Below are 144,179 nucleotides of genomic sequence, written 5' to 3'. Positions count from 1 at the left end.
AATTCTACTGCTTATGTTGTTTGAAAATGTAAGAATTATGTAAAAATATATGATTGTATTTGACTGCAGTTGTTTCACATGCACTATCTGCCTCTACAGACGGTGTGTTCTCGTAGCTGTCATTAAATGGAAATATCATGTCCTGCCGACATGGATTCAGATGGAAAATGACTTTAATCTGCTTACCAGTGTATGTATAAATGCACGGGAAAACACCGCTTATGTAACAAATCCTCTTGAGCGTTAGTGCTAAAAAATGAGAGAACGTCTCAGCGGTCGTCTTGGACTCGTCTTTAATCCACATCATACGTCATTTCATAACAATACAAGACAATGAACCTGTAGAAAGAAATAAAAAAAAAAAAAAAAAAAGATTTTATACAACAGAGGATTAATTTTTTGCCGTCATCTAGACCAGATCTCTTATTTTACTTTCATAACACACAATCCACTCAGTTACATGATAGTAAAGAAATATGAACATTATGTACAATTTACTATTTACACTTATATCTTAAAAGTGCTTGTTTCTGTTTTTAATATAAAACATTAAGAAAAAGGGATGCAAAGAAATGTCAAATGCATTTCAGAGCTGCAACTACATGCACATTACTGGTCAAAAGTTTCAGAATACCAAGAATTTTCTCCCTTTTTATCATAATTTAAACAGATTATATCCAATAAATCACCTTAAACACTATAGAGATAAACTGCAGGTTAACTAACACATGTTCTGCAGCAACAGAAGGAAATTAAGCCTCGAAAGCAGATTTTTAACAACTACAAAAGTCCCTGCTTATTTATAGAGGCACTCTGAAAGTGTTTGTAAACCGTGTGAAAGGATATAATTAACAAAACAGTTGTTCTACGCTGTTAAGTAAAGAGAAGAGTGTAAATTATAACAAAAAGGAAGAAAATGCTAGTTATCTAAAACATTTGACCAGTAATATTTGGGTCAATCTGTCCACAACCACAAAAAAAAAGCATTTAAATGTATACATCTTCGATGTTTACTGAGATCCTTCTACTATTTATTAAAATAATATCTGACGTAACAGTAAACTTCCCTCTCATTTGATAATTTTAGCTAGTTTTTAACCTGTTGTTGGCAGTTTTACACACATAAAAACATGTTCTGCAGTAAAACCCAAAGAGTTGACCATTTTAGATGATAAAGCTAAAACAGGCATGGTTATGAACACCTAAAAAAGGGATAAAATAGGTGTTTTGTAGCGAAGTTCATCAGTTTTCGTACAGATTTTCAGGTTTTGGACACATTTACTTTAAAACTCAGGATGCAACAAACAGAAAGAGGATGTAGGTAGATGTTCAGACCAAAAACATAGAGCTGAGGTTAAAATCAGTCTGATCATGGAGTCAAACTTACACTGCTGTGGTACTGAAATTAAAATTCAGGACGCTATCTTAAATATATATACATAAATCTTCAGGATTTAAAAAGAAAATGGAAAATAAATGAATGTCACTTTCAATACAAACCAAAAATATCATCTGAGAAACAATGGGGAATATTACAAGTCATTTCAGTATCATATTAATTATTTGACATTTTGGGGAGTTAGTTTTATAGCAATACCCAGAATACAAAACCTCCTATCTGAAAAAATCACTTTTTTCAGGAAACAAAAAAAAAACCATTTAGTTTTATTATAGTATGGTCTTTGTTAAAGATACCCAAGCATATTCTACGGTTCTCAGACTCTCTTTCTATATTATGTGTCAACAATACATACTAGGTATACTAGGTTTAATGTGAAAACTCAAAATCTAAAAAATTTGCAGATAGGAGGTTTTGTTTTTTGGCCATCGACAGACATGTAGCTAACAAATTAAATGATTATTAACCCTATAACTCCAAACGTATCATATTTGATACATTAGTTTTGAAGCCCTCTACATGATCAGTGTGACATTTTTTTCTTGAAAAGCCTGATGTATACAATTAGATACATGCAATACACAGATAATCCACCAGGGGGGAGGGATTCATTCACCAGAGGCCTTTCCAGTGACACTACAAGACTATCATTAATGACGAAGGAGGAAGAACTTTGGCAATTTTGAAAAGGAATTACCAATTTGTTAAACATGTTTGTGTTATATTATGTTTTTGTTTGTTCAAAAATAATAACATTTGAGCATTGAGACCCGATGTATCAAATATGATACAAAATTGAAACTTATACATGGAAATTGATATTCGAAAGAAAAAATTGGGGATTTCGGAGGGACCAATAAAGGCTCCAGTTTCAAAGAACTGGAATTTTTACAGGGTTAAATAATCAAGACATTTTAGTTTAGTTTTAGTCATTTTAGTTCAGGGGCCATATTTAGCCCAATTTGATCTCAAGTGGGCCAGACCAGTAAAATAATGACTTAATAACCTATAAATAATGACAAATCCAACTTTTTCATTTGTTTTAGTACAAAAAAAAAACCCCAATTAAATGATGAAAATATTTACAGTTTGCAAAAAGATGTGAATAACCTGATAAAACAGAAGCTTCATTTGAAAAATTAGTGCAATTTTAACAATTTTATGCCTCCACTTATTATTTATGCATGTACATTACACATAATGTTACATAAACATTTGGTAACAGGCAGAATATTGTTAAAATTGCACATTTCGGGTTGTTCATCTTTGTTTTATTTATGTATTTATTTGTATTTTATTGTGAAAAAATTGTTTTATAAATGTAAATATTTGCACAGTGTAATGTTATTTTTTTCACTTAAATTTTTTCCACATAATTTTTCACAAAGAAAAATTGTAGTTGTCATTATTTATGGGTTATTGTGTTGTTATTTTTACTGGAGATCACATTGGTCTGTATGTGGAACCTGAACCAAAATGATTTTTAACAACCTGGACTGTTAAATGGTAAATATTTGCACTTTCATCCCGTGGGCTGGAATGGAACCTTTGGCGGGTCAGATTTGGCCCCTGGGCCGCATGTTTGACACCTGTGATCTATACTAACTACTGTCTTTGTGGTTATTCTATATGTAATCGAAGGATCTAAACATCAACATATTGTCACCTTCTTAAAATACTTGCTTAAGTAATTTTTTGCTAAAATGCCCAAATTTTCAGATACTCAATTTCTGGTTAAGTTTTTTTGTGTTTCCTTAAAAATCTGCCAAAAAACAAAACAAAACAAAAAAAACAAGATTTAGGCAGTTATCTTAGGAAGGTGATAATGTGTAAATGCTTTTTAAGTTTGCTTGTTGGACAGTAGTTCATATCAGTAAACTATAAACACAGAAAATAAATTCTTCCTATAATAAGGAGGAAAGGCATCTCCAGTTTAAGCTTGGGATTAATCTGAGTATTTACAAAAACAGCTGTACATTTTCCTGTTATTTACACTTATACACATCTATGTCCACTTTTACATTCAGTATAAATGAGCTGCGCTGCCTCCTTTACACTTGTCCTCAGATTTCCGCCTCTTTTTCGGTCTTTCTTCCGAGTCCCTGCACAGGCCTTCGTCGCTGGCGGCCTGGAGGCTATCGAAGGTTCCCTGCCTCTCGGACCCCTGCAGGTTCTCCCCCTGCCGTCGGCGTTTCCTCCACAGATCTGTGCAGCGTTCTATGCAGCTGAAGCGGGCCTCGGTGGTGCAGGCGTACATACCGGCCGGAACCGCCAGCACCATCGCGCACACGATGACTATAATGTGAATAAGCCTCTCCCTTTGCTCAAGCTCACTGATGTCACTTCCTGTCATGAACACGATGCACTGGCCTTCTCGAGGCGGCTGGTTCTTCAGCGTCACGCACACCTCGTATTTGGTAACGGGAAGCAGGTCGCTGACGGAGTAGCTGTTGATGCCGGGGCCGATGTAGATCATGTCTTTCTTGGGGGAGTCGTATTTACCGAAGTGGATGGTGAACCAGGTTTCTGCGGGGTTGTCCGTTGCGGCGTACCACTCCAGGGTGATACCGTAGACTGTCTGCTTGGCGATGCGGATGTCGATGTAGGGGTTCTCATCGGACGATAGCATCGGGACGGGAGGAGGAAGAGGAGCTGAGGAATTGGAGGTGCTGATGTTCACGACGATGCTCACAGAAGAGTTCCCGATGAAGTTGTTGGCCATGCAGGTGTAGAGTCCTCGGTCTGCGAGATGGAGAGATGGAATCACCAGCTGGGAGGTGAAGGTCTCCTCGTCTATTTGAGTCTCTGTAGCTGCAAAGAAGCAATTGGCAGAATAATATTAACCCTTTCATCTTTCATACATAGTGGTCACTACAGTGGACAGTTATTCTACAGAGGTTCTCTTGTATATTCATGGATGTTGTTTTAGTTCCATATCAGCCAACACAGTGAACCAGTGGTTTCCAACCTTTTTTGTCTCCTGACCCCATTTTAACATCACACATTTCTGGCAACTCCAGACATTCAAAACAAAGACTTTTTTTTTTTTTTTTGCTAAAATGAATTTGTTTTTGATCATGCAATAGTTTGCTGTAATATGTTTCAAATAAACATTAATTTTACACGACATTTAAGTTATATAATGTACATTTTTATTAGTAAGTTCTAATTTTTTAAAATATTTTATCACATCAAGAAGGTCCTGGGTTTGATTCCAACACCAGTCGACAGGGGGGTGGGACCTTTCTGTGTGGAGTTTGCATGTTCTCTCCGGGTACTCCGGCTTCCTGCCACCATCCACAGACATGCACTAATAGCACTGGTCTACAAGGAAAATGCTTCCAGAATAAAAGTAATGAAATTTTACCACATGAGAGTCACTGATAAAGAAAAATCAAGTCAAAAATGCTGGTTGGCTGAACTTTCCAAGATACAGCCTTGGGTCAAAATGTGAAATTCAAGAATTAGCGAGAGAATGGGTTTGACTCAAAAGGAATATTTGTCTCAGAGCTACAAGATCTACTTCAAAACACTGTCTGCACATTAGAATACATTCACTTTACAGGTTCTATTTAGTGGAAGATTTATAAAACTATTATATAAATGTACATAAACTAATATATATGTGTAATAACACTTAATCATATACCTTGAAAACATCAGCAAACCGGCACTTTTGTAATTTATTTTCCAATTAATCTTATTAAAATACGTAACATTTAGCACATTTAATCTCTGAAGCAAATCATTTCTAAAAAATTGTAGACCAGTGTAGGTTAATCGATTAATCTAAATTGCCTATAGGTGTGAATGTGAGAGTGATTGTTTGTCTGTATGTTCAGCCCTGCGATGAACTGGCGAAATGTCCAGGGTGTACCCCGCCTTCGCCCCTATGTAGCTGGGAAAGGCTCCAAGCGACCCCCGTGACCCTAGTGAGGATAAAGCGGGTTCAGATAATGAATGAATGAATGAATGAATTTTATCAATTACTAGAAATTTTAGTCGACCCCATTTGAATTCCAGGTGACCCCACGTGGGGTCTCGACCCTAAGTTTAAAAAACCCTGCATTAACTGCTCCCAATCCCCTGTTTCAGTTGTGTGGTACAGTCTGTTCTTTCTCAAACTGATAAACTCTTGCACCACAAACATCTGAAACCAGTGTTCAAGGGGTTCAACTGAAATGAGGTCGATCATTTTACAGTGAAACTTTCCCACTTTAGTAGTTTTTTTTTTTTTTTTTTTTTTGTATTTTTATTTTTATGAATAACTAGAAATTTCAGGCGACCCCATTTGAATTCCAGGTGACCCCACGTGGGGTCCCGACCCCAAGGTTGAAAAACACTGCAGTGGACGCTTATACACCATCCCATACACTGACACTCTAACCATTACTGTAAGTTTGCTGTTCTAAATAAACCTGATTTGCACTAACATGTTTGAGTGTAAAAAAAAAAAATCCTAATTGTTATTTGACTGTAATTAACTTTTTTTTCCCCTTTTTTAACCCATTAAGACCCAAATATCCACCATCTACCAAAATCATCTACTGATATAAACGGTTTAATCCCTGATGATCGACTAATCCATATCAATAATTGGTGGAAAATACAGTTATTAATCTTTTCGTGGTCATCAAATATGACCCATTTGGACGTTCAGAGGCTCCATAGTTACCGTGGAAACACTGTCATCTTCTACAACATTGATTACCCAGTAAAACCCATGGAGTTGGATCAATGACAGTGGATGGACACACTGGGTTTATGTTTAATTAAGGATATATTTTGCTGAAAAAATAACTTTTTATTCAGTTCCTTGATCACGTAATAGTTTGCTGTAATATTTTTCAAATAAACATTAATTTTACATGACATTTAGGTTATATAATGTAAATTTTTATTAGTAAGTTTTAATTTTTAAAAATATTTTATCAATTACTAGAAATTTTAGGCGACCCCATTTGAATTCCATGCAACCCCACATGGGGTCCCGACCCTAAGTTTAAAAAACACTGCATTAACTAACTGCTCCCAAACCCCTTTTTCAGTTGTGTGGTACAGTCTGTTCTTTCTCAAACTTACAAACTCTTGCACCACAAACATCTGAAACCAGTGTTCAAGGGGTTCAACTGAAATGAGGAGGACACAGGGTCAATCCTTTTACAGTGAAACCTTGCCACTTTAGTAAGTTTTTTTTTTTTTTTTTTTAATCAATTACTAGAAATTTCAGGTGACCACATTTGAATTCCAGGCGACCCCACGTGGGGTTCCAACCCCAAAGTTGAAAATCACTGCTTTAGGGTGTTAATAAGATGTAGGCAGAACAAAAAGAGTGCTGGAGGCAAATATCAGTCTGTGGAGGACAGCAACAGGTCTCCGTTTATTGAAGAGTAATTTATAAAAATAAAAACTTACTAATAAAAAAAAATATGGTGAGTTGAGAGAGACAATCCCAATCCATAAAAGACATGACAAACTGTGAGTCTGAAACTGAAGCACTGTGGTTCTGTTTATCTGTCAAATGTTCATTGTGGTCAGTTTCAGATGCTGCAGCTCTTTCATAATTCATAGTTTGAGTTCTTGTTTGTTCAGTATTAATTGTCAGCCTTGTAAATCACAGCTGGACTGACTGTACATATCCTGAACAAAGAAAACAAAATTATCACTTTGTGCAGTTATCTACACCTGGCTTTTCTGCATCCGTCCATAATAATATACATTATATAGACTAAATGTTGTCTAAAATGTAAGTTTATTTGCAACATAGTGTAGCAAACTATTACATGATCAAAAAAAAAAATAGAAATTTTGGCAAAAGAATGCCTCCGTTTTGAATGACTGGGGTTGCCAGAAATTTGTGATGTTAAAATGGGGTCACGAGCCAAAAAAAGGTTGGGAACCACCACCCTAAAGTTTGGATGTTACACTGCTACTGGGGAAATCTATAAACAAGTAGTGTCAAGCTAAATGTTAACACATTTGCTAAACTTAGCATAAACACATTAGCAGACTCACAAGCAATGCAATTACTGCTACGGTAAAATTGGATTTGTTGTCTATGACATTCAGCCGACACCCACATCCTGCTATTAGCCCTAATATGCTAATAGCAGAGCAACAGTTTATAAATTGGCCACTAGAACACTCATGGAACAGTCCAGATAAAGTAAATGTATCAGAGATTTAAGTTCTTAGCCCTTTGATGCATGAATTATGAAAACCTTAGTCAAGATTTTTTTTCCTGAGTGTTTTTATTCCTCTTTAGGCATGAAAAAAACAATGTCATCGAAATTTTTTATGGACCTGTTTTTTAAGGGATTTCAAAAATGTCTACTCAGCTGGACAGTGTGTGTTTAATTTTTGAAGAAACATGTATTTAACCTCCTAAGACCCTGCTATGGGTTTTCTGTCCATATCTGTGGACAAGAATTTCACAACTTTATACAAAAAAGAAAAAAGAAAACTATCCACCACGAAGGACATTCCATAAAATTTTTAAAAACTGCATCTGAAAAAACTGTTGTATCATGATGTTTCCAATATAGGCACTTCTTTAATTTAAAAAAAAAAAAAAGGCTTGTACTTTGCTGACATTTCCTGGGTCTTAGGAAGTTAAAATGCAATATCAGAAAGTGATATACTGTGTGAAAACTATGATTTTTTTTTTTTTTTTTTTTATGCAGCTAATCTGATGTTTTCTCACATTTTATTATACTCTAATACAAGTTATTACTCACGTCATGGACATTATATTTTTTCAAACTTCTTGTTTAAGAAAACTGTTAATTACCGTTTAGTAACAAATAGCAATTGATTTACTCTCGAAAATGTTACTGTAGATCAGGTTTATCAAGTATTTATCTGTAATTGTATGAGTGGCAGTGTATGAGATGATGCATAAGCGTCCACTATGTTCTCTGATATGCAACTAAAACAACAAAACCCATGAATATACAAGGGAACAGCTGTAGAATAACTGTCCACTGTAGTGACCACTATGCATGAAAGGGTTAAACACATACTATTTCTAGTGAGAAGTTGACACTTTTTGAACAGGAATCAACAGGACTCGTTATTTGTCTTTCGTTAGCATCAGTGGTTTATACCTAATAGTTGTTGGTGTCAGGCTTTGTTTGTAAGACCATGACAGCGGCCATCTTTGTATATCAGACGGATCACTGTTTTGGAACCACAACCAGAGATGTTGTCACGTTTCATCTGCATTAGTCATCTTTCATCTGGCCAATTGCAGTGTTTACCCATCTTCAGCTATGTTTACATCTAGGACAGATGTTGCATCTATTGTTCCTCGTTCTTTTTACAATCAGACTCAGACTCTAAGTTGAAGTCCTACCACATTAAGTGCACTTGCAGCAATAACACTTTAATGGATGGTAGTATAAAAACTATCTTACCGGCAAATCCTCTTATAATCTTCAGACTGTATATCCACTGAATGGTCGGACCTGGCCTGGCCTTGACTAAGCATCTGAGTGTTGCATTTGCTCCGAGGGGTAAAGTGATGTTTGTCTCCGGGGCAGAGGCCACTGGCTTCGTGCACGTTTTTAACAGGATCTCATGGAAAAATTTCCCAGCTTTAGAGGCGGGGCCGGAACACATCAAATAGGAGTTCATAAGTATGATGGGAGGGCTGACCGCTCGGATGAACTCCACAAAGCCTTTGAGGCGGCAGTCGCACATCCAGGGGTTGTCATGGAGAGCCAGAACCACGTTGGACACCAGGCCTTCTTTCCCCCACGTTTTCTCATTTGTCCGATAAAGTGGCCAATTAATGAAGACATCTTTTGATATGACACTGAGCTGATTGAAGGATACATCTAAATAGGTCAGTCCCGCTAGGTATCTCAAAGCGTGTTCTGGCAAGACATCCAGTCGATTGTGTTTCAAGTCTAAAATCTTGAGTGTTGGTGTGTCTTGAAAAACTGTCCACGGGACTGAAGTTAGCTTGTTTCCTTGTAACCTCAACTCGGTCAAGTTGGCCAACCCCTCTAGGCTTTTAATGTGCATCAGCGTGATCTCATTGAAATTCAGCCAGAGGAACTCCAAGGCACTAACTTTAGAGAAAGATCCACGGGGTAGCTCAGTTAGGTGGCAGTTTTCAATTCGGATTTTGGTGAAATCATGTGGGATGTCATCTGGGATTTGTCTCATGGTGGTTGCCATACATTGTAAAGACCTAAAACAGTAGAAGAAGTGAGCAAAAAGACATTACTTACCTACATAGGTGCTAAAATTTAGCATCTCCACTGCTATATGGATCCGTTCAATTAGTGGGTTACAGCATTAAGTGTTGCATTGCCAACTTTAATTCAGGTTTAGAGCCGACTTACTTTCCCAGGTTATCATCTGTGCAGGTGCAGCCGGTCAGACAAGTTGATGATCCAAGAGTGATGAGAGAAAACACCAAAACAGTGTGTAATGTGACACAAAAGGCGTCCATATTCCTGAAGGTGCATTTGAAATAGGCCTGTGAGGGCAGGACATGGCCGTGGACTGCGTGAGACAAAGCCTATTACCTTAATCTTCCTTGACGCAACACTTAAGACACCGAATGACACACAGGAAAGGTGTATTTTTAGCAATGTGCTACTTTGTCCGATTTGCTAAAACACCATGAAAACTCTTCCTTTTGTCAAATATACCAGTTTGTCTCTTTTTTTTGTTACTGTTGTTGATTGGACTGCAGGTCTATTTTCAATTCTGACCCCGAAAAGCATTGCACCAGTCTAATTCAATTTATTTGTTCCCGACAAAGCGGCAGCACTGCCCTGACAACAGGAGGCCCATCTGTATTAAGTGGGCCGGAGCCCATCGAGCTTAGCGACCGCTGAGGGGAGGGCTGAACACAGAGAGACAGATGTCTGGAGAGGACTGTAATCTGACCTCAATAATCTGAACACTGCTTGTCTCTCAGGTTGTGAAAGGCCGAATGAGTTTGTACTGTAAGTGTGAAAACAAACACAGAACACAGACGCCATCTTAACATCGTAATTTTACTTCTTTACCCGCAATAGTTTATCAATACTAATAAAGTGCTTGGTTTTGTTAGTTGTTCGCATTTCATTTTTCATTTTTTATGACTGGGATGTTTTTTTCTTTCTAATGGCAAAGTTTTCTAGACTTACCAAATGTTGTTTTGACAGTTTTTAATGGATAATCAGACAATTTTTTTTCAATTTCTTGCTACATTCCTCTCTTTCCATTTACTGTTATTACGTTGCTATACACTTGTTCAACCACCACTCATTCGTCCATATTCATTGAGTGGAAAGAAGGAGCAAGGTTGTGCTTCTTACCAATCCTTTTTGGGCAAATTTTTTTACTGAATATGTGCAGATATATGTATATTGTAAATAAATGTGCATCCATTTATCTGTTTTCACTTGTAAATACTGTACATGTCTTGTGTTCTTTTTCTTTTTTCTTCTTCTTGTCTTTCTTCTTCACTTTTACATGCTCGAAATACATGATCAATCAGTCGGTCAGTCTAGTTTGAGCTGTTCTGTTTTAAACAAGTGTGAATTTATATAATTTACCCCCAAGAGCACACAATATCTGTATAATAATGTACTTTTGGAGACTCAATCTTACAAAAAATGGATCATGAATTTCTTTAACACTTTGATTTCTATTGCTCCCTTACTTACCCTTAATCTTGAGAGAATATTGGAATCCTAATCACAGCTTCAAGTCATGTTAGCAACATGCTAGTCATAAGCAAAACCTGATGCTAAAATAGACAAACACCACTGATTTTTTTTTTTTTTTTTTTCTCACTCAAAACAGGGCTCTTGAGTCAATACTGAGTCTGTCCAATCTCAGTTTTATATTCTTCTCCATCTAAAGCACATTTAGCCTTCTTAACCTACATTTCTAGTGGCTCTGGAGAGGCAAATATTTATCAACTCCTTTACATGATGTTCAAGAGTGAAGTTACAATCATGACTAAATAACAAGCCTGCAATCTATTTTGGGTCCCAACGTTAATTTGGAGAAGCAGACATTTTCCTAAAAAATAAAAATAAAAATGATGAACTCATTCTTCTAAATCCCTAGTGTACGGTTTTGTTTTCACCCACAGAGACCCTGCCTTGTTCCTGTATTTTCTAGTTCCCTCTTGTTTTACTGTGTTCAGGATGCTTCTTGTGGGCGGTGTCAAGCAGTGTGTTTGGATAAAGCAAAATAAAAACAAAGTCACTCTCCTCATTTCACTACTTTTAGAGGGTGTGCAGTTCTGTCTGAGGCAAAAATCTGGGCGATGGACACACAAAAAGACCCTTCATTCCCTGTTGCCCAAAGTAGGACAAATGTAATATTTCCACACAGAACACTGATTTTAAAGCACACAATTTTATTCATCTCACAAACTCTTGTCTTTAACCCTTTCATGCATGAATTATGAGAACCTTAATCAAATTTTTTTCCTGAGTGTTTTTATTCCTCTTTAGGCATGAAAAAAACAATGCGATTGAAAATGTTCTTCTGAAAAATAAATAAAAATAAATAAATAAAATAAAAATAATAATAAAAAAACAAAACAAAAAAAAAAACATTAAAAACAATAATGAAAAAAAAAAAATTCTTATGAACCTATTTTTCATGAAGTTGCAAAAATGTCCATTCAACTGGACACCATGTGTTTAATTTTTGATGCACAGAAACATGTATTTACTGATAAATTGTGTGAAAACTATGGGGAGGGCTTATGATTCTGGGGGTTTATGCTCAGGAGAGATTTACATAATGTTACCAATTCATGTCAGAAAAGATATGTAGTGTCTTATAACTTTAATAAAGATATGTGGGGAAAAAAAACAAAAAACAAAAAAGAACAAAAAGAACAACAAAATTCATGAATATACAAGAGAACAGCTGTAGAATAGCTGTCCACTGTAGTGACCACTATGCATGAAAGGGTTAATGTAAAAAAAAACAAAAAAAAAAACCAACTTGTCCATACTTTTTAATATAAAAAAATATTTATTTCCATACATTCATCTTACACTTAAACTCATGTCACAAATATATACAGTACATTATAAAATATGCTGAATTTTCGTGTTTTTTTGACCCAACAGCTTACCTGGCACATCAACATCATATACTCATATACAAAATATACTAGTGACTGCTGGTTCATTGTTTCTATAAATACATACTTCGACATATTGTGCAGATATTGAGGAAAAAATACCGGGTTTTAGACAATGAAGGTTAAAATGTTCCTCTGCAAAACCTTTAAAAGTGCAAGACAGGTTTAAAAAAAAAAAAAAGATATTTTTACACATTTACAACACGAGCAAATGAGATAATCTCTGTACATTTTGTATTTCCCTTTTTCTGCAGTTCACCAAATCGGTGGTTTTTATTCCCACAAGGCTGTAAAACAGTTTTGTTGCTGATAAAGCTACCAGTGTCCGTTGAAAAGAGGATCGTTTTTCACTATGTCGTTCTCTGAGCACAGTGGTTTGTTTAGCTATTCACATCACAGGCCGTTAGAAAACAAAGTGCATCCTCTGGAGATCGAGGCATACATTTGGTTTTAGCAGAAGTATTCGTTGGGCGGCCCTTCAGTCCTGGCCGTGGCCTCTGAGTCGACACTGGACCGAGCCGAGAGCAGCCTGTTGGACTCATCGGGGTTTAGCCTCGTCAGGTACTCGCCCTCCATTCCTTTGGTTTTAGCCCCAGGGCCGAGGGTCTCAAACGTGACGTAGGAGTCTTGAATGTCCTTGGGTTGCCTCCCCAGCAGCTTTTGGCAGCGTTTCTTTAGGGCACCGCAGCAGACGATCAGTGTCAGCGGGACAGCGATCACACATGCCACCGTTATCACTACGACATTAATGAGCTTCTGAGTCCCACTTGCGCTGGCCGCCTCGTCTGTTGAGAAGATTACACACTGCTCCTTTTTAGGGATCAGTCCTTTGACGCAAACACAGGCAATGTACTTTGTCTTTGGCACGAGGCCGTCTATGGTGATCCGGTTCTTTCCTGCACCTACATTGATGCGCCGCATGTCTCTTTCGCCAAATATGGCATACAGGACGCTGAATTCTGTGGTGTTTGTAGCAGTGGGGGCTCGCCAGTTTAGCGAGACAGTATGGTCGGTGTCACCAATCACTTTCACCGAACGCACAATCCTTTTTTCCGGCGCTTGCTGTAGTGATGAAGCATTAGCTGCCAAGTTGCTCAAAGCATCCCTCTCCACCTCCACCTGTTTTGAGGAGTCGGAGGAGCTCCCCCGACTTTGAGAAACACCATCAGAGACGCTGTAGCTCTCGATTTCGTACTTCCCAGTTGCTCCTTTACCATTGAGCGGTTCGATGATGGGCTGGGCGGCTGTTGTTGTAGGTGGAGGAACGTATCGGGCGATGAGTTTCTCCTGGTACGCCGCTCTTCCGATGCCACCAGGTTTCTTTCCTCTGCCCCTCTTTGATGTTCCACCTGTTTCCTCAGACCGGAAGGAATCTGTGATCACCAAGGAGATGATGGCGTCCGCAGTGCCCACAAAGTTTGTTGCTTTGCACACATATTTCCCAGAATCGCGGTAGGAAACTGCAGGCACGCTCAGGATCGACCAAATGATGCCCTCTTTTGAGATCTCTTCCTGGACTGAAAGTTAAAAAAATCCAAAGTTAAAAAGATTAACACAAAAGGTTTAATCTGTGTTTGACTTTGACACAAATAGCAACCGTTCTAAACTAAGAGGAACCGGAATAAGTTTGGCACAACTCACCAGTGCCGTTCATTTTCTTCCCATCAGCCCTGCTCCAGGATAACTCAGGGATTGGGACTCCGATTGTACCGCAGCGCAACAGGACGTTGTTTCCCAACGAACTCCGGACACGAGCTACAGCCGTGTGCACTCTAGGACCCTGGCACCTCTGCAGCTCCGCTTCAGTAAAAAGAACCCCCGACAGGCTCTCTGGATCCGCACACTTCAGTCTGGTATCGATTAAAGCCACAGAGGATGATGGAGACTTCTGAAACTGGACCAGGTCATACAACCGGCAGTCGCACAGCCAAGGGTTGTCATGAAGACCTGCGAAAGAAAACACGTTAACATCTTCTTTCATATATTCACCTGCAGTAAAGACTATCTAACAAAGCTAATAAGAGGCTTTAAAAGGGACATGTTCTTGTAAAGTCGGGGTTAAAAAGGGACATGTTTTTGTAAAGTAGGGGTTAAAAGAGGCTTTAAAAGGGAAATAATTCTGTAAGGTAGGGGTTAAAAGAGCTTTAAAAGCGACATTTTTGTAAAGTAGGCGTTAAAAAGGGCTTTAAAAGGGACATGTTTTTGTAAATAGGGGTTAAAAGGATTTTAAAAGTGGCATGTTTTTGTAAAGTAGGGGTTAAAAAAGAGCTTTAAAAGGGACATTTTTGTAAAGTAGGGGTTAAAAAGGGCTTTAAAAGTGACATGTGTTTGTAAAGTAGGGGTTAAAAAGAGCTTTAAAAGTGATATGTGTTTGTAAAGTAGGGGTTAAAAAGAGCTTTAAAAGGGACATTTTTGTAAAGTAGGGGTTAAAAAGGCTTTAAAAGTGACGTGTTTGTAAAGTAGGGGTTAAAAAGAGCTTTAAAAGTGATATGTGTTTGTAAAGTAGGGGTTAAAAAGAGCTTTAGGGACAGATTTTTGTAAAGTAGGGGTTAAAAAGGGCTTTAAAAGTAACATGTTTTTGTAAAGTAGGGGTTTAAAAAGGGTTTTAAAAGGGACATTTTTGTAAAGTAGAGGTTAAAAAAGGGCTTTGAAAGGGACATTTTTGTAAAGTAGGGGTTAAAAAAGGGCTTTGAAAGGGACATTTTTGTAAAGTAGGGGTTAAAAAAGGGCTTTAAAAGGGACATGTTTTGTAAAGTAGGGGTTAAGTTATGCAACAATGTCAAACTAAATTTAGTAATGTACAACTAAAAAGGTTTGCAGTCTATATTTTAGGACTCCTGTAAACACTCAACCATATAAAGTTACTGTAGGTTTAAATCAAATGAGAAAAATGCTAAATCAAAAGATCAAACTGATCGGACAAAATCTTTAGTCAGGCTACACTGGAAAAAATCAAATCAGTCACATTTCTAGTCAAAATATCTCATCACACTTAAAATAAGACATAATCACCTAAAGAGTAACTTTTCAGTGAGATATAAGAACTTATTTTGAAAATCTTATTTCAAGAAATCTTACCAAGATAATTTTCACTTGTTCCACTGGCAGATTTTTTTTTTTTTTTTTTTTTTTGCTTAATTCAAGCAAAAATATCTTGTATTAATTTTTTTTTACATTGGTTTTTAGAGGGGCTTTTTTCCAGTGTACATTTTTCAAAGATGCACTACAAATTATTTGGTTCTTACCAGGATAAAATCAACTTAGATTTAAAAGTGTTGGATAATTTATCTTGTTTAAAGAGTTAAGTGTTCATACATCTGTAGACACGCTTATTTCTTAATTCAAGCGAAATTATCTTGCTGCATGGACAGATAATTTCACTTATTTTGAGCACCTTTTTACTCAGATTTAGCATTTTTATATTCACTTCCTTTTTTGCAGAGTGAAAATAGAGCAAAGAGAAGGTGCAAAAGTCCAGTTTCCTCTCATACTTCTTACATTTTTACTACAATGAAAGTTTACGATTATTATTTTTCTCAGCGATATCAGAAAATCCAATCTGCCGAAGCGTTAAATTCTGAAATACGTCATCATTCTGCCTCAGCCTGAGCTTATTCATGCGCTACTCATGACGAATATACAATAAACTTACAGATTCTGTCGGTACTGTTGAGATAAAATTGGACATGCTTGACTCACTGCATACAAAAACTATAATTAGACTAATCCCCAGTCCAGCTTTAAATCCTTATGTGTCAAAGACCCAGAAGTGGTTGTCATGCTAGGCAGCTTAAGAAAGAAAGAATACACTTCGGTATCTCAAAATGTCACAGCTTGATCCTCACCGAGAATTAGTTTAGACGAGTCCATGTCCTGTGATGGCTTCACACTCAGCCACATGGTGAGAACGTCAGCGGGGATGGTGTTCAGGTTATTGCTGGATAAGTCTAAATAGGTGATATTCTTTATGTACACGGTGGCTTCGGCTGGGATGGTGGCGATCTTGTTGTTGTGTAAATCCAGGAGCCTCAGGTTGGGCATATCCGTCAAAGACTGCCAAGGGAACGAGGTGAGGGCGTTTCCGTCCAGCCTCAGCTCGTCTAGATTGTAAAGCCCCCGAAAACTGTCCACGCTCAGGGTGTTGAGAGAATTGAAAGACATCCACAGAAACTCCAAACTGTTGAGGTAGTGAAAGTTGTCGCTTTGAATCCTTGTGATCGCTGTCTTCTCAATGCGAAGCTTGGAGGTGTCGGATGGGAAATTTGGAGGAACCATGGTGATTTCAGGATCGTTGCAAAGCACACTCCTGAAAAGAAGGAAAAATTACAACATTTATTTATTTATTAGGATCCCCATTAGCCAATGCAGGACATTAGCTACTCTTCCTGGGGTCCTCCCATTCCAAACAGACAAAAACATTACAACACTTGTCAAATCTTAAGAAATTGGTGGTTTATTTTTTCCCCAGAGCCTGAATTTCACTTTTTTGCAACTGCAAAAGCTAAAGGCAAAGGTACTGAGAATATTTCACCAACAAATAGCCTGCCCGAGGAGATAAAGCTTGCGGAATCAGTGTCATCTTTTAAGTCACTTTTTAAAACGCATTTTTATAGACTTGTAAAGTAGGGGTTAAAAAGGGCTTTAAAAGGGTCACGTTTTTGTAAAGTAGAGTTAAAAAGAGCCTTAAAAGAGACATGTTTTTGTAAAGTAGGGGTTAAAAAGGGCTTCAAAAGGGACATGTTTGTAAAGTAGGGGTTAAAAAGGGTTTTAAAAGGGACACGTTTTTGTAAAGTAGAGTTAAAAAGAGCCTTAAAAGAGACACATTTTTGTAAAGTAGGGGTTAAAAAGGGTTTTAAAAGGCACACGTTTTTGTAAAGTAGAGTTAAAAAGAGCCTTAAAAGAGACACGTTTTTGTAAAGTAGGGGTTAAAAAGGGCTTTAAAAGGGACAGTTTTGTAAAGTAGAGTTAAAAAGAGCCTTAAAAGAGACACGTTTTTGTAAAGTAGGGGTTAAAAAGGGCTTTAAAAGGGACAGTTTTGTAAAGTAGGGGTTAAGTTATGCAAGAATGTCAAACTAAATTTAGTAATGTACAGCCAAACAACTTTGCAGTGTATATTTTAGGACTATATTTCATTTATTTATTTATTTAGTTATTTATTTATTTATATATTAGGATCCCCATTAGCCGATGCAGGACATTAGCTACTCTTCCTGGGGTCCTCCCATTCCAAACAGACATACAGTGGTGTGCAAAAATATTAGAACACTTGTCAAATGTTAAGAAACTGTTGGTTGGTTGGTTGGTTGGTTGGTTGGTTGGTTGGTTGGTTGGTTGGTTGGCAAGATAACTCAAAAAGTTATGGATGGATTTTGATGAAATTTTCAGGAAATGTTGATACTGGCACAAGGAACAAATGATTAAATTTTGGTGGTGATCGGAGGGTGGGGTGGGGGGTGGGGGGCTGATCTGCCTGGGTGGAGGTCTGCACTCTTTTCTAGTTTGCCACTGCAAAAGGTAAAGGCAAAGATACTGAGAATATTTCACCAACAAATTTATCAGTCCAGTCCTTTTTTTTTTTTTTTTTTACATTTTACTCTAATATTTAGTGTGCCCCCACCCCCACCCCCCACCCCTTTGCAGCAATCTAAGGAAACTCTGAAATGAGCTTCTGAGAGCATGGAATGACATTGGAGTTGAAACTCTCAGAAAATATATCGACACAATGTCAGAAAGATGAGCTGCTGTGATTATTGCCAAAGGTGGGGTGGGGTGGGGTGGCGTGGGGGCACACTAAATATTAGAGTAAAATGTAAAAAAAATAAATAAATAAAAAAGGACTGGACTGATACATTTGTAGGTGAAATATTCTCAGTACCTTTGCAGACCTTTGCCAAGGCAGATCCAGACCCCGCCCCCCCCACCCCGATCACCACCAAAATATAATCATTTGTTTCTTGTGCCAGTATCAACATTTCCTGGAAATTTCATCAAAATCCGTCCATAACTTTTTCAGTTATGTTGCTAACTAACCAACAAACAAACAAACAAAACCTCTTTAGCGGAGGTAAAAAGTGAAATTCAGTCTCTGGGAACAAATAAAAAACCACCAGTTTCTTAAGATTTGACAAGTTTTCTAATGTTTTTGCACACCACACTGTACAGTATCCATTTACACGCATAAAAACAATGTGATTCACCCTTATATTACTTTCATAAGGACACTCAACCGTCAAACAAAACATTAACAATAATAATAATACTGCAAGATAGAATAAAAAACAGAAAAAACAACCAAAAAAGTAATAATAATATAAAACAAATTATTATTAATAAAAAAATATATATATAATAAAAAAATGTTAGAATAATCAGTTATTAAAGCTGTAGCACAAGGGGGATTTTACATAAGAGCCCAAGTTTCGCATTTATTTTCATTTAGCTTTGAAAAGTACATTTGAAGTAAAACGTAGTAATCTATTGTTCACTAATAAGTAAAGGAGATTAAAGAGCAACTCCAACTTAATCCCTGGAGTGAATCTGGAGTGACTAAAGAAAGGCACAATAAAGATAAAAGTTGCACAAAATCAACATTAAACACTAGAGTTCCCAATAAAAGCTGAAAAATATCAAACATATTTACCTTGCTTTGGATCCATCGCTTAATTTGTGGAAGAAGCAGCTACACTGAGCAGGACATGAGGCGCCCAACACCGGGAGGAAAACTACAGCCAAACAAAAAGCAGCAGTAAGATGCCCACTCATTTTTTCCTTCTACAAGCGTCTAAATACTATGAAACTAAACTACTAATGGGGGGAAGAAAAAAAAAAAGGTGGAGGCTGCTGCTGGTTCTAACAGGACATCCGATGCATGGTGGTGGTGGTGGTGTACAGGCTCACAGCTCCATACTGCTCCGACTGGTCTGAATCCTGAGATAAAAAGGATAGGCAGGGATTAGAGAAGGACTTGGGTTATTTTCATTCACACGATTAGGCTATTGCTTCCCTTCCTGGAAGCTGATAGGCTGGACAGTTTTTACTTTCATTCTCAGTGGAAGAGTCTCCGATAGTGGATGTTAATTATTGACGTTGAAGAAAGATGCTGAATTATACACACAGCTACGTTTTTTTTGTTTGTTTTTGTTTGTTTGTTGTTTTTTTTATTGATTTCCAGTAGACAAACATACATAACACATCAACACATACCACAATAATTGCACAATAAAATGCAAACTAACCTCATTGCACACGCACATACACACACATACACACACACAAAACTCTGTAAGAGAAAAATAAAATAAAAATAATAAAAAAAATATAAAAAAATAATAATAATAATAATAATAATAATAATAATAATAATAATAATAATAATAATAATAGCACAGTTTGAGTTATTATTGTGTATGTGTGTGTGTATGTATATGTATGTGTATATGTATATGGATATATATGTGTATGCATGTGTATGTGCACATGTATGTAGGTATGCGTGTGTGTGTGTGTGTGTGTGTGTGTGTGTGTGTGTGTATGTATTTATTTATTTATTTTTTCTCTTTTTTAGCTTACCGGCTGATAGGCTGTAAGCTATTGTCATCATGCGGCCTACGGCACTGTTGTCGTCTGTCGTCGTCTGTTGTCGTTGTTGTCTGTTGTCGTCTGTTGTTGTCTGTTGTCATCTGTCGTTGTTGTCGTCTGTCATTGTCGTCTGTCATCATCTGTCGTCGTCTGTCGTCGTCTGTCGTCCATTAAAAAATTTCAATTGTCTTCTTCTCCGAAACTACAGTTCCAATTGACTTCAAACTTGGTATACAGCTTCTTTATGATAATGTCAACAAAAGTTAGTGAATTTATTTAGATCCGGATCTGATTCTGGATTTGGTGCAACTTTGAAAAAATTTCCCATTATAACAGATAGGAAGTGCCGGTAAGCTACAGGGCCATTGGTCCTATTTTTTTTTTTTTTTTTTTTTTTGGGGGGGGGGGGCTTCTTTTGGCCGTCTTTTTTGTTCGTTTGTCTCATGTTGATTTTGTAATTGTTGTTTTGGTTTGTACTCATTAAGAGTGTATATCTTGGTTTTGTGAATTGAAAAAGTTTAAATGAAATCATACAAAAAACATAATAACACACACACACACAAAGGGGAAGCTGTCACACTCAATAACTTAACAGATGAGTATAATCTATTGTTGCTTGAGAAAGTCCATTAAGGGTGTCCACACCTCTTCAAATTTACTCTTTTTACATAGTTATGTTAATATTCTATAAAACCCTTCTTTCACTTCATTTTTTTCTTTTTACATGTTATATAGATATATTTCAGGGTCTATAAAACACCTACTTTAAATTTCCCCCCTATACACAGAGGTGTGAGGATGATATTTGTGTTTGTGAATCTTAGTCATGGAGAAAATACACTTTCGAAAGGACTAAAATATTATCAGTATGACCACTAGATGGCAGCAGAGAGTCATTGAGGGGTTCCATACTGTGTTATACTGCTTTTTACAGCAACACAGTATCTGACACATGACAAATATTGTATCTCTCTGAAAAGTTACTCTTTAGCTGATTATGTCTTATTTTAAGTGTGATGAGATATTTGGATTAGAAATGAGAAAAATACACTTGGTAAGATTTAGAATTTTTCCAGTGTTAAGTTGAAAAAATGTTATATTAAATATCTATAGAAAGTCATAAACATCATAACATTTACATTTACATTACATTTGCATTTATGCATTTGGCAGACACTTTTTTCCAAAGCGACTTACAGGGGAAAATCAATCAAATCACTCAATCAGTCAAATTTTATTTACATATATATATATATATATATATATATATATATATATAATAGGACCTATAGCTGCAAAGCTGTATCATTCCATAAATTATTCCTCTATTTTCATAAAAAATACTTTACTTACAAAATTTTAGATAAGATAAGTGAGTATGTAATGGAATCTTAACAGGTGTAGGAACTTCCTCCCATTCCTTTTAGAATATGTGCCTAATGCTCCATGACAGGCAATTATTGCTTTTTTTTTTTTTTTTTTTTTTTTAATATTTTTAATTTTTGGGGGGGGCATTAATACTTAGAAGCTGTGCTGTGTTGTTATGTTTGAACACTAGTTTTGTTTTGCATTAGTAACACTCAATTAGTATTGGATACAGAGCATTTTATTTTTAAAAATTAAGCATTTTTTGAGGATATTTTTGCTTTATCTGTTTATCATCCTCCATAGATGGATAGATTGGTTTGAGTTTCCTGTTTATATCTTTTAAAACACTTCATTTCAATGCTTAAATGGCTTAAAAATAATGAAATGTACGTGTTTCTTGTATGTTATTTGGGACAAAACCACACATTCATTGTTATAAGAGACCAGAAAAATAGCATTTCCTGGGTTATATAATCCCTTCTGCTTTACTATTTAAAGGTCAGTTCAGAATCAATCAGTTTTACAATATTTTCTAACTATTAAAGCAGCGTACAGAATCCTAATCCAGTCACTTGCAGAGTGTGTTTATAGTGGGTCTGTGTATGACACAGTTTTTAAGAGTTGTCACAGACTCTGGAGGTTTTCCACAGGTGCAGAGCTTTACAGACTCAGCCCTCCAATCCTTTAATCCACTCATTTCTCTGTCTCTTTATTAATGCATCTTTATTCTATTTTATTCAGGAGGCAACGACTCATGACAAACCACACCAACCCCCACTCCCACTCCCACTCTGACCCCCGAGTGAGTGAGTGAGTGAGTGGGGGATGGAGGAGAAAGTGATTCAACAACAACTAAACTAAAATTCAGGTACTCAGAACTTTAACAAAACAAAAATATTGTGATGCATCTGATAATAATTCGTCTAAATGGTCACTTCTGAACCAGTAGAAGTGTGTGATGGTGAATTTCCCTGCAGAGAAGCTGGTCTCAGTCTGGATTTTCTTGCTTTCCTCTTGTTTTACTGGGTTCTGCTGTGCAAAGACAACGTTAGTTTTGTTCTTGTTTGAGCAGGAATGTATCAGTCTCATACATCTTTTATCCTCTGTTAACCCTTTCATGCATGAATTATGACAACCTTAGTCAATAATTTTTTCTTGAGTGTTTTTATTCCTCTTTAGGCATGAAAAAAAACCAATGCAATTGATTTTTTTTTTTTTTTTTTTTTTTTTTTAATGAACCTGTTTTTCATAGAGTTACAAAAATGTCCACTCAACTGGACACCATGCATTTAATTTTTGAAGCAAAGAAACATTTATTTAAAAAACTCATCATCAGACAGTGATATACTGTGTGAAAACTATGAAATAAAAACATTTTTAATGCCGCTAATTCCTAAATTTGCTAATTTTTCCTCACATTTTATCTTACTCTAATACTAGTTATTACTCATTTCATGGAGATAATATCCTCCTGAGACCCAGGAAATTGACAGTTTTAGCTTTTTTACATTAAAAAAAAATTGTCTTGATTGGAAACTGAATAATGCAACAGCTTTTCAGATACATTTTTAAAATTATTTTTATTTATTAATTGATTTTTTTAATGGAATATCCTTTGCAATGCACAGCATTTTTATAGTAAAACTGTCAAACTTTTTTCCCTTACAGAGGACAAAATGCATTGCTGGGTTTCAGGTGGATATGCAAAAAAAAACAAAAAAAAAACTTTTTTGTTCCAGAAAACTGTTAATTGCAGTCTAATCACAATTAGCAATTGATTTACACTCAAACATGTTACTGCAGATCAGGTTTATCAAGAGCAGCAAAGTTACAGTAATGGTATGAATTGCAGTGTTTGGGATGAAGCATAAGAGTCCACTATGTTGGCTGACAACAAAACACATGGATAAACAATAGAACAGCTGTCCACTTTAGTGATCACTATATATATATATATATATGTGTGTGTGTGTGTGTGTGTGTGTGTGTGTGTGTGTGTGTGTGTGTATGTGTGTGTGTATCCGCTCAAGGGAGACCCACACAATGTTACCAGTTCATGTCAGAAAAGATGTGTTAAAAATTTTGTAAAGATATTTGTGTAAAAAAAAAAAAAAAGGTTTGGTTGGTACATTAATCATTGCACTTAGTACAATAATTATAATAATAAAGGAAATAGGTTACAAATAGGAATAGGCCAGAAACCTGATTTTTTTTGCCTATCCTTTTCATCTGATCCACTGCTTACATTAAATTAAATGTGTACAGCATTGAGCATTTTCATTATAACAAAAAAATATCTACCATCTCAACTTAATATTCCTGAATGATTTTGTACTGAAGGCATTTTTAAAACATTGTTAAAGAAGTGAACAACATAAATTCATCATCAAGTCCATCCCTGAATTTCACCTCCACAAATGAAATGCATCTAGACTTCACATTTTAAATTATAATTACTGTCTCTTAATTTAAAGAAATCTTGAATGGTATTTGGAACAATATTTTGTTTTTACTTTATAAATCATGTCTAATATTTTAATATATACAATATCCTGAAATTCCTATCCACATCCAATCCATTCACATCCATAAAATTATATAAAACACACACATATATATATATATATATACACATACATACATACATACATACAACATAAATATCTGTATCAAGTTATATTTTCCCATATGTTCAACAATTTTTAACCCCCATTTTCCATACGCCCATTTAGAAAAAAAAATTATACCTCTTTTTAAACATGTTAATGTTTGTATTTTGCCTTATTTCCAGACTGTTCCACAGTCACCCCACAGTTTGATATGCTCATACTTTTCATTGTTGTACTTTATGTTGGTTTTTTTTGCTGTTTTTTGTTTTTTTTAATTTAGGTCTCCCCTTAGATTATAACCTTCTCTTTCTGTGAACATTCCTTGGATATAACCAATAAATAAATAAATAAATAAATAGAAATAATGATAATAATAATAGATTAGATTTCTATATTGCTTTTAAACCCAAAGCGAGTACTTTCCATTGTTCCAACAGTCATTCAGAAAACCCCAGTTTCCACAGAGCGAAGTCGTAAAGTATTTATCGTGTCCTCCTTTTGCACGTGTCATGAACTCTTTGGGGCAGACAGTGTCAGATTTACTCCACTAATCTTCGACAGGTTTCATTCAGTCAAATGTTTCTTAGTGTCTGAGCTGCTTTTTCAGAGGTCACACTAAATACTGGGTTTTGCTTGTAGAATGGTGACACACATCACAACCTGTCTCTACACTTCATTAATTCTGTGCTAATATTTTAGATTTCACCAACCTACTCCAGGGGTGTCAGAGTCATTTTAGGCCAGGGGACACACACAGTACAAGATGATCTCAAATAGGCCGGACCAGGAAAATAATCACAGTAATAAAAGTAAAATTACATTATGATAATATTTATGTTCAAACTATTCTTTAAAAAAAATGTGAAAAACATGAACAACCATGACATTTCTTAACAAAAATAAGCACAGTTTTAACAATATTATGCTTCAGTTTATCATTTATACATGTGTAATACAACATACAGATCATAGTGGATCTACAAATACACAAAACATTTAGTAACAGACAGAATATTGGTAAAATTGCACTAAATTCTCCCCAGACATTTCAGGTTGTTCATATTTACTTATGTTATTAACATTTTGTGTAAAAGGATAGTTTGTAAATGGAAACATTTTCATGTAATTATATTTTTTACATTCAAACAAAGAGAAATATTTGAAGTTGTCACACTGTAAAACTGGATAAGTTGAGTTTACTTAAAAAAAATTTCAGGTAACTCATTGCCTTAAAAAATGTAAGTAATGAGTAATGAAAACTTGAGTGTATTAAACTTAAATGCTTGATTTGAATGGAATTGCTATTTTAAGTACAACACACTAAATGCCAAGTTAATTTAACTTCAGATTTGTTCCAATGTCAATTGTTTTGTATAATCATTAGACTTCATTTTATTTAATTCCAAGTTGATTTAACCCTTTCATGCAAACTGGTCACTACAGTGGACAGTTCTTCTCCAGCTGTTCTCTTATATATTCATGGATTTTGTTGTTTTAGTTCCATATCAGCCGACACAGTGGACGCTCATGCATCATCCCATAATACACAGACATTCATACAGTTACTGTAACCTGAGCTGCACTAACATGTTTGAGCGGATATCAATTGCTTGTTATTATCATTATTAGACTGTAATTAGCGGTTTTTGTTTTGGTTTTTTTGCATATTATCTCCATCAGAATATGTTAAAATGTGAGAAAACATCAGATTAGCTGCTTTAAAAATGTTTTTATTTCATAGTTTTCACACAGTACATCAGTAAATACGTTCTTTGCATGGTGTCCAGCTGAGTGGACATTTTTGCAACTCCATGAAAAATAGGATCATAAAAAAAAAAAAAAATCAATCACTTTGTTTTTTTAATGCCTAGAGGAATAAAAACACTCAGGAAAAAAATCTTGATTAAGGCTTTCATAATTAATGCATGAAAGGGTTCAATTTAAACCTTTGATAATATAAACTGCTTTGTATAATTGTTTAGTTTAATATATTATAGAAGGATGGAAGTTAGACAGGAAGAGAGCTCAATGCCAGTACAGGAAGTGCTTTTAATTTGGCAAGGCATAAAGATTATTTGTCTCAAGGACTTTCAAAGATGAATATTATTCAGCCTATGGCTCTCACTCATGGTGCAGCTCTACAAAAATACAAAAACAAACACAAAAAGGCCAATAAACATCGCCATACACACATTAAGTCAAAATTAACACTAACACCACAACCCCGCTGAACCCCTGCACAGAAAAATAACATAACATAACAAGTGTTCAGAGAACGCAAACCTCCTCCAAGCACCCCGAACGGTGTGCATGTGTGGATCGACTATTTCTTTTTAAATTAAACAGTTTCCAGGTTGTTCCATACAGCAGAAAAAGTTGAAGCTTGGTACCAGTCATGTGTGTGTCAAATTATGTTAAATTCCAATCAATATTTGTTGAGTTATAATGAAAAATGTGTGGTAAATGGGATTTTCAGTGTTAAATGTAAATGTCCACAGAGTCCACATTCCACAGTGGATGTGGACAATTTTGTGCCCGAAACAAGATATTGTTATAAGCTATGGGTGGATCAAATTGGAGGCTAATCGGAGTCGTTTTGAATTTTTTATGAATTTTCGAAAATTGCTCAATGATGAGAGATAGGAACATTTGAGATTCTGTGACTTTGCTGTGACCTTGAACTTTGGCCTACTTGGCCCAAACTTTAATGGGCTGGTCCCAGGGCCTAGGCCTATCTGTGGGGACAATTTGGTAAAGATGGTTGGAATAGTTTTCCCGTAAAGTTGATAACAAACAAACAAAAAAAAAAACAGGAAAAGCACTCGGAGAGCGCAGACCTCCGCCAAGGCAGATCAGTGCCCCCCCCCCCCCCCCCGATCACCACCAAAATTTAACCATTTCTTCCTTGTACCAGTATCACCATTTCCTGAAAATTTCATGAAAATCCATCCATAACTTTTTGACTTATCTTGCTAACAAACAAACAAACATGTACGCACACAAAGCAAAGCGATCACAGTACCTCTTGGCGGAGGTAAATATAACATTACATAACATAAACAGAACATAAAATAACATTCTCAACATGCCCAATACCCACAATGCAATGTGGAGTTAAAAAGGTGTGGTCATGACTAAAATTTAGTGATTTAAATCCATTCAACTTAAACTTTTTCGTTCTTTCGACTCTTTCTACAAATTAGTAGAATATACTGAACATTTTATAGTAATGGAATAAAACTTAAATCATTTAAGTACATTGTAATTAAAGCATTTTAGTAAATACAAAGTCCGGGCCTACAGTGCATTATTTCTAGGTTATTATGATAATATTTTACAGATCTGACCCACTTGTGATTGAATGGGGCTGTATTTGCCCCTGAATTAAAATGGGTTTTAATATCTTTGATGTAATTTTTACACCCCATCCCACACACACACACACACACACACACACACACACACACACACACACACTCTAGCAACAAAACTATTGGTTGAATTCATACCAAATTGGGTTTACAGATTGCCAGTGACCCAGAAGAGATGTGTATAATAACACTGGGATACAAAAAAATGTTTTTTTTGCAAGTTGTCTAGATTTTTTTCAACTGAATTAGGACCATTTTGCACCGCTAAATCCAAATATGACATCTGTTTTTCTCAATCAGGTCAGGTTATTTTTGCTAATTTGATTTTGAAAAATTTGATCTTCTCACAAAATTGATTACATTTTTGTGACTTTATCAGTTGATTTTTTTATATAGTTCTCACCCAAAATAGGTTTTAAGAGAAAAAAAAATCATTTTCTAACAGGATTCCTGTTAGGTACAATGGTGTATTCACCGCAGATGTAGCAGAATACATCAGGCTTATTTTTGCAAGATCTTCTAGTCGAAGCCATTTCATTCACCTGTAATATTAAAAAAAAACATTAATCATAAATTGGCAAAAGTAAAATCTTCAGAACTCGTTTATTGCAAGAAAAATGAAGAATTTTGTATCATATGATGTGAAAATGCCCATAAATGTAAGCAAAAATGTTAAAAAGCCAATATGTAGCATAGTTCAGAAAGTTGACCTGATTCAGCAAAATTAATGTGATTTTTGGATTCAGCACACCAAAATTATCCTAAATCAGCTCAAAAAACTTAAACAATAAATTTGTTGTTGACCAGTGTAATTAATGGAATAATACAGAAACAAATCTACCTCCATATGCTTCCACTTGTTCTTTACTTGTACATAAACGTATACTCATAAATGATTTCTCCTGCTGTGGTTGTTTCATTTGTTTCCCTCACTCAAAAGCATAGTTTCAACACCACAAGCTTTGTTTCATTGCAAAACCAGTAGATTATGTGTAATTAACTATTTGCTAATGCAGAAATATGCGGCCACTACACACATTAAAGTACTTAATTCAGTTAAATATCCAAATATGTAGTTAAGTAAGATGCTGGTTTGTTCTGACTGAGGGTAAAGATGAGGATGTTGCAATAGGCTTCGCCATATTGTGCATGAATAGCTTTCTGAGCCAGTTCTAGGTCCACAATAGGATGATTATTAGAGGAAAAACTATAGTATATGTAGAGACACAATTTCACATTAAATCACTTTGACATATTCTCACCTTTGTTGGTCTTTTGGAGCTATTCTACTTTCTCTCCATCTTCTGGAAATGATAGGAAAAGTTCTCTACTTAGGTACATATTTAAGGTTCATCTATATTTTGTAACTACAGTTACTCGACTACATCTCAGAGGTAAATATACTTTTTAATAACAGGGAAAAGTTTCCTCTGTCTTAAACAAACAAAGCACTTAAAGAAAAACCTCTCAAAATGCTGTCCTTCACAAAAAATTCAATTTTTAGAGACAATTTTTTCTCGTGATCTCATAGAATATGATGCATTTCTGTCGTATAAACAAGAAAATAGTATATGATGTAGATTAAATATGATCAACTTTTAATGTTCAGTTGTTAAATGAATCCAAACACGTAACATATATTATAATACAACACTGACAGGGAATATTTCAACTGCATAATGACTACTTTTACTTTTCATATTTAACCCATAAAGACCCAGTGCTACTTTTGTGTCGGTTCCCAAATGAAATTTTCTCTATATTTAACCCCGTAAAGCCTGAACCATTAAATCACTGACAGAAAATTCCAGTTCTTTGAAACTGGAGCCTTTATTGGTCCTTCTGAACAACCAAGTATCAGTTTCAACCATGTATCATATTTGATACATCAGGTCTCAATGCTCAAATATTATTTTTGAACAAACAAAAACATAATATAACACAAACATGTTTAATAAATTGGTAATTTCTTTTCAAAATTGTCAAAGTTCTTCCTCCTTCCTCATTAATGACAGTCTTGTAGTGTCACTGGAAAGGCCTCTGGTGAACGAATCCCTCCCCCCTGGTGGATTATCTGTGTATTGCATGTATCTAATTGTATACATCAGGTTTTTCAAGAACAAAAATATCACACTGATCATGTAGAGGGCCTCAAAACTCATATCAAATACGATACGTTCGGCGTTACAGGGTTAACAGTACAGTTTCTACCCACCAATCATGATTTCCATCTTTTAACTCTGTGTTCCCTATAATTTTTTTCAGGGTGTCCGATAGTGTTATAGGGTTAAGTGATTTATCATCATTTATTATTATATTATCAACTGTATTTAACATTTTATCAATTTAAATCATGTATTTTCCTGTATTTAATTCACTGATCATGTAGATGTTCATAAAAGCTCAGATTAAAGTTGAGGGTTATTATATCAAAAACAGAAAAAACTGCAGAAAAAGTGACATTTTCGGTAAAATATATCAATAACTGAACATAAACCAAGTGTTTCCATCCACTGTCATTGATCCAACTCCATGGGTTTTACTGGTGAATCAATGTTGCACTGCAAAAATCTAAATCTTAACAAGTGTATTTTTCTCATTTCTATTTAAAATATCTCATCACACTTAAAATAAGACATAATCACCTAAAGAGAAACTTTTCAGTGAAAGAACTTATTTTTTGATAATAGATCTTGAAAACCTTATTTCAAGAAATCTTACCAAGATCATTTTCACTTGTTCCATTGGCAGATTTTTTTTTTTACTTAAATTTTTTTTTTTTTTTTTTTTTTTTTTTTTTTTGCTTAATTCAAGCAAAAAAATCTGCCAATGGAACAAGTGAAAATGATCTTGGTAAGATTTCTGGAAATAAAGTTTTTGAGATCTATTGTCTGAAAATAAGTTCTTATATCTCACTGAAAAGTTACTCTTTAGGTGATTATGTCTTTTTTTAGGTGTGATGAGATATTTTGACTAGAAATGAGAAATATACACTTGGTAAGATTTAGATTTTTTGCAGTATGTAGAAGATGACAGTGTTACTATGGTAACTCTGGACCTCTGAATGTCCAAATGGATCATGTCTGATGACCATGAAAAGATGACAAACTGCATTTTACACCAATTATTTACATGTATTGATATAATTAACGGATCAACAGGTATTAAACAGTTTAGATCAGTAGATGCTTTTAGATGTTTGGGTTTTTATGGGTTAAGTACATTTTGTAAGTAAGACTTAAATACTTCATAACTTAAAACTGAGTGTTTTCATAGTGTTTGTACTGAGGTAAAGAACCTTAATGTGTCTCTGTGTTTCCAAGAAAATGAAAACTGTTCAATCTACTGATGAATCCTGTGTAAAGCCAAGAAAAACAGCCAAAACAGCAGCGACATTTGAGGAGAGACTTTGAATTTTCATCATATTCCTACAACAACAGATCAGTTTCCACTAAAATCTTTAAAGCTCTGACTGGGGTTAACATTGTCATGTCACTTTTTTCTTTCCTCGAATTACATTACAACAAAATATGGCCTTGGCTTGTTGTTCACCTTCTCATATTAGCTCATATAAACACAAAAACAAACCCAGTAAAGGGTTGAGTCGGTCCAGACCGGGTCTTATTTCGTAACCTCTTAGCTGCGGTAGATTAAAAGATTGTTTTATTGAAACTTTGGTGAAAGTGGCTCCTTTATACTGCTCGCATGGCTTGCCGTTGCACCCTCTGCATGCGGATAACAAGTTTTCAGCGCCAGTTGTCCGGATTTAGGGCAGCAAACAAACACACTGGTGCCCCACATTGTTGATTTCTGATTAAAAATTGGGACTGTTGAATTAGTTGGTTCATATGTCGCTTTATCAGATGGTGATTTCCAGTCAGATCTCTGCTTTTAACCCATAAAGACTCAAACATCCACCAACAACTGAAAGCATCTACTGATCTAAAATATTTAATAACTTTTGATCCACTAATCCTATCAATATGTGTAAATATTTGGTGTAAAATGCAGTTTGTCGTCTTTTCATGGTCATCAGATTTGACCGATTTGGACGTTCAGAGGCTCCGTAGTTACCATGGAAATGCCGTCATCTTCTACATGATTGATTCACCAGTAAAACCAATGGAGTTGGATCAATGACATTTGTTTTATGTTCAGTTTATGAGGTATTTGCTGTAAAAGTGGCTTTTTCTTCACTTTTCTCCATTTTGACATAATAACCTTTGAATTTACTGTGAATTTTCATGAAAATATCCAATCCAACTTTATTTGTAAAACACTTTAAAACAACCGCAGTGGACCAAAGTACTGTACAGAAGAATAAATAAAATCAAAATAAAAAAATAAAATACAAGAATAGATTAAAAGACATAGAATAACTGTCCAAAAACAAAGAAACAGTGCTGTACAGAAGAATAAATAAAACTTAAATAAAAGAATAAAACACAAGAGCAGATTTAAAACAAGCTGTACAATTAAAAACAACAAAAAATAAGAACAATAAACCAATACCAAATAAAACAATAGAATGAAAATAATACATTCAAACATCTCTCATGGTTTCAAAAGCCAAGGAGGAAAAAATGGTTCTCCTAAATATAGGAAAGAAAATATATGATTTACAGTGAAAAATGCAAAATGAAGAGAATAATATCATAATAATATCAAATATAATAACATAATAATATCATAACTTTATTTGTGAAACACCTTAAAATAACCACAGTGGACCAAAGTGCTGCACAGAAGAATAAATATAAAAGAATAAAATGCAAGAATAGATTAAAAGACAGAATAACTGTACAAAAACAAAGAAACAATGCTGTACAGAAGAATAAATAAAAAGAATAAAATGCAAGAACAGATTAAAAAACATAAAAAGCTGTACAATTAAAAACAACAAAAAATAAGAACAATAAACCAATACCAAATAAAACAATAGAATAAAAATAATCCATTCAAATATCTCACATGGTTTCAAAAGCCAAGGAGAAAACATAGGTTTCCTAAATATAGAAAATTAAATCTAAGAAAATACATGATTTAGAGTAAAAAAAAAAAAAATTAAAAAAAAAAAAAAAAGCAAAATGAAGAGGATAATATCATAATAAATGGAGATAAATCATTTACAAAAGTTTAAATGGAGAGAAAAATTTATTTGGGAACTGCCATCCAATCCAACTTTATTTTTAAAACACTTAAAAAAAAAAACACACACAGTGGACCAAAGTGCTGAACAAAGTACAGAAAAATAAATAAAAAACAAAATAAAACATAAAAATACAAGAATAGATTAAAAGACATAGAACAACTGTACAAAAACAAAACAACAGTGCTGTACAGAAGAATAAATAAAACCTAAATAATAGAATAAAATACAAGAATAGATTAAAAAAAAAAAAACATAAAAAGCTGTACAATAACAAACAACAAAAAATAAGAACAATAAAACAATACCAAATAAAACAACAGAATAAAAATAATACAGTCAAACATATCTCATGGTTTCAAAAGCCAAGGAGAAAAGATGGGTTTCCTAAATATAGGAAATTAAATCTAAGAAAATACACGATTTACAGTGAAAAATGCAAAATGAAGAGGATAATATCATAATAAATGGAGATAAATCATTTCCAAAAGGTTAAATGGAGAGAAAAATTAATTTGGGAACTGCCATCCAATCCAACTTTATTTGTAAAACTCTTAAAAAATAAAACAAAACAAAACAAAAAAACACAGTGGACCAAAGTGCTGTACAGAAAAATAAATAAAAAACAAAATTCAAGAATACATTAAAAGACATAGAACAACTGTACAAAAACAAAGAGACAGTGCTGTACCGAAGAATAAATAAAACCTAAAGAAAAGAATAAAATACAAGAATAAAAAAAACAAACAAACATAAAAAGCTGTACAATTAAAAACAACAAAAAATAAGAACAATAAACCACTACCAAATAAAACAACAGAATAAAAATCAGAAATTAAATCAAAGAAAATACATGATTTACAGTGAAAAATGCAAAATGCAGAGGATAATATCATAATAAATGGGGATAAATAATTTACAAATGGTCAGATGGAGAGAAATTAATTTGGGAGCTGCCATCCAATCCAACTTTATTTGTAAAACACTTGAAAAAACAAACAAAAAAAAAACGTAGTGGACCAAAGTGCTATAGAGAAGAATAAATAAAAACCAAAATAAAAGAATAAGATCAAGAATAGATTAAAAAAAACATAAAAAGCTGTACAATTAAAAAAAAAAAAAAAAAAAAACAATAAACCAATACCAAATTTAAAAAAAAATAGAATAAAAATAGGAAATTAAATCTAAGAAAATACATAATTTACAGTGAAAAATGCAAAATGAAGCAGATAATATCATAATAAATGGAGATAAATCATTTACAAAAGGTTAAATCAGGAGAAAAATTAATTTGGGAGCTGCCACAAAATTTGCAATAGGTCTTTATGGGTTAAAAATTTAAATATGGCAAAAGAATAAATGAGTTAGAGGTGCGCTGTGGTGTGATACGGTGTAAACTAGGTGAAAATCCAGTGTTAGTCGGTCACTGGGCAGCCTGTGCTAACAGATGTGATAAACACGAACAATATGGACAATATGGTCAGTCTGAGAAAGGGTATTAGAAGTCCATTGGGACACTTCATTACTTCATAGTTAATGAGTTTGTGGTAATCTGTGCCCAGATTAGTGGTGCAATCAGACCCAAATGCCCAAATGTTACTATTTAAAAGCTCCAGGAGCCAGAGGTCACCGTTCAGCTGGCCCCGATTTTTAGGGTCACGTGGCGGATAGAGACAGAAACATTAGAAACACAAGTCGGAATCAAGAATCAGAGTGAACCTGGGTCATTTAACAGCTTTAATGAAATCTGAAAAACGTCCCTTTACACCCTACAACTACTGGACTACTGTAATGCACTCCTTACAGGTCTCCCAAAAAGCAGCACAGACAGACTTCAGCTGATTCAGAACTCTGCAGCTAGGTTATTAACCAAAACCAAGAAGAGAGAGCACATTACTCCAGTGTTGGTTTCCCTGCACTGGCTACCGGTAACCTACAGAATTGATTTTAAGATACTACTCCTCACGTATAAAGCTCTAAATGGAACCGGACCAAGTTACATTGCAAACTCACTGATCAGTTATGTACAAACTAGAACAGAGGTCATCAAACGCAGGGTTACTAGCGACTCCCAGAAATATTACAAAGAAAATGGGGGACGCAGCCTTTACTAACTATGCACCAAAGTTATGGAATACAATTCCAAAAGACATTAGAGAAGCCAGTTCACTGAATATATTTAAAACCAAATTAAAAACATTTTTATTCTCATTAGCCTTTGAAAGGAGATAAAAAATGGGGTCACAATTCAGGAACCAGGAATGTGCGGTTTTTCATTTTTATTTTATTTTATTGTATTTCTGTTTTTATTTTTTATTTTACTGTATTTCAAATTTCATCTTATTTCTTGCACTTCAAAAATTCTATGTATAATCAAATATTTTAATGTGCGCTGCTTTTATTTTTATTTTATTGTATTTCTCTCACATTTCATCTTATTTCTTGCACTTCAAAAATTCTATGCATAATCAAATATTTTAATGTGCGCTGTTTTTATATTTATTTTTATTTTATTGTATTTCTAATCAAATCTAAATGTATTTTAATATTGTATTTTTTTCAATCAATGTGAAGCACTTTGGGCTATAATTTCTGTATGAAAGGTGCTATACAAATAAAGTTTATTATTATTATTATTATTATTATTATTATTATTATTATTATTACAAATAGCTTCATTAATACTGATGGAGCTGTAATGGAAGTTTAAGTGCCCTGCAGGTGTAATGTCAAATTATAGACTAAGAACAAAAGAGCAGAGACATGACTGAAATGACACAGAGGGTCTATAAAAACTCACTAATCCATTCATTACAGCAGGTTTCTAGTTTCAAGGTGCAGGACAAAGTGTTATAAAAACAGTTTTGTCTCGACTGCTATTACTGAGCTGAACAAGATTTGCACTTTTTTTTTTTTTTTCTGCTGCTGCTTTACTCTTAACGTCCATATTTAATTTGAACGTTTAACATAGAAGGATTTATAGAAGCAAGTTGTGCTCGGTGTCAAAATTTAGGGCAATTCCTGTCCTTTCACATGGTGTCTTTTATTTTGTGATACTACCTATTCAACATGCTGAAACACTGTAAGCCCGGAAGTTGAATTTACTAAAATGCTTTAATTACAATATACTTAAATGTTTTAAGTTTTTTGACATTACTGTAAAATCTTAAGTATATTCTACTAATTTGTAGACATAGTTGAAAGGATGAAAAAGTTTAAGTTGAATGGATTTAAATCACTAAGTTTTAGTCATGACCACACCTTTTTATCTCCGCATTGCATTGTGGGTATTGGGCATGTTGTTGAAAATGTGTTCTTTTTCTGTGCAGGGGTTCAGCGGGGTTGTGCTGTTAGTGTTAATTTGGATTTAATGTGTGTATGGCAGTGTTTATTGGCCTTTTTGTGTTTGTTTTTGTATTTTTGTAGAGCTGCACCATGAGTCAGAGCCAGAGGAAGAACAATGGCTCTACTGTTCATCCAAGGTTGGTTTCATTGTATGAAATTCTTGATGCCTTGGCAAGTTAAACATATCGTTTAATACTGATGAATGATAAGAAGCTAGTTTACACCCACACAACAACATGTAAAACTATATAATTGTGCAAGGCGCTTAGTATTGCAAAAGTTTTTAAGTTAAATCGACTTGGAATTCAGTAAAATAACCTGATGATGTTAAGTCTAATAACTGCATAAAGCACTTGACAATGCAACAAATTTTAAGTTAAATTAACTTGACATTTAGTGTGTTGTACTTAAAATAGCAATACTATTCAAATCAAGCATTTAAGTTTAATACACTCAAGTTTTCATTACTCATTACTTACATTTTTTAAGGCAACGAGTTACCTCAGATTTTTTAAGTAAAGTCAACTTATCTGGTCTTACAGTGTATTGACCTTTGAATCCGAAGGTTGGACAGATATTTTTTTATTTTCAGGTGTTCGTATATCATACATAACATAACATAGGACCTTCATTTTACACAGATCCATTCCCTAAGTAGCCAAGATATAGCACATAAAATTTCTAATGAATATGATGATTAGTTTTTGTGTAATGAGTGGCCAAAAGTAGCATTTTAGAAGTTCGCCATAGATAAAATCTCAAGTTTGTCATTCTCTGTAACATGCAGTTATACATTTTCACATTTCTTAGGTCTATAGTTTCCTGTGAAATGATTCTGAAAATTTCAGACCTTTAGCTCTTGTTTTTCAGAAGTTATAGAAGCCTGAAAATAGCTGAAAATTTCAAGTCTTAATTTTGGTCGCAATTTTAGGGTACCCCCTACCTACTTCAAATGGTCATAACCTTGGAACTATTTCCAATTAAACCTTGAAATTTTGGATTTTTCCATCATATATAATGTTCTATAAGTATGTAAAATTTTAGAAAAATCTGAGAAGGTCAGGTGGGGACCACTTGATGAAATTATATGGAATGACCCTGTTGTCTTTAGTTTTTGTCATTTCTTTGTAGTTTTGCACCCACCTGTTCTCCTTCGCCTTTTAACAGTAGTGCAATGTTGACATTTTGTTTCTGTTTTTATTTTGTAACTTGTTTAAATTGATCTATTTTTATTTGTTTTTAATGTTTTTTTAATGCTTTGATTCATTTTTATTGCGCTTTTTTAGTCTTCTGTACAGCACTTTGGTCCACTGTGGTTGTTTTAAAGTGCTTTGATAAATAAAGTTGGATTGGATTCTGTAAATGCACTGAATTAAACTGATTTATTTTCCATATATTCTGTACAAACTAATTCTAAAGAGCTTCTTAAACAGTCACCAGTTTAAGGAAAGGTATAAAGGTATCTTTTTTTGTGGCTCCAGACAGTTTTATTTTTCTTTTTCTGTTCTAAAATGGCTAGATTTAGATTGTAAAGGTTGCAGACCCATGTTTTTTTCTTTTTTTTTTCTTTTTTTCTTTTTTTATTGAACAAAGAACAATTGAAAAGTATAGACAATATTACATCAAAGTAGGATAAAAAAAAAAAAGTCATATTTCACATTATATTCATTCATTATCTGAACCCACTTTATCCTCACTAGGGTCACGGGGGTCATTTGGAGCCTATCCCAGCTACATAGGGGCGAAGCCGGGGTACACCCTGGACAAGTCACCAGTTCATCGCAGGGCTGAACATATAGAGACAAACAATCACTCTCAAATTCACACCTATGGGCAATTTAGATGAACCAGTTAACCTATTAGTGCATGTGTTTGGATGGTGGGAGGAAGCCGGAGTACACGGAGAGAACCCACGCAGACACGGGGAGAACATGCAAACTCCACACAGAAAGGTCCCACCTGTCGACTGGTGTTGGAATCGAACCCAAGACCTTCTTGCTGTGAGGCACGAGTGCTAACCACTGCAGCACTGTGTCACCCATTCTACATTTTATAAATATATATATATATATATATATATATATATATATATATATATATATATATATATATATATATATATATATATATATATATATATATGTACAGTACAGGCCAAAAGTTTGGACACACCTTCTCATTCTTTGCATTTTCTTTATTTTCATGACTATTTACATTGTAGATTCTCACTGAAGGCATCAAAACTATGAATGAACACATGTGGAATTATGTACTTAACAAAAAAGTGTGAAATAACTGAAAACATCTCTTATATTCTAGTTTCTTCAAAGTAGCCACCCTTAGCTCTGATGACTGTTTTGCACACTCTTGGCATTCTCTTGATGAGCTTCAAGAGGTAGTCACCTGAAATGGTTTCCTAACAGTCTTGAAGAAGTTCCCAGAGATGCTTAGCACTTGTTGGCCCTTTTGCCTTCACTCTGCGGTCCAGCTCACCCCAAACCATCTCGATTGGGTTCAGGTCCGGTGACTGTGGAGGCCAGGTCATCTGGCGCAGCACTCCATCACTCTCCTTCTTGGTCAAATATCCCTCACACAGCCTGGAGGTGTGTTTGGGGTCATTGTCCTGTTGAAACATAAATGATGGTCCAACTAAACGCAAACCGGATGGAATGGCATGTCACTTCAGGATGCTGTGGTAGCCATGCTGATTCAGGTTGCCTTCAATCTTGAATAAATCCCCAACAGCGTCACCAGCAAAGCACCCCCACACCATCACACCTCCCCCTCCATGCTTCACGGTGGGAACCAGGCATGTAGCATCCATCCGTTCACCTTTTCTGCGTCGCACAAAGACACGGCGGTTGGATCCAAAGATCTCAAATTTGGACTCATCAGACCAAAGCACAGATTTCCACTGGTCTAATGTCCATTCCTTGGGTTTCTTGGCCCAAATAAATCTCTTCTGTTTGTTGCCTCTCCTGAGCAGTGGTTTCCTAGCAGCTGTTTGACCATGAAGGCCTGATTCACGCAGTCTCCTCTTAACAGTTGTTGTAGAGATGTGTCTGCTGCTAGAGCTCTGTGTGGTATTCATCTGGTCTCTAATCTGAGCTGCTGTTAATTTGCGATTTCTGAGGCTGGTGACTCAGATGAACTTATCTTCAGCATCAGAGGTGACTCTTGGTCTTCCTTTCCTGGGGCGGTCCTCATGTGAGCCAGTTTCGTTGGAGCGCTTGATGGTTTTTGCGACTGCACTTGGGGACACATTCAAAGTTTTTGAAATTTTCTAGACTGACTGACCTTCATTTCTTAAAGTAATGATGGCCACTCGTTTGTCTTTACTTAGCTGATTGGTTCTCGCCATAATATGCATTCTAACAGTTGTCCAATAGGGCTGTCAGCTGTGCATCAACCTGACTTCTGCACAACACAACTGATGGTCCCAACCCCATCAATAAGGCAAGAAATTCCACTAAGTAACCCTGACAAGGCACAGCTATGAAGTGAAAACCATTTCAGGTGACTACCTCTGGAAGCTCATCAAGAGAATGCCAAGGGTGTGCAAGGCAGTCATCAGAGCTAAGGGTGGCTACTTTGAAGAAACTAGAATATAAGAGATGTTTTCAGTTATTTCACACTTTTTTGTTAAGTACATAATTCCACATGTGTTCATTCATAGTTTTGATGCCTTCAGTGAGAATCTACAATGAAAATAGTCATGAAAATAAAGAAAATGCGAAGAATGAGAATGTGTGTCCAAACTTTTGGCCTGTACTGTATATATATATATATATATATATATATATATATATATATATATATATATATATATATATATATATATATATATATATATATTTTTTTTTTTTTTTTTTTTTTTTTATATATATATATGTCACAGTAGAGATTTGTAATCCTACTAGGACAGATAGGAATTTTAGTTTGTCCTTGGACAAACTGAAATCCTACAAGAAATTAGGATCTGAAGATTAACCCTAACCCTAACCCCCCCCCCCCCCCCCCCCCCCCCCCCCCCCCCCCCCCAACCCCCCCTAACCCTAATCCCCTAACCCTAACCCCTAACCCCTAACCCTAGGACAGATAGGAATTTTAGTTTGTCCTAGGACAAACTGAAATTCCTATCTGTCCTAGTAGGATTACGAATCCTACTGGATTTCAATCTCTATTGTGACATACACATATATATATATATATATATATATATATATATATATATATATATATATATATATATATATATATGCACAAATGTATGTAAAAATAATAATAATAATATTAATAATAATAACAATAATAATAATAATAATAATAATAATAATAATAATACATTTGCTGACCCATGGTGCAAATCAGGAGTGTCAAACATGCAGCCCGGGGGCCAAATCCAGCCCACCAAAGGGTCCAGTCCAGTCCATGGGATGAATTTGTAAAATGCAAAAATTATACTCAGATAATAATCATTTTAGCTCAGGTTCCACATTCAGACCAGTTCAATTTCAAGTGGTTCAGACCAGTAAAATACTATCAAAATAACCTATAAATGATGACAACTCAAAAATTTTGTCTTCATAAATGCAAAAATTTTCATGTAATTTTACTGTATTTACAATAAAACAAAGTAGCATTTCACAAATAACACGAATAACCTGAATAAATGTGAACAACCTGAAATGTCTTAAGAGATTTAAGTGCAATTTTAATAACATCTGTTATTAAATGTTTCAGGTATTTGTAGATCCACTGTGATGTGTAAGTTGTAATACACATATGTAAATGATAAATTGGAGCATAAGATTGTTAAAATTGCACTTATTTTTCTTAAGAAATTTTAGTTTGATTATGTTATTTGCATTGTTTTAAAGGATAGTTTGTATGTAATTTTACTTTTTTCGCTCTGAAACATAGAGGAAAGTTTGGAGTTGACAATATTTGTATATTATTATGTTATTATTTCACTGGTTTGGCCCACTGCAGATCAAATTTAGCTGAATGTGGAAGTGAACTAAAATGAGTTTGACAGCTCTGGTGTAAATGAAATGGTTCAAAGGCCTCCTGTTCATGCGCAGATTAAAAACCTTTAACTCAATCCCATCCAATCACATTGCGTAAAGACATCATTTCCCATGTTTCCTTTCTGTTCCTTTATCTTTACATGACCTGAAGGAAGACTTTGTCCTCTTCCGGCCAGTGTTTTTTTTTTTTTTTTTTTTTGTCTTCTACCGGACATAAACCTTCGCCAAATCCCGCAAAGACGCAAACCTGCGCATCCAAGTTCTGCAGCAAATGCGCAAAAGTGCCGAGGCCACAAACCGGTAGAAAGTTGGAGAGAGTGCGAATTAAGACATTCCACAGAGGATTGTAGCAGGGGTTTACTCCGATAAATCTCTTTATGCTTTTTCACGTGAAAGAGCCTTTATAAGGAGGCATTTGGACGGAGACGCTGGTGCACAACTGATCAACAACAGTAAAAAAAAAGAAAAGAAAAGAAAAAAGAAAAGAAAAGAAAAAAGAAAAGGAAAAGGACTTGTCTTTTTTTTAGTGCAAAGTTTAATTTGTGCATTCAACATGGGAGCGTATACGTTACCGGAGGGATTCACCGAGTTTGATATGTTTACATTCGGCTCTGGGCTTCTGGTTGGAGGTACGTGAACGCACCACGCAACAAAACATGTTTTCCAGTTTAAAGGGATAGTTCATAAAAAAAAAAAAAAAAAAAAAAGTCTTTAAAAATCAGTTGGAAAAGAGAAATATTTGTGGATATTGAAAGATTTATGTATTATTCATGTAGGCAAGTTTGGACTGAGAGTGTTTATTTATTATTTATTTATTTATTTATTTATTTATTTAATCTGGAATTTGAACTTTGACCTTTGTTATGCGCCTATATTTGTGGCTGCATTTTCTCAGCCAGAATTAAAGTGATATATTTAGAGTTTTAATGTTCCATATTACTCATAATTGATTAAATGACTCTAGATCTTTCTAATAAAGTCCTGTTGCATTGAAGGATATCTGCAGGTCACATGACTTTAGTCTACAGTCGTGGAAAAAATTATTAGACCACCCTTTTTTTCTTCAATTTCTTGTTTATTTTAATGCCTGGTACAAGTAAAAGTACATTTGTTTGGATAAATATAATGATAACAACAAAAATAGTTCATAAGAGTTTAACAGTAAAGAAAAGAAAAGAAAAGAAAGAAGTAAGAGAATAAACAAGTAAGCTAACGTTTGGAGTAAATAATATACACTTGATGACTTATGACTTATTTCTATCAATACATGTAAATAATTCAGATAAAATGCAGTTTCTCTGTTTTTTATGGACATTAAATACAGTAGCAGAAAAATTATTAGACCACCACTTGTTTTCTTCAATTTCTGGTTCATTTTAATGCCTGGTACAAGTAAAGGTACATTTGTTTGAATAAATATAATGATGACAACAAAAATAGCTCATAAGAGTTTAATGTAAAATAAAATAAAAGAAAGAAAGAAGTAAGAGAACAAACAAGTAAGCTAAAGTTCGGAATAATTAATATACAGTTAATGACTTATGAACCACTAATTCTATCAATACATGTAAATAATTCCGATAAAATGCAGTTTCTCCGTTTTTTATGGACATTAAATACAGTGGCAGAAAAATTATTAGACCACCCCTTGTTTTCTTCAATTTCTTGTTCATTTTAATGCCTGGTACAACTAAAGGTACATTTGTTTGGACAAATATAATGATAACAACAAAAATAGCTAAAGCTGCAACCGATTAATCGACTACGTGCTTGAAGTCAATGCAAAAAGTCACGATTCGATTAATCGACTCGAATTAACTGAAGGGAGATATTCTATTGTAGTTTTCCTGAGTTGAATCTTCTGTGTGCGTCACAATAAGCGTCCGTGTGAAACAAAACAGTGGAACCAATGTTTAACAGCAGAGAAAAGAAGAAAATAAAGCTTTGATTCAGGAGAACTGTGGTTGAATTATTTTTTTTTTTTTTTATCACTTTGAGTCGATTAATCAGTTGCAGCTCTAAAAATAGCTCATAAGAGTTTAATTTCAGAGCAGATATCTATGCATTTTCCATGTTTTCTTGATAATAACCAAAATCTTTTAAGTTCTTGCATCAATATCTATGGCATTGTACTGACAAAAACAGTGCTTTTAGGCATTCCATGTTTTCTTTTCTGTCTGTTTTAGTCACATGATACACACAGGAGTTAGTACTGGATTGCATAACCATTGTTTTTGATGACTTTTGATGGTCTAATAATTTTTTCCGTGACTGCATATGTAACAGAGTGAGGTTTTTTTGTGTCTTTTTTGCAGGTATGGTTGGATTCTTCCTCAATGCCATCTCCATCGTAGCATTCCTCACAGTGAAGGAGATGCGGACTCCCAGTAACTTCTTCGTGTTCAATCTGGCTATTGCCGACCTCAGTCTGAATATTAACGGACTAACGGCAGCGTACGCCAGTTATCTGAGGTACAGAACAGACTTTATATTAACCCTTTCATACATGAATTATGAGAACCTTAGTCAATATTTTTTTCTTGAGTGTTTTTATTCCTCTTTAGGCATGAAAAAAACAATGCAATTGAATTTTTTTTTCTTATGAACCTATTTTTCATGGTGTTACAAAAATGTCCACTCAGCTGGACACCATGCATTTAATTTTTGAGGCAAAGAAACATGTATTTAAAACTCATTGTGAAAACTATGAAATGACAAATTTTTTTAATGCTGCTAATCTGATGTTTTCTCACATTTTATCATACTCTGATATTAGTTATTACTCATTTCATGAAGATAATATCCTCCTGAGACCCAGGAAATTGACAATTTTAGCTTTTTTTACACTAAAAAATTGTCTTGATTGGAAACTGTATAATGCAACAGTTTATTCAGACACATTTTTAAAATCATTTTTATTTATTGATTGATTTTTTTAGTGGAATGTCCTTTGCAATGGACAGCATTTAAGTAAAACTGCCAAACTTTTGTCCCCTATAGAGGACAAAATGCATTGCTGGGTCTCAGGAGGATATGAAAACAAAAAAAAAAACTTTTTGTTTCAGAAAACTGTTAATTACAGGCTAATAACAATTAGCAAATGATTTACACTCATACATGTTAGTGCCGATCAGGTTTATCAAGAACAGAAAAGTTACAGTAATTGTATGAATGTCAGTGTATGGGATGGTGCATAAGTGTCCACTGTGTTGGCTGATATGAAACTAAATCAACAAAATCCATGAATACACAATAGAACAGCTGAAGAATAACTGTCCACTGTAGTGACCACTATGCATGACAGGGTTAAAGGGATAACAACTGCAGCCACGCAAGCTTCATAATCAAATATGTTTGTATAATGATGGGAACCAGTGACATTTCTATTTCTTTGCACTGGTTTCTCTTTTTTTCTCCAGATATTGGCCTTTTGGTCAAGAGGGATGCTCCATGCATGGTTTCCAGGGGATGATATCGGTCCTAGCCTCTATCAGTTTTATGGCTGCTATCGCTTGGGACAGATATCATCAATACTGCACAAGTGAGTACAGGTTTACACGGAATGGCTGAACTTGATCCTATTCAAATGCACTGAAGCTTTAGAAAAAAATATAGACCAGCTGTGATTTCAACGGAACCTCTGGGAACATAGAATAATGTCAGACCAAGTACATACAGAACAATGTAGTGTAGTATATTATATCAGTACAAAAGCCTTAGAGAGCACTTGAATCACATTTAAACATGTTCCCTAATACTGTTTGAACCACCCAAAACTGTTTATGACCTTATACAAAAACACTGACAAAATGAGCATTGTTGGAGTTCATAGTCTTATTTTACCAACTCAGGAAAAAAACGCCTTAGAATGACCATTATCAGTTGCACATCCTGTAACTACTTTACTCCATCACCTCAAGCTGTTTACAACCACATAAATGCCACTAAAACATCTATGTGTATTTTACACTGTAAAATATTTGTACAAATTGTTAAAGTAACATTAGATTGTCTAGAATGACTTTATGTCAGAGGTGTCAGTGTACTGTATTAAAGAGATTCAACTGAATTCATTCACAGCCACGAGCTGTTGCGACACTGTGAATGTATGTGACCACTAGAGGGACCAATGTCAAGGTCAAAATAAAGATGAGAAGATGAATCAAAGAAAGGAACAAAGTGATAAAAGCTAGAAGCACTGTTGGTTTCACCACTGGACATAGGAAAGAAGGGAGTTCAAAGCTTTTCTTCTATGCGAGTGAGTTTTATTATGAGGCTTATGAAGATTTAAAGTTATTACTAATGCGTTGACCTGTTTAGAACCACGAGTTCAAAATCCTCTCATACAGTTCATTCCTTTAATTTCTTGGTAAATTCCACTGGCTTTTTCAGTTGAATAACCTCTCAGCTGGCATGTTTATACACATCAATTTTGACACCATGGCAACATGGCCCTATTGTTTATCCTTTGCTATGTAACCCACTTTCAATGATGATTGGGAGGCCATTGTATTCCAAAAGTACTAACATCTCCCAAAATATTGGTCCTACCAACTTGCCATTTTCACTAGTATGCCAAACTGCAGCAGTCAGCTCTTTCCAGATTTTGTGTGATGCCCAAGACACACAGTCCACTTCCCTTTTATAATATATACTCAGTGCCAATGAAAACGCAACACTTGAAGATTCTTATATTTTTTTTTAAATCGATGAGGATTTTTAGTCCATAAGCTCTTTGGAATTAATCATAGGCCATTTCTATACAGTAAAAATAAAAAATCACATCCAAATTTGTTGACAAAAAATAAGGATAAAGAAAGAAACTCAAGGACCCCCAAAACCAAAAGTCACAAAGCGGTCCTGGAGGTGCTGCAGCTCAATGTAGCGATCCTGCTGTGGCGTGGTCACACGTGCTCGTCCAGGGCGAGGTCTGTCTGCAGTTGTCCAGTTTCTTCATGCCTCTGTTGCATCCTGACTATGGTGGACACATTGCATCCAAAACGGCGCGCCACCTGCCGAGCAGAGATTTCGGCCTCCAGGAGCCCCATAGCATGGCATCTGTGGTCACATGTCAGTCTAGGCATCGCTGAGTTATTGCAAATGATTTTGGTGCTTTTCAGTTTACCTTTATATACAGAACATGACCACTCCTTAACTGATCACAGTTCCTTAAGTTGAGCAGTTCATTGCTGAGCAATGAGAAAAACAAATCTTATGAAGGCAGACAAGTTCATTCAAGCGTGACGATAGCTCAACCCGTCTCAGGTTGTTAAGGAATTGTCTGGGATTATCTTATACAGGTGAAACTGAAACATACTGATGCAGCTCAGGAACAATAAAACACATTCAAGTGTTGCGTTTTCATTGGCACTGAGTATAGATGTGATGTTTGTGCTATGACAGTTCTGACCTTGTTTGATGGATTTCCAAAAAATCTTTAGTAAAGCTATTGACAATACAAACTGTACAGAAAACAGAGGTGATCTGTGGTTTTACTGTGGGTGTTTTCTGTCGAAAAGTAGAGCTAAGCTAACAGAGCTAAGCTAACAGAGCTATAATGTAAACTATCAGCTGAAGCAGCACAAGTTTTTAATACACAATGTTATTTTGACCAACTGTTAAAATAAGCAACTATGAGTTTTAGTTTAAAGAACAAAAACTTGATGATACCATAATACAGATGTGTGTAAACAATGAGCTTTATTTTTTATTCAGTGACTGATACAGTCTGTGGATACCTAGCATTGATTTGTTGGTGGTTTTGGTAGTTTTAAGTGTGTTCTGGTACATGACTTCCCACTGCTGGTGAGAGTTTGAAATATCAATAGTACATAGAACCACTTTAAAACAACCTTTGGAACACCTTAACATTTATCTAAATCCAGCTGAAAATAACCCATGTTTTATAGCTTTACTAAACTACTTCCAAAGTCTAATGTTGACTATCTGAAAAATGCTCAGAAATGACTTCAGTCACCTTTGGAACTATTGGAAAATAAACTTGAGGTAGAAATAGAATAAAACTAAATAAGTATTGGATGGATTTAGGTTTGTAACCTCATAATGAAGCTAAAACTCATAATCATACAAGTACTTCACATCATTTATTCATCATTTCATTTGGTCTTTCTCCAGACTGTGTCATCTTTCCAGGACGTTCAAAAAAAAACAGTGAACTTTATATATTTTGTGCAAAATTTGGTAAGACCTGGTGCTCAAATCCTTGTTTTTCCTGCAGGACAGAAACTCTTCTGGAGCACTACCTTGACGATGAGTGGCATCATCTGGGTTCTGTCGATCTTCTGGGCTGCCGTTCCTCTCACCGGATGGGGCGTCTACGACTTTGAGCCGATGAGGACATGTTGTACACTGGACTACACCAGAGGAGACAGGTACGGTTAGAAAAACAACTGTAACTGGGATTCTTAGACAAGTTCCTAATTTCATCAAGTGGTCCCCACCTGACCCTCTCAGATTTTGCAAAATTTTTACACACTTCTAGTACAGTGTGTATGGTGGAAAAATCCAAAATTTCAAGGCTTAATTGTAAATAGTTCCAAAGTTATGACCATTTGAAGTAGGTAGAGGGTACCCTAAAATTGCAACCAAAATTAAGACTTGAAATTTTCGGCTATTTTCAGGCTTCTATAACTTCTGAACAACAAGAGCTAGAGGTCTGAAGTTTTCAGAATCATTTCACAGGAATCTATAGTCCTAAGAAATGTGAAAATATTTACTTAAAATTTATAATTGCATGTTACAGAGAATGACAAACTTGAGATTTTATCCATCGCGAACTTCTAAAATGCTACTTTTGGCCACTCACTACACAAAAACTAATCATCATATTCATTAGAAATTTTATGTGCTATATCTTGGCTATTTAGGGAATGGATCTGTGTAAAATGAAGGTCCTATGTTATGTTATGTATGATATATGAACAGCTGAAAATCAAAAATATCTGTCCGACCTTCGGATTCAAAGGTCAATATCAGCATGTGGGATATACTATCACAAAATAAAAGACACCATGTGAGAGTACAGGAATTGCCCTAACTTTTGACACATATTGACATATTTTAGCCATTTATGGCTCAATGTAGTGATCCTGCCATTTTTTAGCCATTTATGGCTTTTAGCATTATTTTAGCCATTTATGGCTAAAATATGGGGGCAAAAACGTCAATATTTAATTTGGACATTTAACATTGAAGGATTTATAAAAGCAAGTTGTGCTTGGTGTCAAAATTTAGGGCAATTCCTGTCCTTTCACATGGTGTCTTTTACTTTTAAATTTTGACACCAAGCACAACATGCTTCTATAAATTCTTCTATGTTAAATGTTGAAATTAAATATGGACGTTTTTGGCTAAAATATGGGATTTATAGAAGCAAGTTGTGCTTGGTGTCGAAATTTAGAGCAATTCCTGTCCTTTCACATGGTGTCTTTTATTTTGTGATCCTACCTATCCCACATGCTGATATTGACACTTGAATCTGAAGGTCGGACAGATATTTTTGATTTTCAGCTGTTCATGTATCATACATAACATAACATAGGACCTTCATTTTACACAGATCCATTCCTAAAGTAGCCAAGATATAGCACATAAAATTTCTAATGAATATGATGATTAGTTTTTGTGTAATGAGTGGCCAAATGTAGCATTTTAGAAGTTTACGATGGATAAAATCTCAAGTTTGGCATTCTCTGTAACATGCAATTATAAATTTTAAGTAAATATTTTCCCATTTCTTAGGACTATAGATTCCTGTGAAATGATTCTGAAAATTTCAGACCTCTAGCTCTTGTTGTTCAGAAGTTATAGAAGCATGAAAATAGCCGAAAATTTCAAGTCTTAAAATAGCCGAAAATTTCAAGTCTTAATTTTGGTCGCAATTTTAGGGTACCCCCTACCTACTTCAAATAGTCATAACTTTGGAACTATTTACAATTAAGCCTTGAAATTTTGGATTTTCCCATTATATATAATATTCTATAAGTATGTAAAATTTAAGAAAAATCTGAGAGGGTCAGGTGGGAAATTTTCTTAAAATCTGTTGATTTCATATGGAATGACCCGCCTTTTAAAGTTTAATGTTAGTTAAAATATTTGAAGGAAGCAGTTGAATTTATTGGAGCCATTTTTTTTTTCCTAACACTGATTAATTTCCTTGTTTTCTTTTTGTCGTCTTCTATCAGGGACTACATCACCTACATGCTGACTCTGGTGGTGCTTTATCTGACGTTCCCATCCATCACCATGTTGTCATGTTACGATTCAATCCACAAACACTTTAAGAAGATCCATAACCACAAGGTATACAAACTCCTTCTGTTTTAAGAGTAATTTGTTTGAGATGTGGATATGTGATTAGTTTTGGGAAAATGCATTAATGATCTACTAACTTTGAGGCAATTAGGGACGTAATGATATGAAAATTTCATATCATGGTTATTGTGACCAAAATTATCACAGTTATCATTATTATCGCGGTATTATTGAAATTGTGCTCAAAATGCTCAAAAAGTACTAATACACACACTGAAATAATTTAACCAAGTTGTATTTTTAAAAAAAAATAATAAAATAAAATAAAATAATAGGCACAATGTATCTTCTGTTGGCAGAAACATTCAAATATTAACCCTTAGTGGTCTGAACCTATTTTGGCCATTTTTCAGTACTTTTAATTTTGCCTTTATATACTATATAAACAAATGTTTACTATACCCATGTTTGGTGTGTTTTTTTTCCAGCACAACTTCATTTATATCAACTGCCTATTTTTTTTTTACTTTAACCTACTATATCAACACAAAAGGACAAAAAACACACAAAAAATATATAAAATCCGACTTGGAAAATGTAAATAATTTATTGCATATATAACACAAAGATGCTTAACGAACCTTTTCAAAGACTTTAAAAGTGAATATTGGTTCCAAATATTCGGTATATACAATTACAATTCTAATAATTAAAACTATACTCAAATATTTGACATTAAAGCATATCTTTACATAGGCATTTTCTCCCCTAAAAGTGCGGTAATCAAGCACAGTTATCATGATAATTAGAATTTAAACGGTAATAGTAACCGTCTGCAATTTTACCACGGTTTATCGTTATACCGGTAATTGTTCCATCCCAAGAGGCAATCAATCAAATTTTTATCTCAGCCAAGGAACGGCAGAGGTTATGTTTTCATCGGGGTTTGTCTGTTGGCAAGATAACTCAAAAACTTCTGGATGGATTTTGATGAAATTTTCAGGAAATATTGATAGTGGTACGTGGAACAAATGATTAAATTTTGATGGTGACTGAGGGGGGGGAGGGGCTTGTTTGTTTGTTTTTCTGTTAGCAAGATAACTTGAAAAGTTATGGAAGAATTTTGGTGAACTTTTCAGGAAATGTTGATACTGGCACAAGGAACAAATGATTAAATTTTGGTGGTGATCTTGGAGGGGGCTGATCTGCCTTGGTGGAGGTCTGTGCTCTCCGATTGCTTTTCTAGTATTTCAAGATTCAAGAGTTTTTATTGTCACATGCACAGCAAAAACAGGTAGTTATACTATGCAATGAAATTCTTATTCTGTTCATCTCCCTAAAAACACAACACACTAAAAAAGAATAAGAATAGGAGAAACAATAGCAATAATGCAATCAACTATAAAAAATTAAAACAATTAAAACAATTAAAACCAGCAGTAAAGTGTTCAGTGCATCAGTATGTGCTTGTGTTGCGTGGGGCATGTTTAAGTGATTCATTAAGAAGCCTGATGGCCTGTGGGTAAAAACTGTATTTATATGGCACCAAATCATCCAATCCAACTTTATTTATAAAGCACTTTAAAACAACCACAGTGGACCAAAGTTCTGTACAGTAGACTAAAAGCACAGTGAATAAAAAAAGTCATAACAAAAGTTATCGTATAGAGCTGGTCGAAACCAGACGCTCAAGCCAATTTACAGAAACCCAACAGAATGCTCCAGTAAATGTAAACTTTTATTCATTCTACTCTGCAAAGTTTTTGAGCCTTGTAGCCTCAGACGTGTTATTTGATTCCCTGAAACCTGGTTTTAACTAACTAAAACTTGATGGAAAAAAATGTGTTGAAAGGTGGAAGGTATCTTTGTCGGATTGAAAAGCAGCTGTTTGTTGATCTGTCTGAGGCAGATATCAGACTGTCAAAGTCCATCATCGATGTTAAATGGTTATGTAATTTCAGTGGAGTGATTTGAAATACTCTTACTCCATCACATGCAGTGATAATGTGTAATTCTCACATGTAATGGATGAGTCACTGCCAACACATGACAACAAATCTAGTCTGATAAAAAGATGGACTCTCATCAAAAACAGGTTTTGAATGATAAGATGATTCCTCACGATCCTTTTAACTAAATTAGGTCAATGCCAAAATATTTTAAGTGCATCCAAAGCGGTTATGTGAATTTGGTGATTTGACATGTTCTGATCATGTACATTTCTTCTTAGCTCTGTTTTTAAATTTTGCTTAGAGGTCTTATTTCTGTCTTTGTGCATAAGAAATCAATATAAGTGAATCCCTAAAGGAACTTTGTGTTGGTAAATGCAAGTTATGCAAATGTACAGGATTTCAATTCTGTTGCAACATGTTGATGGTCATATGAACTATGTTTTCAGGTCAAAAATGTCCGATTTCATCACAATTAATGCTATATTTTCATGTCACAAATGGCCAAGGTATATTTTAACTGAATTTACCTGAAAAACAAATATTCTATTCTTTTAGATCCCCTAGTTTTTCTTACAAGATTCTATCCTACATATCACATGTTTTATTTTTACAGGTTCAATATGGAGTATGGTGCTGAACCATCCTGCTTATGTTACGCCAATACATACATGAAGAATGTCACACGTCACTTTTTAAATCAAAAGTTTTCTAATAATAAGCATTTTTATACAGAAATAACAATTCTATATTGTTATTTACTCTTTCGTATGATGATAAACTATACAATAAATAATTCTGATCCTAGTTTTTGCACAGGGATCATTAGTGTAAACGGTGACATGGCTGCCGAGCATCAGTATGATGGGATCTGTAACAACCATGTCACATCCGTCCACTGCCACATTTTGTGTTTTTGTGTCAGCTGTTATTGTTTTAGATCCACAATACTAACATTTATGAATAAGAGGAGAATTTGCAATAGTAAGTCTATAAGTTTATTACTAATAAAGTACTGGTACTGACCAGAGCATCATGGGTAATGTCACGTCCGTCCACCAGCAAAAGTTTTCACATACACGTGCTATTCAAAATTCAATATTTCTGAAAATAGAGCTTCCACTGTCAAATAATATCAGTAGTCTGTGCACAAATGTATGAGCATTATTTCAACACAGTTCTATGCATTTCTTAAAACTTTTTTTTTTTTGTTTGACAAAAATGGCCACTCATTTGACTCCCTAAGTAAATTTTAGCCAAAACAGAAAACAGCCACAGTAAAAACACAGATCACTTCTGTTTTCTGTACAGTTTGTGTTGTCAATAGCTGAACTAAAGATCTGTCTGGAATTGAACAAAGAAGGTCAGGACTGTCACAGTTTAGTCTGAACCGCGGATCAACAAACAGCAACTTAGCAAAGATAAGCATAACACAAACATCACATAATAAATTTATATGACAGCAACTTGTCCCTTGGTAACTTTGCACTGTTCCAGTGGTGTAGTGGTCCCTGGAGAAGTGGGTATACTCTCAATTTTTGCTTTTTTTTTTTTTTTGTTTTATTTTGTTTTGTTTTGTTTTGTTTTTTAAGTAGTCCAGAAAAAATGCCTTGTTTTAGAAACAGTAACATGTAAGACTACTCTATTTACTTTACCCAAAAATCTATCAGTAGTATTGGCTCACTATTATAAAATTGTCATGACAGTTTGTAGGTATTACTGGTCAGACAACAGCTGCATGAATGTAAATGTATTCGTTGTATTAAAACTTACCTCAGAATTATGTATTCCATGGAAGTAGGTTCTCTCAATACGTGCCACTCACTTGAAATATGCTTATTATGCATTTCTCCTTTCATTTTTGACAATATTCTGCCTGTTACAAAATGTTTGTGTAACATTGTGTGTAATGTACATGTATAAATAATAAGTAGAGGCATAATATTGTTAAAATTGTGCTCATTTTACTAATGAAATTTCAGTTTTTTCAGGTTATTCACATCTTTTTTGTAAAATGTAAATATTTGTGTAATTTAATGGTGCTTATTAATAATAATAATAATAATAATAATTATAATGATAATAATAATGGATTAGATTTCTATAGTGCTTTTCAGGGCACCCAAAGCACTTCGCATAATTCATCCATTATTCATTCGTTCTCACATTCACACATTTTGAACTAAAACAAAGAGAAAAACTTGGAGTTGTCATTATGTATACGTCATTATTTTACTGGTATGGCCCGCTTGAGCTTTAATTGGGCTAAATATGGCCCCTGAACCAAAATGAGTGTGACACCCCTGCTCTACACACACACACACACACACACACACACACACACACACACACACAAACACAGTAGCAGTCATGAATTTTTGCCAGTATGGCCATGAAATAGGCATTCAGTTCTGTTCTAAGCAGTCTTAAAAAGGTCTTCAAAAGTCTTAAATGTAACTCGTAGAAACCTGTAGTGACCCTGCTGTGATGTGCTGCTCTTGTGTTTTCCAGTTCAACACCAGTTTGCCGTTGAGGGTGATGCTGATGTGCTGGGGCCCCTATGTGCTCATGTGTATCTACGCCTGCTTCGAGAACGTCAAAGTCATATCTCCAAAGCTTCGAATGGTGAGTGCTGGTCATGTTTGAGGCCAAATGAAGTCAACATGCAGGAAAAGAGGATGGATTTGTACAACAATCAGATCCAGGATCCACCATTCACTAAGGCCCGGTTTACATGACAACACTCTTGGGTGAAAACGACTAAATATTTTATCAGATGTGCTTTTTGTTTAGACGGCAGCAGCATTTTTGGGGGTTGAAGACGCAAAAACGTGAAACCACCTTCCAGAGTGGAGATCTTAAAAACACCGTCTAAAGCACAGGTGTCAAACTCCGGTCCTCGAGGGCCGGTATCCTGCATGTTTTAGATGTTTCCCTCTTCCAGCACACCTGACGGTCGTTATCAGGCTTCTGCAGAGTTGGATGATAGGCTCATCATTTGAATCAGGTGTGTTGGAAGAGGGAAACATCTAAAACATGCAGGATACCGGCCCCTGAGGATCTGAGTTTGACACCCCTGGTCTAAAGGGTTGAAAACACAAAACTGCATTTTCTTGTTGCGTACAGTTTACATCACAGGCACGCACTGGTACACGAAAACAACAACATGTCGGATTATTTCCCTGCAACGGACCTTTATGTTGCCCTAGCCGTTCTAATTTACATCCAAGAGTCCTGAGTTACAGCAATTGTCGTGAATCGCTATGTTCTGTTTACTGTTTTGTGATTGTATTTTGCACTCGGACAGAACAGGAAGAGAAGTAGAAAGGTTCTACGCCACCTAGCCACCTGGCATATATACAGGGTGGGGAAGCAAAATTTACAATATTTTGAGGCAGGGATTGAAAGACAGTGTATGACCAATTAGTTTATTGAAAGTCATGAGAATTTATTTGCCACAAGAAAATGTACATAATAGAAAATGTTTTTATTCTATGTGTCCTCCTTCTTTCTCAATAACTGCCTTCACACGCTTCCTGAAACTTGCGCAAGTGTTCCTCAAATATTCGGGTGACAACTTCTCCCATTCTTCTTTAATAGTATCTTCCAGACTTTCTCGTAATAGTTTTGCTCATAGTCATTCTCTTCTTTCCATTATAAACAGTCTTTATGGACACTCCAACTATTTTTGAAATCTCCTTTGGTGTGACGAGTGCATTCAGCAAATCACACACTCTTTGACGTTTGCTTTCCTGATTACTCATATGGGCAAAAGTTTCTGAAAAGGTATGGATAATAGTGTTAGGTATGATTATGACATCAATATATGTTTGGTTTCAAAACAATTGATGTAGTGCCTGCTGAGAAAAAAACAACTAAATGTTCATTGTAAATTTTGCTTCCCCACCCTGTACTACATCGATAAATAGGAAATTTCACACACTTTTGTATGTCCGTCTGCATGCAGATTTTCCCCCAAAATGTACGTCTAAACGCAGAATTAAAAGTGAGAACACACCGTTTGCGTTTTCGGTTGTAGAATGTAAACGTCTAAACCAGTGTTTTCTCAACCTTTTTTGAGCAAACGCCCCTTTATGTTATCATGACCCTCTTGCCACCCCCCCCCCTCCCAGCCAAAAAAGAAATTGCGACAGGGGCAGCTATAGCGCTCTGTAACAAATTGTTGAGCAGGGGTCTGATCGAGCTTATATACGCTGCATAGGTAGCATCCATCTCGGGTGGGGGGTTCTACACCACCTAGACCCCTGGTGTGCATACTACATCGATAAATAGGAAATTTCACACACTTTTGCGTGTCCGTCCACATGCAGATTGTCCCCCAAAACCTACATCTAAACACGGAATTGAAAGTGAGAATGCAAAACCACTTCTGTGTTTTTGGCTCAGAACGTTACCGTCTAAACCAGTGTTTCGCAACCCCCCTTTATGTTATCATGACCCTCTTGCCACCCACCCACCCAATCAGTGGTCTGCAGTGTTATACATCACAGTTTAGTATGGAACCTCGGTGGAGGTGATTCCAAAAAACTAGTACTGTGTACGAGATTCCAGGTCCTTTTTTGGAATCAAACGCTAAAAGGCCGAGCCGAGTCGAGTCAAGTCAAACCGGTACCACGCATTATACAAACTAACGCCCCCCCATTTTGGTCTCAGCGCCCCCCTTCTCAGCTTTCTCGTTCCAAACACCCCCCGGCGGTGTCCCAAACGCCCCCTGTTGAGAAACACCGGTCTAAACGTAGCCTAAAAGCTGTTGTATGTGTTTGTTTCTTCTTGCAGTTGCTTCCTGTCATCGCCAAGACAAACCCGATCTTCAACGCTCTCCTCTACTCTTTCGGAAATGAGTTCTACCGAGGAGGAGTGTGGCACTTCCTGACCGGACAGAAGATCAGCGACCCAGTTGCTAAAAAGTCCAAATGAAAGGAAACTTCTGGACAAAGTCAGTAACCTCAACATCTTATCACTTATCGTAGATCCCTCACACTTTTTTGGTACATGTCGATTTGTACAGGTGTTATATTTGCACATGACTAGTACAGGAGATGTCTGTGTTTGGATCCACCGCTGTAGCCTTATACCGTATTTACCGCCTTTTGACACAACGTTTCACTGCTAACTTTTCCATTTGGAACATGTGATGAAATGTTACTGGAGGAGTCTGCACTTCTCTGTCTGTACAAACATTTAAGAATAAACACAAATGAAGATTCTTTATGTTGTTGTTTTTTTCCTTTTAATTCGTCACCTGTCTGTGGTTTTAAAGCCGTGTTACAGCGCTGCACTCAGTGACACAGCGCGTTTGAGGCTTTAACTAATTACCTGTTCGTGTTAAAGACACTGACATTATGTAACCGCTAAATATAGAACGGAAGTGATCATGCAATGAGGCAATAACAAACACACACTTCTGACTTACCTGATGTAACATGAACCAAATAGTTTGGAGGTTTTAAAACATGAGAATTATTTAACCGTTTTTTTTTTTTTAGGTCTTTAAAAAATTCTAATCAGCCTTTTTTTTCCTAATTTAGTTAATTTTGATAAATAATAGACGATGATTAATTAAATGAGACAACTGTATTTTTACACTTTTACCTGTAAAAGTGGAATAGTTTTCCTCTTTTTATTCCTTTTTATATAGTGCAGTTATTACATCCCAGTTATACTTCATCTATCAACAATATATCACACTGAGGTAAAATAAATATTGTAATCCAACTTTACAGGCTGCAGCATAGTTACATATTAAACATGGAAAAAACGTGAAAGACAATGAAAATTTTAAAAAAAACAAACAAAAAAAAAAAAACAGTAGAAATAAACAATTATAATAACACTTTTATTTATAATTAATCTGGCTTTTTGTTAACATGGGTTTTTATTCATCACCAAAACACCAAAAATCACTTTGTGGTCCATGTCCAAGCATAAAAAAAACTTTAATTACATGTAAAAGTTTGCATTTAGAATGATAGCATCTATCTCAGGGGTGTCAAACTCATTTTAGTTCAGGGGCCATATTCAGCTAAATTTGATCTGCAGTGGGCCGGACCAGAAAAATAATAACATAATAACCTATAAATAATGACAACTCCAAATTTTTGTCTTTGTTTTAGTGTAAAAAAAAAAACATTAAATTATGAAAATACTTACTTTTAGAAATTATCCAAACAAAAAAAAAAAATGAAAAAACTGAAATTTAAATTAAAAAACATAAGAAAATTTAGTGCAATTTTAACAATATTATGCCTCAACTTATCATTTCTCCATGTGCATTATGGATCAGATCTACAAAGACACTAAACACTGTGGAACAGGAAGAAAAATTGTTAAAATTGTGCTTAATTTTCTTTAGAAGTTTCAGGTTGTTCATATTTGTTCAGGTTATTCACATTTTATTGTCACAGGATAGTTTGGAAATGTAAATATTTTTATAATTTAATGTTATTTTTTGCACTAAAACAGAAAAATAAAATTAAGTTGTTTATTCTAGATTTTTTTGGCTTAATTCAAGACTTTTTTACTTAATTGAAGATTTTTTTTTGGTTTAATTCAAGATTCAATTTTTTTTTTTTTTGGCTTAATTCAATATTTTTTTTTTACTTAACTGAAGAATTTTTTTTTTTTGCTTAATTCAAGATTTTTTTTGCTAAATTTGAGATTTTTTTTTTTTTTTTTTGCTTAATTGAAGATTTTTTTTACTCAATTATAGATTTTTTTTGTCTTAATTCAAAAAAATTTTTTTAAACTTAATTGAAGAATTTTTTTTTTTTACTTAATTAAAGATTTTTTGCTAAATTTGAGATTATTTTTGGCTGAATTGAAGATTTTTTTTTTTTTTTGGCTTAATTCAAGATTTTTTTTAACTTAACTGAAGATTTTTTTTTTTTTTGGCTTAATTCAAGATTTTTTGCTAAATTTGAGATTTTTTTTTGGCTTAATTGAAGATTTTTTTTTTACCTAATTGAAGATTTTTTTTTTTTTTTTGGCTTAATTCAAGATTTTTTCCTTCATTCAAGCTAAATTATTTTTTTTTGCTTAATTCAATTCAAGACTATGGAATTTTTGCACTTGGCAAAAACATCCCAGGGGCCGAACTGGACCCTTTAGCGGGCCTCATTTGGCCCCCGGGCCCCATGTTTGACACCCCTGATCTATCTTTTAAGCTTTAGTTAATGATTTTTTTAACTTAGACTTTTAAAATAGAACACAGTTGAGAATACAAATAAAATTACAGAATACAGTTGAGAATATAATAAATACAATTGAGTATTTAAAATTTTACTATGTGAAGTTATTTGATGATGAAAATGGGGGTGGGATTAAATAAGTTTTTCTTCTTCCCACTCCTTTTCGAGTGTAGATTAATGATTTTGGAATTTTAAATTTGCATGTATTCTGTAAATGCTCGAAATAAACAAATGAAACGAAATGAATAGGAGACGACGCTATTGAATATAGAATATTTTAACATTGATAAAGTTTTGCACAGGATTTTTATGGCCAATTATTTACAACTTTGCAACTGATACATTTATAGAAAAGTAAATGACAACAGATATACAAGCTAATATTAATGAAAGTAAATCACAGCCCCATTACAGATGTATTGAGGATGTTTGTTTATTTTATTTGGTCTGTGGGCTTCCGTGTCTGTGGGCTAATCACTGAGTGTAAGTGCAGGAGGGGTGGGCTAAAGACGACAGAGAAGCTGACCTCTGACCCCTGAGCTGCTAAAAAAGATGGCCTCCTAAAATAATCCACACAGACAAAGACTCCTGTCACAGTAACCTCGGAGACCGCCTGATCCTTTCGCCATCAATGGCAGAACGAAGGAGGAGGAGTCGACTTCAGAGACGCAGACGGACCGAAATAATCCTGATGGAGCCTCGAAAAAGAGCAATGAAATATCAGATTGTGTCATGTACAGCTCTGGAAACAAGAAAGAAATCTGTGGTTTTTAAATAACTTGACTACTCTGCCATCTGAAAAAGAATAAGAAACACCTGAAATATATCTAGGAGCACTTTGTGGTGCAACTTGAACCAGTTAAAATACTTTTGAAACATGAAAATGTGCCAAAAATTACCTTAATAGAGCACATAGTATATCTGTTAGGGGTTAGGGTTAGGGGGTTAGGGGTAGGGTTAGGGAAGGGTTAAGGTTAGGGTTAGAAGATTAGGGCTAGGGGGTTAGGGTTGGGGTTGGGTTAGGGTTTAGGGTTAGGTTAGGGTTAGGGGTAGGGTTAGGTTAGGGTTAGGGTGGGGGTTAGGGGTAGGGTTGGGGTTAGGGGTAAGGTTAGGGTTGGGGTTAGGGTTAGGTCAGGGTTAGAGGTTAGGTTAGGGTTAGGTTAGGTTAGGGGTTAGGGTTAGGTTAGGGGTTAGGGTTAGGTTAGGGGTTAGGGTTAGAGGGCTGGGTTAGGGTTAGGGGTTAGGTTAGGGTTAGAGGGCTGGGTTAGGTTAGGGTTAGAGGGCTGGGTTAGGTTAGGGTTAGAGGGCTGGGTTAGGTTAGGGTTAGAGGGTTAGGTTAGGGTGAGGTGTTAGGTTAGGGTTAGAGGGCTGGGTTAGGTTAGGGTTAGGGTTAGAGGGCTGGGTTAGGTTAGGGTTAGAGGGCTGGGTTAGGTTAGGGTTAGAGGGTTAGGGTTAGGTTAGGGTGAGGTGTTAGGTTAGGGTTAGAGGGTTAGGGTTAGGGTTAGAGGGCTGGGTTAGGTTAGGGTTAGAGGGTTAGGTTAGGGTGAGGTGTTAGGTTAGGGTTAGAGGGTTAGGGTTAGGGTTAGAGGGCTGGGTTAGGTTAGGGTTAGAGGGCTGGGTTAGGTTAGGGTTAGAGGGTTAGGGTTAGGTTAGGGTGAGGTGTTAGGTTAGGGTTAGAGGGTTAGGGTTAGAGGGCTGGGTTAGGTTAGGGTTAGAGGGCTGGGTTAGGTTAGGGTTAGAGGGTTAGGGTTAGAGGGTTAGGTTAGGGTGAGGTGTTAGGTTAGGGTTAGAGGGTTAGGGTTAGGGTTAGAGGGCTGGGTTAGGTTAGGGTTAGAGGGTTAGGTTAGGGTGAGGTGTTAGGTTAAGGTTTTAGGGTTAGGGTTAGAGGGCTGGGTTAGGTTAGGGTTAGAGGGTTAGGTTAGGGGTTAGGTTAGGGTTAGAGGGCTGGGTTAGGGTTAGGGGTTAGGGTTAAAATGAGTTGGACTTCCCTGCCTTTGTACTTTCACTGGAGGGTTAGGGTTAGGGTTAGGGGTTAAAATGAGTTGGACCTCCCTTCTTTTGTACTTTCACTGGAGGCCAGAACTGACCAATCAGCTTTAGAAACAACACAAACACTTAAATGATCGTCACTCCTCGTGCCACTCGGTCGACCTCTGGGGGATTTGTGAGGAACTAAACCAATCAGTTCACAATTCTCTGAAAAGATCTTTGACCGAGAACAAACGAGCACGGCCTTAATGACTGTGTAGTGGACTAGTGATCTAATTTGGTCTGAGCTGTAGATAGAAGCGCACTGGAACAGTAACAGGCTCAGAGGTGGAAAGCAGAACAACGTGTTAGTGACACATTAAACCTCAGTGAGTTTCCTTTGGACTCAGGTGACATATTTGACTGATTGGTTTTCCACAAGGTGAGCTGAAGGTGTCACTGGTCCCTGATTTGTGAAAATAACAGGAGTTAATTCTGCTAATGCTGCTCGGGGACAGATGGGAGCAAAAAGCAAAGCATCTGTCGTCAAAACGCACGACACGGCACAACGGCAAAGGCACCGACAGCAGAGCCGCCACATGTGGACGCATGTGACACGTTCAGAGATTTAGTGGATTTTGACCTTAAAAACACCAGGACTGCAGCCACCAAATCAGAAATGCTGACCTCATCTAAGCAGCATCACACACTGATAAAACATTTGAAACACAGAAACTCCAGGTCAAGGTTATAATAGTTTTGGATTTTTCATTTTAGCTTAGTTTTATTTAGTTTTGACTTTTTTTTTTCTCTAATTCAGTTAGTTTTAATTCGTTTTTAGAGCAGGTTTGCTAGTTTTTATTAGTTTGAATTTTTTTCTAAATGCTTAGTTTTAGTTTAGTTTTAGTTTTAGTATTAGTTTTAGTTTTATCATATCTTTTCTCTTCTTCGCTGTCGTATTCAAATAAATCCCAGACAGGACTCTGCTGCTTTCTCCCAACTTTAGTCTCCATGTTTCCAGGTGGAGTGGGGACCAGAAGACAAGTATAAATGACAAGTGACAAGAAGTGATGGACCGTTAAGTGCCGTTTGGTGCCAGCAGCTAAAATTGCTAGAGCGAAATAAAATCGATTTCGTATCAATCCGACATTGACAAAGATGAAAACAAAAGAAATTTTATCCATAATTTTTATACATTTTAGTTTTGTAAGCACACAATACAGTTTCAGTTAGTTATCGTTTTTTCTTTTAATTATAGTTTTTATTTATTTCAGTTAACAAAAATGTTTTTACAATTCCAGTTTTCGTTCATTTTCTTTAACGATAATAACCTTGGTTCAGATTAAAATTTATTTGTCATTTTCAGCATATAGAATACACAGAAATGAAACATTGTCTCCGACTGTCAGCAGCATTTAGTAAATAGTATAAATTACTGACAAAAAAGTTTTTTCAGTCTCGGCTTTTGCAGGTTCTGTACCAGGTTCTGTTTCAAACTCAGTTTAGTTCAGGGGTCATATCCAGGCCAATCCAGGCTTGTCACAGGTATGTGTGTCCTACAAGTTTCTCTACGTTTTAATTTTAAAATTGTTAAAATTATAGTTTTTCTTTATTTCAGTTAACGAAAATGTTTTTACAATTCCAGTTTCCGTCATTTCGTTTGTTTTCGTTAACGATAATAACCTTGCTTCAGGTCCTGCTTTGAGTAATCAACATTTTATTGTGAATTCTGTTTTGTTTGTTTTTTTTTTGTTTTTTTAACTTTTATTTAGATTTTTGCACAATATAAAACAGAACAAAAACATCTGAGACAAGACCTAAATAAAAAAATAAATAAATAAATTACACCACATAGTATTATTATTGTTACAAATATTATACTACATCTATAGATACATTGCCAAATATCGAGATATTCATATATTTGTATACATATGTACACATCTATATAAATGCAAAACACCTCATGCCAGGGCTTATAAGAGCAATTCTCATCAACAACCCAAAAAGTTTAATTATACAAATAGTCTTCGACCATGTGCCATCTCCGCTTAAAAAGATCCATTTTTATTTGTAATGATGCGGTCATTCTTTCCATAGTGTACACTTGTTTCAGTCTTTGTTTCCATTCTATTACTGTTGGTGACTTGACACTCTTCCAATTTACTGTTACTATTTTTTTTAGCAATCAATAGTAAAATATGTAAAATATATCTCTGCTCTGCATTAAAATCATTGACCGGGATGACTCCAAGTAAATGGAACAAAACATTTGAAGGGACTTCTCTTTTTACAATGAATTCTGTGGTTTTTCAAAGCAGTTTCAAAACCCTTTTAATAGTAAAAAAAAAGAAAATCAAATTGTTTACAGTGGTCAGTGCAGTGGTCAGCGCTGTGGCCTCAAAAAAAGAAGGTCCAGAGTTCAACACCAGAAACCTTTCTGTGTGGAGTTTCCATGTTCTACCTGTGTTTGCGTAGGTTCTCTTTGTGTACTCTGGCTTCCTTCCACCATCCAAAGACACACACGAACAGGTTAACTGGTTAATCTAAAGTGCCCATAGGTGGAGGTGACTGGTTGTTTGTCTCCATATGTCAGAAGCACTTATTTACCTTACCACCAGAGCCACCAGAGGGCGCTGAAGAATTCTGGAATTAATGCTTCAGACACCATTCAGCCTTACCATTTGACCACCGGAGGACGCTGATGAATTTCAGAAAAGGGACTTGAAACACCTTGAAACACCTCAAGGAACATTTTGATGGTCCTCTTGAATCATTTAGAACACATTTAGTCACATATGATGATGTGTCCAGAATGAAAACTTCTGGAGCACATACTATATAGTCTTACTATTTGGCCACCAGAGGGTACTGACACATTTTGGAATAAAGCCTTGAAAAATCTTGAAACACCTCAAGGAACACTTAAATGGTCCTCTTTAATCATTTAAAAGACACTCAGCCAAATTTGATGATGTGTCCAGAATGACCCTTTTTAGAGCACATACCATTCAGCCACCAGAGGATAGCGAAAATTTTTGGAATAAAGCCTTGAAACACCTCAAGGAACACTTAGATGGTCCTCTTTGATTATTTAGTGGACATTTAGCCACATTTGATAATATGTCCAAAATGACAGTTTTTAAAGCACATACTAAAGCCTTACTACTCGACCACCAGAGGGTACTGAAGAATTCTGAATTAATGCTTCAGGGACCATAAAACACCTTAAGGGATGACCACATGGACCTCAGTAAGTATCATGTGCACTTTTTATTGATTTGATGATCTGTTGAAAATGACTATTTTTGTACATATGAACACATACTATAGCCTTACTACTCGACCACCAGAGGGCACTGAAGAATATCTTGGTGTCCTGACTGATGCCTCCCTCACTTTCAGACCCCACATTGAAAACCTGGTAAAGAAGTTAAAGCTTAAACTGGGCTTTTACTTTTGAAACAAGTTGTGTTTTTCTTTTGATGTAAAAAAGCGCCTTGTCACTGCCAATTTTTTTATCAGTGTTAGATTATGGAGATGTACTTTATATGAACGCATCGTCTAAGTATCTTCAAAATGATTGACACAGTCTATCATGCTTCTCTGAGGTTTATTACAAATTCTAAAACCAGGACACATCATTGTGACTTGTATTCCAGAGTGGGCTGGCCTGCCCTGTCCACCAGGAGGCTGGGACACTGGTGCACCTTCATTTATGAGGCCATACTTGGGCTACTGCCTTCCTATATCTGTAGTTTAAGTACGAGAAGAAGTGTTGATTCTTATTGTCTGCGATCAAACGAGCATTTGTTCCTCTTTGTGCCATTTGCCCGTACAGAGGTGGGAAAAAGGGCATTTGCGTACTCTGCTCCGTCCACATGGAATATGTTGCTAAAAGACTGGAAACTCTCTGAACTGATCTCCCTGAATGCTTTTAAATCCAAACTCAAAGTGCTGGAGAACAACTCAATGACTTGCATGTGTTTTTCATAGGTTGAATTGTCCTGTAAATTATTGTTTTTTGTAATTGTATGAGGTAATTGTATGTTGTAACTATGTGTTGTGTTTCATGCTGTCTCTTGGCCAGGACTCCCTTGAAAAATAGGTTCTTAATCTCAATGGGATCCTTTTCCTGGTTAAATAAAGGTTAAATAAATAAAATTTAAAAAATTAATGTGTCAGACACCTTAAGGAATGATCACATGGATCTTAGTAAGTATCTGTTGCACTTTTTATGTACATTGGATGATATGTCCAGAGTGACCATTTTTGGAACACATACTATACAGCCTAACTACTCGACGACCAAGGTGTGATGATGAATTTTGGAATAAAAGTTTGAAACACCTTCAAACACATCACAGAAGGATTACAATGATATTAGCAAATATGTTGGGCACTTTTCATTGAAATTTGAACATGTGTCCAGAATGACCATTTTTGCACATATAAGCACATACTAAAGCCTTACTACTCAGTCACTTGAGGGCACTGATAAATTTTGGAACAAATGATTGAAACATCTTGAAACACCTCAGACAACAATCACATGGTCCTTAGCACCTGTCCAGTGAAGTTTTAGCCAAACTTGATATGTCCAAAATGACCATTTTTGAGCACATACTATATCCTTCCTACTCGACCACCAGAAGACACTGAAGAATTCTGGAATAAATGATTCAGACACCTTGAAAAACCTTAACGAAGGATCACATGGACCTCAGTAAGTATCTGGTGCACTTTTTATGTAAAGTTGATGAAATTTTTGAGCACATACCTTACTACTCGGTCACCAGGGTGTGAAGATGAATTTTGGAATAAAAGTTTAAAATACCTTGAACCACATAAGAGAAGGATTACACAGACATTAGCAAACATGTAGTGCACTTTTTATTGAAATTTGATGATGTGTCCAGAATGACCATTGTTGCACATATGAGTAAAAACTACAAAGCCTTACTACACAGCCGCCAGAGGGTACTGACAAATTTTGGATTAAAGCCTGGAAAAACCTTGAAACTCCTCAAAGAAGACTTAGATGGTCCTCTTTAATCATTTAGTGGACAGTTAGCCACATTTGATGATGTGACCAGAATGACCCTTTTCAGAGCACATACTATAGTCTTACCATTTGACCACCGGAGGGCACTGATGAATTTTGAAATAAGGACTTGAAAAACCTCAAGGAACACTTAGATAGTCCTTTTAAATCATTTTGAACACATTTAGCCACATTTGATGACGTGAAAAAAATAACCCTTTTAAGAGCACATACTATAGCCTTACCATTTCACCACCGGAGGGTGCCAATAAATTTTAGATTCAGGGACTTGAAATATCTTGAAACCCCTCAAGGAACATCTAGATAGTCCTCTTAAATCATTAAAAATAAATTTAGCCACATTTGATGACGTGACCAAAATGACCCTTTAAGGATTCACATACTATAGCCTTACGATTTGACCACCGGAGGGCGCTGATGAATTTTGAAATAAGGACTTGAAACACCTTGAAACACCTCAAAAACACTGAGATAATCCTCCTAAGTCATTTAGAACACATTTATTCACATTTGATGACGTGACCAAAATGACCCTTTTCAGAGCACATACTATAGCCTTACCACTTGACCACCGGAGGGCGCTGATGAATTTTGAAATAAGGACTTGAAACACCTTTAAACACCTCAAGGAAAACTTAGATACTCCTTTTAAATCATTTAGAACACATTTAGCAACATTTGATGACGTGACCAAAATGACCCTTTTCAGAGCACATACTATAGCCTTACCACTTGACCACCGGAGGGCGCTGATGAATTTTGAAATAAGGACTTGAAACACCTTGAAACACCTCAAGGAACACTGAGATAGTCCTTTTAAATAATTTAGAACACATTTAGCCACATTTGATGACGTGACCAAAATGACCCTTTTAGGATGCACATACTATAACCTTACGATTTGACCACCGTAGGGCGCTTAAGAGTTTTGAAATAAGGACTTGAAACACCTCAAAGAACAATTAGATAATCCTCCTAAGTCATTTAGAACACATTTATTCACATTTGATGACGTGACCAAAATGACCCGTTTCAGAGCACATACTGTAGCCTTACCATTTGACCACCGGAGGGCGCTAATGAATTTTGAAATAAGGACTTGAAACACCTTGAAACACCTCAAAGAACACTTAGATATTCCTCCTAAGTCATTTAGAACACATTTATTCAAATTTGATGACGTGACCAAAATGACCCTTTTCAGAGCACATACTGGAGCCTTACCATTTGACCACCGGAGGGCGCTGATGAATTTTGAAATAAGGACTTGAAACACCTTGAAACACCTCAAAGAACACTTAGATAATCCTCCTAAGTCATTTAGAGCACATTTATTCACATTTGATTACGTGACCAAAATGACCCTTTTCAGAGCACATACTGTAGACTTACCATTTGACCACCGGAGGGCGCTGATGAATTTTGAAATACGGACTTGAAAAACTTTGAAACACCTTAAAGAACAATTAGATAATCCTCCTAAGTCATTTAGAACACATTTATTCACATTTGATGACGTGACCGAAATGACCCTTTTCAGAGCACATACTATAGCCTTACCATTTGACCACCGGAGGGCGCTGATGAATTTTGAAATAAGGATTTCAGACACATTGAAACACCTCAAGGAACACTTAGATAGTCCATTTAAATCATTTTGAAAACATTTAGCCACATTTAATAACATGTCTGGAATTACCCTTTTCAGAGCACATACTATAGCCTTACCATTTGACCACCGGAGGGCGCTAATGAATTGTGAAATAAGGACTTGAAACACCTTGGAACACCTCAAGTAACTCCTAGATAGTCCTTTTAAATCAATTTTAACCCATTTAGCCACATTTGATGACGTGACCAAAATGACGCTTTTAAGAGTACATACTATAGCCTTACCATTTGACCACCGGAGGGTGCTGATGAATTTTATAAATAAGGACTTGAAACACCTTGAAACACCTCAAAGAACACTTAGATAATCCTCCTAAGTCATTTAGAACACATTTATTCACATTTGATGACGTGACCAAAATGACCCTTTTCAGAGCACATACTATAGCTTTACCATTTGACCACCGGAGGGCGCTGATGAATTTTGAAATAAGGACTTGAAACACCTTGAAACACCTCAAGGAACACTTAGATAGTCATTTTAAATCATTTAGAACACATTTAGCAACATTTGATGACGTGACCAAAATGACCCTTTTCAGAGCACATACTATAGCCTTACCATTTGACCACCAGAGGGCGCCGATGAATTTTGAAATAAGGACTTGAAACACCTTGAAACACCTCATGGAACACTTAGATAGTCTTTTAAAATCATTTTGAACACATTTAGCCACATTTGATGACGTGACGAAAATGACCCTTTTCAGAGCACAAACTATAGCCTTACCATTTGACCACCGGAGGGCTCTGATGGCTTTTTAAAAAAACGACTTGAAACACCTTGAAACACCTATAGGAACACTTAGATAGTCCATTTAAATCTTTACGAACAAATTTTGCCACATTTGATGATGTTTCCAGAATGACCCTTTTAAGAGCACATACTATAGCCTTACCATTTGACCACCGGAGGGCGCTGATGAATTTTGAAATAAGGACTTGAAACACCTCAAGGAACACTTAGATAGTCTTTCTAAATCATTTAGAACACATTTAGCAACATTTGATGACGTGACAAAAATGACCCTTTTCAGAGCACATACTATAGCCTTACCATTTGACCACTGGAGGGCGCTTTTGAATTTTGAAATAAGGACTTGAAACACCTTGAAACACCTCAAGGAACACTTAGATAATCCTTTTAAATCATTTAGAACACATTTAGCAACATTTGATGACGTGACCAAAATGACCCTTTTCAGAGCACATACTATGGTCTTACCATTTGACCACGGGAGGGCGCTGATGAATTTTGAAATAAGGATGTCAGACATATTGAAACACCTCAATAAACACTTACATAGTCCATTTAAATCATTTTGAAAACATTTAGCCACATTTGATAACGTGTCTGGAATTACCCTTTTCAGAGCACATACTATAGCCTTACCATTTGACCACCGGAGGGCGCTGATGAATTTTGAAATAAGGACTTGAAAAACCTTGAAACACCTAAAGGAACACTTAGATAGTCCTTTTAAATCATTTAGAACACATTTAGCCACATTTGATGACGTGACCAAAATTACCCTTTTCAGAGGACATACTATAGCCTTACCATTTGACCACCGGAGGGCGCTGATGAATTTTGAAATAAGGACTTGAAACACCTTGAAACACCTCAAGGAAAACTTAGATACTGCTTTTAAATCATTTAGAACACATTTTTCAACATTGGATGACGTGACCAAAATGACCCTTTTCAGAGCACATACTATAGCCTTACCACTTGACCACCGGAGGGCGCTGATGAATTTTGAAATAAGGACTGAAACACCTTGAAACACCTCAAAGAACAATTAGATAATCCTCCTAAGTCATTTAGAACACATTTATTCACATTTGATGACGTGACCAAAATGACCCTTTTCAGAGCACATACTGTAGCCTTACCATTTGACCACCGGAGGGCGCTAATGAATTTTGAAATAAGGACTTGAAACACCTTGAAACACCTCAAGGAACACTTAGATAGTCCTTATAAATCTTTACGAACAAATTTTGCCACATTTGATGATGTTTCCAGAATGACCCTTTTCAGAGCACATACTATAGCCTTACCATTTGACCACCGGAGGGCGCTGATGAATTTTGAAATAAGGACTTGAAACACCTTGAAACACCTCAAGGAACACTTAGATAGTCCTTTTAAATCATTTAGAACACATTTAGCCACATTTGATGACGTGACCAAAATGACCCTTTTCAGAGCACATACTGTAGCCTTACCATTTGACCACCGGAGGGCGCTGATGAATTTTGAAATAAGGATTTCAGACACATTGAAACACCTCAAGGAACACTTAGATAGTCCATTTAAATCATTTTGAAAACATTTAGCCACATTTGATAACGTGTCTGGAATTACCCTTTTCAGAGCACATAATGTAGCCTTACCATTTGACCACCGGAGGGCGCTGATGAATTTTATAAATAAGGACTTGAAACACCTTGAAACACCTCAAAGAACACTTAGATAATCATTCTAAGTCATTTAGAACACATTTATTCGCATTTGATGACATGACCAAAATGACCCTTTTCAGAGCACATACTTTAGCCTTACCATTTGACCACCGGAGGGCGCTGATGAATTTTGAAATAAGGACTTGAAACACCTTGAAACACCTCAAAGAACTCTTAGATAGTCCATTTAAATCATTTTGAAAACATTTAGCCACATTTGATAACGTGTCTGGAATTACCCTTTTCAGAGCACATACCATTTGACCACCGGAGGGCGCTGATGAATTTTATAAATAAGGACTTGAAACACCTTGAAACACCTCAAAGAACACTTAGATAATCCTTCTAAGTCATTTAGAACACATTTATTCACATTTGATGACGTGACCAAAATGACCCTTTTCAGAGCACATACTTTAGCCTTACCATTTGACCACTGGAGGGCGCTTTTATATTTTGAAATAAGGACTTGAAACACCTTGAAACACCTCAAAGAACTCTTAGATAGTTCTTTTAAATCATTTGAACCCATTTGGCCACATTTGATGATGTGACCAAAATGACGCTTTTAAGAGTACATACTATAGCCTTACCATTTGACCACCGGAGAGCGTTGATGAATTTTGAAATAAGGACTTGAAACACCTTGAAACACCTCTAGGAACACTTAGACAGTCCTTTTAAATCATTTTGAACACATTTAGCCACATTTGATAACATGTCTGGAATTACCCTTTTCAGAGCACATACTATAGCCTTACCATTTGACCACTGGAGGGCGCTGATTAATTTTGAAATAAGGACTTGAAACACATTCAAACACCTCAAGGAACACTTAGATGGTCCTCTTAAATCATTAAGAACACATTTAGCCACATTTGATGAGGTGACCAAAATTACCCTTTTCAGAGCACATACTATAGCTTTACCATTTGACCACCGGAGGGCGTTGATGAATTTTGAAATACGGACTTGAAACACTTCAAAGAAAACTTAGATAATCCTCCTAAGTCTTTTAGAACACATTTATTCATATTTGATGACGTGACCAAAATGACCCTTTTCAGAGCACATACTATAGCTTTACCATTTGACCACCGGAGGGCGCTGATGAATTTTGAAATAAGGACTTGAAACACCTTGAAACACCTCAAAGAAACACTTAGATAGTCCTTTTAAATCATTTAGAACACATTTACCCAAGTTTGATGATGTGTCCAGAATGACCCTTTTCAGAGCACATACTGTAGCCTTACCATTTGACCACCGGAGGGCGCTGATGAATTTTGAACTAAGGACTTGAAACACCTTGAAACACCTCAAGGAACACTTAGATAGTCCTTTTAAATCATTTAGGACACATTTAGCCACATTTGATGACGTGACCAAAATGACCCTTTAAGGATTCACATACTATAGCCTTACGATTTGACCACCGGAGGGCGCTGATGAATTTTGAAATAAGGACTTGAAACACCTTGAAACACCTCAAAAACACTGAGATAATCCTCCTAAGTCATTTAGAACACATTTATTCACATTTGATGACGTGACCAAAATCACGCTTTTCAGAGCACATACTATAGCCTTACCATTTGACCACCGGAGGGCGCTGATGAATTTTGAAATAAGGACTTCAAACACCTTGAAACACCTCAAGGAACTCTTAGATAGTCCTTTTAAATCATTGTGAACCCATTTAGCCAAATTTGATGACGTGACCAAAATGACGCTTATAAGAGTACATACTATAGCCTTACCATTTGACCACCGGAGGGCGCTGGTGAATTTTATAAATAAGGACTTGAAACACCTTGAAACACCTCAAAGAACACTTAGATAATCCTCCTAAGTCATTTAGAACACATTTAGCCACATTTGATGACGTGACCAAAATAACGCTTTTCAGAGCACATACTATAGCCTTACCATTTGACCACCGGAGGGCGCTAATGAATTTTGAAATAAGGACGTCAAACACCTTGAAACACCTCAAGGAACTCTTAGATAGTCCTTTTAAATCATTTTGAACCCATTTAGCCACATTTGATGACGTGACCAAAATAACGCTTTTAAGAGTACATACTATAGCCTTACCATTTGACCACCGGAGGGCACTGATGAATTTTATAAATAAGGACTTGAAACACCTTGGAACACCTCAAGGAACACTTACATAGTCTTTCTAAATCATTTAGAACACATTTAGCAACATTTGATGACGTGACCAAAATGACGCTTTTCAGAGCACATACTATAGCCTTACCATTTGACCACCGGAGGGCGCTGATGAAAGTTGAAATAAGGACTTGAAACACCTTTAAACACCTCAAGGAAAACTTAGATACTCCTTTTAAATCATTTAGAACACATTTAGCAACATTTGATGACATGACCAAAATGACCCTTTTCAGAGCACATACTATAGCCTTACCACTTGACCACCGGAGGGCGCTGATGAATGTTGAAATAAGGACTTGAAACACCTTGAAACACCTCAAGGAACACTGAGATAGTCCTTTTAAATAATTTAGAACACATTTAGCCACATTTGATGACGTGACCAAAATGACCCTTTTAGGATGCACATACTATAACCTTACGATTTGACCACCGTAGGGCGCTTAAGAGTTTTGAAATAAGGACTTGAAACACCTTGAAACACCTCAAAGAACACTTAGATATTCCTCCTAAGTCATTTAGAACACATTTATTCACATTTGATGACGTGACCAAATAGACCCTTTTCAGAGCACATACTGTAGCCTTACCATTTGACCACCGGAGGGCGCTGATGAATTTTGAAATAAGGACTTGAAACACCTTGAATTACCTCAAGGAACACTTAGATAGTCCTTTTAAATCATTTAGAACACATTTAGCCACATTTGATGACGTGACCAAAATGACCCTTTTCAGAGCACATATTATAGCCTTACGATTTGACCACCGGAGGGCGCTGATGAATTTTGAAATACGGACTTGAAAAACTTTGAAACACCTTAAAGAACAATTAGATAATCCTCCTAAGTCATTTAGAACACATTTATTCACATTTGATGACGTGACCGAAATGACCCTTTTCAGAGCACATACTATAGCCTTACCATTTGACCACCGGAGGGCGCTGATGAATTTTGAAATAAGGATTTCAGACACATTGAAACACCTCAAGGAACACTTAGATAGTCCATTTAAATCATTTTGAAAACATTTAGCCACATTTAATAACATGTCTGGAATTACCCTTTTCAGAGCACATACTATAGCCTTACCATTTGACCACCGGAGGGCGCTAATGAATTGTGAAATAAGGACTTGAAACACCTTGGAACACCTCAAGTAACTCCTAGATAGTCCTTTTAAATCAATTTGAACCCATTTAGCCACATTTGATGACGTGACCAAAATGACGCTTTTCAGAGCACATACTATAGCTTTACCATTTGACCACCGGAGGGCGCTGATGAATTTTGAAATAAGGACTTGAAACACCTTGAAACACCTCAAAGAAACACTTAGATAGTCCTTTTAAATCATTTAGAACACATTTACCCAAGTTTGATGATGTGTCCAGAATGACCCTTTTCAGAGCACATACTGTAGCCTTACCATTTGACCACCGGAGGGCGCTGATGAATTTTGAACTAAGGACTTGAAACACCTTGAAACACCTCAAGGAACACTTAGATAGTCCTTTTAAATCATTTAGGACACATTTAGCCACATTTGATGACGTGACCAAAATGACCCTTTAAGGATTCACATACTATAGCCTTACGATTTGACCACCGGAGGGCGCTGATGAATTTTGAAATAAGGACTTGAAACACCTTGAAACACCTCAAAAACACTGAGATAATCCTCCTAAGTCATTTAGAACACATTTATTCACATTTGATGACGTGACCAAAATCACGCTTTTCAGAGCACATACTATAGCCTTACCATTTGACCACCGGAGGGCGCTGATGAATTTTGAAATAAGGACTTCAAACACCTTGAAACACCTCAAGGAACTCTTAGATAGTCCTTTTAAATCATTGTGAACCCATTTAGCCAAATTTGATGACGTGACCAAAATGACGCTTATAAGAGTACATACTATAGCCTTACCATTTGACCACCGGAGGGCGCTGGTGAATTTTATAAATAAGGACTTGAAACACCTTGAAACACCTCAAAGAACACTTAGATAATCCTCCTAAGTCATTTAGAACACATTTAGCCACATTTGATGACGTGACCAAAATAACGCTTTTCAGAGCACATACTATAGCCTTACCATTTGACCACCGGAGGGCGCTAATGAATTTTGAAATAAGGACGTCAAACACCTTGAAACACCTCAAGGAACTCTTAGATAGTCCTTTTAAATCATTTTGAACCCATTTAGCCACATTTGATGACGTGACCAAAATAACGCTTTTAAGAGTACATACTATAGCCTTACCATTTGACCACCGGAGGGCACTGATGAATTTTATAAATAAGGACTTGAAACACCTTGGAACACCTCAAGGAACACTTACATAGTCTTTCTAAATCATTTAGAACACATTTAGCAACATTTGATGACGTGACCAAAATGACGCTTTTCAGAGCACATACTATAGCCTTACCATTTGACCACCGGAGGGCGCTGATGAAAGTTGAAATAAGGACTTGAAACACCTTTAAACACCTCAAGGAAAACTTAGATACTCCTTTTAAATCATTTAGAACACATTTAGCAACATTTGATGACATGACCAAAATGACCCTTTTCAGAGCACATACTATAGCCTTACCACTTGACCACCGGAGGGCGCTGATGAATGTTGAAATAAGGACTTGAAACACCTTGAAACACCTCAAGGAACACTGAGATAGTCCTTTTAAATAATTTAGAACACATTTAGCCACATTTGATGACGTGACCAAAATGACCCTTTTAGGATGCACATACTATAACCTTACGATTTGACCACCGTAGGGCGCTTAAGAGTTTTGAAATAAGGACTTGAAACACCTTGAAACACCTCAAAGAACACTTAGATATTCCTCCTAAGTCATTTAGAACACATTTATTCACATTTGATGACGTGACCAAATAGACCCTTTTCAGAGCACATACTGTAGCCTTACCATTTGACCACCGGAGGGCGCTGATGAATTTTGAAATAAGGACTTGAAACACCTTGAATTACCTCAAGGAACACTTAGATAGTCCTTTTAAATCATTTAGAACACATTTAGCCACATTTGATGACGTGACCAAAATGACCCTTTTCAGAGCACATATTATAGCCTTACGATTTGACCACCGGAGGGCGCTGATGAATTTTGAAATACGGACTTGAAAAACTTTGAAACACCTTAAAGAACAATTAGATAATCCTCCTAAGTCATTTAGAACACATTTATTCACATTTGATGACGTGACCGAAATGACCCTTTTCAGAGCACATACTATAGCCTTACCATTTGACCACCGGAGGGCGCTGATGAATTTTGAAATAAGGATTTCAGACACATTGAAACACCTCAAGGAACACTTAGATAGTCCATTTAAATCATTTTGAAAACATTTAGCCACATTTAATAACATGTCTGGAATTACCCTTTTCAGAGCACATACTATAGCCTTACCATTTGACCACCGGAGGGCGCTAATGAATTGTGAAATAAGGACTTGAAACACCTTGGAACACCTCAAGTAACTCCTAGATAGTCCTTTTAAATCAATTTGAACCCATTTAGCCACATTTGATGACGTGACCAAAATGACGCTTTTAAGAGTACATACTATAGCCTTACCATTTGACCACCGGAGGGTGCTGATGAATTTTATAAATAAGGACTTGAAACACCTTGAAACACCTCAAAGAACACTTAGATAATCCTCCTAAGTCATTTAGAACACATTTATTCACATTTGATGACGTGACCAAAATGACCCTTTTCAGAGCACATACTATAGCCTTACCATTTGACCACCGGAGGGCGCTGATGAATTTTGAAATAAGGACTTGAAACACCTTGAAACACCTCATGGAACACTTAGATAGTCATTTTAAATCATTTAGAACACATTTAGCAACATTTGATGACGTGACCAAAATGACCCTTTTCAGAGCACATACTATAGCCTTACCATTTGACCACAAGACGGCGCCGATGAATTTTGAAATAAGGACTTGAAACACCTTGAAACACCTCATGGAACACTTAGATAGTCTTTTTAAATCATTTTGAACACATTTAGCCACATTTGATGACGTGACGAAAATGACCCTTTTCAGAGCACATACTATAGCCTTACCATTTGACCACTGGAGGGCGCTTTTGAATTTTGAAATAAGGACTTGAAACACCTTGAAACACCTCAAGGAACACTTAGATAGTCCTTTTAAATCATTTAGAACACATTTAGCAACATTTGATGACGTGACCAAATAGACCCTTTTCAGAGCACATACTATAGCCTTACCATTTGACCACTGGAGGGCGCTTTTGCATTTTGAAATAAGGACTTGAAACACCTTGAAACACCTCAAGGAACACTTAGATAGACCTTTTAAATCATTTAGAACACATTTAGCAACATTTGATGATGTGACCAAAATGACCCTTTTCAGAGCACATAAAATGGTCTAACCATTTGACCACGGGAGGGCGCTGATGAATTTTGAAATAAGGATGTCAGACATATTGAAACACCTCAATAAACACTTACATAGTCCATTTAAATCATTTTGAAAACATTTAGCCACATTTGATAACGTGTCTGGAATTACCCTTTTCAGAGCACATACTATAGCCTTACCATTTGACCACCGGAGGGCCCTGATGAATTTTGAAATAAGGACTTGAAAACCTTGAAACACCTCAAGGAACACTTAGATACTCCTTTTAAATCAATTAGAACACATTTTTCAACATTGAATGACGTGACCAAAATGACCCTTTTCAGAGCACATACTATAGCCTTACCACTTGACCACCGGAGGGCGCTGATGAATTTTGAAATAAGGACTTGAAACACCTTGAAACACCTAAAGGAACACCGAGATAGTCCTTTTAAATCATTTAGAACACATTTAGCCATATTTGATGACGTGACCTAAATGACCCTTTTAGGATGCACATACTATAACCTTACGATTTGACCACCGTAGGGCGCTAAAGAATTTTGAAATAAGGACTTGAAACACCTTGAAACACCTCAAAGAACAATTAGATAATCCTCCTAAGTCATTTAGAACACATTTATTCACATTTGATGACGTAACCAAAATGACCCTTTTCAGAGCACATACTGTAGCCTTACCATTTGACCACCGGAGGGCTCTGATGGCTTTTTAAATAACGACTTGAAACACCTTGAAACACCTCAAGGAACACTTAGAAAGTCCTTATAAATCTTTACGAACAAATTTTGCCACATTTGATGATGTTTCCAGAATGACCCTTTTCAGAGCACATACTATAGCCTTACCATTTGACCACCGGAGGGCGCTGATGAATTTTGAAATAAGGACTTGAAACACCTTGAAACACCTCAAGGAACACTTAGATAGTCCTTTTAAATCATTTAGAACACATTTAGCCACATTTGATGACGTGACCAAAATGACCCTTTTCAGAGCACATACTGTAGCCTTACTATTTGACCACCGGAGGGCGCTGATGAATTTTGAAATAAGGATGTCAGACACATTGAAACACCTCAAGGAACACTTAGATAGTCCATTTAAATCATTTTGAAAACATTTAGCCACATTTGATAACGAGTCTGGAATTACCCTTTTCAGAGCACATACTGTAGCCTTACCATTTGACCACCGGAGGGCGCTGATGAATTTTATAAATAAGGACTTGAAACACCTTGAAACACCTCAAAGAACACTTAGATAATCCTTCTAAGTCATTTAGAACACATTTATTCACATTTGATGACGTGACCAAAATGACCCTTTTCAGAGTACATACTATAGCCTTACCATTTGACCACCGGAGGGCGCTGATGAATTTTGAAATAAGGACTTGAAACACCTTGAAACACCTCAAAAAACTCTTAGATAGTCCATTTAAATCATTTTGAAAACATTTAGCCACATTTGATAACGTGTCTGGAATTACCCTTTTCAGAGCACATACCATTTGACCACCGGAGGGCGCTAATGAATTTTGAAATAAGGACTTGAAACACCTTGAAACACCTCAAGGAACACTTAGATAGTCCTTATAAATCTTTACGAACAAATTTTGCCACATTTGATGATGTTTCCAGAATGACCCTTTTCAGAGCACATACTATAGCCTCACCATTTGACCACTGGAGGGCGCTTTTATATTTTGAAATAAGGACTTGAAACACCTTGAAACACCTCAAGGAACACTTAGATAGTCCTTTTAAATCATTTAGAACACATTTAGCCACATTTGATGACGTGACCAAAATGACCCTTTTCAGAGCACATACTATAGCCTTACCATTTGACCACTGGAGGGCGCTTTTATATTTTGAAATAAGGACTTGAAACACCTTGAAACACCTCAAGGAACACTTAGATTGTGCTTTTAAATCATTTAGAACACATTTAGCAACATTTGATGACATGACCAAAATGACTCTTTTCAGAGCACATACTATAGCCTTACCATTTGACCACCGGAGTGCGCTGATGAATTTTGAAATAAGGACTTGAAACACCTTGAAACACCTCAAAGAACACTTAGATAATCCTCCTAAGTCATTTAGAACACATTTATTCACATTTGATGACGTGACCAAAATGACCCTTTTCAGAGCACATACTGTAGCCTTACGATTTGACCACCGGAGGGCGCTGATGAATTTTGAAATAAGGACTTGAAACACCTTGAAACACCTCAAGGAACACTTAGATAGTCTTTCTAAATCATTTAGATCACATTTAGCAACATTTGATGACGTGACCAAAATGACCCTTTTCAGAGCACATACTATAGCCTTACCATATGACCACTGGAGGGCGCTTTTATATTTTGAAATAAGGACTTGAAACACCTTGAAACACCTCAAGGAACACTTAGATTGTGCTTTTAAATCATTTAGAACACATTTAGCAACATTTGATGACGTGACCAAAATGACTCTTTTCAGAGCACATACTATAGCCTTACCATTTGACCACCGGAGGGCGCTGATGAATTTTCAAATAAGGATGTCAGACACATTGAAACACCTCAAGGAACACTTAGATAGTCCTTTTAAATCATTTTGAAAACATTTAGCCACATTTGATAACGTGTCTGGAATTACCCTTTTCAGAGCACATACTATAGCCTTACCATTTGACCACCGGAGGGCGCTAATGAATTGTGAAATAAGGACTTGAAACACCTTGGAACACCTCAAGGAACTTTTAGATAGTCTTTTTAAATCATTTTGAACCCATTTAGCCACATTTGATGACCTGACCAAAATGACGCTTTTCAGAGCATATACTATAGCCTTACCATTTGACCACCAGAGGGCACCGATGAATTTTGAAATAACGACTTGAAACACCTTGAAACACCTCAAGGAACACTTAGATAGTCCTTATAAATCTTTAAGAACAAATTTTTCCACATTTGATGATGTGTCCAGAATGACCCTTTTCAGAGCACATACTATAGCCTTACGTTTTGACCACCAGAGGACGCCAATGAATTATGAAATAAGGACTTGAAACACCTTGAAACACCTCAAGGATCAATTAGATAGTCCTTTTAAATTTATTTTGAAGACATTTAGCCACATTTCATGACTTGACAAAAATGACCCTTTTCAGAGCACATACTATAGCCTTATCATTTGACCACTTGAGGGCGCTTAAAAATTTTGGAATAAGGACTTGAAACACCTTGAAACTTTTCAAGGAACATGTAGATGGTCCTCTTAAATCATTTAGAACACATTTAGCCACATTAATGACGTGTCTGCAATGACCCTTTTCAGAGCACATACTATAGCCTAACCATTTTACCACCGGAGGGTGCCAATAAATTTCAGATTCGGGGACTTGAAATATCTTTAAACCCCTCAAGGAAAACTTTGATTGTCCTCTTAAATTATTTTGAGCACATTTAGCCAAATTTGATTTTGCATCCAAAATGACCCTTTTCCGAGCACATACTATAGCCTTACGTTTTGACCACCAGAGGACGCCGATGAATTTTGAAATAAGGACTTGAAACACCTTGAAACACCTCAAGGATCAATTAGATAGTCCTCTTAAATTATTTTGAACACATTTAGCCACATTTTATGACGTGACCAAAATGACCCTTTTCAGAGCACATATTATATATAGCCTTACCATTTGACCACCGGAGGGCGCTGATGAATTTATGAATAAGGACTTGAAACACCTCAAGGAACGCTGAGATGGTCCTCTTTTATCATTTAGATCAAATTTTTCCCAATTTCATGATGTGTCCAGAATGACCATTTTTGGAGCACATACTATAGCCCTACTACTCGACCTCCAGAGAGTGCTTAAGAATTCTCGAATTAATTCTTCAGACACCTTAAACCACGTTTAGGAATGATCACTTGGATCTTAGGAGGTATTGCGTTCCCGTTTTAGATACATTTGAATGCATTCTTATAATGACCATTTTTCAGCACTTATTCTCTCCTTACTTCTCGACCACCAGAGTGTGATTATGAATTTCGGAGAAAAAAAAGTTTGAAACACCTTTACACACATCAGAGAAGGATTACACCGTTTTAATCCAAATTTGATGACGTGTCGAAAATGACCATTTTTCAGCACTTATTCTGAGTTTACTACTTGACCACCAGGGTGTGATGATGAATTTTGGAGTAAAACGAACACATTTAAACACCTCAGGGAACCATCACATGGCTCTCAGTCTTATCTAGCACACTTTTTTAGCCCATTTTGATGAAGTATCCAGAATTATCATCTCTGGTGCACATAGTATAACCTTACCCTTCAGCTAATCGAAGGTGTTGATTAATCTTGGAATAATGGGTTGACACACTTTCAAACACCTCCAAGATCACATGTTGCAGTGTCCAGGTCAAATCTGCCGACAGCATAGATCACATAACAGAAACAAAGCAAAGCCTCGGTTATCTCTTACATAACACCGCATGTCTGGGTGTTGATCGGCAACACTAACCAATATCTTTCTGTCAGGGATGTGATTTATAGCACAATAGATTTACCTTAAAATTGTTTTTTTGAGGATTAATGTTGTAGTTTAATCTGGATTACACATGATATTTGCATCACTGGCCTTGACGTAGCTTTCTCTCTGATCTTATGCTTTTTCTTATTATCTTTTCTCTTTAATGTTATCGCATCACGTCAGCGTCCTCATCTAATCTTTGAGTCCTGAACAGTACCTTTTACTTAACCCTTAAACACCCAAACCATCAGTGGCGACCAAAACCATCTACTGATGTAAAATGTTTAACACCCGTTGAACCATTAATTGTATCAATCCATGTAAAAATTTAGTGTAAAATGCAGTTTGTCATCTTTTCATGGTCATCAGATATGATCAATTTGGATGTTCGGAGGCTCCGTAGTTACCATGGAAACAGCATCATCCTCTACAACATTGATTCACCAGTAAAACCCATGGAGTTGGATCAATGACAGTGGATGGAGATGCTTGGTTTATGTTCAATTAATGATATATTTGCTGAAAAACTCCCTTTTTTTCAGTTTTCTCCATTTTCAGATAATAACCTTTGAATTTACTTTGAGTTTCCACAAACATCTAAACTAAATATAGGACATTAACCCTTTCATGCATAAATCAAGATTTTTTTTTTTTTTTGTGAGTGTTTTTATTCCTCTTGAAGCATGACAAAAAAAACCACTGTGATTGATTTCTTTTATGAACCTATTTTTCATGGAATTGCAAAAATATCCACTCAGCTGGACACCCTTTTTTTTAATTTTTGAAGCAAATAAACATGTATTTAGTGATATACAGCGTGAAAACTATGAATAAAATAGTTTAAAATGCTGCTAATCTGATATTTGGTCACATTTTAACATACTCTAATATAAGTTATTACTCACTTTATGGAGATAATATGCACAAAAAAATTTTTTTGTTTAAAAAAAAACCTGTTAATTACAGTCTCATAACAATAACAAGGAACTAATTTACACTCAGACATGTTCCTGCAGATCAAGTTTATCAAGAACAGCAAAGTTACAGTAATGTAATGAATTGCAGTGTTTTGGATGATGCATTTAAGCGTCCACCGTGTTGGCTGATATGGAACTAAAACAATAAAATCCATGAATATACAAGAGAACGGCTGTACAATAAATGTCCACTGTAGTGACCACTATGCATGAAAGGGTTAAATATAGGAAAATACATGATTTACAGTGAAAAATGTAAAATATGGAGGATAGTATTATAATAAACAGTGATACATTGCTTAAGAAAGGTTAAATAGAGAGAAAAATTCATTTGGGAACTGACACAAAAGTAGAACTGGGTCTTTATGGGTTAACCACAGTCTGTGTGATATGTATAAATAAATACATAAATAAATAAAAACACCACTTAAAAGTCCTCACTTAAACACAAACAGAACCAGTATAGTATGTACAGGAGTTAAAAAAAAAAAAAAAAAAAAAAAAAAAAAAAAAAGTTTTTGTTCATACAATATGAGATTTATTGTATTAATGTTCTAACGTTCTGTACCAGGTTTCATTCAACACTTCAGATGTTTCGAATTGTTTTCATGGGGTAAGGGGTCACACTAAATTATGATTTTAACCTTTAGAACATATTTAGTTAAGTTTTGTGTGAGTCTTTTAAGACTATGCACATATTTTCTGTACTTCCTTATTGTATGTGAAGAAAAGAGAATGAGAAATAAATATATATGTTCTATTTATGTTCTTTTCAACCCTGTAAAAACTTCAAACTTAAATGTGTCTTAAGACTTTTACACAGTACTAAATATAAGCACAAAACAACACCAAAACAACAACAGAGATGACGACCTATTATTTACTATGACTTTTTTTTCTTTTTGTTTTTTTGGAGGAGTGAATTGTGGTTGTCATTATTTCCAAGTCTTCACTGCCCTCTAGTGGTAAATGATAGTAATGAAACTGACAAGTGGAAAAGACAACACACATTAAAACCAGTAGAGTAAATAGTGTTTAAAATCTCTTGAAAATTCACTGTCAGAAAAAAAGGATTATCTATAAACATAAATTTAAACATAGTACTTCTGAGTGATAAGGATTATATTTTAACCCTAAATTCTCCCATACTGAACGGAAAAATGTTTTAGTCAAATTAAAAAAAAAAAAAAAAAAAAACACAAAATATTGATGTATATAAAAGAATCAGGTGCTCATTGAGGACAAGGGCAGAATGAATGAAAAACAAAACAGTAACAAAAGGCTGAATAAATGAACGAATAATCAGTTTTGTGGAGCAAAAATACGATGGAAACAAGTTTGAGGCATTCTGATACAAGTTAAGATAAAAAATATTACCTATAGTAACACCATCTCCTCCACGTTCAGACTGCACAGAGTCTTCTAAGACCCTGCAGCTTAATTTTTTCACATTAATTATTGTTTCATTGCAACCGTTTTTTTACCCTCTTGGTTTTAAACGATGATGTTTTCTTTAGTGGTAGAAGTATTCCAGTTCTTTATTTTAACATCAGTGGAAAAAAAAATGGAAACTGAGCTTAAAAGTCCTAGTTTTGACTTTTTCTACCTAAAGTACATGAGTATTGGCATGAAAATGTAGTTAAAGTGTTCTATTTATTATTTTATTAGCAGTAAATTATGGGTGCTAGTTTTATATCAATGTCTGACAGAGAATAATAAAAGTTTTGGGGTTTTTTTTCTATTGATATTTAATGTTTGGTTACATACTGGATGATTTAACAAAATGAAACAATGTGAGAGGTTTTATAGAAAAATCACTACTTTGTGGAGGTATTTACGATGAAAGTTACAGAGCCCGGTAGGGGACATCGAGGGAAAAAAATTATTTTAAAAAGAATAAAAAATCGGGTGAAGTTTTGCAAGATCTCACAATACTTTTGCAAGATAACGCAATGCTTTTGCAAGATATTGCAATACTTTTGTGAGATCTCACAGAAGTATTGCGAGATCTCACAAAACTTGACCCGATTTTTTTTTTTTTTTTTTTTTTTTTTTTTTTTTTCTCAATGTCCCCTCCATAGAAAGAGGATTAGGGCCACTGGAAAAAAACATAATAATAATAAGGTCCAATATATTTTTCTATTATTTTTCTGAGGAAAAAAGTCAGAATTCTGAGATTAAAGTCAGATTTTTTTTTATTTTTTTATTTTTTGGATTATTGTTTTGAGATTAAAGTCAGAATTGTGAGGGGGAAAAAGTCTGAATTCTGACTTTTTTTTCTCAGAATTCAGACTTTTTTCTCAGAATAATAATTTTAAAAAATACATTGGACCTTAATTAATTAATTAATTTATATTTATTTTCCAGTGGCCCTAATCCTCTTCCATACACTCTCAAAAATAGAGGTACCAGCTTATAGTTAAAAGGGTACAAATGCTTGTCGCTGGGGGTGTACTTTTTTGAGAGACATTTCTGTACCCTTTCAAAATGGTCCATTTTTGTACCTTCAGTACTTTACATAGAAAGAAAACTCTCGTATAGTTGATAATGCCATGAAGTTTGGACCGGTGGCCTAACTGAGAAAAAAAAAAAAAAAAAAAACGGCATAAGCAAGCTACGACATCAAGACATGGAGGTGTGAATGAAAACTTGATAAAACAGAGATTATGGCAATAATCAGAGGTTCTAATAAGCTAAATAAATTATTAGGCTATTATCATTGAGCTAATTGGGCTATAAAATTAAAACACAAATTATTATTAAATATAATATAGAGTAATTACAGTATGATATATAATAAATAATGCGCTAAGCCTAATGTTTGAACTATAATTAGTCCTACTGTTCAGTTCTCCTAGCCTATAGCCTATTCTCATGGTCTACACACATTTTTAATGCTGCAGGGTACCTTATAGTACAAATTTGTACTTTACATAACTTTGGACCCTTTTTCATAGTCTAAAGGTGCAATTCTGGCCTCCTAAAGACCAATATTGTACTTTTGAGAGAACATTCTTAAAAAATGTATGTTATAGGTACGTAAATGTTCTGACCTCGTACCTCTATTTTTGAGAGTGTAGTTTACACCTCATTGATATCTGAAATGTGAACTATGCACTACTTTTTGTAAGTTTCATGAGACAAAATTGATATCGATAAATTGTGTTTTAAAAACCTGTTATAGTATGATTTATGTGAAAATTTCATCTTAGAAATATGTGAAGTTGTCGAACAAATTGTAGGTGAATAAAAATAGAATATTTGCCTCTGAAATATGGAGTATTAATAGAAAGTTATAGTGGAAATATAAAGAAAAAGTACCTCAAAACAAACGAGTCAACTTAGAATAAAGGAAAAAACACACGAGACATAAATGAGTAGGTGTGTAGTTACAGTTTTTACCACAAGGTGTCGCCTGCGTCTAACTCTAACAAACCTCCCTTTAACTTCTTATTGTGTGTGACTTCTCTCAGGAGCTCAGAGCTGAGTAGAATCGCCTCAGAAATCACTTCTCACATTGTTCTTTTACTGCAAATATCTTATTTTTGTTGATTAGATGCATTTTTTTTATCAAAGTAATGAAGAGAAAAATGTAATGTAAAATATGGAGCTGTCCACAGACATGTGGTGCTGAAGTGTTTTCAGCTCCCGTGGTCGTGAAGAGGAAAGTGTTTACAGCTGACCATGAGCCTCTGGAGAAAACAAAATGTAAAATAAAAAAAAAAAGAAAATAAGTATTTAGTTAAAACATCTGTCTGTTTTTAATCTCGTACAGATTCAAAACCGTGTCAGTAATCTATGAACTGAAAAAAAAAAAAACTCTATATAAAGACAAAAGGATTATGAGTGTGCCGCATTAGTAGATTTGAAAACTTACATTTAAACGTTTGTGTATGTGTGTGTATGATTCTTTAGAGCACATATAGTGTGTGTCTATTCCAATATTTGTAACTTTACCGGATAAAATCTACATTTAAACAGATTTTCTTTATTAATCACTGTACTATAGTCTTTATTGGTGTGAATAAGTGTTGGCATAACAAAACTTTATTATAGTCTCAGAGTCCAGAAAATAACAGGACATTGCATGAATATATACCACAGCAAAGCGTGATAAGAAAACGTGACATTGTTCTTTAACACCCGAGTCAAGAGTCACACTAGAAATAAGAAAGCGTTTTTATTCCTCGCTCTTCTGGAAGGGTCGTGATAGTGCTCTCTGGTTCTTATTGGTTGAAGTGATTGCTACCATGGTTGGAAATTAACATAAAGGAGGCAAGTGGCGAAGGGATCCACTTGGGGGCAAGCTGGTGATGCGTCACAGCTCTTGGTGAAAAGAGGAGACAAAAAAGAGGACTAAAATAGCGCCTAACCTGCGGGTTAATGTGCACCAATGGCCACGAAGCCACTCGTGGTCTCAGAGCTGAGCGCAAACGTGCCACAGGTGATAGGAGGTATGAGCACCGGGATGAGGGAGTTTGTGCGCGTTAGGTGTTGCAAATAACCGAGAGAAAACGACTACCAAACAAACCAAACTTTGCGATGTAAGATTAGTGTCCGAAAAGCTCTGCAACGGTGCAGAAATTCTACGACTTCACCACGTCACTTCTCGGGAGATCATGAAACAACATCGGATGAGGCTGAAGCGAGGACAAGTTGAGGAAGCTGAGGAAAGCTATCTTCACCGATGAAGCAGCCAAGTTCCTCTGCTCTGCGCCTCTCCTTTTACGCACAGGCGAGGTGAGGACGGAGAGCATCTCATCAATATCAATGTAGAAGAAAACAGCACAGAGTTTAACCTGAGGTGCTGAGAGATCTGCACAAGACGGAAAGAAGCACAACTGCACAATTTCAATCGCAAATCTAAAAAAAAAAAAAAAAAAAAAAAAAAAAAAAAGCACACCATGGCTGCAGAAGGGGGATCCTCTGGTTTGGCCAAATCAGCCGCCGTGAAACTATCCGAGATGGGCGAAAGAACCAAGCAGTTAGGAACCGCCATGAGGGATCCACACCAGCAAAGACGGATCATATTAGTGATTGTTTGCGTGGCTCTCCTCCTGGACAATATGCTCTACATGGTAATCGTGCCAATTATTCCAGACTATCTTGCTGATCTGGAGAGTGAGCAGTCAGAGCACGTCCACGTAGTGATGCACCCCAACACTTCAGTCAACAGCACAAGCCAAGCCAAGAGCAACAAGGACAATTTAGACGTCCAGATAGGAGTACTTTTTGCATCCAAAGCCATCCTGCAACTTTTAGTTAACCCACTCTCGGGAACTTTCATTGACCGGGTCGGATATGACATCCCGCTTTTAATTGGACTGACTGTCATGTTCGTATCCACCTGTATATTCGCATTTGGAGAAAACTATGCGACTCTTTTTGTGGCTAGAAGTTTGCAGGGTTTGGGTTCTGCTTTTGCGGACACTTCTGGACTTGCGATGATAGCTGATAAATACACGGAGGAGGCTGAGAGGAGCAGGGCGCTGGGCATCGCACTGGCGTTCATCTCTTTCGGGAGTCTGGTGGCGCCTCCCTTTGGGGGGGTCCTGTACGAGTTTGCTGGAAAGAGGGTGCCCTTCATCGTTCTCGCCTGTATTTGCCTGGCGGATGGTTTTCTGCTGCTGACCGTCATCAAGCCGTTTACCAACAGGACTAGAGAGAACATACCAGTGGGTACCCCCATTTACAGACTCATGATTGACCCCTACATAGCTGTGGTTGCCGGGGCGCTGACAGTTTGCAACATCCCTTTGGCCTTTCTAGAGCCCACCATAGCCAACTGGATGGAGAGCACCATGCACTCCTCACAGTGGGAAATGGGACTCACCTGGCTCCCAGCCTTCTTCCCTCATGTCTTTGGTGTGTACATTACAGTCAAACTTGCAGCCCAACATCCAAATTTGCAGTGGTTTTACGGGGCTGTAGGTTTGGTTATCATAGGGGCGAGTTCTTGCACTGTCCCAGCATGCAAAACTTTTGGCCAACTCATAGCCCCGTTGTGCGGTATTTGTTTTGGCATCGCTCTAGTCGACACTGCCCTCCTTCCCACGCTTGCGTTTCTGGTTGATGTGCGTCATGTTTCTGTGTACGGTAGTGTTTATGCTATAGCTGATATTTCCTACTCTGTCGCATACGCCATGGGTCCTATAGTAGCCGGACAGATAGTGCACAGTCTCGGGTTTGTTCAACTTAATCTGGGTATGGGCCTCGTCAATGTGCTTTACGCACCAGCCCTGCTGCTGTTGCGCAATGTGTGCCAAATGAAACCGTCCTACTCCGAAAGAGATAACCTGTTAGATGAGGCTCCGCAGGGGTTGTACGATACTATTAAGATGGAGGAGAGGAGAGCTAAAAAGAAGGGCTACAGCTCAGCAGGGAATTGTTTGAGTGTAGATGAAAATGGGTTTGACCCTTTTAAAGCACAGCGGTCCTTGTCCGAAGAGTCGTCCGGTCCGGAGTTCACTTAAACCGGACACACACCTCCTCCACCCCCACCCCTTGGTACCCCTTCCCTCAAAGAGATCAAAGATAAGGCAGGTCTTTAGGTTAGTGGTTAAACTTTTATGTAAGTACCGATGTGCAATATCAACACCCAATCACACAAATCATGATTGCGTGACTCGCTTTTCCAAAGTTTTTTTTTTGTTTTGTTTTGTTTTTTTTTTCTTTTAATTGTGATTTCATTGTGTCTAAAAGTCTCTGTAACGTTTGTCATGGACGTATAACTGGAGTTTTGTGAGAGATCTATCAACTACTGTTGAATTTGTGTGTATCACTGAGTATTGTAAAAAGGTATAAATAGATAAATGTGCGTACAAGATTATATGGGACCAACTCTACTGTATAAGCAGCACATCCCCCCCACCCCCACCCCCCAACACAAAAATAGCCTATATTTTTAGTCTGAAAAACCTTTTTTTACTTGCACATCAAAGGCCTAATCTCATTTTTTTTGTTGTGGAAAATTTAGTGGAATATTAATTTTGTAACACGTGGGCCTGTTTATGATTTTTATTATTTTGTTGTTTGAAAAATAAATGTACTATATAAATGGGTTTTGTACATATGTGGATATATGCACAATGTAAATTGTTACGTGGACCTCTGCAGAGTGTGTATGTGTGTGTGGATGCGTGTGTGCGTGTGTGTGTGTGTGTGTATGTATGAAACATTTTGTCAAAACGTAGCCGATGAAGTCAGTCTCCTTAAAATGAACAGATATGTATTCATTTATTATTAATGGTCGTTTTAATAAATCTCTGTTTGGATCTGTGTGACTGTGGTGATTTCATTTTCATTTCTAGTTTGAGATTAAAACGAATTATATGTGCACATTTTTACAATTTCAGTGACTCAATGAGAAGGATTCCTGCGCTTAAAGGTTCGAGACTTTAAAAGAAATAAGACATAATTCAGTTTAGATGCAGGCAAAGGGCACAGTGACTGGAATAAGATAAAAAAAATAATAATAAAAATACTTTTCATAAGTGCACTTCTGCATAAATCTAAGTTGATGTGTTGTAGAAGAAGCTCAACAGTTTCAGGTTTCTTCCATCCCCGTGGGACCATCACAGACCGCACAGTGACGAACCAAAAGCCCACTCTCACTTTTATATATAATAATATTATTATCTGATGTGGATAGGAGAGAGGGGAGGGAGGGGGGGGGGGGGGGGGCAAGCTGTCAGATAATATGTTCCGCGAATAGATTTCGATGGGAGGAGTTTCTTGCCTCAAGGGGGTAGGTAGACGCCAACACCTTCAGCATCTTTTCCGAGGCGCGCTTTAATGTGGAGTCACAGCCTTATGGCGCGGCGTGGGGACGGGGGAGCGGTCCGACGCCTGACCTGAACGGAGCTTTACTCTATAAGATATTATGGGATTTCACGGCGTGGACGTGGGAGGCGATGTGATCCTCCGAAACACCTCCTCTCTGACCTCTTGAGCAGCTCACAAACCAGGTAAAGTAAACTTTTTTCCTCCTCAAATAATTAAACAGGACGTTTTTTTTTAAGTTTCTAAATAACTTTTTTTCTCATTTCAAGACGAAGAATTTCTAGGGAAATAATGTTTTTGACGCTTAAATTAATTTTTTTCTGAAAAGTTCGGTCCTTTTTTTTATTTTATTCATTTCCAAATCTGTTATATTCCATTTCAAAGATATATGTCGTGATACAAGTACACACAACTTTATTAAACATGTCACTGGGAAAGTTTTTAGAGATTGAAATGGATTAAAGTGGTTTATAGACGCGCGGTTTTTTTTTGTTTTGTTTTGTTTTGTTTTTTGGGGGGGTTTTTTGGGGGGGTTTTTTTGCAGTGACGATGAATCGCAGCTGGAATTCAAGGACATGCAGTAAATTGCATTAGGCTGCAGTGTGATGAGGAATAGGAGCAAGCTGGAAGCAGTCACAGCATCTGTCAATGGGCCTCATGTGATTTCCGGTCCTTTCTCACTTTCTTTTTCTTTTTTTTTTTTTTATATTTATTTATTTTTTTTAACATGTCATGCAGTGAAGGCTGGCCCTTGGACCATCTCTTCAGGGGTCTTACACATAATTTTCCCTTCACTGAACTGGAATGAAAAGACGCCAACCATGGAGAAAAAGTCATCTAAAGACAAAGACAGCCAGGTATGCAAACATGTCGCTATTTTTTTTATTTTTTTTTATTTTTTAAGTTTTATCCCTCTCTTTCTGGGGTTGAAAAGATGTTGTATACTGTAACAAAGTTGCTGTCGCTGTCCCTGGTGCTGAACTTTAACCACAGTTAGTCCATCAACTTCAGCACCACGGACAGCGTCACTTACGCTGTCTGGCCACAAGGGGTAATAAATAATAAAAGGCCTCTCATTCTTTCAGAAGAAAACGTCAATATTTTCACTGTTAATCACACTGATATACTAAATAATTCCTTTTAGTGTAAATGTTTGGCAAATCTTCAGCAGTAGAACACATTGATGGATTGTAACAGAGTTCTTTTTTTACTCAAAAATCATACTTAAAGTTGGAATTAACCCATAAAAACCCAGTGCTATTTTTGTGGCGGTTCACAAATCTTTTTTGTTTTGTTTTTTTTTTAATATATATACGAGGGCCATTCAATAAGTTCATGGCCTCACCCAGAACAGAACAACACAGACTGATCATTTATATTTTATATTTCAACATAATCTCCATTTACAGCAATGCACTTGGTCCATCGATGTTCAAGCATCACTATCCCATCACGAAAGAATGTAACATCCTGTATTATAACAACCAGTATTTCTGGGTGAGGCCATGAACTTATTGAACGGCCCTCGTATATACCCTTTCTTTAAGCGATTTATTGTAATATTATCTTCTTTATTTTGCATTTCTTCTGTAAAAATCAGGTATTTTCTATATTTAATTCACTGATCATGTAGATGTTCATAAAAGCTCAGAGTAAATTCAAAGGTTTTTATAACAAAAACAGAGAAAACTGAAGAAAAGTGACGTTTCAGTGAAGTATATAATTAGGCTGGCGCTTGGACCATCTCTTCAGGGGTCTTCCACATAATTTTCCCTTCACTGAACTGGAATGAAAAGAAGCCAATCATGGAGAAAAAGTCATCTAAAGACAAAGACAGCCAGGTATGCAAACATGTCGCTATTTTTTTTTTTTTTTTTAGTTTATCCCTCTCTTTCTGGGGTTGAAAAGATGTTATATCCTGTAACAAAGTCACTGTCGCTGGCCCTGGTGCTGAACTTTAACCACAGTTAGTCCATCAACTTCAGCACCACGGACAGCGTCACTTACACTGTCTGGCCACAAGGGGTAATAAATAATAAAAGGCCTCTCATTCTTTCAGAAGAAAACGTCAATATTTTCACTGTTAATCACACTGATATACTAAATAATTCCTTTTAGTGTAAATGTTTGGCAAATCTTCAGCAGTAGAACACACTGATGGACTGTAACAGAATATTTTTTTACTCAAAAATCCTACTTAAAGGTGGAATTAACCCATAAAGATCCAGTGCTATTTTTGTGACAGTTCACAAATGACTTTTTTTTCTATATTTACTCTTTCTTAAGTGATTTATCACTATTTATTGCAATATTATCCTCTTCATTTTGCATTTCTTTTGTAAAAATCAGGTATTTTTCTATATTTAATTCACTGATCATGTAGATGTTCATAAAAGCTCAGAGTAAATTCAAAGACTATTATATCAGAAACAGAGAAAACTGAAGACAAGTGAATTTTTCAGTGAAGTATATCATTACCTGAACATCAACCAAGTGTCTCCATCCCCTGTCATTGATCCAACTCTATGGGTTTTATTGGTGAATTGATGCTGTAGAACAGGGGTGTCAAACATGCGGCCCGGGGGCCAAAACCGGCCCACCAAAGGATCCACTGTGGCCCCTGGGATGAATGAGTGAAATACAAAAATTACACTGAAGAGGGCAATTTGATCCAAAGTGGGTCAGACCAGTAAAATACTATCATAATAAACTATAAATACTGAAAACCACAAATGTTTGTCTTTAAGTGTAAAAAAAAAAAAAAAAAAGTAAAATTACACAAAAAATTTTACGATTACAGACCAGCCTTTAATAAAAAATGTGAACAACCTGAAATGTCTCAAGAGAATTAAGTGTAATTTTATTAATATTCTGCCGGTTATTAAATGTTTTATGTATTTGTAGATCCACTGGGATCTGTCCGATATAATGAACATGTGAAAATCAGAAGCTGAGGCCAAATAATGGCATAAATTGTTAAAATTGCACTTTTTTTCTTGTAATAAATTTCATTTTTTTCATAGTTGTTCATGTTTTTCACATTTTTTTCCAAAGATAGTTTGTAGATGTAAACACTTTGATATTAGAATTTAACTTTTTTCACTCTAAAACACAGAACTTAGACATACAGATTTTGGAATTGATACTATTTATATATTATATTCTGTTATTACTTTAATAATCTGGCCCATTTCAGGTCATATTGGGCTGTATGTGGCCCCTGAACTAACATGAGTTTGACACCCCTGTTGTAGAAGATGATGGTGTTTCCATGGTAACTACGGAGCCTCTGAACGTCCAAATGGGTCATATCTGATGACCATGAAAAGACGACAAACTGTATTTTACACCAATTATTTACATGTATTGATAGGATTAGTGGATCAACAGGTATTAAACATTTTAGATCAGTAGCTGTTTTTGGTTGACGGTGGATGTTTGGGTCTTTTTGGGTTAAATATAATAAGTTTTTCTCATGAAATGATTCTGACAATGTGTGTATTCTTGATAGATAAAGTGTAACTGGGACTCAGTTTGTAATCATTGCACCAGGTCAAAGGTGATTTCTAAAAAAAAAGGAATGTGAAAACAAAATTATTCCAACTTTATGCGAGGTACTTCTATTGTATTTAAGTATTTTCATGCTATGTTACTTTGTATTTCTACTTCACTACATCTCAGAGGCTTTTTTCCTAACATTTTACTCCACTACTCTTGTCTGACAGCTTTAGTTACTTTTCATATGACACTTATTTCTGTTCTTCCTGTAAAGTTAAAACCACAAAAAGACACAGATTTTTAATTTTTGTAAAAAAGTGAAGGGTGGAGCGCTTCCTTTCTGTGTTGACATTAAAATTCCTCTAGTTTTTAAACAAAATAAACTGTTTTAAGAACTTTTTTCCTTTTTTGTTTAGGACAAGCTGGAGAATACTTTGTCTCAAAACTGAAAACAGGCCTGTTTTTCTGAAACTTCTCACATAACAGCAACAATAAAGTGACTCAAATGAGCTCATTTCAGTCGTAACATACACATACACATTAGAACAGCAGTGAAATGAATCAGAAATATCACATTTAGTAGCAAAACACTGATAGGGACTGTTTTACTGCACAATGATTACTTCTACTTCTCACTGTTTCAGTACTTTATGCTGATAATACTTAAATACTTCAGCTTTGAATGCTCAACATACTTGTAGTGGAGTATTTTAACAGTGTTGTATTAGTACTGTTACTGAAATAAAACATTTGTCTTCTTCCTTTTCCATTTGTTTTTTGTTAATTAATATTCTTAGTTTACAAAGTTTTAATTAAATACCTAAATTAACCCATAAGGACCCAATGTGACTTTTGGGTCAGTTCCCAAATGAATTTTTCTCTCTATTTACCCTTTCTTAAATGATTTTTCACCATGTATTATAATATTATACTCTGAATTTTGCATTTTTTTTTCCCAGTGAAAATCATCTATTTTCCTATGTTCAGTTGACTGATGATGTAAATGTTCGTAATAGTTCAGAGTAAAGTCAAAGGTTATGACATCAAAACAGAAAAAAACTGAAAAAAATGTGACTTTTTTCAGTAAAATCTATCATCAGCTGAACATAAATTCACTATCAGTGATCCAACTCCATTGGTTTTACTGGTGAATCAATTTTGTAGAAGATGACAGTGTTTCCATGGTAACTACGGAGCCTCTGAACATCCAAATGGGTCATATCTGATGACCATGAAAAGATGATAAACTGTATTTTACACCGATTATTCACACGTATTGATAGAATTAGTGGATGAAGAGTTTAGATCATTTGATGCTTTTGGTCGACAGTGGATGTTTGGGTCTTTATTTGTTAATAAAGTCATTATTTCTAGAAGGTGGTAGTAGAACAGATCATGACACTTTTTATACTGTTTTAGTCACAGGTTTGGTACTTTAGAATGTTATCTAGTCTGTTATCAATGAGACAGGAAAGACAAACAATTAGCATATTTTCTCATTAAAAAACACAAGTGACTTCAACTCCCATTTGGCTTTGGACTATTTTTCTAAAACAGCTTAAAGCATTTATGATGAATTAATAATTTGTGTTCTAAAAATTAAAACATAGAGAAACATATAGGACACACATACCTGTGACAAGCCTGGATTGGCCTGGATATGACCCCTGAACTAAACTGAGTTTGAAACCCCTGGTACAGAACCTGCAAAAGCCAAGACTGAAAACACCTTTTTTTTCAGTAATCTATACTATTTACTAAATGCTGCTGACAGTCGGAGACCTGAGTACAATGTTTCATTTCTGTGTTTATTTTATATGCTGAAAATGACAAATACATTTGAATCTGAACTGAAAGAAGCTGCGGTAAAATCCTGGAAAAGCATCCGAAGCAAAAGTTTGGTGATGTCAGTGGATCACAGGTTTGATACAGTTATTGCAAGTAAAGGATCTACAACTATAAGAATTAAATATTATCCATTCTAATCTAGTTAACCCTTTCATGTATAATTATGACTACAGTGGACAGCTGTTCAAAGCTGGTCTCATGCATATTTATGGTTTTAATTGTTTTATTTCCATATCGGCCAGTACAGTGAACACTTATGCATCATCCCATACACTGTAATTCATATCATTACTATAAATTTGCTGGTCTAGATAAACCTAATCTGCCGTAACATGTTTGAGTGTAAAAAATAAATAAATAAATAAAAATTGCTAATTGTTATTAGACTGTAATTAACTGTTTTGTTATTTTTTTAAACAAAAAGTTTTTGTTTTGTTTTTTTTTTTGCATACTGTCTCCATGCAGGTATATTAAAATGTAAGAAAACATCAGATTAGCAGCATTAAACATGTTTTTATTTCATAGTTTTCACGCAGTATTTCAGTAAATACATGTTTCTTTGCTTCCAAAATTAAACACATTGTGTCCAACTGAGTGGATATTTTTGAAACTCCATGAAAAACAGGTTCATAAAAGTGTTTCATAGGTTTTTTTTTTTTTTCATGCCTAAAGAGGAATAAAAACACTCGAGGGGGAAAAAAAAAAAAATTCATTAATGTTCTCATAATTCATGCATGAAAGGGTTAAAGCCAATCTGATCCAGTACATTTGCTCACCTAAAATATGGTGTTCCATTACAAATAATGCTATTTTCTAAGTTACCTGGAAATTAACCCTTTCATGAACGACATCCAACATTTGTGGACACATACAGTTACCGAAAAAATTATTAGACCACCCCTTGTTTTCTTCAATTTCTTGTTCATTTTAATGCCTGGTACAACTAAAGGTACATTAATTTGGATAAATATAATGATAACAACAAAAATAGCTCATTAGACTTTCATTTCAGAGCTGATATCTATCCATTTTCCATGTTTTCTTGATAATAACCAAAACCACTTCAGTTCTTACATCAATACCTATGGCATTGTACTGACAAAAACAGTGCTTTTAGGCATTCCATGTTTTCTTTTCTGTCTGTTTTAGTCACATGATACACACAGGAGTTAGTAGTTGATTGCAGAACCATTGTTTTTGATGACTTTTGATGGTCTAATCATTTTTTACGCAACTGTACATTGAACATTCAAATAAAATATTGTAAAAAAAAAAAAAAAAAAAAAAAAAAAAACATTGTTAAGTTGGTAAAATCCAACACTTTGTCCTTTGTTTCCCATAAAAAACAGCTCTATTTATTAATTTATTAAGACTTAAAAACTTAAACATGCACCACCCATCAATGCAGATATGTGAGCAAGTGACTATTTTTGGTAATTTACGCATGCATTACAGCAACAGTTACAGTGGGGATAGTACACAGTTGCAGAAAAATTATTAGACCACCCTTGTTTTCTTCAATTTCTTGTTCATTTTAATGCCTGGTACAACTAAAGGTACATTTGTTTGGACAAATATAATGATAACAACAAAAATAGCTCATAGTAGTTTAATTCCAGAGCTGATATCTATCCATTTTCCATGTTTTCTTGATAATAATCAAAATAAATTCAGTCTTACATCAATATCTATGGCATTGTACTGACAAAAACAGTGCTTTTAGGCATTCCATGTTTTCTTTTCTGTCTGTTTTAGTCACATGATACACACAGGAGTTAGTACTGGATTGCAGAACTATTGTTTTTGATGACTTTTGGTGGTCTAATAACTTTTTCCGCGACTGTAGCTTAAGCTCACTTTCCTAAGGGTTATAAAGGCAATATTCTCCAACCCACATGGGGGCAGTCTCTATAGACCCTAGAGGCAACACAATGAAAAAGTATCATTTTATTTTTAGAATTTGGACTGCTCTGTGAGCTCATAAAGTTAACCTCCTAAGACCCAGCTATGGGTTTTCTGTCTGTGGTTGTGGACAAGAGTTTCACAGCTTTATAAAAAAAAAAAAAAAAACAAAAGAAAAGAAAACTGTTCACTGAAAAGGACATTCCATATACATTTAAAAAAAAAAAAACATATCTGAAAAAACTGTTGCATCATGATGTTTCCAATATAGTTAATTATTTAATTATTGCACAGGTGTCAAACATGTGGCCCATGAGCCAAAACCGGCCCTCCAAAGGTTCCAATCTGGCCTGCAGCATGATTTTATTGAGAGCAAAAATTACACTGAAGATATTAACAGTCAGAGGTGTTGAACTGGTTTTAGCCCATTGTGATCTAAAGTAAAATATTAACCCTCACAATAAAATGTGAACAACCTGAAAATTAAGTGCAATTTTAACAATATTCTGTCTGTTACTAAAAGTTTTGTGGATTTGTAGATCCGATTTGTAAGTTGTATTAATAAGTTGACACATAATATTGTAGACATTCTTATTTTAGTTACACATTCCAAACTTCAAAATTTCAACAATATTATGTTTGTGTAACATTGTGTGTAATGCACATGTACAAGTGATAAGTTGAGGCATAATATTGTTAAAATTTAGCTTATTTTTCTGAAGAAATTACTTTTTTTTTCTGGTTATTCACATCTTTTTGGTGAAAAGATAGTTTGTAAATGTTTTCATAATTTAATGTTTTTATTGCACTAAAATGAAGAGAAAAATATGGTGGCCCAGAGGTGCAACAGCCCAAAAAATTATCCACTATAAGAAAAAAAAGAGAACAGCCCAAAAAATTATTCACTATACGAAAAAAAAGAGAACAGCCCAAAAAATTATCCACTATAAGAAAAAAATAGAAAGACCCAACAAATTATCCACTATAAGAAAAAAAAGAGAACAGCCCAAAAATGTATCCACTATAAGAAAAAAAAATAGAACAGCCCCAAAAAAATTATCCACTATAAGAAAAAAATAGAAAGACCCAAAAAATTATCCACTATAAGAAAAAAAAGAGAACAGCCCAAAAAATTATTCACTATACGAAAAAAAAGAGAACAGCCCAAAAAATTATCCACTATAAGAAAAAAATAGAAAGACCCAAAAAATTATCCACTATAAGAAAAAAAAGAGAACAGCCCAAAAATGTATCCACTATAAGAAAAAAAAATAGAACAGCCCCAAAAAAATTATCCACTATAAGAAAAAAAAGGGAACAACCCAAAAAATGATCCACTATTTTTAAATAACTTTATTTTTAGCGCACCAACCTCCACTTCCAGTGGGTTACTTCCTTAGCATTAGCCACATTAGCTGAAGGCCTTACAAATTTTCAGGCTTTGCTTTTGTTTTTTGTGGTGGCCTTGATTTTAAAGCAAGAGACCTTTTGGGTAAACAGCGCCCCGTAACTGAAAAGGTGGATGATGATGATGTTTTGTTTTTCTTATAGTGGAAAATTTTTTGGGCTGTTCTCTTTTTTTTTCTTATAGTGGATAATTTTTTGGGCTGTTCTCTTTTTTTTCTTACAGTGGATAATTTTTTGGGCTGTTCTCTGTTTTTTTCTTATAATGGAAAAATTTTGAGGCTGTTGTCTTTTTTTTTTTTCTTATATGGAAAATTTTTGAGGCTGTTGCACCTCTGGGCCACCGTAGAAAACATGGAGTTGTCATTATTTATAGGTTTTTATGCTATTATTTCAATGGTTTGGCCCGCTTGAGATCAAATTAGGCTGAATGTGGCCCCTGAACTAACATCAGTTTGACACCCCTGAATTTTAGAAAAAAAGCCAAAACTTGTTCTTTCCTGGGTCTCAGGAGGTTAATAAAACCATATTTTTAAACAATTCAAAATGCATTTCAACTTTAGCCAAATTTTCAGTATTAAAATCAATCTAAAAAAAAAAAATCTAGATCCATCTAGATTTTTTTTTTTTTTTATAATTCATGCATGAATGGGTTAATTCTGAAATACTGATCAGCTGGTTCATATTCATCTTTGGATGCCAGTGCCAAATGTTTCAGCCTCCAGCAAAAATAAAGGAATTTTGCCTCTTTGGTCTAAATCTTTAGGTCATGTCCATACAGGAAATGACACACCCACACTGAGTATTGCAGTATGTTCACATGACAACATAATACAGTCCCACACCCAAAAGTGATCAGGAATCAAAAAGGGAACTGATACAGAAGTGCACGGATCAGCAAAACTGAAAATGATATTGGTTTGAATAAGTGGGTGAAGCTTTCCACTGAAGAATAATCATAGATGACGAACAACAGCCTCTGTACTTTAAGTTTCTCATGATCAAGATTTAGATCAGGGGTGTCAAACTCATTTTAGTTCAGGGGCCACATTCAGCTAAATTTGATCTGCCGTGGGCCGAACCAGTAAAATAATAACATAATAATATAGAAATAATGTCAACTCCAAACTTTTCTCTATGTTTTAGAGCGAAAAAAGTAAATTTACAGTATGAAAAAGTTTACATCTACAAACTATCCTTTCAAAAGATGTGAATAACATGAACAAACTGAAAAAAGTAAGTGTAATTTTAACAATATTCTGCCTCAGTTTATCGTTTACACAGGTATGTTATAACTTATAGATCACAGCAGATCTACAAACACACCAAACATTGAATAACAGACAGAATATTGTTAAGATTGCACTTAATTCTCTTAAGACATTTCAGGTTGTTCATATTTGTTCAGGTTATTCACATTTTAGTGTCACAGGATAGTTTGTAAATGTAAATATTTTCATAATTTAATGTTATTTTCTGCACCAAAACAAAGGGGGAAAAAATTAAGCTGTTAATTCTAGATTTTTTGGGGGGCTTAAATAAAGATTTTTTTTTTTTTTTACTTAATTGAAGATTTTTTTTTTTGGCTTACTTCAAGATGTTTTGTTACTTAATTGAAGATTTTTTTTTTTTTTTTTTTTTTTTTGGCTTAATTCAAGATTTTTTGCTAAATTTGAGATTTTTTTTGTGTCTTAATTCAAGATTGTTTTTACTTAATTCAAGCTACTTTTTTTTTTTTTTTTTTTGCTTAATTCAATTGAAGACTGTGGAATTTTTGCACTTGGCAAAAACACCCCATGGACCAGATTGGAACCTTTGGTGGGCCGGATTTGGCCCCCGGGCCGCATGTTTGACACCTGTGATTTAGAGCAAAATATGTTGTTTCTACACCATCAGGAGCTGCCAAAGGTCCCCGTTCCCCCGCTGAAACAAACCCTCGACATGTACCTGAAGTGTGTCCAACACCTGGTGAAGGAGGAGCAGTTTAAGAAAACTAAGACCATTGTGGAGAAGTTTGGAGCTCCTGGAGGTTCTGGAGAGTTCCTTCAGAAGAAGCTTCAAGAGAGGAGGGACAAGACAACCAACTGGGTAGGTGAAGACATTTAAGATCATTTAAGAAAACTATCCACTTCTAAAATGTGACAAGTTTGTGTCAACACATGTTTTGCAACAGTCTTTCAAATGTGGTCATGAAACCTTTGTGAGAAACAGGAAAAAGACACAGGATGGATTTTACAGTTTAACAATAAACTGTATTTTCCAGAATGAACCTGATGTCAGTGGATCATAAATTATAGGATTATCATAAATAAAAGAAAAAATAAGAAAAAACACAAATACTGCACATAAAGAAGCATCTGTATGTGGGTGCTTCTATGAAACTGGGTTTATTTTGGTATCTGCCAACTTTTTAGACCCAATAATAACAGAGAAATTTAGACATATTCCCCCCCCAGGATGTACCTAATGATGACCTCAGATAAATGCAAAAAAATTATACTCTTGCTCTGAGCCATCCCATAATTAATGAATTTTTAATTAAATACTGGGGCCAAAAATAGGACTAAAATTGGGACAGGAAAAACTATCTATAGGTGTCAGTTCATTAGATCTGAAAAACATGGCTGTAAATGGTCTTATATACGCTATAAATAAAGACACTGTGTTAAATTTGTTGATCCAAGTGTTTTTTCTAATCCAGACATATGGGTTTTTCATGAATCTCAGTCTCATTCCTGGTTTTGTTTGTAACCCATCGTGTCCACTTGCGTTACATACAGAACCAGGCCAGTTAAACACATATAAATCGTGAATGATTTTACAACAGCGGTCATTTTTGTGAAACACTCTACCTTGAATAATTAGTTCAATTCTCAAAGTGTACCTGCGAGAGAATAAAGATATATTTAAAAAAAAATAGTAGCATGTACTTTTCGTGTCCTTTTGACCGTGTTACATACAGATTTTTGTATTAAATATAATGTAAAATTATATAAAAATGTGTTTTATCTGAAAAATAGTTTCTCTTTTATCTCAGTAAGTATTTATTTTTAAAATAGACCCAAAGTGCTTCCAAACTTGATTCATAACATTAGTCTACATCTGGTTTGAATTTTTAGCCCCATGTCCTGTTTTTAGGACCAGTTTCATAGAAGCATCCATGTGCTATATCGACATCAGAAAACATATACAACGATTCTAAAAGACTGGTTAAATTTGTACTGAAAAACTTGGTTAATTAACAAAATGAGTAATCTGAACATGTCAAAATCAAATTAATTAATATTTTTATGTTGGAAAACGTTTTTACAGGTCAATTCAGTGAGCTACATAATGAGAAAATGACTAACAAATAAAATAGTGATGAAAGTATTTATTAGTTGTAGCCTTTTGCTCAAAAAGTAATTCCAGACAAGGTATATTTTTTGCTTTTTGGGGTTTTTTTTTTTGTGGTTTTATATCCTCCTGAGACCCATCCATGCATTGTTGCCTTCTGTCAGGGACAAGAATATCACATCTTTACTAAAAAATAAATAAATAAATAAATAAATAAATAAATAAATAAATAATAATAATAATAATAATAATAATAATAATAATAATATATATATATATATATATATATATATATATATATATATGTATGTGTGTGTGTGTGTGTGTGTGTGTGTGTGTGTGTGTGTGTGTGTGAGTGTGTGAAAAAAAAAAAAAAAAAAAAAAAAACTGTTGCATCATGCTGTTTTCTACAGTGGCCCAGAGGTGCAACAGCCCAAAACATTATCCACTATAAGAAAAAAAAGACAACAGCCCAAAAAATTATCCACTATAAGAAAAAAACACAACAGCCCAAAAAATTATCTATTATAAGAAAAAAGAGACAACAGCCCAAAAAATTTGCCACTATAAGAAATAAAAGACAATAGCCCAAAAAATTATCCACTATAAGGAAAAAAAAAGAGACAGGCCAAAAATTTATCCACTATAAGAAAAAAAGAGAACAGCCCAAAAACTTATCCATTATATATTTTTAAAATAACTTTATTTTTAGTGTACCAACCTCCACTTCCGGTGGGTTACTTCGTTAGCATTAGCCACATTAGCTGAAGGCCTTAAAATTTTCAGCCTAGCTTTTATTTTTCGCGGTGGCCTTAATTTTAAAGCAAGAGACCTTTCAGGTAAACAGCGCCCCCTTAACTGAACGGGTGGATGATGTTTTGTTTTGGGTTTTTTTCCTTATAGTGGATAATTTTTTGGGCTGCTCTCTTTTTTTTCTTATAGTTGATAATTTTTTGGGCTGTTCTCTGTTTTTTTCTTGTAGTGGATAACTGTTCTCTTTTTTTTTCTTACAGTGGATAATTTTTTGGGCTGTTCTCTTTTTTTTCTAATAGTGGATAATTTTTTGGGCTGTTCTCTGTTTTTCTTATAGTGGATAATTTTTTGGGCTGTTGCACCTCTGGGCCACCACAGTTTCCACTGAAGACAATTATTTAATGTAAAAAAGCCCAAACTATTACTTACTGGGTACACATTTTTTCTAGTTAAACCACACATTGGTTCTAAAATCATGGTCTAATTTAACATTATCAGATAAATTACACTGTGTTACTTTTTCATTCCACACACAGAAAGGTTTGGTGCAGCTTTTGTTGATTTTGTTTTAGTTGAAGCAATAATATTGAATGAATGTGTGCATTTACTATGAAAATCGATATTCTACTCCCCTCTGATTTTAGAGGATGATCCAACCCCTAAAACAACACACAGCCCATTCATAAAACACTGACACACCCGGTGATTAAGATTTATCGGAGCGTCCACTCGTCCTGGACTCATCCACATCCACCAGTGAAATCTATCACACTACCACTCTCACCCACGCTCATTTCTCCTGTAATGTTTTTTTTTTTTTTTTTTTTTTTTTTTTTTGTCTTGTGCCCACACGTCTCAGCTCTAAAAGTAAAACCTGTGTGTATTTTGTGTTTCTCAGGTATACGACTACTGGCTGGAGGATATGTACCTGAACAACAGGTTGGCCTTGCCGGTTAATTCCAGTCCTGTCATGGTGTTTCCGAAGCAAACATTCAGAGATCATAAAGACGCCCTCAGGTATGAGATAGATAGACTTGTAAAGGTGTTTTATAAGATCAACAGTGATGGAACGTTTACTCCGGTTCTGTTCTTGTATCATAAATGTAGTAACAACTGCAGAACAAAAAACAAGAGGAAACACATCTGATCATGACGAATTTCTTTGTGATGACTCAAAATAAGGAATGGGGATTTCGACATTGTAAACATGTTTAAAAAAAACACTAATTTCTCTTAACATCATCTGAATTTTGACCAGTTAGAATTTATAAAACACTGTAAACTATAAAATACTGACATGACATGCTGCTATTGTCTACATATTGACTTGAACTCAAAATTCTGACATAGTAGTGCTTTCAGATTTGGAATCATCACCTCTGCTTTAGACGAAATCAGGTTCTTTTTGCTTATAGAAACATGGTTTTTTTTGTTTTTTTTTTACCAGTGTAATGATACATACTGTATTTCACCACAGTCTTACACACTGTCCAGGTGTTTTTAACCCTGTAAAGCCTAAACCATCAAATCATTGACAGAAAATTCCAGTTTGTTGAAACTGGAGCCTTTATTGGTCCTTCTGAACAACTCCAAAAATTTTTTCAATCATCAGTTTTCATGTATGAGTTTCAATTTTGTATCATATTTGATACATCAGGTCTCAATGCTCAAATATTATTATTTTTGAACAAACAAAAACATAACAGCTTTTATGAACATCTACATGATCAGTGAATTAAATATGGGAAAATACATGATTTTCACTCAAAACCATGAAATAAAGAGGATAATATTACAATAAATGGTAATAAGTCACATAAAGACCCAAGCATCCACCAGTGCTCAAAAGCATCTACTGATCTAAACTGTTTAATACCTGTTGATCCACTAATCCTATCCATAAATGTAAATAACTGGTGTAAAATACAGTTTGTCGTCTTTTCATGGTCATCAGATATGACCCATTGGAACGTTCAAAGGCTTCACAGTGAATGTGGAAACACCGTCATCTTCTGCAACACTGATTCACCAGTTAAACCCATGGAGTTGGATCAATGACAGCGGATGGAGACACCGGGATTATGTTCAGTTAATGACAGATTTTACTGAAAAAGTCTCATTTTCTTCAGTTTTCTCTGTTTCTGATATAATAACCCTCAACTTTCATTTGAGCTTTAATCAATATCTACACGATCAGTGAATTAAATATAGGAAAATACCTGATCTTCACTTAAAAATGCAAAATATAGAGCATAATATTAGAATAAATGGCGGCAAATTAGTAAAGATGGGTAAAAAATAGAGAAAAGTTCATTTGGGAACCCATTTGGACATTTTGATGTTCACTTATTGATATCTCAGTGGAAAAAGTCACTTTTTCTTCAGTTTTCTTTGTTTTTCATATAATAATCATCAACTTTAATCTGAGCTTTGATAAAATCTACATGATTGATACATTAAATATGGGAAATTACTTGATTTTCTATTTCAAAAAATGCCAAAAAAAAAGGAGACAATATCATAATAAATGGTGGCAAATTAGTAAAGAAAGGTTAAAAATAGAGAAAAGTTCACGGACGTTCAGAGGCTCCATAGTTACCATGGAAACACTGTCATCTTCTACAACACTGATTCACCAGTAAAACCCGTGGAGTTGGATCAATGACAGTGGATGGAAACACTTGTTTTTATGTTCACTTATTGATATCTTTGTGGAAAAAGTCACTTTGTCCTCAATTTTCTCTATTTCTAATACAATAACTCTCAACTTTAATCTGAGTTTTTTGAACATCAACATGATCAGTCAGTTAAAACATAGGAAAATACCTGATTTACACTGAAAAAACGCTAAACACAAAGAGGGTAATATTACAATAAATGGTAATAAATCACTTAAGAAAGGTTAAATACAGATTATTGATATCTTTGTGGAAAAAGTCACTTTTTCTTCAGTTTTCTTTGTTTTTCATAAAATAATCATCAACTTTAATCTGAGCTTTGATAAAAATCTACACGATTAAATAATTAAATATAGGAAATTACTTGATTTTCAATTTAAAAAATGCAAATAAATAAATAAGTAAAGGAGATAATATTCTAATAAATGGTGGCAAATTAGTAAAGAAAGGTTAAAAATAGAGAACATTTCATGAACGTTCAGAGACTCTCTAGTTACCATGGAAACACTGTCATCTTCTACAACACTGATTCACCAGTAAAACCTATGGAGTTGGATCAATGACAGTGGATGAAGACACTCATTTTGATGTTCACTTATTGATATCTTTACGGAAAAAGTCACTTTTTCTTCAGTTTTTTGTTTGTTTTAAAATCAACACGATTGATAAATTAAATATAGGAAATTACTTGATTTTCAGTTTTTAAAAAATGCCCAAAAAAGAGAGATAATATTATAATAAATGGTGGCAAATTAGTAAAGAAAGGTTAAGAGAGGCTCCGTAGTTACCATGGAAACACTATCATCTTCTGCAACATTGATTCACCAGTAAACCCATGGAGTTGGATCAATGACAGTGGATGGAGACACTGGGATTATGTTCAGTTAATGATAGGTTTTTCTGGAAAAGTCACTTTTTCTTCAGTTTTCTCTTTTTCTGATATGATAATCTTCAGATTTACTCTGAGCTTTTATGAACATCTACACGATCAGTGAATTAAATATAGAAAAATACATGAGTTTTACAGAAGAAATGCAAATGCGATTTCTTCAGTTTTCTTTGTTTTTCGTATAATAATCATCAACTTTAATCTGATCTTTGATAAAATCTACACGATTGATAAATTAAATATAGGAAATTACTTGATTTTCAATGAAAAAATGCCAAGAGAAAAAAAAGAGATAATATTATAATAAATGGTGACAAATTAGTAAAGAAAGGTTGAAAATAGAGAAAAGTTCATGGACGTTCAGAGGCTCCGTAGTTACCATGGAAACACTGTCATCTTCTGCAACATGGATTCACCAGTAAAACTCGTGGAGTTGGATCAATGACAGTGAATGAAGACACTTGTTTTTATGCTCACTTATTGATATCTTTGCAGAAAAAGTCACTTTTTCTTCAGTTTTCTTTGTTTTTCAAATAATAATCATCAATTAATCTGAGCTTTGATCAAATCTACTCAACTGATTAATTAAATCTAGAAAATTACTTGATTTTCAATGAAAAATTGCACAAAAAAGAGATGATATTATAATAGATGGTGGCAAATTAGTAAAGAAAGGTTAAAAATAGAGAAAAATTCATGGACGTTCAGAGGCTCCGTAGTTACCATGGAAACACTGTCATCTTCTACAACTCTGATTCACCATTAAAACCCATGGAGTTGGATCAATGACACTCGATGGACACATTTATTTTTATGTTCACTTTTTGATATCTTTGTGGAAAAAGTCACTTTTTCTTCAGTTTTCTTTGTTTGCTTTAAAATCCACACAACTGATAAATTAAATATAGGGAATTACTTGATTTTCAATTTTAAAAAATGCCAAAAAAAAAAAAAAAAGAGAGAAAATTATAATAAATGATGGCAAATTAGTAAAGAAAGGTTAAGAGAGGCTCCGTAGTTGCCATGGAAACAGCGTCATCTTCAGCAACATTGATTCACCAGTAAACCCATGGAGTTGGATCAATGACAGTGGATGGAGACACTGGGATTATGTTCAATTAATGATAGATTTTGCTGGAAAAGTCACTTTTTCTTCAGTTTTCTTTGTTTGCTTTAAAATCCACACAACTGATAAATTAAATATAGGGAATTACTTGATTTTCAATTTTAAAAAATGCCAAAAAAAAAAAAAAAAAAAAAAAAAAAGAGAAAATTATAATAAATGATGGCAAATTAGTAAAGAAAGGTTAAGAGAGGCTCCGTAGTTGCCATGGAAACAGCGTCATCTTCAGCAACATTGATTCACCAGTAAACCCATGGAGTTGGATCAATGACAGTGGATGGAGACACTGGGATTATGTTCAATTAATGATAGATTTTGCTGGAAAAGTCACTTTTTCTTCAGTTTTCTTTGTTTGTTTGTTTGTTTTAAAATCTACACGATTGATAAATTAAATACAGGAAATTACTTGATTTTCAACGAAAAAAATGCCAAAAAAGAGATAAATGGTGGAAAATTATTAAAGAAAGGTTAAAAATAGAGAAAAATTCATTTGGGAACTGTCACAAAAGTAGCTCTGGGTCTTATATAATGTTATATTTCTTACTGAAGATACTTTTTTAAGTTCAGGTTCACGCATTGTAACAATCATTGTCGTCAAACTCGTAACCCAAAGCCAAATATTCCGTTTTGTAGCTGCTGAGGGATTGACGTTCTCAGCAGATTAGGATCAGAAGGACAGAAATGGAGACTCATGTGTGCTGTTATTAAATGTTCTGTGGTTCTCCAGACATTACACCAGACCACGCTGCCTTGTAACTCACCATTAGCTTTTGTCAGCTTGTGCCGCGCTAACTGAACGTTTCCAGAGCTCCCCCCCCCCCCCCCCCCGAGCATCTGGTAATCTACTGACATGGACACTTATTAGATTGGGAGTGACAGGGCCAAGCTCTCCGCAGAGACCACTAGTCAGGCCTCATTTAGGGGTGGGGTGCACGGCGGCCGCCTCCTTTGTATCGATCTGGCTTTGAACGTAATAACACCAAGACAAATGACATCCAACATAAGACCTGACAGGCCTCTGTGTTTTCCCTATTTGCCCACGACGCCCACTCTCACATACAGACCATCTCCCTCTCTCGCAAACTCAGTTAAACCTCGTCCGTTGTATCCTAGTAATCTACCATAACGTGATTACACTTAGTCCTTTGTGAGATGAGAGTACATGTAATTATAATCACGGCCTGTCTCTTGTACATGTTCAGCGTTTTCCAGCACCCTGTTTGTTAATTTCATGCCTTTCACTCTTTTTAAGGTTTGCTACTCGTCTCATCATCGGAGTGCTCCAGTACAAGGATCTCATTGATGCGTAAGTTCAACCTGTAATAGATTACCTGCCAAAACTTCCACCTGCACATCTGTACTCAGCCTCCACCTCATCTAAGTGTGAACACAAGTAATAACAGAAGCGTTTCAGACTCCAGGAGGGAATCTGATGGGTGTGATGATGTTTATCAGGCGTGAGCTGCCGGTGGATTTTGCCCGAGGCCAACTAGCCGGGACCCCCATGTGCATGGAGCAGTACAACCGCCTCTTCACCTCGTACCGATACCCAGGACTGAAGACGGACACGCTGAAGGTTCACATGAACACGGCTTCACCTGAGCCAGAGCACATCATCGTGGCGTGCAAAAACCAGGTCAGGACACGATCACACTTCAATAGTAAGATAACATGGTGAAAAAAAAAAAAAAACTTAACCCATAAAGACCCAAACACACTTCAATAGTAAGATAACATGGTGAAAAAAAAAAAAACTTAACCCATAAAGACCCAAACCTAAACTATTTAACACCTGTTGATCCACTAACCCTATCAATACATGTAAATAATTGGTGTAAAATACAGTTTGTCGTCTTTCATGGTTATCACATATGACCCATTTGGACGTTTGGTAATAATTAGGGATGTCTGATAATATCGGCCCACTGATATTATTGGCCCGATATTGGCATAAAAATGTAATATCGGTGAATATCGTTATCGGTTTTTTTGCCTATCATTAAAACCGATAAAATAATGCCTTGGTTTCGCCGGCATTTACCGATGCGGAAATGAAGCATCGTTTGTAGCTGAAAGAAATGTGCAGTTTTCAAAATTGTACAGTAGAGTTGCCACACTGTAATAGACTCAAGGAGGGAGGGAGAGAAAATAAATAAATATGGCATTTTTTCCACAACTTACGTCGAAGTATGTATTCTTTGCACAGACAGTGTTTACATTTTGAAAGCCTTGTTGCATTTGAGAATGCATCCAATGGGGCATCACAATAAAATTGGCATGATGTGTTAATTCCATGACAGGAGATATGTGATGTTACCTAAAATTAGTTTAATATCCCACATATATCGGCAGTGGTATCAGTAGATATCGGAATCGGAAATTAAGCGTTGGACAATATCGGCATATCGATTTTTGGCAAAAAAGCCAATATCGGACATCCCTAGTAATAATCTGTCGTCCTTTGTTAAATTTGTTTTCATTTTCTACTTCCTGTTGGGAAATATCATCCAAAAACTGGTTCAGAGTTTGCAGCAAATCAGGGTCTTTGAACTCATGTTTTAGAAGAGGGATTGGTTGTAACGGATAAAAACTTTATGAACTAGAAGCACTTGGAGATCGCAGACCTCCGCCAAGACAGATTAATCATTTGTTGGCAGATCAGTGCCCTGGAATTGGATGAAAATTTCAGGAAATGTCGATACTGGCACAAGGAACAAATGATTAAATTTTGGTGGTGAAATTTTGGTGGTTTGGTGGGGTGGTGTTGAGCCGCATTATGTAATAAAAGTTCAAAATGTAAGAATGTCACGCCATCTTGTAATAAAGCTGCATTATGTAATAAACTGACGCATTTTGTAACAAACTACCTCAGTGAATTATGTAGTAATTTTTTCGCATTATGTAGTAAGTTACTACAATTTGAGAAATTTATTACAAAATGCACTTGACACATTTTTATTTTCAGGAAAATGTAATAACATGGTTCATTTCCAAGATCATAAGATACTGTATCGGATACAACTGACACAGCAATATAATAACAATGTGCTAAATTAATTTTTAAACTGTGTGGTTAAAGTTCTGATTACATTACCTGTAGCTCCTGTGACTAATTTCTTCTAAATTGCTCTGAAATTGTATTAATTTGGATTGTTATTACATAATGAACCATGTTATTACATTTTTTTTTTAAATAAAAATGTGTCAAGTGCATTTTGTAATAAATTTCTCAAATTGTAATAACTTACTACATAATGTGAAAAAATTTACTACATAATGCATTGATGTAGTTTATTACAAAATGCGTCAGTTTATTACATAATGCGGCTTTATTACAAGATGACGTGACATTCTTATTACATTTTGAACTTTTATTACATAATGGGAATTTATGACATAATGCGGCTCAACAGGGGGCCAACTGATCTGCCTTGGTGGAGGTCTGCACTGTCTTTTCTAGAAAAGAACTCGGAGAACGCAGACATCCGCCAAGGCAGATTAATCATTTGTTCCTTGTGCCAGTATCAACATTTCCTGAAATTTTCATCCAAATCTGTCCATAACTTTTTGAGTTATCTTGCACATGGACAGACAGACAAACCAACGTCGGCAAAAACATAACCTCCTTGGCGGAGGTAACTAGAAAAGCACTTGGAGAGCGCAGACCTCCGCCAAGGCAGATCAGCCTCACCTACCGATCACCACCACAATGTAAATTGTTCCTTGAGCCAGTATCAGCATTTCCTGAAAATTTTTATCAAAATCCATCCATAACTTTTTGAGTTACCTTGCTAACAGACAGACAAACAGACAAACCCAGATGAAAACATAACCTAAACAAGAAAAGCACCGCCAAGACAGATCTGCCCCCCCCCCCATGGTCACCACCAAAATTTTTAGCATTTCTTCCTTGTGCCAGTATCAACATTGCCGGAAATTTTCATCCAAATCCGTCCATAACTTTGTGAGTTATCTTGCACACGGACAGACAAACAGACAAACCCAGATGAAAACAGAATCTAAACAAGAAAAGCACCGCCAACACAGATCTGACCCCCCCCCCCCCCCCCCCCCCCTACAGACAGACAAACAGACAAACCAATGCCATCAAAAACATAACCTCCTTGGCGAAGGTAAAAATGTAAATGTTATTAATTTTAGGTGTTCCCGCTCCCACTCAGCACCAGTGTCAGTTTCTCATCATATTGTTGCCTCTCAGCAGAGTTCAGTTTGAAAATTGTCGACCATACATAAATGATGTCTGTCTCTCTCTTCCCTCCACTTTTGTCTTCCAATATGGCGACGTATTTGTTTACTTCCTGTAGTGATGACGTCAGTCGTAGCGGTCTATTGAATAGCTCATGATCTGGCCCCTCCCCTTCGACCAGTATGATAAGGCGGTGATTCAAGGAGGGGCAAAAGAGATTCCAACAACAGAAGATTAAAGGACTGTTATATAGAATTTTCCCTGGATGTGTTAACACTATAAATGCAGTCAGTGTTTTTCCTGTTTAGAGAATGTCTGATTTTTATCCATATTTGTCTTTTAGTTTTTCGTGTTGGATGTCGTCACCAACAAAGAGCAGCTCAAAGAGGCAGAGATCTTTTCCCAACTGGAGAGAATACTGAAGATGGCAGAAAACCCTGGAGATAAAGTTCCTGCTTTTGGTCTGCTCACATCTGATGGAAGAACAGAATGGGCCCAAGCCAGAGATGTTCTGACCAAAGGTCTGAAGTCTGAACTCTGAAAGCCACTCATACTGTGAGGTTCTGGACAACTGGGAAGGCTTCGTTCTCAATTCTTCTTCTTCTCCTCCTCCTTGTTCTTCTCCTTTTTCTTCTTCTCCTTCCTCTCCTCTTTCTCCTTCTCCTTTTTCTTCTTCTCCTTCTCCTCCTTTTTCTTCTTCTTCTCCTCCTCCTTGTTCTTCTCCTCCTCCTCCTCATTCTTCTTCTCCTTCTTCTCCTCCTTCTCCTTCTCCTTCTCCTCCTCCTCGTTCTTCTTCTCCTTCTTCTCCTCCTTTTTCTTCTTTTTCTCCTCCTCCTTGTACTTCTCCTCCTCGTTCTTCTTCTCCTTCTCCTTCTTCTCCTCCTTGTTCTTCTTCTCCTCCTCCTTCTCCTCCTCCTCCTCCTCCTTCTTCTTGTTCTCCTTCTTTTTCTTCTCCTCCTTCTCCTTCTTCTCCTCCTCTTTCTTCTTCTTCTTCTTCTCCACCTTTTTCTTCTTCTTCTCCTCCTTCTTCTCCTCCTTTATCTTCTTCTTCTCCTCCTCCTCCTTCTCCTTGTTCTTCTTCTTGTTTTCCTTCTGCTTCCTCTTCTCCCTCTCCTCCTTCTTCTTCTCCTTCTTTTTCTCCTCCTCCTTCTCCTCTTTCTTCTTCTTCTTCTCCCCTCCTCCTTTTCCTTCTCTGTCTTCTTCTCCTCCTCCTCCTTCTTCTCCTCTTTTTTCTTCTTCTTCTCCTCTTTCTGCTCCTTGTTCTTATTCTCCTCTTCCTCCTCCTCCTTCCTCTCCTCTTCAGATCCTACCAACAGGGACTCTCTGGCCCTGATAGAGTCCTGTTTGTGTCTGGTGTGTCTGGATGAACCCAGTGGTCTGGATCCCAGTGACACCAACAGGGCCCTGCTGATGCTGCATGGAGGAGGTCGAGACAGGAACGGGGCGAACCGCTGGTATGACAAAAGCATGCAGGTAAGACCACCTGAGAGGAACATGGAGGGCTGGCTTGGATTCTGTGAAGTGGGGTTGTATCAAGTAATCCAACAAGTATCAGTACTGTTTATGATATTCTGTCCAGGCTTTCTTTTCTTATATTCATCATTTAATAGGTCTTAAGTATATTATTCTATTTTATTATAATTTTGTTTGTTTCTTTTCTTTTCTTTTCTGCCCAGTTTACTCAGTTCTGGTTGTAGATATTATTACCATTATAATTATCACCATGGTTGTTCCTGTTTGTATTGTTGATATTTTCTTGTGAGGGTCTTCGCCACCTTCTCCTTTCTTGTCCTCCCCACCCCCCCACCCCCACCCATGTCAAGGTCCGGCATCGAAGTGTGGTTCAACAAAACTCACAATAAAGACAGCAGAATATCAAGGGGAACCTCATATACTTTATGAAGTTTCTCTTGGCAAAGCACATTTGTTCACAAAAAGGCAACCAAACCACCATTCTGCTGTTACGATGCTGGACAAGACAAGTTAAAAAACAAAACAAAACAAAACAAAAGTTGTCCAACAAGTATCGAAAAGTACACAGGAGTACAGATCATCCCACAAAAACTGAACAGAAAAAAAAAAATCCATAAATTCTGAACCAATACATGTAAATATTTCAGATAAAATGCTGTTTCTCTGCTTTTTATCAGCATCACATGTGTTTTATTTGGGCGTTTAGAGGCTCTGTAGCGAACATGGAAACACCATCATTTCTGCAACATTGATTCACTGTTCAGTTTGATGAATGACAGCTATCGTAGACGCCTGTTTTTGTCGCTTTTCAATTCATCTGCTTTGTATGCGCTTGACATGTTATTGAAACCGAGCTACTGTTATATGATTCTAAACAGCACTTTAGTTCAGTAGTGCATAGAAACGTGTATTTTTCTGAAAATTCTGTTGAAATTTGGATGAAAACATAACTTATGGGTATGTCACAACAATCTAAAGCACATCGCCACCCTTCATACATATTATACTGTATAGTCCACATTTCTTTTTCCACAATTATTTTCATTTCTCAAAGACTTTTATTCAGAATTACATCCAACGTGATATCATGAAATCGTGTAAATGTACAGTACACGCCACTTTTAATTGACGTGTTATCTGTACGCATTATAAGCTTTCCGTGTGTGTTCACGCTGCGTCAAATACCACGCACTGAGGGTTAGGGTTATGTGAACCAGGGATTTTGGGATAAATTCACACACGATCACATGGAGTTGAATAACACGCAAAAGGATGAAAATGCGTACGTATAGCGCGTCAAATGCCATAATAACTGACGTGACATAAAATGTAATTTCATGCGATCAGTCTCAATAAAACATACTTTTAAAAAGAGTAAATTTTTGGCCATGATTGTACGCTCTTAATTAGCTGCTGTTATTGGATCTATAGTATTTTAGCTCCCTTTATCGCACAGGTGTCAAACATGCGGCCCAGGGGCCAAATCCAGCCTGCCAAAGGGTCCAAACCGGCCCGTAGGATGAATTTGTGAAATGCAAAAATTACACTGAAGAAATTACACTGGGTTACAAAAAAATGTTTTTTGCAAGTTGTCTAGGTTTTTTCAACTGAATTAGGACCATTTTGCACCACTAAATCCAAAAATGACATCTGTTTTTCTCAATCAGGTCAGGTTTTTTTGCTAATTTGATTTTGAAAAATTTGATCTTCTCACAAAATTGATTACATTTTTGTGACTTTATCAGTTGATTTTTTCATATAGTTCTCACCCAAAATAGGTTTTAAGAGAAAAAAAATCATTTCACCATTGTACCTGTTAGGTACAATGGTGTATTCACTGCAGATGTAGCAGAATATGTCAGGCTTATTTTTGCAAGATCTTCTAGTCGAAGCCATTTCATTCACCTGTAATATTAAAAAAAAACATTAATCATAAATTGGCAAAAGTAAAATCTTCAGAACTCGTTTATTGCAAGAAATATGAAAGAATTTTGTGTCATATGATGTGAAAATGCCCATAAATGTAAGCAAAAATGTTAAAAAGCCAATATGTAGCATAGTTCAGAAAGTTGACCTGATTGAGCAAAATTAATGTGATTTTTGGATTCAGCACACCAAAATTATCCTAAATCAACTCAAAAAACTTAAACAATAAATTTGTTGTTGACCAGTGTTATCAATCAGTGCTGTAAAAATCATTTTAATTCAGGTTCCACATACAGACTAATAAGATCTCAATTGGGTCAGAGCAATAAAATAGTATCACAATAACCTATAAATAATGACAAGTACAGATTTTATCTTTGTTTCAGTGAAAAAAAAAAATACATGAAAATGTTTATATTAATAAGTATATATTTAAGTATATATACAATAATAACAATTAATATATAAGTATATATTAATAATAAGCAGTCCAGTAACAAATAGCAATTTTTTTTTTTTTTACATTCAAACATGTTACTGCAGATCAGGTTCATCTAGAAGAGCAAATTTACAGTAATGGTGTGAATTACAGTGTATGGGATGATGCATAAGCGTCCACTGTATTGGCTGATATGGAAATAAAAAAACAAAATCCATGAATATTAGAAAACAGCTTTGAACAGCTGTCCACTGTAGTGACCACTATGCATGAAAGGGTTAATGTTAGAAGCAAAGAAACATGTATTTACTGATATACTGTGAGAAAACTATGAAATAAATGCTGATAATCTGACGTTTTCTCACATTTTAACATACCTGTATGGATATAATATGCAAAAAAACAACTTTTTGTCTAACAATTCACAGTTTTTTACACTCCAACATGTCAGTGCAGATCAGGTTTTTCTAGAACAGCAAAGTTACAGTAATGGTATGAATTGCAGTGTATGGGATGATGCATAAGTGTACACTGTGTTGGCTGATATGGAAGTAAAACAACAAAATCCATGAATATACAAAGGAAACCCCTTTGAACAGCTGACCACTATAGTGACCACTGTGCATGAAAGGGTTAAAGGGCCAGCACTCAAAACCACCTTTCTGGTGTCATTACTCAGAAATAGGGTTGAAGATGGACCTGTGGAGTTGAATTAATGAAGAATTCAGACCCAAGTATAGCATTTACAGTTTATGCAGACCACAGGGAAATGTTTGAAAATGCATAATTCTATTTAAAAAAGCAAAATATTACTTCTTTAAGAAATCTGTCCAGGTAGAGACTCTTGATCTGAAGCGTATCGCCTTCTCTCAGTTTGTTGTAGGAATGGACGGGGTGTGTGGAGTGGTGTGTGAACACTCACCGTTCGAGGGTATAGTTCTGGTGCAGTGCTCGGAATTCCTGATGAAATACATGTAAGTTATTGGACTTATGGTGATTTTCCATCATTGGTGCTGAAATGAACAGCAAAGGAGGGATGCATGTTGTTTTTCTTGTCTTTGAATAGTATAGGGAGCCCGTCCAAGATGGCGACATCGGCCAGTATTAAACCACTTCCCCCTCCTCGGAGACTCCTCTGGAAATGTAACCCACAACTCCAAGGACTCTTAAAAGCATCAGGGGACAGAATCCAGAGGCAAGACTGAATTTAACCCTTTCATGCATGACTTATGAGAACCTTCGGCAAGATTTTTTTCTTGAGTGTTTTTATCCCCCCTTAGGCATGAAAAAAAAATAATGTGATGGATTTTTTTTTCTTTTTTTCTTGGAGTTACAAAAATGTCCATGTAGTTAATTTTTGAAGTAAAGAAACGTGTGTTTAAACCCCAATGGCAGAAAGTACGGAAGAGAATTAGGGCCAGAGGAAAAAAATACAATAAACTAAGGTCTAATATGTATTTTGTATTATTATTATGACAAAAAAAGTCAGAAGTCTGAGATTAACGTCAGAATTCTGAGTTTAAAGTCAGAATTCTGAGGAAAAAGTCAGAATTCTGATTAGTCACAAATCTGAAAAAAGTCAGAATTCTGAGAAAAATGTATGCATTCTGAGATTAAAGTCAAAATTCAAAAAACAAACAAACAAACAAACAAACAAATAAACAGAATTCTGACTTTAAAGTCAGAATTCTGGAAAAAAAAAAAAAAAAAAAAAAAAAGTCAGAATTCTGAGATTAAAGTCAAAATTAAAAAAAAAAAAATTCTCAGTTTAAAGTCAGAATTCTGAGATTAAAGTCAGAGGAAAAAGTCAGAATTCTGAGATTAGTCACAAATCTGAAAAAAAAGTCAGAATTCTGAGATTAAAGTCAGAATTCTAAGACTAAAGTCAGAATTGTGAAAAAAAAAAAAAAAAAAAAAGAATTCTGAGTTTAAAGTCAGAATTCTGAAAAAAAAAAAAAAAATTCTGAATTCTGAGATTAAAGTCAGACTTCTGGAGAAAAAAAAAAGTCAGAATTCGGAGTTTAAAGTCAGAATTTTGACTTTTTTCTCAGAATAATAATAATTTAAAAAAAATTACACCTTTTTTATTTTCCAGTGGCCCTAATCCTCTTCCGTAAGAAAGTAATATGAAAACAATGAAATCTTTAATGCTGCTAATCTGATGTTTTCTCACATTTTATCATATTCTAATGCTGTTACTCATTTCATGGAGATAACAAACAAAAAAACTTTTGTGTCAAACAAAAAACAATTGGTTTACACTCAAACATGTTAGTGCAGATCAGGTTTATCAAGAACAGCAAAGTTACAGTAATGGTCTGAATGTCAGTGTATGGGATGATGCATAAGTGTCCACTGTGGCTGATATGGAACTAAACCGACAAAACCCATGAATATACAAGAGAACAGCTGGAGAAGAACTGTCCTCTGTAGTGACCACTATGCATGAAAGGGTTAACATCCAAAAGAATAAGTCCAGAGACACATTGGATGGAATAAGAAAATATTAAAGGTCTTTTTTTTCCAGGCTTGTGAATAATCTTGACATGGATGTTTTCAAGTTCAGCGTTTATGGAAAAGAATTCATCAAAAAACAGAAGATGAGTCCTGACGCGTATATTCAAGTCGCCTTACAACTTGCATTTTACAAGTACAGTAAACTCATCATATTTATCCTCAAAACAATAAGAAAGAAACTCTTGTATGGAAGTAAATTTGTCTTGTCAGATTTTGAATTATAAAAGACATTGAATTTCTAGCACAGAATTTTTTTTTTTGCACTGAAATTAAGTGTCTGAATTTTTTGTCTTTCAATTTAACTATGTTCATAAATTTAGAATAAAAAAAATTCAATTTCAAAAAATTCAGATGCAAAAAAATTCAGATGCAAAAAATTCAGAGGCAAAAAAATCAGAAGCAAAAAAATTCAGAAGCAAAAAATTCAGAAGCAAAAAAATTCAGAAGCAAAAAATTCAGAAGCAAAAAAATTCAGATGCAAAAAATTCAGAAGCAAAAAAATTCAGAAGCAAAAAATTCAGAAGCAAAAAATTCCGATCACACATCTGGGTCACCAAGGATAAGCAATCGATTCTATCTCAAGTCGAACCGTCAGCCAGCCAATCCAGTTACGTTAGGTTGGTCATGTGACACCGATGCTGGAAGACAGTCAGCGTGGGTGTGTGATCTGAAATTTTTGCTTCTGAATTTTTTGCTTCTGAACTTTTTGCTTCTGATTTTTTTGCATCTGAATTTTTTGCATCTGAATTTTTTGCATCTGAATTTTTTGCCACTGAATTTTTTGCTTCAGATTTTTTTGCCATCTGAATTTTTTGCTTCTGAATTTCTTACTTCTGATTTTTTTTGCTTCTGAATTTTTTGCCACTGAATTTTTGGCTTCTGAATTTTTTGCATCTGATATTTTTTGCTTCTGAATTTTTTTGCATATGAATTTTTTGCATCTGAATTTTTTTTTTATTCAAAATTTATAAACAGATGAATTCAGTGACAAAAAATTCAGATACTTAATTTCAGTGCAAAAAAAAAAAATGAGTGCTAGAAAATCAATGGCTTTTATAATTCAGAATCTGATGAGACACATATACTTCCATACTCTTGCGCATATGTTTAAAATACTTTTTATCTTCAGATGTAATAAAAGGCTGGTGTCCACCTATGAGAGTGCATCCATTCGGCGTTTCCAAGAAGGTCGAGTTGATAACATCCGCTCGGCCACGGCAGAAGCCCTGGCCTTTGTGAAGTCCATGACAGATGAGAAGACCACTCTGAGCGTGAGTCATTCTTCTCACTTTATCCAAATGAATGTTCATCATGTCTGCTTAGATCCAACAGGTGCCACAGACCCAACACCTTGGCACCAGAAGAAGATTCTCTTTTCCAGCCAACAGATGATCTCCCTGCAGATTCACATGCATCCTCTGCATAAAGTGTGGAAAATGCACCTGAACATTGTCTTTCTGCTCTCTTACAGGATGTGGAAAAAATGAAGAGATTAAGGGAAGCAATTAGTGCTCAGACAAATTACACAATTGCGGTAAGTTTTGGCACCTATCGTTAATATAATTTGTAAGATACTAGATAGATAGATAGATAGAGAGAGAGAGAGAGAGAGAGAGAGAGAGATAAAGAGAGACAAAGATAGATAGATAGATAGATAGATAGATAGATAGATAGATAGATAGATAGATAGATAGAGAGAGAGAGAGAGAGAGAGAGATAAAGAGAGACAAAGATAGATAGATAGATAGATAGATAGATAGATAGATAGATAGATAGATAGATAGATAGATAGATAGATAGATAGATAGATAGATAGATAGATAGATAGATAGATAGATAGATAGATAGATAGAGAGTACTATTACTATTACACAGAGTACTATTACATGATCAAAACAAATTAATTAAAAAAAAAAGTTTCTGTTTTGAATGTCTGGGGTCACCAGAAATTTGTGATTTTTTATTTATTTATTTGTTTGTTTGTTTGTTTGTTTGTTTGTTATTTTTTTATATTAAATTTGTGATGTTAAAATGGGGTCACAAGCCAAAAAAGGTTGGGAACCACTAGTTTAACCCCTTCATTCAGATGTGTACACTGGTTTAAGATGCAGTTCATACAGTGTTTTTCAACCTTGGGGTCGGGACCCCACGTGGGGTCACCTGGAATTCAAATGGGGTCACCTGAAATTTCTAGCAACTGATAAAAAATGTAAAAAATGAAAACTTACTAATAAAAATGTACATTATATAGTCTAAATATCATCTAAAATTAATGTTTATATTATAGCAAACCATTACATGATCAAAACAAATTAATTTTAGCAAAAAAAAAATCTCTGTTTTGAATGTCTGGGGTCACCAGAAATGTGTGATGTTTTTTTTTTTTTTTTTGTATTAAATTTGTGATGTTAAAATGGGGCCACGAGCCAAAAAAGGTTGGGAACCTCTGGCATAGGGTCTATAGAGGGGAAACCCATGTGGTTTGGAGAATAGTGCCTTCATAACCCTTTGTAAAATGAGCTTAAAGTATGTGTCCTCAAATGTGGACGCCATGCATGAAAGGGTTAATATTATTGATTAAACATGTTTTCAGGCTATTACAGGAATGGCGATAGACAATCATCTCCTTGGGCTTCTGAGGATTTCAAAGGATCTGAACATGGAGAAACCAGAGATCTTCTGTGATGAGACGTATCTGTCCAGTAACCAGTTCATCCTTTCTACCAGCCAGGTAACCAGTGGTTTTAGTTTACTGTCACATCACATTCATATTTTTCAAAGAAGTCAATACGTTTTAAAACAACTTGGAAATTTCTGATCAATAGTTAATTTTGATTGAGTTTTTTAAGCCTTTGAGACTGTTTTTAAATTTGACAAACAACATTTTTAACCCATAAAGACCCAAACAGCCACTGTTGATCCATTAATCCTATCAATCCATGTAAATAACTGGTGTTAAAAACAGTTTTTCATCTTTTCATGGTCATCAGATATGACCCATTTGGACGTTCAGAGGCTCCGTGGTTACTATGGAAACACTGTCTTCTTCTACAACATTGAATCACCAGTAAAAACCATGGAGTTTGAAAATGACAGTGGATGGAAATGCTTGGTTTATGTTCAGTTAATCATGTATTTTACTGAAAAAGCTACTTTTTTAGCAGTTTTCTCTTTTTTTTTGATATAATAACAATCAACTTTAATCTGAGTTTTTATGAACATCTATATGATCAGTAAATTAAATTATGAAAATACATGATTTTCATAGAAAAAAATGCAAAACTGCCACTTGTACTTACATGTTTTATACATGTATGTGTGTTACTTTAATTGTGTTTTATTTATTTGAACAACTTTGTACGGTGATTTTGAGTGTCCTGAAAAGCACCTATAAATAAAATGCATCATCATTATTATTATTATTATTATTATTATTATCATTATTATTATTATTATTATTATTATTATTATTATTATTATTATTATTATTATTATTGTTAAGAAACAGAGGGTAATATTATAACTAAATGGTGATAAATCACAAAAAAAAGTTAAATATACACTGTAAAAAAAATCTGTAATTTAACAGAATTTTTACTGTTTATTTTACAGATTTTTCCTGTATTTTTAAGATACAGGAAAATATCAATGAAATGACAAAAATAGACTGTCAAATATAAAATAACATGAAAAAGCTGTAACAGTGAATAACAATAAAATTTCCAGTTTTTAAAAGAAATTTTTTCTTTTTTCGCAGAAAAATACAGTTAAAATTCATTTGCAAATGTTCACAAATAAAAATTTCACAAATGTGTCTTTTCTATTCACGAGATTAAACTGTTAATGTAAAGTTTAACACTGTAAAAAAATAAATAAATAGAACGAGAAAAATTACTGACAATTAACCGTAAAAGAAGTATTTGTTCTTTAAGTTTTACAAGACTTGTTTGTTAATTGACAAATATCTTGTGTAATTACAGGAGGTTTCACAACAAAAATGTTGAATAAATGTATTTTTGTGAATGTATAACATGTACAAGCACTGATAAACTGTCCAAATACAGTTTTTATCAGTGGATTGTACAACTTAGTCTCATTGAAAATTATTTCTATATATATTCATAGGTAATTTGATTGTTTTAATACATGTAAATATTGTTTATTAAACATTAAAAAGTCAAAAAAAAAAAAAAAAGAAAGAAAGAAAAGCAAAATCTCATGTAAAGTTAGGGCAAAAAACTGTATTTTAATTATGGAAAATTACCGTATTTTTATGAGATGGTTATTTTCCGTTATTTTACAGTATTTTATTGGCACCCCTGCTGCCGGAATAATACAGATTTTTATGTTTTGTTTTGTTTTTTTACAGTGTAGAGGAAAAAATATTTTGGAACTGCCACAAAAGTCACACTGGGTTCTTATGGGTTAAGGTCAGATGCTGAATTTCTACCATGTGAAGAACTTGATCATCTCTGACCTGGAGCTCAAAGTGATTTAGGAGTTAAAATAAATAGGTTTTGCCATATGTTTGCACATTATTTGACAGGGACTTGACTAATGCTGCAGTTAACATTATCAATTAACTATTTTGTAATTATTCTGTAAAAACGTCAGCCCCAAGAGATATATTTATACTAAAACAAGCGAAATCTCAAACATTTTCAAGCTATTTATCAAATATTAGCAAGAAAAACATTGCATTTTTCCAAAAACTCATTGATTATCAAAATAGTTGCTGAATATATGCATCAATTTCACTGAATAATCCTGACTCATCTAGTAACACGACTGTCCAGCCTTAGAAGAAGAGCTGCCGTGAATAAACATAATGATTTTGCAGGGACAATAAGAGGAATATGAGTTATGAGATAAAAAAAATAAAATAAAGAGGAGACGCTGTAGGGAAATACTGCTGCTCCTACTTTGCAAATAGTCCACCCTAATTACCCACCAACATGAGCTGAAAATGTTTTAATCAGTGCAAAAAGAATTGTGCTCCCAGCAACTTTTCCCAGATTGAGTTTCGAGCGCGTCGCTTTTCAGCTTCATAACTATTAATTCACTTTCATACTCTTTAAATTACACTTTTGAAGAAACGCTCTCCTTCTTCTAAACATGGAAATGTAAAAGCCGTTTGACTGCATAGATCTGAAGAGGAGAAAAAACAGTCATTCTGTTCACTTGACTTGTAAAAAAACTGGAAATTCACAATATTATTTATCAACAGAGCTGCAGAGACACATTTAAAATGCAATAAAAATGCCAAACGCACAAGACTAATAAAAAGCGTTATTACAGTCTGATTCAACTATTAAACATCTAATTGTGTATCTGGGACAATTCATTTAAAGCAAAAGGCCAAACAGTCATAATCTTATATAATATGCAACTGAAAAACTTCAAGATTTGGGACAAACAATCCATTTTGAAGACATAATCCTCTGAAACTGTGACCAGACAAATGATACACAGACAATTAATTAATGACCTTCAGACCCCGTACAACAGGGGGGTCAAACTCATTTTAGTTCAGGGGCCACATCCTCCTAATGTGATCTGAAGTGCACCGGACCAGTAAATTAATAACATAATAATGCATAAATAATACCAACTCCAAACATTTCAATATGTTTTATAGTGAAAAAAGTAAAATTACATTATGGAAACATTTACATCCATAAACTGTCCTTTTAAAATGCGAATAACATGAACAACCATGTAAAAACTAAAATTTATGAAGGAAAATAAGTGCAATTTTAATTATATTATGCCTCTGCTTATCATTTGTAAATGTGCATTACAACATACAGATCACAATGGATCTGCAAGTACACAAAATATTTTAGTAACTGGCAGAATATTAGCAAAATTGCATTTACCTCTCTTAGGACATTTCTAGTTTTTCCTATTTTTTGTAAAAGGCTAGTTTGTAAATTTACACATTTTCATGTAATTTAACTTTTTTTTACACCAAAACAGAGGAAAAATTTGGAATTGTCGTTATTTGTAGGTTTTTATGAGAGTATTTTACTGATCTGACCCAGTTGAGACTAAAGTAGGGCTTTACATGGGCCCTAAAGTAAAAGGAATGACTGTTAATATCTCAAGTGTAATTTTTACATTTCACAAATTCATCCCATGGGCCGGATTGGACCCTTTGGTGGGCCAGTTTTGGCCCCCGGGCCGCATGTTTGACACCTGTGGTTTAAAGGGTTAAACTACATGTCAATAAATGTGGGCGTCATGCATGAAAGGGTTAAAATGGGGTCATGAGCCAAAAAAGATTGGAAACCACTAGGGATGGGAGTTGAGAACCGGTTATTTTTGAGAACCGGTTCTCAGCAGCTTGATTCCTTGGAATCTTTGCCTGCCTGCTTAACAATTCTGTTTATCGATTCCGCCTTCGTTGCACATGTGCGATGACGTGGTGTCGTCTAAAAAGACGACACCAGGTCCACTTACTTGGAACACTGTCAAAGCTTCCATGTCTTCAAAAGGGTGAAATCCCTCCAATCTGCTCAAACATTTGTCCACAGCATGTGACTCATTTACAGGAATGTCACATATTTGATACACTACTTAGCGGCACTTGTGAATGTAGCGGCAGAGTGAACGCCGGGCCCAGTTCTGGTTCTGGTGCGGGCAACAAATGTCGTACCCCTGCAAATACAAGTTTCCGAAGGTAAGAAGGGAAAGGAAATGAGGTGCACAACAACGGGAGACAAGCCGAGCCGAGTCAAACCGGTTCCACGTAATAGAAATGCGGCAATAGAGGAATTAGTAAAGCGTCTTAAGTTTCGCTTTCACTGCAAGCCGCCGCCACCCCCCCGAACCGGGCCTGGCGTCATCTGATATTATTAATTGTACATACTGTATATGTTATATTTTCTGTGCAGAGATGGAAATATAAAAGACAGTTAGTGCAAACACACCTGTTTGTACTCTTCTATTCCCTCACCCAATGAGAACCGATAAGAGAACCGATAAGGAATCGGATCGATAAGCAAAATCGATAGTGGAATCGGAATCATTAAATTCTTAACTATTCCCATCCCTAGAAACCACAGAGTAAAATGTATCTGACCCTGTGTGTGGTTGTGTTCTCCTTGCAGGTTCCTACCACTGTGGAAATGTTCTGTTGTTACGGCCCGGTGGTGCCCAACGGCTACGGCGCCTGCTACAACCCCCAGTCAGACCACATCATCTTCTGCGTGTCTAGTTTCCGGGAAAGCACCGAGACCAGCTCGGCCGTTTTCGCCAAAGCCCTGAAGGAGGGCCTGCTGGAAATCAGGGACCTGTGCAATAGAAGCAGCGCTGCTGTTTCCAAACCGGCTGAGAGCGGCCCAGGAGCCGCTCAGCCCCGGAAATCAGGGAAGTAAGCCATACTGAAAAGGAGCACGACCACTAAGCAGCTCTGCTCAGCAATCTTAGACTTAGACTTTAGCTTTAGACTCACTAGTGAACATGCCTCTATGTGTCCTTGTCGTCTGTGCAATAGTGTTCCTCTCACAACTAAAGCCTTAAAGTTCATATATTGTATCTGTAAACAGAATATACATAGAGTATTTATTAAAAATACATAGGGTAATACATTTTGTTTTAATGTGTAGAGATCAGAATGACTCAGTAGACTGAGATGAACTGGTCTGCTGCCTTTAGGAAACTGAAGCCATGCTAGCTTTAGCACTGATAGAAAAGGAAAAAGACTGAACTGATGGATCCATATGTTTTATTTGACATAGTAAGTGGAACAGTGATGTAATAGATAGAAGATTCAGAAAATATACAGTGCAACTTATATAAATCATTACATAGAGAGCCGAAGTCCTTACATCACATCCATCCAACCTTCTAGAACAGGGGTCGGCAACCTTAAACACCCAAAGAGCCATTTGGACCGAGGTTATTATCGTTAACGAAACTCAAATCAAATTTTTCAAAATGAAATTAGCAAAAAAACCTGACCTGATTGAGAAAAACAGATGTCATTTTTGGATTTAGCGGTGCAAAATGGTCCTAATTCAGTTAAAAAACCTAGACAACTTGCAAAAAACATTTTTTTGTAACCCAGTGCTATCTTTGAAATAGAAATACACTGACTGACAGATTTTCTTTTTTTTTTTTTTTTTTTTTTTTGCGAGATTTCAAGTTTTTCACTGATTCTAATTTTCATCATTAAAGCCTCCAGTCAAAGGCAGGAGGGAAAATGTCAATACATGAAAATATACACTTTCCTTCTACAGCTTTCTCCTCTCTGTCCAAATCAAAACTCTAAATCAGGGGTGTCAAACTCATTTTAGTTTAGGGGCCACATTCAGCTAAATTTGATCTGAAGTGGGCCAAACCAGTAAGATAATAATGTAATAATATATAAATAATGTCAACTCCAAACTTTTCTCTATGTTTTAGAGCGAAAAAAGTAAATTTACATCATGAAAACATTTACATCTACAAATGATCCTTTCAAAAGATGTGAATAACAGGAACAAACTGAAAAAATAAGCGTAATTTTATCAATATTCTGCCTCAGTTCACCATTCACACATGTACATTATAACTTACAGATCACAGTGGGTCTACAAATGCGCAAAACATTTAGTTATAGATAGAATCTTGTTAAAATTGTACTTATTTCTCTTAAGACATTTCAGGTTGTTCATATTTGTTCAGGTAATTCACTTTATTTTTGCGAAATTATGCTTTGTTTTAGTGTAAATACATGAAAATATTTACATTTACAAAGAAAAACATTTGGAGTTGTCATTATTTATGTTATTATGATAGTATTTTATTGAATCCTGCATCTGAATGTGGAACCTGAACTAAAAGGATTAATATCTTAGTGTAATTTTTGCATCTCACAAATTCATCCCAAGGGCCAGATTGGACCCTTTGGTGGGCCGGATTTGGCCCCCGGGCCGCATGTTTGACACCTCTGCTCTAAATATACAGAATATATATATATATATATATATATATATATATATATATATATATATATATATATATATAATTATGGAATTAACACCAAAAAATAATACAAAAATGTGGTGATTCACTGCCTGATTCTGCTGTGGTGCTGCAGTTTTCTATCAACTACTGCCCTTTTATATTCTTATTCTGTTATTTCATATATGGAAAAATAATATACAGTATATTTTAGCAACAGATAAATAAACTACGTCTGTCATGACCCAGAGAGCACTGTAGCATAAAACTGTTCAACATTATCATACAGTCTCAAATCCAATCAGAATTATGTAAAGTTCTGTTTGTCTACAGCCCGCAAATGTAAATATTACACCGGCAAATAAAATCAAGTCTTTTCATTTCAAGAAATAGCACTAATCTATCAAAAAAAAGTGAACTTCACAATGCAATACACTTTAATTTTATATTTTCTTACAGAGATTGAAGTTCTAATTTGACTTCGGCTCTCTATAGTTTGAATGTAATCCGGATTTAACTCCATTTTAATGTCTTATATTTATATTTAATGTTGTTTTGCCTCTGTGTTTGTTTGTGACTAAATTGACTCTATAAAGTTGCCAAAGAGGTTGTACTATTGTATATATTAGGGGAAAACTGTATATCAATGAGGCACTTTAAGATATTTCGCTATTTAAAGAGGTTTAAGTGTAAAACGAAGGGTTGAACATGTGGTTTCAGTGGCACATATGAAGTCGTAGGTGTTCTTTATCATAGCAATAGTTAATAGTATGAAGTGTAAAAGAAAAAAACTGAAGAAAAAAAATGCTGCTAACTTACTAGCGACACACTCCGATGGTTTGCTGAGGCAAAACACTGTGTTCATGTGCATACGAGTGGTTTTTATCTGCACTTAGAGGTAGAAAAAGGGTAGTTATGTCTAATGTTAAAACTGTAGGTACATTGTGCAATAATAAAACATAGCCAGTACTGTGAAGGTAGATGTGCAATTCAGAGTAAAACTAATTTATTAGATGTACGTAGCTCATGTATTTAGAAATTAATCATCATTTCATAGTTTTTTTACATTCAGCAATATTGGGGTGACATTAGAATGATCTGTCTTGAAGCTAATTTCATGAAGGAAATTAAAATCATGCATGCTCTTTAGGTCATAAACATCTTCTCAAAGCGTACTGTGATTAGATTTCATGAAAACTGTATATTGTGGGTGTTCTTCGACTCTATGGTGGCTCATGTTGCAGAAAAACTAAATCAGCGGTTTTTAGCTTAACGTCAGCAGCGACAATGTGAGGATATATGTTGTTTTATGTCCCGGTGGTATTTACATGTTTGTTACGTATCCACAATTCAGGACTTGCAGCTGACGTCACTGGTCATGTGATTGTTGTTTACACCGCCATATTGCACTAAAAAAAAAAAATGATTCTTGGCTCTAATAAACATGAAGTAATATTTTAAAGTAAAATGTAACTGAAATATATGAAATTTAAAGTTTATTTATCCGAAAAAGTCAAACATAATGTGAATATGCTTAGTATAAAGTGAATCTAAACAAATAAAGTAAACTTTATTTACTAGATCACATAAAAAGGCTGAGCGTCACAGTCAAACACAGTTTATGTAAAAGTTTGCATTAACTAAAGCAAATCTGACTGAAGGTATTTAATTTATTCATATTGACTCAATATGATAGAAAAAACATTGTATTAAATGCAACTCTTTACATTAAACTTATGTAATAAAATTACATGGAAAATTTACATGTAATTAAAATACATAAAGTCAACATTTTTGGCTTGATTATTTTTTTGAGTGTGGTAGGCACGCTATCTGGATCCAGAAAGTCAGAACCGTTGCTTTATATCGTGTTTTTCTTTGGACTCATGTTTGCGTGTTTTGTTATTTGCGAGTATGTCTGCTTGTGATAAACGTGCCATTGTCCTGTCTGATATTGCCAGAGCCCTTGATAGTACCTCCGAGGTTCGTTATGTGGAAAAGATAACATCTATTGCCGTGGACCCCTACAGCTTGACCTTGGATAAACGCTGTGCTATTGTCAGTGCTCGGAAGTACCCAGCAGTTTGGTACCCAGATATTTACAACTATCTGGTATATCGGGTGTGAAAACAATGAAGGCACGTAATCAGGGAACATAGGATTGTTAGTTTGGTAACACTTTACTTGAAGGTCTAGTTTATAATGCATTACGCGCACATTCATAAGACATTATAATGCATTATAAAAGTCATTACAGCAGTTTATGATCATGTAAAACAACTTATACCAAGGTTAATAAAGTATTATAAGTGTAGGCATAATGGATTATAAATTCAGCTTTCATAATGTTTTACACATCCATACCAAAGTGACAACAGTGTTTGTAGGAAGAATCTGAAATCCTAGGTTACATAGCACATGATAACCATCATAACTCTAGCCAGTTATAAAGACCCAGAGAACTGCTCTGACATGTAGTTTCTGAAACTGAATAATACCTTATAAACATCAATAATAGGTTACAGGATGACTTTAAGAGTTTTTAGTAAAGTGACAACACTGTCTAAGGTTATATTAGCAATTGTATGATATTATAACACATGTATGATGACTTACGAGCAGTATCTGTTGGCTCTAAGTAAAGTGTAAGTCAAAAATTATACATAAAAGTGTTCTTAATAACTCTTTATTTTGCAAAAACAAAACATTAAAAGAACAGAGACAGTAAATAGAAGTGTTACATGTTGCTTTGGACATAAATAAAAAATAATGTGGCAGCTCTAAATCTTTGTTAATTCAAATACATCCTTTTTTTTTTTTTTTTTTTTTTTAAATAAATATGAAATCCCTAAAATAGATGGGTATAGGACCAGTGACAAAACCTAACAAAAGTTCCCACCTAAAAAAAAAATTCCTTCACACTGCTTTGGTATGGATGTATAAAACCTTATGAAAGCTGAATTTATAATACATTATGGCTACACTTATAATACTTTATTAACCTTGGTATAAGTTGTTTTACATGATCATAAACTGCTGTAGTGACTTTTGTAATGCATTATAAATGCATTATAATGTCTTATGAACGTACGCTTAATGCATTATAAACTAGACCTTCAAGTAAAGTGTTACCGTAACTTTTTCCTGGAGCAAGAATAAAGGAAGTCTAAACATCTGAACAAACATCTACAAATAAACCCAAACTTAGAATGGTAGGGGGTGGGGGTGGGTTACCTATGGTACATGTTTATTGAACTAAATACTGGTAACGTCTATGTAGCCATAAACTAATTTGTGTTTTAATGCATTCACTTACCCTCAATAAAATGGTCGCTGCATACTCGGCTGGTGCTGGATGGTTGACAGCCTTCGCGTTTTATGGTTGCGATCTACGGCAGGCCATCTCTATCACTATTCGCCACTCCCACAACACGTCTGGTCATTTAAACGCCATAAAAAACGGCATCCAAACCACCAAAACGCCATAGAAAATGGCGTCCAAACCACCAAAACGCCATAGAAAATGGCGTCCAAACCACCAAAACGCCGTAAAATGCAGCATAAATTCCTACAAAAATGCAGTTTTTTACGCCGTCACGTACTGTTTTAAGAGCGACGCAAAAAGCACCATCTTATGGCTCTTAAAACGCCGTATTTTACGATGCTCTGTGTCACTTTTGAAGGCATAAAAAGCGGCGTTTTCTTGTATTATAATCATCTCGACCCCCTGGCTTTCACAGCCACTAAAGTTGAACTCTCATCAGCCAATAAGTAAACAGAACAGACAGACCACACCAATTTACCACTGATTGCCTTTGCTGCTGATTGCATCTATTTCTTACCTGCTATAAGGAAAAACCCGAAAGCTTGCCTACCAATATGGCGTCGTAAACAGAAAACCACGTGATCATGTGACATATGTGCAAAACCTGAATATGTGTTACTGGCCAAAATGAATGTGAAATGTAGATTATTTTCAAGTCAAACTACAGAAAAATGCATGTTTATTCTTTCATGCTATCGGTATTTTTATACGTTGTCATCAGAGGCGTATGTGATAACAACAGAGTAAAAATATAATGTAAAAGGTCAAATAGTGATTAAAAATGCCTTAAAGTAATATGATGCAAACTAATTTCTGACATTACTTATTAAATATTCTATAAATGTTTAATGTTTTAGCTGTGAAGGTCTCTCTACATGTGACATGTCGTCTACTCTAGGGGATACATGCAAACGATTGTAATATTTAATGTGACTATTTAAAGGCCTTTTCTCCTGTTATTCCATTTCTAAAAAAAAAAAAAAAAAAAATCAACTACTGACTGACTTCTGTGGATAAATTGAATTATCGTACTGTAACAACATATTTAAGAAGGATTTTTTGGGGGGTTAACGCACCATTAAGTCATAGTACGTAAGTTATGATGGTAAGTCCATTTGCAATTCTGTGATTGTTCAATAAAAATATATATGTGCCATAAAAAAAAAAAAAAAAAAAAACACTTATTTTTTTAGGCTATAGTATTTTGTTGATAGAAGACGTTGCCACTCTAAATTGTTTCATGTGTGACAGGTAATCCATTGTTATAAAAGTGTTGTAAAGAAAATGGATATCAACTCAAGAAATAAAATAAATCTATGAATCTAATGGATCTCAAACTATTTGATGGTGTCTGTGTTTTGTAAAAGGTTTTGTCTGGAGAAATGTTCATGTATAACTTCCAAATTAGTTTGATGCCATAGTAAAACACAGTGGAGTTATTTATTTGGTGGTCTGTGTGTCTTTTTTGTAATGACAAGCTTTCTATTTTCGACCTTTTTCAGACCATTATGAAGATGAATTAATATCTGTTGTATATTTCACACAAAAAACTAGATTTTAACTGTTTAAGCAGACCACTGGAAAAACAGACTGATGGCAGATGGCAGACTTCAGGAAAAACTAAACTATTTACTTTTATTTTAAGCATAGCCAGGGGTGCCGAAAAAATATTGTAAAATAATGGAAAATAACCATCTCATAAAAATACAGTAATTTTCCATAATTAAAATACAGTTTTTGCCCTAACTTTACATTAGATTTAGCTTTTTTTTTTTTACTTTTTAATGTTTAATAAAGAATATTTTCATGTATTAAAACAATCAAATTACCTATGAATATATATATAAATAATTTTCAATGAGACTAAGTTGTACAATCCACTGATAAAAACTGTATTTGGACAGTTTATCAGTGCTTATACATGTTATACATTCACAAAAATACATTTATTCAACATTTTTGTTGTGAAACCTCCTGTAATTACACAAGATATTTGTCAATTAACAAACAAATCTTGTTAAACTTACAGAACAAACGGTTAATTGTCAGTAATTTTATCTCGTTTTATTATTTTTTTTACAGTATTAAACTTTAAATTAACAGTTTAATCTCATAAATAGAAAATAAATATTTGTGAAATTATGATACATTTGCAAATGTATTTTAACTGTATTTTTCTGTGAAAAAAAGAAAAAAAAATCTTTAAAAAAATGGAAATTTTATGGTTATTCACAGTTACAGTTTTTTCGTGTTATTTTACATTTGACAAGAAAAATCGTAGTCTATTTTTGTCATTTCAGTGATATTTTCCTGTATCTTAAAAATACAGGAAAAATCTGTAAAACAAACAGTGAAAATTCTGTTAAATTACAGATATTTTTTTCAGTGTAGGAATGTATTTTCATACAAACATAAAATCTTACATCTCTGTGTTGAAACACCACAATATCTATTTTATGTTCTGACCATCCATGTGACTAATGTAGTGTTTTTCAACCTTGGGGTCGGGTCCCTACGTAGGGCCGCCTGGAATTCAAATGGGGTCACCTGAAATTTCTAGTAATTGATAAAGATAAAAACTTACTAATAAAAATATATGGTGAGTTGAGAGAGACAATCACAATACATAAAAGACATAATAAACAGTGAAGCTGAAACTGAAGCACTGTGCTTCTGTTTATCTTTCAAATGTTCATTGTGGTCAGTTTCAGATGCTGCAGCTCTTTCATAATTCATAGTTTGAGTTCTTGTTTGTTCAGTATTAATTGTCAGCCTTGTAAATCTAAGCTGGACTGACTGTACATATCCTGACCAAGGAAAATCAAATTCTCACTTTGTGCAGTAATCTACACCTGGCTTTTCTGCCTCCGTCCAGAATAATATACATTATATAGACTAAATGTTGTCTAAAACTAACCTTTATTTGAAACATAGTATAGCAAAGTATTACATGATTAAAAAATAAATTAATTTTAGCCCAAGAAAAAAAAGGCTCCATTTTGAATGTCTGGGGTTGCCAAATTTGTGATGTTAAAATGGGGTCACGAGCCAAAAAAAGGTTGGGAACCACTAATCTAACCTTTTCTTTTCTTTTTTTTTTTTTTTTTTTAACTTTTTGACTGAAATGTGCTGTAAATTCCTTTTTCCTTTGTTGATAACTGAGTGTTTTTATCATGTGTGGGAGCACATGGAGTTAAAAAATCAGATCCATCCGAGCCGGAACTGGCAAGAGTAACAGGCTTATACTCACAAATCTGATCCTGATCCATAAATCGTGTATTTGACTTCACCTCAACACCCTAAAAAACAAATTAATGCCCCAAAAACAAATTAATTTCAGCAAAAAAAAAAAAAAAAAAGTCTCTGTTTTGAATGTTAAAATGGGGTCATGAGGCAAAAAAGGTTGGGAACCACTGGACTAACATATTTATTCCCAATGTTCAATGTTATGTTTTACATGAAGTCAAAATGAACCAGGTTGGTCTCAAAGAAAACTAATTATTTTCATGCAAAAACACTGTGGAACTACGTCAACACCATTCTGATGTAAGATCATCCACAGAAGTTTAGTTGAATCATGCAGATCTGACCAAAGTACAGTGACGACATTAATTCTCTACTGTAACTGGAAAAACATCTGGCAGGAATTTCCTAGTTTGTGTGTCGCGTGGCAATTTCAAAAACACCCTCCCAACAGATGGCCTTGTTTCACTGGCATCTGATGAGGTCTTCAGGGAGAGACCCAAATGGAATTCTCTATTGAACCAGGTGGGTGCTCAAAAACACATTTAGTTGAGCTTCCATGACCTGGCTCCCGAGGTTATTATCGTTAACGAAACTAACGAAATGACGAAAACTAGAATTGGAAAAACATTTTTGTTAACTGAAATAAATAAAAACTATTATTAAAAGAAAAAATAGGACCAATGGCCCTGTAGCTTACCGGCCAAATTAAAAGCTTTGGGAAATGTATCCAGATGCCATTTATTATCACCCAGTTCTGTGTATTTATTATATTACAGAAATAACCCATGTTTTGGTCATATTCCAATCAGATCTGTAATAAATTCAAATTCCAACTTGATATCATTGATACTTAATGATTTATTGGATCAATCCACTTCCTATCTGTTATAATGGGAAAAAATTTCAAAGTTGCACCAAATCCAGAATCAGATCCGGATCCAAATAATTTCACTAACTTTTGTTGACATCATCATAAAGAAGCTGTATACCAAGTTTGAAGTAAATCAGAATTGTAGTTTCGGAGAAGAAGAAAATCGAAAGTTTTGTAACAGACGACGACAGACGTCATCGTCCGTCGTCAGAAAGTGGTATAGGAGACTTTCTATACCAGAGGTGATTTCTCACAGACTGCAAGGGAAGCTCAGCTTCCCCTAAAATTATGAAAATTAAATGGTTAAATATGTTCGGTTGTGTTGACAATTCATTGACTACAAATGTGTTAGAACACGTTCATCTCACAGACGAGTTTGTTCAGAATCAGCTTTATCACAAATCAACAGACTCGATGTTGTTCACTTCTCATACATTCTCGTTGTGCTGTTTTCTCATTCCATCTCTGCTCAGTGCATTTGTCCGTAGACGCTCAGCGTCCATGCACTTCAATGGGACTGAGTGGAACAGTTTTTTTTCATTGCCTCAAAACTGGACGGTAATTGGATAAATGCCACGATGTTGTCCCGCCCCCGGATGCTCAGCACCTCTGGGGGTGAATGGAGCTGTGGGCGGAGCTCGGCTGGGCTGGATGCTGGGCTTCCATGTGCTGATTGGAGGATCAGTCGAAAGGCTGAATCCCATTTGATTGACAGCTATTTTAAGTTTAATACTGTCATGCATTCTGCTTGTGAAATGGAGAGAGAAACCACTACAAAATTACTTGTTCATTTCTTGCACTGCAAATAAAACACACCCATTGTACTTCCTTGTTTCAATTTAACATAATTTCAACATTTTCTTGTTTAGTTGGTACGATAAGGTCACTGACCATTTTCTTAAAAAGGAACGGAGGGCCGAATTTACGTTTAAATAACTTGACTTTTTTTTTTTTTTTTTTTTTTTTAATGTAAGCCGACGATGAGCTTCCCCTCTCTGAAAGACGAGTAGCCGCCACTGTTCTGTACATACAGTAGGTCCTTTGTTATAAAACTATTATCTTTATTCAGATGTTGAAGAATACTGTCAGGAACACGTGTCACACCACTGTCTAAATCACTTCCCCACCTTGATGCCAGATGCCCAGCCTTGTGTATTGACAGAACAGTAGGTTAGGTCATCTAAAGCCCAAGCTGGAGGCGACCAACGCTTTCATTGCATGAGGAGCAGCCACTGACAAGCCCTAGTGTTGAGATCAATTGCGGAAGCCCACCTGGAGATGGATGATGGGAGAACATTGCCACTAATAAATGTCGGCCACGTTGCGAACGGCGACAGAGCTTTGCCCGCTGGCTGATATTGACCGCAGAGGGGAGCAGAGGGATGCGGAGCTGTCCATCCCGCTTCCCTCCTCCCACTTTAGGAGCCTGCCACGAGTCCAAGAGAAATGAGAGGCCACTGAGGCAGCTGGGTTTTTGTTTCAAGTGAGGGTGACGAAAACAAAGCAGCGACTGCATCCGGGCGAGTCAATAATATCACAGACGAAAACACAGACCTTGAACCTGGGGTGGGTGAATGACGTAGCTACAGGAGATCCAGACTGAAGATGATCCCAGCAAAAAATGTTATAAGAAAACAAGTCCTCGAGCATCAGTGTTGGCTTCTAAACATTGTTTAAAACAGGAATACTTAGTCACAAGTAATGTTGCTTTCGTCAATGAAAACCTTTATCACGTGACGAAAACAAGACGAAACGAAAATGGTGGACATGTGACGATAACTATAATTAAATGTGTAATGCAATATTGTTGACTAATAAAAACAAGACTAAATGTAGTTTACAAAACAAAAACTGTGATAATACCTGTATGTCTCTTCATTTTCATTACAGACACAAGATGAGATGGGGGGGAAATCCCTCCAATATGCTCAAACATTTGTCCACAGCATGCAATTCATTTGCAGGAATGTCATGTGTTTGACACGCTACTTAGCAACGCTTGTGAATCTAGCAACAGAGCAAACACCAGGGCATCATCTGGGCCTGGTACTGGGGGGGGGGGCAACAAATGTCCTAACCCCTCAAAAGTTCCTGAAGGTTGGAAAAAGGAAAATGAAGTGCACAACAGCAGGAGACATAGAAGCATCTTAAGTTTTACTTTCACTTTGTATGGTCGTATGATGTGACCCCTCACCTCTTGTCACCTCCGTGTATGTGTATATATATATATATATATATATATATATATACATATATGCGTACATATATGTATGTACATATATATGTGTTAATATATTATGAGTATATGTAAATTATACCTATATTTCTTCTAATAACTCAGCCAGCATGTGGGCCCCAGAACGGTTAAATTTGAGCTGCATGTAAGGGTCCCATGTGGGTTTGTCCAGTTTCCTTGGTGGCCCCACATGTGTTTGCCCGTATCAGAATCAGAGATCTGAATATCTTATATTATTTATTCTTCACACTATTTATTAGACCTGTAACGGTACGCATACTGAACCGAACCGTTTCGGTACACACCTGTTCGGTTCGGTACACAGCTGTACCGAAACGGCACAGTATGATGAGAAAAAGACAAAGGAACAAAAGACGTTGTTCAATGTGGAAAGTTTAAATCTGTGCAAGTTTCACACGGACATATGGAAGGACGCACACACATTGACCCGAAATACGAAATAGCAGCTGATATAAGGTTAAAAAAAACAACAAATATGATGTGAACCTGGAAGGAAGAGACTGAAGACCCTCCACCATCAGTCCAGTCCAGTTTGGATCAGTTCAGGTTCAGGTGAAAGACAACAACGAGGAAAGAGACGGTAATAAGACGGATGTTGTTTGGCCCCTATGAGCTACGGTAATTCTAAAACACTGACACTAGCTCTGTCTGTCTGTCTGTCTGTCACGCTGTATAATAGAGGAATAAATAGAACGTTGAAAGTATGTACAGTTTCACTTTCATTTCACGACAGTGTTCGTTACGTTAGTTATGGACCGCACCCCAGGTATATAACAGCATATCCCCCCTACCCCCCGGCTCCGACAAAAAAAAAAAAAAATCCCCCGTGCACACAGGCACACAACACAGTTTGTTCTCTGTCCTAAAATCTAAAATAAATAATTTGGTTCATTGTGTTGTCAATGTTTCTCTTCAGTTTGTTTAAACAGAATACCAGTTTACCCTCTTGTTAATGTTGCACTTCATGTGGAATTTTTATGTTATTTTTATGCAGAATGTGAACTGACAGAACTGTGATTAGATTTTTCTTGTTTGCTCGAAACTACCTTTCAGGGAAAAGTGCAATACTAATGTTTACAATACATTTAGTAATATTAATACTTTATTTTATTTTCTATTTGATTTGTAGCAGCAGAATTATATTATTCCTGTTTTTCTATATTCTATTGTCTCCAAAAATTGGGGGAAAAGTGTTAAAAAATTCATGAATGCATTAACAGACATTTTGAGGGGTTTTCTTTCTTCCCTTACCGAACCGAAAAAAAAATGAACCGTGGCTTTGAAAACCGAAAACGTACCGAACTGAAAATTTTGTGTACCGTTACAGGCCTACTATTTATCCCACGATATTCATCTTTCATGTTATTTGCACTACTTAAATTCTATGCTTTACAAATATCTTAGTTTGCAATACTTTTTTTTTTAATGTAAATAACTGTGCCTTTTACTGACATTTATTGTTGTTTTACTGCTATTTGTTGTCTGTCTGTAAATTCTTGCACTGAACTTAAGAGCTTTGCCTCAGTTTTGTTCTACTTGGTACAATGACAATAAAGAGATTCTGATTCTGATATGGGCAAACACATGTGGGGCCACCATGGAACCTGTGGACAAACCCACATGGGACCCTTATATGCAGCCCCGTTGTAACCCTTCTTGGGCCCACATGGACTTGCTGGCTATGAAGTCAGAAACAAAATTATTTAACGTAAGTATCAGGCATTAGAGTATAGATAAGTTTGGACTAGGAAGTTTATTATTGTCATTAATTATTTAAGGAGAAGGGCGGGGGTTTATGTTATACTTCTGCTCACTCCTTTCCAACTATGTATTTTATGTCCTATGTTTAAATATTTTATTTATTTTTCTTTTTTTTTTTTTTACATTCATATTTGAAATAAATACTTCAGTCAGTTCCTTCTCTCTTTCTGTTCTTTTTTTTAACCTGTTGTTGTGTTTGTTATTTTCTGTACATCTTTGTCGTGCTTGATTTTATGACTGTTGTATGGATTTGTGTGCATTATTGGTCCAGACTGTATTCTCAACATGCTCCCTAATAAGGTTAAAAAAAAGAAGTAGATCATAAAAATGATTAATGAGCAAAAAAAAAAAAAAAAAAAAAGTTATCAACAAATACTACATGCAAATTAATGAAAGGTTAACTTCAAAGAACATCGTCTGTATTAAACTTAGTGTCAGCAGTAAAATGCTTCCAACCGCAAATAATTACAACATCTTATACGACAGCGCATCAACAACAATATGGAGCTTTTAAAAAAATACTGACAGGGAGGTTTGTACCGTCAGTGATGCATGAACGCTGGATAAACAACAGAAAGTGGATCTCTGAGCAGGACACGGTAATGTTTAAGGTTTTGTACAAATATTAAGGACTCATTACTGTTGTTATGCCAGAATATGCAGAAAAGTTACACTGTAAAAAAAATTTCTCATTTAACAGAATTTTCACTGATTATTTTACAGATTTTTCCCGTATTTTTAAGATACAGGAAAATATCAATGAAATGACAAAAATAGACTGTGATTTTACATGTCAAATGTAAAATAACACGAAAAAACTTTAACTGTGAATAACCATAAAATTTCCATTTTTTTAAAGAATTTTTTTTCTTTTCTCACAGAAAAATACAGTTAACATACATTTGCAAATGTATGGTAAGTTCACAAATATTTCTTTTCTATTCATGAGATTAAACTGTTAATTTAAAGTTTAATACTGCAAAAAAAAAAAAAAAAAAAAAATTTAAACCAGATAAAATTCCTGACAATTAACCGTAAAAGAAGTATTTGTTCTGTAAGTTTAACAAGACATGTTTTGTTAATTGACAAATATCTTGTGTAATTACGGGAGGTTTCACAATGAAAATGTTGAATAAATGTCTTTTTGTGAATGTACAACATGTATAAGCACTGATAAACTGTCAAAATACAGTTTTTATCAGTGGATTGTACAACTTAGTCTCATTGAAAATTATTTATATGTATATATTTATAGGTAATTTGATTGTTTTAATACATAAAAATATTTTTTATTAAACATTAAAAAGTCAAAAAATCTGCAAAATCTCATGTAAAGTTAGGGCAAAAAACTGTATTTTAATTATGGAAAATTACCGTATTTTTATGACTTTTTTTTTTTTTTTTTGTTATTTTACAGTATTTTTTTGGCACCCCTGCTGCTGGAATATTATCGTTTCTTTATGGGTTTTTTTTTTTTTTTACAGTGTAGTTAAGAAGAACCAGGTTCTGAATAGTTCCTCCTCCAATCACTTCTACTGAAAGGTCATTCCATCCCAAATCAACCACATTTCAGAAAGTGCCCCGCATGACCCCCTCAGAAAATTCTGAAAAAATTCACACTTGTTCACCTACCAGATAAACGAAAACATACAAAATTTTAATGTCATATCTGTAAAAGTTTAGGAGATACAGCCCTTTGAAAATGTATGTTTTGTTTTTGTTTTTTTATTTTGCAAATTTGCTTTTTGGCCAACTTTGGGGAGCTGTATCTCCTTAGGTATTCAAGCCACACTGCTGAAACTTACTGTCTGGGCTGAAATCCCCCTGAAAAGACCATATTTTGCATTAAAATAATTGTAGGTGCCTTCATGTTTGGTCCACGAGGCCTTGAAATCAGGCGAAAAGGCTAATTCTTCCAAATGTCTTCTCTCTTCAGGCTTGCACTGTGCCATAGTGGATGAATATAGAGACCTAATTTTTTTTGCATGGATTCTTATGGTCAAGGTGCAACGATATACTGCAAAAAGACTACATTTCAATCAAGTGTTGCTGTGAGGCAATGAATAAAATGGGTTGATTTCTATTTTTCATAAAAATACTCTTTATTTGAGCACCCAAATTACCATGTGGCCAGTTAATGAAAATTTTGACATTTTTACCACATCTTCATATATGTTTCAAGATGTTGTGCACAAAATTTTAGCTTTGGGATAGAACTGGTTCTATTTTTAATATTTTTTTTACTACATGACTATATTTTCTTCAAATTGTGTACAAACGTAGTTGTAAATGATATTTGTAACAGTATAATGGCATTGATTATTGCACATATTATGATAATACTTGAGATATTTCAACTAGGGTGTGGAACCGCTTGATAGTTCAGATAGAATAATTATAGATTTCCCAGAACTGGCTCAGGTTGATGCCTGTAGTAGAGACTTCTCGGAAATTGGATGAAGCTGGTCAGTTGACCCAATTTCACCAGGATCAATGACATAAATGTAGCTAAGATTTCCCAGAATATTTATGACCCTGACCAGCCTAATTTTGGGAATTCTATTCATAATCCTGAACAAACTTATTCATCATAGAGGAAAAATGTGTTGTTGGTTTGATCTTAAAGGATGAATGTCACAGAAAGACATTATCAATACAAACAGGCTTTCTGAAAACTGGTGATTCTGGGAAATAATCATAAGGACCCAGTGAGACACTTATGGCAGTTCCCAAATTAATTTTTCTCTCTAGTTTACCTTTCTGAGGGAATTTATTGCCATTTATTATAATACCATCAGCTGAATTTTGCATTTTTTCCAAATAAAATGATCTGTTTTCCTATGTTTTATTTAGTGATCATGTAGATGTTCATAAAAGTTCAAAGTAAAGTCAAGAGTTATTTTATCAAAACACAAAAAACTGAAGCAAAGTGACTTGTTCAGTAAAATCTATCATTAACTGAACATAAACCCAGTGTGTCCATCCACTGTCATTGATCCAACTCCATGGGTTTTACTGGTGAATCAATGTTGTAGAAGATGACTGTGTTTCCGTGGTAACTACAGAGCCTCTGAACGTCCAAATGGGTCATATCTAATGACCATGAAAATACGACAAACTGTATTTTATACCAGTTATTTACATGGATTAACAGGATTAGTGGATGAAGAGTTTAGATCAGTAGATGGTTTAGGTTGACGGTGGATGGGTTAAAGCAGGGGTGTCAAACATGCGGCCCGGGTGCCAAATGTGGTCCACCAAAGGGTCCAATTTGGCCCCGGGGATGTTTTTGCCAAGTCCAAAAATTCCACAGTCTTGAATTGAATTAAGCAAAAAAATAATAATTAGCTTGAATTAAGGAAAAAATCTTGAATTAAGCCAAGAAAAAATCTCAAATTTAGCAAAAAATCTTGAATTAAGCCAAAAAAATCTTCAATTAAGTAAAAAAAATCTTGAATTAAGCCAAAAAAAAACCTTCAATTAAGTAAAAAAAAATCTTCAATTAAGTAAAAAAAAGTATTCAATTAAGTTAAAAAAATCTTCAATTAAGCAAAAAAAAAAAAATCTTCAATTAAGTTAAAAAAAATCTTGAATTAAGCCAAAAAAATCTCAAATTTAGCAAAAAATCTTGAATTAAGCAAAAAAAAAATCTTCAATTAAGTAAAAAAAAAAATCTTCAATTAAGCCAAAAAAAAATCCCCCTTCAATTAAGTAAAAAAAATCTTCAATTAAGTAAAACAATCTTCAATTAAGACAAAAAAAGTCTTCAATTAAGAAAAAAAATCTTCAATTAAGCCAAAAAAAAATCTCAAATTTAGCAAAAAATCTTGAATTAAGCAAAAAAAAATTCTTCAATTAAGAAAAAAAATCTTGAATTAAGGCCTCCCCCCCAAAAAAAATCTTCAATTCAGTAAAAAAATCTTGAATTAAGACAAAAAATATATAGAATTAACAACTTAAATTTTTTTTCTTTGTTTTAGTGCAAAAAATTACATTAAATTCTGAAAATATTTACATTTACAAACTATCCTGTAACACTAAAATATCAATAATCTTAACAAATATGAACAACCTGAAATGTCTACAGAAAATTCAGCACAACTTTAAATGTTTTTCTGCCTGTTCCTCAGTGTTTAGTGTCTTTGTAGATCTGATCCATGATGCACATGTACAAATGATAAGTTGAGGAATAATATTGTTAAAATTGCACTAAATTTTCTTACGATTTTTAATTTAAATGTCAGTTTTTTCAGGGCTGTTTTTTTTGTTTTGTTTTTGGATACTTCGTAAAAGTAAGTATTTTCATAATTTAATGGGTTTTTTACACTAAAACACAGACAAAAATTTGGAGTTGTCATTATTTATATGTTATTATGTTATTATTTTTCTGGTGCGGCCCACTGCAGATCAAATTTAGCTGAATATGGTCCCTGAACTAAAATGAGTTTGACACCCCTGGTTTAAATGAATAATGAGTAAAAAGTCATTTATTACACTTCTTAACTTGTCTGGTACTGTCGGCTCATTAATAAAAAGTGAAATTGTGTCTTCAGAGCTGACCAGCGAACATGCTTCATCAGCTCCGTCAGTGCAGATGATGTCAGCTCTAACAATCACTGTCACGAGCTGTAATCACTAATCATTTGTACTCGTAATGAGCCGCCATAATCGAACATGTGCGCATGAATCAAACATAACAGCCACAAGATTACGATCTGACTCCATTCAACAGCCAATTAGTTACACCGTATGCGTCAACTAAATTAGTCCACCGCCGTACTAATAGATTAGGTAATTCAGGAGTCATCAGCTACGATACTACCATCTTTGAGAATAAAACCAACTTTGACATTTTCCCTCCAAATGGGTAAGAGAAAATTAAGTTCTCCGTTCCAGATATTGACATTTAAGAAGGATTTCAAAGACGGTAACAGCACTTGCCATTCCTGAAATCTTTAAATTAAAGCCAGGTCTTTATTAAACCTGTCTGTTTTCACTCACACAAGAATTCTGATAATGGCCATCCTGGCATTTGTGGGGGAAACTTCTCCCAGGGCAGAAGCTACATTTACACACCATCTTTGAGCCTAATTGGGCAAGAAGTGAAGCCCCATTAAATAACAGCTCACAATATAGTAGAAGCCAAGAGCTGAGAGACAGCACTGCCGTAGAGTCCGTCCCTTTTAAAAGTTAAGAGGTGGATTAAAGCGCTTATACTGCAATGACAGGCTGTCCTGGTAAAAATCTATATAGTTCGTGTTTTAATTCGGACTAAAAATTGCCCATTATGAGTGAATTATGAGGCATTAAGAAACTGACACTAAGGGTTTTATTAGGGTTTTTGTATACTCACATCCTTTGACCATTTTACTTATTAGTCCAGGGGTGTCAAACTCATTTTGGTTCAGGGGTCATATTTAGCCCAATTTGATCTCAAGCAGGCCAGAACCAGTAAAATAATGACTTAATAACCTATATATAATGACAAAGCCAAGTTTTTGTTTTAGTACAAAAAACCCCCCAATTAAATTATGAAAATATTTCCATTTTTTAAAAAAGATGTGAATAACCTGAAAAAACAGAAATTTCATTTGAAAAATTAGTGCAATTTTCACAATATTATGCCTCGACTTATTATTTATACATGTACATTTACACACAATGTTACATAAACATCTGGTAACAGGCAGAATATTGTTAAAATTTTGGAGTTTGGAACTAAAATTTGAACAATTTCTACAATATTACATCTGTTATTATTAACCCAACTACAGATAAAGTGGATCCATAAATGCAGAAAACATTTAGTAACAGGCAGAATATTGTTAAAATTGCACATTTTGGGTTGTTCATCTTTGTTTTTATTTACCTATTTATTTGTATTTTATTGTGAAAGAATAGTTTTGTAAATTTTAATATTTTCACAGGGTAATGTTATTTTTTTTCCACTTAAATTTTTTCCACATAATTTTTCACAAAGAAAATTTGTAGTTGTCATTATTTATGGGTTATTATGTTGTTATTTTTACTGTAGATCACATTGGTCTGTATGTGGAACCTGAACCAAAATGATTTTGACAACCTTGAGTGTTCAGGTTTATTTTTGCACTTTCATCCCACGGGCCGGAAAGGAACCTTTGGTGGGCCAGATTTGGCCCCCGGGCCGCATGTTTGACACCTGTGTATTGGACTGTCAATTTGGTTTTCATTCCCTTTTCTGTCTCCACCTGAATATGCACAACTTGTATGAAATAACCATAAATAATCACATGTATATACA

At 35.2% G+C, this 144,179-nt stretch overlaps 5 protein-coding genes across 11 annotated transcripts; 3 read left to right on the top strand and 2 right to left on the bottom strand.

The window, feature by feature from the left end:
- Window positions 1-3,368: 3,368 nt before the first annotated feature.
- LOC115410184 (leucine-rich repeat, immunoglobulin-like domain and transmembrane domain-containing protein 2) lies at window positions 3,369-10,189 on the bottom strand. The gene is made up of 3 exons (XM_030121681.1): window positions 9,751-10,189; window positions 8,815-9,596; window positions 3,369-4,210 (listed from the first exon to the last, which is right to left on the bottom strand). The coding sequence occupies exons 1-3, from the start codon at window positions 9,858-9,860 to the stop codon at window positions 3,423-3,425; spliced, it is 1,680 nt and encodes a 559-aa protein (XP_029977541.1). The 5' UTR covers window positions 9,861-10,189; the 3' UTR covers window positions 3,369-3,422.
- A 2,572-nt stretch (window positions 10,190-12,761) lies between these two features.
- On the bottom strand, window positions 12,762-19,437 carry lrit1b (leucine-rich repeat, immunoglobulin-like and transmembrane domains 1b). Its single transcript, XM_030121679.1, has 4 exons — window positions 19,153-19,437; window positions 16,358-16,818; window positions 14,154-14,459; window positions 12,762-14,029 (listed from the first exon to the last, which is right to left on the bottom strand). The coding sequence occupies exons 1-4, from the start codon at window positions 19,272-19,274 to the stop codon at window positions 12,963-12,965; spliced, it is 1,956 nt and encodes a 651-aa protein (XP_029977539.1). The 5' UTR covers window positions 19,275-19,437; the 3' UTR covers window positions 12,762-12,962.
- A 6,999-nt stretch (window positions 19,438-26,436) lies between these two features.
- On the top strand, window positions 26,437-79,470 carry rgrb (retinal G protein coupled receptor b). Of its 4 annotated transcripts, none has more exons than XR_003934109.1 (10): window positions 26,437-26,442; window positions 41,472-41,591; window positions 43,278-43,434; window positions 44,382-44,503; window positions 47,201-47,354; window positions 49,167-49,284; window positions 53,697-53,810; window positions 55,983-56,200; window positions 63,620-63,625; window positions 79,458-79,470. XR_003934109.1 is itself a non-coding variant. In XM_030122306.1 (8 exons), the coding sequence occupies exons 2-8, from the start codon at window positions 41,516-41,518 to the stop codon at window positions 56,121-56,123; spliced, it is 882 nt and encodes a 293-aa protein (XP_029978166.1). In that variant the 5' UTR covers window positions 26,437-26,442; window positions 41,472-41,515; the 3' UTR covers window positions 56,124-56,417. The 4 variants fall into 4 exon arrangements, 2 of the variants coding, with proteins under 2 accessions (XP_029978166.1, XP_029978167.1); XR_003934110.1 differs by lacking the exon at window positions 79,458-79,470 and adding an exon at window positions 65,720-65,731; XM_030122306.1 differs by lacking the exons at window positions 63,620-63,625; window positions 79,458-79,470 and having other exon boundaries at window positions 55,983-56,417.
- Window positions 79,471-85,999: 6,529 nt separating this feature from the next.
- On the top strand, window positions 86,000-88,995 carry slc18a3b (solute carrier family 18 member 3b). Of its 2 annotated transcripts, none has more exons than XM_030121888.1 (2): window positions 86,000-86,573; window positions 86,604-88,995. In XM_030121888.1, exon 2 carries the CDS (start codon window positions 86,620-86,622, stop codon window positions 88,186-88,188), a length of 1,569 nt encoding a protein of 522 aa, XP_029977748.1. In that variant the 5' UTR covers window positions 86,000-86,573; window positions 86,604-86,619; the 3' UTR covers window positions 88,189-88,995. The 2 variants fall into 2 exon arrangements, with proteins under 2 accessions (XP_029977748.1, XP_029977749.1); XM_030121889.1 differs by having other exon boundaries at window positions 86,000-88,189; window positions 88,233-88,995.
- Window positions 88,996-89,505: 510 nt separating this feature from the next.
- On the top strand, window positions 89,506-125,389 carry chatb (choline O-acetyltransferase b). Of its 3 annotated transcripts, none has more exons than XM_030122465.1 (15): window positions 89,506-89,682; window positions 90,241-90,354; window positions 100,046-100,237; window positions 103,137-103,255; window positions 108,181-108,234; window positions 108,384-108,564; window positions 111,479-111,656; window positions 112,439-112,608; window positions 115,847-115,947; window positions 116,040-116,168; window positions 117,501-117,623; window positions 118,620-118,761; window positions 118,962-119,024; window positions 120,084-120,221; window positions 124,603-125,389. In XM_030122465.1, exons 2-15 carry the CDS (start codon window positions 90,319-90,321, stop codon window positions 124,867-124,869), a joined length of 1,893 nt encoding a protein of 630 aa, XP_029978325.1. In that variant the 5' UTR covers window positions 89,506-89,682; window positions 90,241-90,318; the 3' UTR covers window positions 124,870-125,389. The 3 variants fall into 3 exon arrangements, with proteins under 3 accessions (XP_029978325.1, XP_029978324.1, XP_029978323.1); XM_030122464.1 differs by having other exon boundaries at window positions 90,236-90,354; XM_030122463.1 differs by lacking the exons at window positions 89,506-89,682; window positions 90,241-90,354 and adding an exon at window positions 91,229-91,338.
- Window positions 125,390-144,179: the final 18,790 nt, after the last annotated feature.

Source organism: Sphaeramia orbicularis, chromosome 19 (genome assembly GCF_902148855.1).
Source record: "Sphaeramia orbicularis chromosome 19, fSphaOr1.1, whole genome shotgun sequence".
Taxonomy (NCBI): Eukaryota; Metazoa; Chordata; class Actinopteri; order Kurtiformes; family Apogonidae; genus Sphaeramia; species Sphaeramia orbicularis.
This window is presented reverse-complemented; position numbering and strand designations above follow the sequence as displayed.

Bases quoted from the DNA above. Each gene is read 5' to 3' on its own strand.
- lrit1b (XM_030121679.1), bottom strand. From the start codon at position 19,274: ATGAGTGGGCATCTTACTGCTGCTTTTTGTTTGGCTGTAGTTTTCCTC. The intron at 16,819-19,152 runs GTAAATATGTTT...CCTTCTTTTCAG, and splicing joins AGCGATGGATCCAAAGCAAG to GAGTGTGCTTTGCAACGATC. The intron at 14,030-14,153 runs GTGAGTTGTGCC...TTTAACTTTCAG, and splicing joins GAAGAAAATGAACGGCACTG to TCCAGGAAGAGATCTCAAAA.
- chatb (XM_030122465.1), top strand. From the start codon at position 90,319: ATGGAGAAAAAGTCATCTAAAGACAAAGACAGCCAG. The intron at 108,565-111,478 runs GTCAGGACACGA...TTTGTCTTTTAG, and splicing joins TCGTGGCGTGCAAAAACCAG to TTTTTCGTGTTGGATGTCGT. The intron at 115,948-116,039 runs GTAAGTTATTGG...GTCTTTGAATAG, and splicing joins GAATTCCTGATGAAATACAT to TATAGGGAGCCCGTCCAAGA.
- LOC115410184 (XM_030121681.1), bottom strand. From the start codon at position 9,860: ATGGACGCCTTTTGTGTCACATTACACACTGTTTTGGTGTTTTCTCTC. The intron at 9,597-9,750 runs GTAAGTCGGCTC...CTACTGTTTTAG, and splicing joins ACAGATGATAACCTGGGAAA to GTCTTTACAATGTATGGCAA. The intron at 4,211-8,814 runs GTAAGATAGTTT...GCTTCTTTGCAG, and splicing joins GATTATAAGAGGATTTGCCG to CTACAGAGACTCAAATAGAC.
- slc18a3b (XM_030121888.1), top strand. From the start codon at position 86,620: ATGGCTGCAGAAGGGGGATCCTCTGGTTTGGCCAAATCAGCCGCCGTG.
- rgrb (XM_030122306.1), top strand. From the start codon at position 41,516: ATGGGAGCGTATACGTTACCGGAGGGATTCACCGAGTTTGATATGTTT. The intron at 41,592-43,277 runs GTACGTGAACGC...TCTTTTTTGCAG, and splicing joins CTCTGGGCTTCTGGTTGGAG to GTATGGTTGGATTCTTCCTC. The intron at 49,285-53,696 runs GTATACAAACTC...TGTGTTTTCCAG, and splicing joins AGAAGATCCATAACCACAAG to TTCAACACCAGTTTGCCGTT.